Source organism: Columba livia, chromosome 7 (genome assembly GCF_036013475.1).
Source record: "Columba livia isolate bColLiv1 breed racing homer chromosome 7, bColLiv1.pat.W.v2, whole genome shotgun sequence".
Taxonomy (NCBI): domain Eukaryota; kingdom Metazoa; phylum Chordata; class Aves; order Columbiformes; family Columbidae; genus Columba; species Columba livia.
Genome location: NC_088608.1, coordinates 32,863,768 through 32,974,443, shown reverse-complemented (window position 1 = coordinate 32,974,443; position 110,676 = coordinate 32,863,768). Strand labels below are relative to the sequence as shown.

At 43.0% G+C, this 110,676-nt stretch overlaps 1 protein-coding gene across 1 annotated transcript; it reads left to right on the top strand.

Moving 5' to 3' along the window:
* Positions 1 to 24,789: 24,789 nt before the first annotated feature.
* ABCA12 (ATP binding cassette subfamily A member 12) lies at positions 24,790 to 109,257 on the top strand. The gene is made up of 54 exons (XM_065069090.1): positions 24,790 to 25,204; positions 29,486 to 29,579; positions 42,824 to 42,971; positions 45,615 to 45,703; positions 46,876 to 46,985; positions 47,711 to 47,896; positions 48,691 to 48,869; positions 51,828 to 51,940; positions 52,787 to 52,883; positions 53,010 to 57,167; positions 57,796 to 57,911; positions 58,900 to 59,006; positions 60,447 to 60,700; positions 60,818 to 60,930; positions 61,372 to 61,496; positions 62,230 to 62,403; positions 63,326 to 63,490; positions 64,301 to 64,502; positions 65,070 to 65,209; positions 65,784 to 65,903; positions 67,084 to 67,174; positions 68,508 to 68,687; positions 70,199 to 70,499; positions 73,111 to 73,225; positions 74,595 to 74,924; positions 75,831 to 75,900; positions 75,994 to 76,128; positions 76,829 to 76,984; positions 77,750 to 77,927; positions 79,462 to 79,680; positions 80,333 to 80,529; positions 80,902 to 81,062; positions 82,631 to 82,855; positions 84,038 to 84,176; positions 85,516 to 85,768; positions 86,875 to 86,961; positions 88,185 to 88,278; positions 89,812 to 89,939; positions 90,846 to 90,933; positions 92,332 to 92,437; positions 96,011 to 96,065; positions 96,555 to 96,732; positions 98,586 to 98,701; positions 99,321 to 99,480; positions 100,835 to 101,103; positions 101,750 to 101,960; positions 103,221 to 103,330; positions 103,939 to 104,083; positions 104,229 to 104,363; positions 105,452 to 105,555; positions 105,717 to 105,809; positions 106,265 to 106,370; positions 107,096 to 107,233; positions 108,474 to 109,257. The coding sequence occupies exons 1-54, from the start codon at positions 25,136 to 25,138 to the stop codon at positions 108,591 to 108,593; spliced, it is 11,952 nt and encodes a 3,983-aa protein (XP_064925162.1). The 5' UTR covers positions 24,790 to 25,135; the 3' UTR covers positions 108,594 to 109,257.
* The last annotated feature ends 1,419 nt before the right edge of the window (positions 109,258 to 110,676 follow it).

Sequence of the window (110,676 nt, the reverse complement as noted above, 5' to 3'; positions counted from 1 at the left end):
TCCAGCAGTTTGTTGTCCCTTGGCACATGAGATGAGGTTCCTGTTTGCGCAGGGGCTTGCGTGGCAGGGGGCGGTTTGGGTTTACCCTGTGCCCTCTCTTGGATTGAAGTCCTAGAAGGGACATTCTGTCTGTGCGCTAGAGGGGTGTGTGGATTTGGATATGACAGATATATCCTGGTTTTGGGATGGCCATGCAGGGAAAACAAAGAGTCTGCCACCCCAAAGGCTTAGTTTTGCTTTATAGAGCTTAACTAATTAACTGGTTTTGGTGACATTTAAAGGCTATTCAAATACCCTGTGCTCTGCTCATGCCCTCTCATCTATCCAATAGATTTGAGGTCTCACTGGAGTTTTTCGTGGTGTTTTAAACCATTGCAAAAGCTCATCCTGAGCCAAGAATGCACTAACATCATATTGACAATCATGGAAAGAGGTAAATACTAGAATTACAAATACCAGATTAAGGTTGTTTCTAAATCATACCAGGGCCTACATCCAAGAAAGAAAATCAGGCTTAATTAGTAATGTACTCTGCTGTGTTAATAAAGGGAAGTAAAAAGAGGATGAAGCTGAATAGAGACATACAAAAGGAATGGCATTCCTGGATTTGCTGTTGTCAAGACAATACCCTAGATTCTCTTCTCTTGAGACTGCAGGGAGTAATAGCAATGCTTTCCAGCTTGGCTCCGAGTCTCTATTGTAAGTCTGTTCTCTGTTGTTTTTTTTTGCCATGTAGCACTTCTGGAGGAGCATAGAGAAAACAGGTTAATTTGGCTATGTATTAATTTGTCAGGGTAGGAAGCCAACAAGCTGAGTTTCTCCAGCTAATACTGCAGCTGCTTGGGGTCTGGCAGAGGGATGAACTGGACCTGGCAGTGGACAAAGGGAGACTCAGCTGAAATGTAGGAAACCAAGGTCCCTGGTTTGTCTGGTTTGGGGCAACCTTGGCTGAGGAGTTGAAGTGTCATTGGTGGTGAGTGGTACAACAGTGATCCGATCTGCATCGGCCGCACCCCAGTAAATGCGGCTCATTGCCATGACGCTGCTTTGGAAAGGTGTGCTATTGTGGGCATCTCTGCCTGTATAAAAACAGTCTTCAACTCTGAAGTTCTTTGTTGTATCAAGTTTATTTTCCTTAACCAGGCCCTGCTTTCATTCCTGTACCTTCCCACACTCTTTTCACATAGAAATAACCTCTTGCCTCTTCCTGCCCTTTCTGAGCTGCCTTCAAACTGTGATTGCACCATCTCATCACGGTGGTATCAAGCGTGATGTAAGACAAATACATACATCTCTGTCCTACTCAAACTCCTGTTTTCTTCTCTGACAGTTATTTAAATGGGAAACAAAGAAGTGTGAGGAAGCTCTTGTGTTCACAAGAGGCACTGCTATCATTTGCATTGTTCTGGGATAAGGTATCTTCCTTCAGGATGCTGTTTGCCAGACACTTGGCCTCAGTTTCTCCAGTCTTGCAGAGATCACAGTCTTGCAAGCACTTGTATATACCCCTACGCTCAGTATTATGGGATTACTTACCTCAGAGTTGAGTACTCATGAAGGTGCATGCTCAAGCAGGCTTCAAATGCCCTGTCTCAGATGTTACACAACAATAGAGGTGGGAGTGCAGTTTAGTACAGGGTGTTTCTCAATGGTTAGTGCTATATCCAGTCTTCTGGTTTATCTGCCTTTTGCTTTAAGGGTTTGTGAGAACCATGGGGTGAAGTCTTTTTGGTGTATTCTGGGAGAAGAGCTGCTAAGTGGTGCTCAGTTGAGCCTTGTTAGAAAGCTGTGTCACACAGCCCACGTCACTTGCCACCAGCTACCAAATCTCTGGGGTAACTCCAGCAGTTGAGCTGATGAGCAGGCTCACCGGGAATGCTCCACAATAACTGAGAAACTCCAGAGCTGTGATGCATTTTGAGTTTCTTTTTCAACCCTTATCAGCTTAGCGCAGCTTTTGTTTCACTGTGTTCCTTGGAGGTCCTGTTTAAATCACATACGTGGGGCTGGCATGCTGTCTGGCAGCTGTCCTTGTAAATCCGTGATCAGGGTCCCACGTAGCTGCAGAGATGATGACGAGCCTATTAGCTGAGGTTCGGAGACACCAAAGAGCTTTGCGTGGACAATTCGACCTGGGACTTGAAGGTTATGTTCAAGCAGCAACGTAAGTGGTCGGTTTTCCCAAACCTTTTATATCACTTTCTAATGCTTTTCCTGCCAAAGAAACTATTGCCTTCTAATAGAATAAATATTGCACATTTCAACCTGAGTTATTCTCGTAATGCTCTGGTTTATGAATGAGACCCAAAGGTGCATAAACCGAACAACAATTTATTTTCTGAATGTTCCCATTCCTTTCCTCACAAAGATTTGTTCCTATCCAAGCATAGAAAGAATAATGATAATAAAAAGGTAAGAAATAGTTTCTCCTCTTAGCGAATTGGTGTTTGCTCTATTGTCTGAAACCACTGTGCAGTGAGACAATGAAATCTCAGAGTGTGAAACCCTGTATTGGCGGGTGAGGAACCAGCCTCTGATGTGTAAGCAAAGGGACAGAGTGGTGTCGCACAGAAAGGCTGTGTCCCTCAGCACAATCCCAGCTGAGCAAGGTGGAGGCAGCGGTTTTATGTTGCTGAGGCACAGGATGCAGGTGTGGGAGAAAGATGCCGCTTGAAGGGTGTGACTGAACAGGTCTGTTTGTAATTGCAAATAGGGGTTTCGTAGTAAAAAAAAAAAAAAACAAACCTCACCACTTTGAGTTTCTTTGCATGTTTACTTGAGCTATTAAAGTGAAAGGAAGAATTCCCATTAAAAAGAAAGGGGAAAATAATTTTGTGGGGTTTTTTTTGCTGTAGTTTTGAAGAAATTATGTTATCCTCAGATAATACCAGACTGTTTTACCTTTTCTCTAATTTGACTGTTGAAATAATTGACCCTTCCCCAGTGGAGCTGGTTTTATAGTGGTCTCCCTTTGCCCCTAGCTCTTTGGACACTTTGATGAGATGACTTTGTGTTCCAGGGATGCTGCTGGGCTGTGCAGGGACCGGCTCCCACTAGAGAGCGCTGGGGCAGTTCAAATGGGGAATGGTTTTCTGGCATCAGAGGGGAAGCATCAAAAGATGCCTATGTGAAACACGGCACCTTTGTTTTTGAAACAGGCAGTCTGGCTGGTTTCCCCGTCTTTTGGCTATGGTTTCCCCGGATAAGACTGAAGTGTGCTCGCTCTAGCTGCCTGAGTGCTCTAGGGTTTGGGCTGAGTCACGTGCTGGGAAAGACCTTCTGGAAGACCCCAGCCTGTACACAGAAGGCAGGGAGAACCTTTGCTCTCAAGCCTTTTATTTAACTTATCTCACAGTCCTCTTGTTTCAGCGTACTGCTCTGGATGAGGGTCTTAGGGACATGGTTTAGTACCAGAGTTAAGTTATGGTTGGACTCGATGGGGGTCTCTTCCAACAAAAAAGATTCTATGATTCCATGACAGAGGAAGTGGAAATCTGTGTTGTACTTTGACAAGAGTCCATCTCAAGGTCTTGCTAATTGCCTCCCATTGTCATCTGTGCATTTCAAACTGCCCCTAACAAACTTGCCTGTTGTCACACAAGGATTTTCTGCCTCAGCCAATACCTGAGCCCAGGCTCCTAGACCCTACTCCTTGTCTGCTACCCTTTATTTGCTTCATGTTTACTTAATTAGCCAGCTGAAACATAATTCCTTTCATGATCTACAGTCTAATACATAAAGATGACAGTGACATGAATCTTGGCTTAGGATTCAATTTGCATGCTAATTCATTGTGTTCCCTGGATATTTGGAATTTGCTCTGACAGCATCTGGGAGATGATGAAATGCTCCCTGGGTGGGGTGTTGTCCTGTCTCTCAGCAAGGGCCTGGAGGGACAAGTGACATATTATAGTTTTCTGTCCACCAGGAATCATCTGTTGTAGAGCATATGGGATCTATAGCAAAAAGCAAAGCAGATCATCATTGAGGAGTTTTTCTTAGTGCAAATGCAAATAGAGTCAAGGCTGATTGTAAAGAGTCAAGAAGCATCTGGAAATTAGTGGAGCTTGGTGAGAGAACCTGCAACAGATGAAGAAGGAACTCAGGCATATAGCAACCCAGCCTCACTTATCTTTGGTCCAAAAAGTCCCTGAGACACTTGTGTGAAGAAGAGAGAGGCTCTGGAGACAGGGAGGAAAAAGTAATTTCCCTTCAGTGGAAGACTGGCTGGTGTTGGTTTTGCAGGGTTTAGGCACAAACCCTCTCCCTCAGCTCCATCAAACTTTCTGCTCACCTTTCTGTCTAATATCCAGGGCCTGGCTTACAGGGAAGGGCAAGTGCTGTGAGCCTCTATTCATTCCCAGTGCACTGGGGGACAAAGGAAAGTGTGCAGGATTGCTAACAGGCTCACAAGAGACCTGACAGCAAATGTAGACAGAGCTGCCATTTTGCAGAATGCCTTAAAAAACAGCAGCTTGCCAAGGGTAGCACAAGGAGTCTCTCCTGGAAAGAATGTCATAGGTGGTTGTTTGTGCGTGTTACATTAGAGCCAACGGTGATCCAGACCCCGGAGAGCTGGGATATAGGATAAAAACAGGGCTTGCCGCAAGACCTTGTGATCTGAATAGAAATCATGGCCAAATAGGAGGGTGGAAAAAGAAACAGGGTTGTATGAAGAGACATGTCCAGCATCACACATCACTCAGTGCCACGGCCAGTGAATGCTTGGAGCAGTCTCTAGCTGGCAGATGTTTCTGTTCTAATAGAAGATGTTCTTGGTTGCAGCAAATCATCCATTTTCAGATTTTGCTGATTTTACACATCGCCTCATTTTAACAACAACAAACCAAACCAAACCAAACCAAACCAAAAACACAGAAGGAAAGAGAGAGCAAAACATTTTTGCATAAATCACTTAGTCTTTTTTTTTTTCCTCCCAAGAAACTGGACCAGGTCACTGTATTTTGGCCTTAGAAACATGGATAACATATTAATGAATAATTATGGAGATAAAAAATGAAAATAAATGTTGTTTGTTTTCTGTGTTCAAAACTCAGCGGCTTTGGATTCCTCAGGAGTTTCTTGTGCTTTCTGAAAGGCTGTTATCCTGTGTGCCCTGCATTCATAAGCAGTTGTGGCTCCTTTCTGTTCTGACCTTCCTTGCTCAGTCTCCACTCGCAACAGGACAAAGTCTGGCTTTTCAAATCATCTCGCTGAAGTTTTATGACTAGGAATGACAGGAAAAGGAAGGGGATTTTTTTTCCCGGAAAACATCATTAAATAAAACCTTCTTATTTTGCACCTCAATCAAAGCCAAGTTTTCAGCTTTCATTACAAAGCTAGTATTTGAAATTGTTCAAGGAAGCCTTAAAATGAATATTTCCAGGTTCTAGAATAAACAGTGTCAATTTCCACATAACATTTTAGTTATATTCAGAATTTACTATTCCATTAACTGGGGTCCCCAGGGAAACTTTTGAGTAGGTTTCGCCCAGCTCTGGATTTGGGAAATGCAAGTTCTGCTTCCTGCACAATAATCCTGTGTGAATTAAGTGCTGGTTGTTTGTGTTTCCCTGCGTGTGAACAAGGGGCAACAACGTGCCTGCATTTGCAGCGCAGTTGAAATCTGTTGACGAAAAGCCCCGGGCAGGACTGAGTTGCATTAGTTGTAGGCGCAGGATCTGCTTGCCTGGATGTGGCAAATCCACCTGTGAGAAGCAGGGAGCTTTCGGGATGGGGATGACAAATACCACCCCTCATTAGGGAGAGCTGAGGCAGGTACTAATTACCCTGGAGCAGCAGAGTTGCAATGCTGCTCATGGCTCCTGCCAGCGTGCAAAACTGTGTCCTGACTTGTTGGTGCCTGTGGATCAGTGGTGAAGAAGGTGGCTGGGTCTGACCTCTCTGAGGCGAGAGGAGGATTAGCACTGGCTTTGCAATAGTGCACCTTTACTTCACACTAGTTTTTGGTTGTCTCCCTGCATTTCAGGTATTGATGAAAGATGATGAAGAGAGTGGAGCATCTCCCTTACAAGGAAAGGCTGAGGGAGCTGGGGCTCTTTAGCTTGGAGGAGACTGAGGAGTGACCTCATTAATGTTTATCAATATGTAAAGGGTGAGTGTCACGAGGATGGAGCCAGGCTCTTCTCGGTGACAACCAATGATAGGACAAGGGGTAATGGGTTCAAACTGGAACACAAAAAGTTCCACTTAAATCTGAGAAGAAACTTCTCAGTGAGGGTGACAGACACTGGAACAGGATGCCCAGGGGGGTTGTGGAGTCTCCTACTCTGGAGACATTCAAACCCACCTGGACACCTTCCTGTGTAACCTCATCTGGGTGTTCCTGCTCCAACAGGGGGACTGGACTGGATGAACTTTAGAGGTCCCTTCCAGTCCCTAACATTCTGTGATTCTGTGTGATTCTGTGAAACTGTGACCCTGTGGCTCAGAGCAGCTCTTGTTCTGGAGTCACTGGAGCTATCAGCCATGCTTTAATTCTGTGGAGAGTTGGGCAAGGGCGGAAGCTTTATAATGTTCTTTTAAAGACTGTTGTTGTGTTCTTCAAAGTCTTTGCTTTTCTAGTGCTTGCTTTCTTTTGGGATTTTAACCCTCTGTGTATCCACAGGCTGTTGTAGGTTGAATTTTGTGGGTGTAGGCACTGGAAATTGTAGTGGCAAGGAGGAAGAAGAGTGGGACAGAGCAGAAAGCAGGGCTCTTGGGAAACAGTTATAATAATCAAGTTCTATTTTGACATCCATCAGATCACAGGAAGCGTACGTGTCAGCCCTCGGTCGCTCTGGGAGAGCAGCTGTGGTCCTTTGGCAGGGTTCAGGTTTGTCACCCCGCAGCTCCCAGTGCGCTCTGCGTGGGCAGGAGGTACCGCTGGCTCTGTGCATAAACTGGTTCAGAGAAGGAGTCCCTCAGCACCCACCTCTGTGCCATAGGAGCCGGCAGTCCAGTGACACCCAACAGGCAGAGCTGCTTTCCTCAGCCAAATTAACAGATGCACGGAGGGTGACAATTTTGGCCCCAGATGAGTTCACTGGTAAAAACTGAGCCTGGGACTCAGGCCAAGGCATCAGGGCTTGAGGGAAATTCATGGGATTTCCTGCACAACTACAGACTTTCAACTGTGTTCTTCAATTTACCTAACTAATGTTTTCTCCAGCCCGGTTTTTTAATTAATGGTAATGTCATTAATCACATAATTATGGCCTCATCCCATTGTCTTATAAGACTTGAGTGACTAATAAGAACAGGTTAGCACTTCAGTTTATTTTGCTGTGTTTTGTTCACGAATTTAATGTAGTTGAAAAGAAGCAAACATGCTGGGGACAGAATTCCCAAAACGTAAAATGTAGCTGACAGCATGCAACATTTAGCTATCTCTGCAGAGATGAGAGAGTAGGATTATTTTTTATTTACACTGTTTTTCACATAAATGCACACATTGTCAGAACTTTGAAAAATAATTGCTTGGGATTGGTCATGTCCATTTAACTCATCTCACAAGCACACATCAGCATTATAACAAACATATGAGGGAAGATTTCTCCAGGCAAGAGGTGGTTTAATCACAACGGGTGAGATAAAAATCCTTTAAATAGAACATGGGGAGTTCTTCTTTTCTAGATTAATCCCTGCAAGGGACTGAAATCCCCATGTTAGGCAGCATCAAATCCCATTGATGCTGTAAACCATAGCAAGGAGGATGCTGAGACTAGGAGTTAAGAATACATGTGATTGAATTATGTGAAATGTTTTTTACCCCTGGCTGAACACTAGAGATTCCGGTCTAATGTTACAGTTTGGGGAAAGGATGGTTAATTCTTCACATCCTGTCCTTTTCTTTTTCAGTTTTGACGTTTTTCTGCCATACCCCTCCTTTACTGATCCACTGTTCCTAGTTTCACTGTATCATCAGCATCATCCCATCTGTAAAGAGGGCAGCTTTTTTCTTCAGAGACGTTTTAGGCTAAAGAGATCCTCTTCTAAGCCTCTTGGGCATAGGGAAGACCCTAAATGCTGCGTTTTGTCGGTTTCCTTGTGTTCCCAAAGAAGCAGGGATAAAGGCCAAGGCTGTGGGAAGTCCAGCATTTGAAGTCCCATCTCCAGCTCTGTTGCAGAGCTCCAGTGTGACAACTGGAGCAGCTTCTACCATCACACACCGGGGTTTATAGTAGGGAGTAGATTTAGCCTTCCGTGTTTAATCCGTAAAGTTTCCACATTATTAACAAAAGCCTTGTTGCAGTTCGCCATTCTTCCTACGAAAGGTTTGCTGCACAACTGGACACTAGCAGCCAATAAACAGACTGTAACATCTTCCTTCTTTCACATTTGATCTGAGCTGCTTGGCTGTTTGGTAAATGAGTTTAGACTCAGTATAGGGAAATAATAGCAGGATAAAGTATTATTCATACATGAAACAAAGTTCCATTGTAACCTGAGAGGTTGTGGAGTCTCCTTCTCTTGGAGACATTTGAAACTCACCTGAATGCATTAGGCTCTACTGGTTTCCTTCCCCACAGACCAGTCTGCATTCTGAGCTGGGCAGAAAGGACCTGTCTTAACAAGGTGCCTCAAAGCTGCTGATCTGTGCTCATCTGAACCAGCCGCCACTAGATCAATTCCTTCCAGTCGTTTCCCATCTTCTGATTTCACCTCTTCACTGACATCTGTATTTGTATTCTCCTTTGTCCAAAGACTCATTGTTACTTGGTTTGCAGCTGGCTTTTGCTGATTGCATGGTTTTACTGCAGATCTTGCAATAGTCAGTGGTTTGGATTTTTTCTGAGGTTGACAAGACTCTTGGTAGTTTGGTTTTGTTTGTTTTTTTTTGTTTGGGGTTTTTTCTTCTCATTTTTCAGAAAATGAAGCTCTAGTTCAGTTACTGCAGAAACCCAAAAGTTGTGACTGAAAGTTGCACGAAGGTTGAAAACTAGAAAGCAGACATTTAGAATATATGGAGTGTGTAAACACAGTTAATTTTCAAGCCAGTTTCACAGTTTGCAAACCTAACTTGAAAGTTTTAAGTGTTTGAGGTAGGGAGTGCTACACAAACAACATCCATTTCAAACACATGTGCATCCACAAGCCCCTTATTGTTGGCACTGTGAAAACATTGCTATTTCTCCTACAAATCATACCGTGTAATACTATTCATGCTAGTTTGATGTCCCCGTTGGAGCTGTATCATGCAGTGCACTAGTTTTGTTTTTGTCTTGCTACTCATTTTTTTTACTTCTGCCCAGTACCTGAAACACTGCAGCCCTGTGAGTTTGACTGTTTTCCCCTGATTTTCAGTTGTGCTTCGATTAGCACTTGCTAGTTTTTGCAGTCCTTGCCTTTCACCTTTGTTGTCTTCTCTACGACATGATCAAAATTTGTTTGCGCATTTTTACAAACTCCTGCACTCACTAACGATGGGCCAACTTGTCTTTTGAAATTTCCCCCATCAGTTTTCACTTTGACATCTCCTGCAGCCTGCCCTTCCTTAGCATTAATTTCTACCGCTTCCCCCGGTTTTCCAGGAGGAAATTCTTATTAAGCAGTAAATGCCAGGCCATCCATCATTTTGTGCCAGTCACAAGTTACATGGCACTTCTCAGCCTATAAGGCACAGGTCGTTCTTAATCAGCTGAAGTGAGCCAAGGGTAAAAGAGCTAAAGACCTGTTTTCCATTGCTATCCCCTTGCGATCCTGTTTAACACTCTGGAAGTACGGCGGAGCCATTGTAAATGCCATGTACCAGTGCCGCATGGCTGATTAAAAACCTGCAAAGCTCATATGCTTTCACAAAATTCCTGTCAGTCAGCTTTCATTTTATTTCAGGTCTTATTTTCATTTATTTACAGTATCGCCCATTATGTGTAGAGTGTTTGCTAAACACAGAAGAATAATGGTCCTGCCCCACGTCGCTGACAGCAGAAGGGCTGACAAAGGGAAGGAATGCAGTAAAAGTGGTAATTTATGTATGAGTCATGCTTCCCAGCCAGCTGTGCTGATAAAAAATGGCCAGTTTTATGGGAAGGCTGGAAAACAACACCAACAAAATTACCTTTGTGCAAAAAAAACCCCGAAATATTTGGACTGGCGCTTTGATTAAAGATGACTTATTGCGCAGGGAAGGGAGTCCTGGGGAGGCGTTTAGATTTATCAGATGGGGACCTGCATAGGAGAAGATGTTTCTGACACAGACTGCTGCACCGAAGATTATATGGAGACAGCAGCAGGAGATCTCACCTATAGCACAAGAAAGCTGATAAGGAAAGAGGAAAACAGAAGATAGTAAGTGTGAGAGATGAGAATTGATAAGGTGGTGGTGGAGTTAGGAGCTGAGGGCAGTTGGTGAGGCAGGGGAGGAAGGGATTGCAGGTAATTTTTCAGCAAATTGCCAACTAGTTCTATACCCACCTAATGCAAAGAATTCTGTAGGAAGGTTTCTGTTTTCATCCAGTGTGACTTGGAGACCAACTTCACTCCATTTAGAGGCAATGACAAGCTCCTATTGATTCATGGGGGCCTTAGAAATCAAAGAAAACTTGCTGTGGCAACTGGCTAATTCAATAAAAGCATTGATTTCTCCAGCTGGACAATTAAAAGAGCATGAATGCAGTGCAGCTGACATCTGTTTCTGAATTAATGTAACAAAAGATTATCGATTGAGGTGAAAGGAAACTGTACCCCAAAGGAAAGGACCTTCCATTTTAAAAGAGCACTCCACCTATGTGAGTTGGTTTTTCCCTGTGCCACAGATAGAGCACAGATAGAGGTTATGGTTCATTGGGAACCTTGTCTGCCTTTGCCTACCCAACCTGTCACACTGTCACAGGGCACCCTTGGGTTCTGCATGGACAGCCGTGGAACAGCCTGGGGTTTGGAAGGCTGTATCAGCCAGCGTTCCTGCAGAGAGCCTGAGAGTCACCCTTCTGGACTAAGACTCTTCAGTACCTGCACAGCAGAAGGCAGCTCAGAGCCGTGCTTGTCTGTAATTGGCACACTGAGCTGCCTGTGCCTGATGTTTATTGTAAAACAAAAACTGTCTTTGTGTTGATACTTTTCTTCATTTAATTCTCCAGCAACTGAAAAGGAGTTTCCCCCAGCAGCGGCACCAATCTGTAGGTTGTTTCAGCCACTTCAAATGGGATGAAGAAGAAGTTCTGCATCTTCTCTGTCTTTCTTTCTGAGGTGATTCCTGGTTTCTCGTGGACATAGAAATCAAATACCATATCTGAGTCCCCACTGCAGCTAATGGGAGCAGGCACGCTTGTCCCAGGGCAAATCTGGAGGTGTGTCATCTCTGCTCTTTGCAGTATGTGTTTGTGTTGGTTAGCAGGACTTAGCAGTTATTTAACTGGATCTTCCTCACCTTGCAGAGCAGCCAAGGTAAAGGCAGACAGACAGGGACAGAGAAGACCCCAGAGAGGGGAGGCAAGAGCTCATGGGGCTTAAAACTGGTAGTGGGAGCATCTCACAGCATCACTTCAGATGAGTAGCACCAGTTTTCCACTGGGTTTGAGACAGCTACCTCTTTCCCCCACAGTAGGGAAGATGCTTTGAGCCTCACATCAAAATCATAAAAAAGGAACTTCTCAAAACTCTCACGGTAGCTGAGAATGGGCCCTGATATTTTAAGAGCTGCAGGGTAGTTGCTAACTTCGGTTACAGCTTCATGCTTTGCTGCACTGACTCAGGACTCAGTGCTGATGCAGTTTGATGATGCTGCTTTCATAGGCAACTGGTTTGCCGCTCACCATTTGTAAACCCCTTTTGCCTGTTGAGATTAGCTTTAATCATCTTGAGGCATATGGCTAAAACTTGAACTAACTGCATCTAACTGTTGCATCTAATAATGCATTTACTATGCATCTAGTAACTGCACCACAGAAGCCCTGGCAGGTCAGACTGCAGCGGTCCCAGCTGCCACCAAGAGCAGCCACCAAGGGTGACTGGCCTTGCAGCAGGGAACACATCCCAGTGCCCCCAGCTCCTAAATTGAGGGCTGGCTAGTGTGCCAGCAGAGATGGGTGCCGCAGGTGTGTCGCAGCGCCGGCACAGACGCTGCTGCTGTTCCCTGCTGGGGATGGGGACTTGGAGTGCAGGAGCAGGACAGGCAGTGACATTTTAACAGCTGCTGTTGTTTGCGTCAGTGTATGGGAGTCAGGGCACTGCCCTGGGCAATGTCTCGTTTTCACATTGATCCATGGGCTTTGACGTAGAGCAGTCTTGCCTCAGTAATTAATGGGACATCCCAACACATGCTGACCTGCCAGAGAGAACCATCTCCTGTCATCACCTTGCAACAATAGGTCACTGCTTCTGTGTTTTATGTCTTTTTTTGTTGTTTTTTTTTTGTTTGTTTGTTTTTTCTTTCTTTTCTGGTAGCCCACATCTGCAACAGAGATCTTCTGTGAGGCCCCAGAAGACACAATGCTCCTTCTGCTCATCACGGGAACAGGACTTAAGAGGCATGATAGGAGTTGTGGAGCATTAACGGAGCAGGATGCTCTGTGTTAGAGCAGAGGAGGGATATTTTGATCGGTCACCAGGATAAAAGCTAAGCTGCTTTACAACACAGGCTGATAGAAAGAGGCTGTTAGAAAAATGTGCCTGTTAAAAGGTCAGGTGTGGTCTTACATTCCAGGCTGACACTTGCACAAGCTAGTAAATGATACATAATGAACACCTTATTAGGTTAATTTTGTCTATTTGGGGTCACAGTGAACAGCCCATTAGAAAATAACAGTTGTCTCACAGGATGCCAAATTGCTGGTTGCTATTATTTCTGAAAATAATCCTGAATCTGTAACTTGTTTGAGAGCAGTTTATCACAGTATTAGGTGCTGAAATTTGGAGCGTTAAACTGGATAGCTGGAAGAAAGTGATGTGCTTCTCTTCACTGATCATGGGAGCATAACTCTGAGAATCAAATTTCTCATGTGCAATGGGCAGAGGGACAACCGCAAGTTCAGTTTCGCAATTCCAAACCATTAAAAATAGTGACATCTTTGCATTATGTGGCCTCTCTGATGTCCATGTTAGTGTTATTTCTTTGCAATTGTGAGGGCTGAAAATGCATCTTTGGCTTTAAGGAAAGACAGTTCTCTCACTTATACCCCAGATCGCAGCACCATGAACATTAGGGAAAAAATGAAATACCTGAAAGCAACGAACTGCAAATGTTCTTTTGGAATAAAACACAGGATTTGCTCCCAGTAAACTGCCAGTGCTCCTAGTGGGAGTGTAGAGTGCTTGCTGAAGAGCACTGTGGAAAGTGCCGAACAGACTTGTTTAAAAATTCAGATACACATTTACTGACATAGAACTTTATCCCCAGTAGTAACACAGATTCACTCTTGTAACTGCTGGTAGCTGTCACAAAACCTTTTTGTTTCCTAGCAAAAAGTACCAGAGGCGACAGTGGTACATTCAAGAGAGCTTTGATGCAGAATGTTCAAAAGCATCATTTCTATTCCCTCTCCAAAGCCTGGCCCCCAGAAACCTTCCTTGACCCCTTCCAGGTATGAAACAGTCCCGCATGGGCTTTGGTGCTCTTCTTCATAAGATTCTTCCAAGTCTTCCCCATATGCGTCTTGCCAAACAGACAGCTGAAAAGTTACCAGCAACGCTTTGTTCTGTGGATGGATTTTGATTATTAATAAGATGGTCAGGAAGAATGTGACTATTTCATGTCTTGTCAAAGCTGCACAAGTAAGATGCTGCTTTTATGAGACTCGACACTGCTCCTCCCTCCTCTAGATCATCTCTTTCATGTGCCTGAGCAGGACCGAGGTGATAGTCTGTTCATAAAGAGCTGTAACAGCCTGGGAAACAGCTCAGGAAGTAGTTTACGAACAGCAAAGAGAAAACTCGGAGACAGATGAAAAAGAGCCAAAAAAAGGGCTGATTGCAGTTTTAGGTTGAATTTCCACTACCTTCCAAGCAGGCATTCCAGTATAAGTACATTAAATTAACGTATTACTCAATATCCAGGGCTATTTAGCAATAAAGACCTCTGGCACTGAAAGACACTCAAAAAAACCAGATTTCCAGCCAGCAATAAAACGCAAAGAGTGTCATGCTGAAGATCACTGGGCTGCAGAGCTTGTTAAGGCAAGAGGCTGGAGGCCGATTTGCGCAATTGCTGCAAGTGATTTTGTCCTGTGACACATTCACTGTCACAGATAACCGCCTTGGAGATTAAAAAATAAAAAATTAGATGTAGTCGTACAAAAGCAGTTCTGTAGCCACAGTAAGTTAAATTGTGCACGTGTGCACACACACATACACGGAGAACGTGTGGGATTTTTGAAACATGATGCAGGCTGTGTTTGGAATTCGTTTTCCAGCTGTTGATTGCTGTCTGGGGGGTGGAAAAAAAGAACTGCATGTGATGCTTGTTGTGCTTCCCAGAAAGTGAGAAAAAAAGGCTCAAAGCCAACGTGTGCAACAGAATCTTGTCTGGAAGTCCCCAACTTCCAGTCCAGGGCAAAGGAAGAAGACAGTGTGGGGTTTTCACATTTTCTCATGGAAAAAGGAGAAGATGCCTGACTCCATGGCTGTCCTGAGATTTTAATAATGAAATAGTCCTGGCTGATGTCTGTATTAAGGTTTGACTTCTGTGGTGCTTTGAATTTCATCCACAGCATGCAAAGTGCTTTCCTGCCACCAAGGAGCGGCATCTGGCTCCCATAATCTGGAGCCCCAGTCCCACATACCTGTTCCACGTTAAAGGTGTCTGTGAAGTGTATCAATGATTGTAGAAGTGGAGCTTCGGGACTGTTAAGGACTATGAATTTTAAGATGGTTTCTGCTTGGGATTTTGTGGACAGATCGTTTAACCAATGTTTGATACTATTTTTGTTTTTAATTAAGATTTTAATCAAGGTTTCCATTAAATTTAGTATACTTCACTGTCAAAAAACATCCATTTTGACCACTTGTAAGAAATTGCATCAGAGTGACTTTAATGTATGGGACTGAGCAAGTCTCTGTAAATACCAGTGGTGTAGGAACAGAGTGGTTTACTTTAATGGAGCCCCAAGGCTCTTTCCTGTTTCAAAATGATGCATTCCTGGGCAACCTTTGTGCCCAAAGCAATATGAAAATAGTCATGCAGCTCTGAATTGCTTGCAATATTTTGTTCCATTGCAAGCCTAGCCTTTTTCCAAATTAATCTGTGCCTAACTCACTTCATGCAAATGCAGGAGACAAAATATTGGTTCTGCAATAGCTGAAGTAGTCCTGCAAACCAGTGTCTAGATATCACAGACTCCTCAATATTGCTGCTCTTGTGCTGAGAGGATAAGTTTCTCCTATGGGAGACAGTTGATCTGTTGGTTGATGATTTCTGCTATTGCCTGCTCTCTAGGTTTCTTTGTACAAGTTAAACAGCCTGCACTGGTGAGCAGGCTAATGCCACACTATGTCATCTCCCTGACACTGGATATTATCTCTACATTTATCCTCTGGTTTAACTTCCAGGAAGAAGTTATGTCCCAGATAAATATCACAATCCCAGTTCCCCTGGGAAGTCTTTACTGCTGTCTTCAAATTACCAGAGTGGCACAAACTGAGGCTTGTTCGCCCATTGCTAGTGAGTTACATGTATATATGTATGTAGACGGTAGTCTGTCTTGAAACTAGTTTTGGAAAACGAGGCATCAGCTAGTTCCTTTCAAGGGGTTACACAGATCAGTGTCCACAGAGAGTGCACTCTTTCATGGTATTTTCTCCTCAAGTAGACATCTGGTGCTACTTCTGTTGTCTTGGAGGCAGTGAATGTTGCTTCCAGTGCACCACCAAATGTCTCATTATTAAGTAATTAGAGTATGGTTTTTATAAGCATTTTGATTATAAAGAGCCCCAATTATTACTATTAGTACTACCTCCTGGCAATGGAGAGGAAGACACTGATGAATCTTCCTTTGATGTTTGTTGAAACAAGCTGAAGAAAAAGGGCAGACCTTTGGACTAAATAATGATACTATCCATAAATAATAAAGCTCTTCAGAGCCCTTTGTGGACAGACTGTAACTTCCTTCCGAAAGGTATTAATCTTCATGCACAAGGCACCATGTCTGTTCCTGTTCTCTTCTCTTACCATTGGTCCAGCTGCATTTCATGGCCATAAATTTCTTACAGAACGTATTTCTTATTGTGGTAGTTGTAATGGCATCCAAAAAGGCACACATCTGGAGTTTGGGTGGGTTTTTTTTGATAATTTAGAAGTTTTTCCAGACAGAAATTTTCTTTGAGCAAGAAAAAAAAGAAACAAGAAGCAACAACCAAGGTCATTTGTTTGAGGTTTCCAGACTACAGAGGTGACTACAATTCTGGCCCAGTTCTGCAACTTGGTAGCTGCAAAACCCAGCAAGTCATTTGGAATGCTTTTGGACTTTGGACCAAGAAGCCCAGAATGTAGTCACCAAACAACCTTACCAACAGTCAGGAAGATCTGCTAGGCCTGCCGGACATCCAGAGGTCCTGGTCTCCTGGCTCCAGACAGCTAGCTTTGCAGTGCACATAGAGTAGGTCCAGTACAACTAGGACCTACCTGACCTGCTGAGCTGGTCCTGCATGGTGGGTTGCTGCATGCCCACCAAGCATGGTCTGTTTTGGATGTGATTGACTATGTTTGGCTATCCAGAAGACACTGGACTTGCCGTGCCCTTAGCACAAGACTGTTCAACAGTACCTGAGTGTAACTTCTTCTCTATCTTTCTCTGTCCTATACCCAAGAAAGATTCCATGTGATGGCAAAGTTGTAATATCACCTCTAGACTTTGTCTTGCCATAATTTCTGTTAGAAACATAAAACTGCCGTGTGGTGTCAGATAAATCCAATGTTGACAACTCTCTGAGGTGTAAATATAGAGTGAGATCTTGCCCATTTGGTCATTCAGGGATGGGCATATCATGGCTAAAGAGCTCTGTGTGTATCAAGGGCAACTCCCAAGATAAAGGTGCATCATTTAACCACTACTGAGGGTGTACTGATGGAAGGCAGCTTGTTAATTGCAAACTCCAGCTCTGCAATTGAGCCCCAAGTACACAGCAGCACATCTTACAGCAGCTCCCAGTCTTCCCCAGCACGTGTACCACACCTGCTCCCCAGTTCTCCAAGGTCCACACTGTGTGCCTTGTGCTCAGGCACCTGCAGATTTGGAAATATGAGCCATCAGTTCAGAGCATGCCTTGAATAAGCCCTTCTCAGGTGTGTTGCATTGCCGTCATCTCGGTGAATCAGATCACAATCCTTCCTGAAGGACCATGCTGTTTTCCCTCGGGAAGGGTGCTGGTCTTTAGGGAAAGGAGGGGTGAGCACTCTCTCCCAGGCTGATTACTGAGCCTTGGGATGAGCCACCCTCCCTCACCCAGTCACTGAAGATTGCCCATCTCCCTTGTATGAGTCACAGAATCAAACCTTCTTTTGGGACATCTGTCTTATATCGATGACCTGATGAGGGGAAAGGGTTCTTGAACCTTTTCTGTAAATCAAGGAGCTTTCAAAAACAGTCTGTAGGTAAGCAAGCCCTTCTCTGCTTCTGTCTGTGCTCCTCTGTCACTGCGGTGCTTGGACGAGATTATTACAACACATATTTTTCTTCTGCAGCCAGCAAGTTCCCAGCTATAGGCGGCTGACAGGCCTTGTGTAACTTGTCATTACTCATCAACACTCCCTACACTCATTTAGATCTCAAGGTGTGGCTTTAATTAGCTGATTTTGTAATAACACCCAGGTGACTTGGTGATGGATAGACAACCTAGAAACCTATTAAATAGGAGCATAGTGACTCTAGCTCTTTAGAGTACTCTCTGAGATTGCTTGCTTCTAGAAATTGAGGCTATGGGGTTCTTTTTCCATCCTTTCCCACAGCTTCTAAACCTGTTGATTGAATTCAACCAGGTGATGCTGGTGGATAAATCCCACAGACCTGTAGATATTTCATAGAAATGTGCAACCAGGTAGAGCAGTAACAGATTAAGTGCCTGGACTGAGAATTCTGTGCTGGTTTAGGTAGCAGAAAATGCGCGTGGGAATGAGCATTTATGAGTGCCCAGGCTGTGTGTGGGTGGGGGGGAAATATACCTCACAGATCAGTTAGTAAATCTGAGTAAAGCAGATTATAAGCAGGTGTTTTATTATTGTATAATAAACTTAGTTTATGTTTGGGTTTTGTTGTTGTGGTGGGGTTTTGTTGTTTGTTTGGTTTTGTTTAATTTTTCCCCCCTGTTGCTGCCTTTATATTCTGTTATCTCAGCAACTTAGCGACTTTGCTAGGCTTCTGTGGTGTTCAGCATTTATCAACCAAGTCTCATGGGCTTTGGCTGAAGCTGCTTGGGGCTTTGAAGTGGTCTGCTATCAAGGTATGCACTTGGCCAAGGACTTTCTAGTATTTGATATCAGATGCAGTTGTCCTTGTATATCTGAAGACTATATTGTTTGGAGCTAAACAAAGCTTTGTTTTGGTTTTCTTTCTAACACTGAGCAGGTTTTTGGGCTACTTCGTTGCCTTTTGAATAGCTCAATAAAACCTTGCACCTTTTGTACAAGTTGGAGTTTTGCTTTTCCTCTGTTTTGCTGGGGTTTCATCAGACTTGATTTTTCAGTGGTGTCCCTAGATCTGAAATAACAAGCTCATTTCTAACCTTACGCAGTGAAGACTGTCCAATATCTTCCTAAGAATGTCTTGCCCCATGTTCTGCAAGTTAGGCAGCTGTTTGATCATCTGCACTCATCTGTACTCAACCCAGATGTGTTTGGGTCTTTCAGCCCAGTATTTCAGGCTCAGTGCAAAGGTGTCTGCCCAGACATAAGCACACTTGGGAGCTGGTTCTGTTTTTACATGGTGAGAAGTAAGATGAATGTTCATTTTCAGTGGTGGTGATAACTGCTCTGTTGATACTGGCTTCATGTTTGGTATTGCAGTATCTATCAGGATATATGCTCTTGGTGTTATTTCTTTCTACTGTTTGAAGTCAACCAGCTGTGAAACCAATCTTCCGTCTATTATGGAACAAAGAAAAGCCTTTTCTAAATCACAGGATTGAGGGCTTATCTTCACATAATGTGCAAGTGACTATAGTTAATTTTTAGCTTAATATGATTTTAATCTTTCAGAAAAGGTGTGTTTCCATTGCACACACAGCAGCACACTCTGGATACAGCTGTTGTCATAAGCATATTTTGCCAATGTTGTTTCTTTATCCTTGCAGTCTGTCTTTAGGCCTCTTAATTTAGAAGCTAGTTTGGGCAGCGGGGGTTTGGCAGCTTTGCTGACACTTTCATTTGGAAAGCATGATTGTCCCCAGCCTTGGAAATACCCATTGTTCTTCGTAAAGTCAAATCCATTTTTCATAGTGACCTTGCTTTGACCTTGTTAGCGGTCTTACCATGTGATTTCTAATTGGTCCATCTGTTGGCTGTCCAGGTTGACACAGGTCAGAAACTAGCTGAATGCATAAAAAAAAAAAGGATAAACGAGGAATGTCAGAGAATTTGGATGCTGGTAGCTGTCTAATGTCTTGTTGCAAAGCTTGGTGTTAGAGCTGGTCTTCACATGGTTAATAATCTGGAGTAAGAGTTGAAGGACACATTGATGAAGCTTTCAATGATATTATCTGCTTGCTTTTACAAAGCAAGGCTCTTGAGCAAAGTTTGCCTTGAAACAGGCATGCTTGTTCCATCAGGTAGTGCTCACTTGCAAGCCTTGGGATTCAGTGGTTTTGTGAAGATTGAAAGTTAGACCCGGGCCCTGAGAAGGAGAAAGGGATTTAGTTAAGGAGACACCACACATGACTGAGCACAATGGGTTAGTGGGCTTAAATGCAGGCTCTGAAGGGCTGTACGTTGTTTGGCTTATTTGATGAGCAAGAATGTGGAATAGAAGAGGCATGTGGCTCTGCACTTTGACTGTACCAGGCAGAGACTAACCTGGGGTTACCAGTGACCACCAGAGTCTATCAGGAGTACCTGCCCTTCACTGTCCATTCCTTGTGCTAAGAACTCTCTTCTGACTAACTTTTAATCCTTATTTAGCCTTGTGTGTGAATGGTATCATGGGAGTTTGTAACTGATGGAAAAGGGGCAGTGTGAAGCCCCTGGAGTAGGGTAGGTGAGCATGTGGGAGCCTCAGAAATAAAGCCCTCAGCTGCTGGGTGTGGTGGGAAATGATTCATGGACCTGTGGGTTTGTTGGGACCAGATGAAGGTGACCTTAGGAGCAAACGAGTAGGGTAAAGGGCTGGCTGGTAGCACTGCACTTCTGAGCAGAAGCACCATGGCTTTAGAGCCAAAAGTTGAATTTCCCCACCATTCCCTAGATCTGCTGCTGTAGAGTATTGTTGATATAAAAGACCTGATGATGAGCTCTTCTGAAAATGCTGTCACAAACATTTTCAGCCCCCAGTGCCTTTAGTGCACTTGCTGGAAGCTCAGACATTTTGGTCCTTAACTACTCTTATATCACAGCATCCCAAAACTTGCCCTGGATTTGAGGGCTTGTTTCTAAAAATGAGGCTGCTCTGTAGAAATAAGCAGTTAATATCTAAGGATGTTGAGCCAAAAAACAGCAGTGCAGTTCTCCTTGAACTCTTTGGAGTGGGTCCTGTGTGACAACGTTCTTGTGTTTCCAAGCTAATTGATGACTGCGGACCACTGGAGGGAAAACTGCTTCCAGAGGGGGCTGCTTTGCAAATGCATTTTAATGGGGGGGGGGGAATTGTGGAAATATCTTTTTAGGTGGCAGAGTGGTACTGAGGTGATGCCACATCACCCGAAGTTTCCATACTGTCTAAAAAGAGTGTGTGCAGTCTCTCACTAGGGAATGTCATGGGCTGCTCAGCAAAAGCCTTTTTTATCACTTAGCAAATGGTGTTCTGTTCACACAAGAATCTTGTGCTATTTCGGTATCATCCGGCTCTGTGCACCATGTTGTTTAAACTTGGCAAGTCCTCAGGCAAGAGCTTCTCTATCTGTGAGGAAGGCAGTATTTTAAGTTGGCTATAGCCTTTTAACTTTTACCTTTCTCGGTGCTGCAAGGGTATGTGATGTTCTTTGATTCCTACTCATTCTGGCTTGAGAGTATCTTAAAATTTGGACTTCATTTGAAGGCCTGCCCCTTCATAGTGGGCTACTGGATGAAAATGAGCAGCTATCCAATGGCTTTGAGCTGAAAATTAGTCATGCCCATTGAATGAGGGCTTTTCTTGCCCTGTTCTGGTAGAAGTGGTGACACCTGAATTTTGTGATGCCTTGCTAGTGCATGTGACCTGAGCAAAGTGCCGTATAACAGGAGATGTAAGTGTGCACTTATCTTTGAGCACACAGATCTGTGAGTGCCCAGAGCTTGCAGAGAGGAGTGTGAGGCTGAGGGCTGCTTGCTCAGCAGTTGCGGGTTTGGCTGTGTTTGTGTATAAGAGATCACAGCTAAGGAAAGCCTGTGCATGGCATCGCTGAGATCTTTATGGAGAGCGTGTCAAACATTTGGTCAGTATTAGCTTACACAAGCCATAAGGAAAATCCATTTGCACAGTCCAGACTTGTTCCTGAGCTAAGTTTGGTAACTAAAGATACTGCAAACTCTGTACGAGGAAAGTACCGAATTCGGAGTCCTGCCTCTTCGTGAGTCATGGCATTACCCCATCGCTCCCCTTGCACATCTCCTTCGGTTCATTCCGCTTTGTCTGTGTTTCTCTGGCATGGTAGTTAATCTGGTTATGCTTCTTCTCTTGTTAATGGTGTGGTCTCTCCTCCTCCAGCCCCCTGAGGGCATCTAACCACCCTTCCCCTGTGTGCCTCTGGAAGTCTCTGCAGTTGTAGCATGCAGAATCACTGCAAGATTAGAGTTTTGTTTTGGTTGTTTTGCTGGTAGCCAGCAGAATAGCTTTTTTCTTTCTTGTCTGGCAATGACTTAAAGTGGGAAAATATTCTGCTCTATCAGTTTTGCTCCGGCTACATTTGTGTTAAAAGCCAAGCCAAAAGGGTTAATGAGCAGACAGCTGCTTGTGTTTTATGGTGCTGTTAGCTTTGTGGTGTGTGGACCTATTGCTTTGACCAAACAACTAGTGAAACTTTACCTGTAAGGCTGGCCATTTCTTCTCATCATCCCTGTGTGTCAGATCTGGAAAGCACTCCCCCCGCGCCCCTGGTGTGGCCCTGTGCAGCAGCTCTTCCACAGGACAGTGTTCTCTGTTCATGGATCCCTCCCTTGCATTGTGCAGTGCTGCTGCCTGTGGCACACGCAGCTGCTTGCCCTCATGCAGCAGGACCCATAAGGATATGTCCTCCTGCACGCATGTTTCCAGCACTCTTGCAGGTCGTCCGCTCATGGGCTTCATCTTCTTCTGTTAACCTGTTCTGTCTTGCATCACTTTCCTGAGCTTTCATTTCTCATAGGTGCAACTTGGCACACCTGGAAGGCATGAGTGCATTCATTTTTACTGGAGTAAAAACTCCACTACTTCAAAGAACGTCTCTAGGAAAGGTCTCAGTTTGTGAGTTCTTGGTGCATGGGGAGAGTTGGGGGTTTATTGTTGTTTGGTTGTTTTTTATTCCCCTGGAGGCTACAGCCCCTGCTTTTGGCATTTTTGTGAGCTGTACCCACCACTGCAGTACATGTGATGAGTCATGTCTCTAAAGACCTGCATTGGATGAAATCACAGTTCAGAGCTCCCCTGAGGGTTTCCTCAGCTTCACAGTCACAGAAGCAGATACTGTTTTTCTTCCCTATGACCTGAACCAACAATTTGCCCTTCAGCCCAGAAAGGCCCTAGTTCTTCAACCAGAGGAATAAACCGAGAGCGTATTTGGAGAAGGAAGAACTTGGCCTCTCTCTCCTCTCCTATATGCACGTTTGGATTGTACCTGGGATGTCCGTCTGCTCTGGTCACTTTGTCCAGGAATGGCCATGTGGTTGCACAGCCTCCTGTGTCATCTACAGGAACTGTTAAGCAAAGGAATTAAAAAGCTCTCAACTTGTGTTCTCAAACTGGAACAGTGTGGTGTTTGGGGAGTTGAGTGCAAGTGCTCTGAGAGCCAACTGACATTGAATTATTCTGGTTATACAGTGGTGAATTTGAACAAATTACCCTTTGGGTACTTCCCAAGGGGAATGTTTGTTGACTCAGTTCACAAAGGAAGTAAGGATGTGCATTTGCTTGGGAAAATTATTATCCAAATCACAGTGTTCTTTTGAAACAGTTGTTTGACTGAATACCAAAAAGAAGCAATCAGATGCTTGCCTTAAAAGACCTTCGCAAAGCAGTGAATGGTAAAATTATAAACTTATTCTCTTACACCCTCAGAGCGGAATGATCTATATTTGGTTTTCTTTTTTTCAGCCACAGAGAGGAAGTGAATTGAGTTTTCAAATGGTGTTTGGACCAAATGCAATTTATTTGGCTGTGCTTCTTAAATGTAGCTGAACTAGAACGGCATTCTGGGGAGCAGTGCCTTTTCTTGACTCACAGACCCAAACAATATCCCTCTCTTTCCTAAAGACATTTGTTAAAAAAAAAAAAAAATGTGAATGTAGAGCTGGGAGGTTAGACATTTGGGTTTCTTCCCATCACTATCAAAACCATACCAGGGAAGCCTCTAAGGCTCATATTAGCTCCAGCTCTACTCCCACCATTGGACTGTGCAGTCTATTTAGACTGCAGGGACTGCTCCATCTCTGTTGCTATTCCCTATTTCCTAACAAATCCAGAGCAGCTGTTTCTCTTCACTGAGTACCAGGTCTCCGTTTTCCTCTTTTTCTCTTACTCTCACAGCACTTTTTGCAGCCCTTGGATCCCAGCTCCTCTCCTCCAAGATTGTTCTGGATGGCAGGGCTGCCCCCTCTGCTGTTGTCCCTGGGTGAAGTTGGGCAAGCACTCATTCAACATGTTTTTCATTTTTGAGGCACAAAGTTTGTGGTTGGGAGAAATACCATGTAGGAGCATCTTTTTTGATTTCTTTTAGGAAATACACTGAGAGCAGTGAAGTGTTCTGTGGCTTACTTATGTACTTTGAGGATGATCTCAGTGCTAACAGATGGGGTGCGTGAGTGTACATGTTCCTCTCCTGAGCAGAAGGACCAGAGCTCATCAGACAAGTCTGTATCTGGTTTCAAATCTCAAATTTGTTATAGTCCTTGATGCAATGAGCAGTCCCCTCTGCTGTCATTGCTTTCCTGTTTACCTGCCATTTGCTCTTTCCTTTCATCTCTAGCTCTTCGGGGTTTTGGTTTGTTTGTTTGTTTTCTTTTAGGTATCTTACCACTAGCTTGAAAAATTCAATGAATAATAACAATGTTCAAGCTATAGTAGTGCTCTGAGATGTTTGTGGGATCTGATCCTGCAATCCCATTCCCAGTGGATTTGATGTGTTAGATTGAATTGTATTAGTGAGAACCTCAGGACTGATCTCCTGGAGGAAAGGGAAGGTGCAGGAAGCTGAGCAATTAGATCCATCCCTGGAATTTTCATTTTTATACTTTATATATTTCTTAACTCTTTCATCTAATTTCCCTGGATGGGTGGATTTTAGACATTCGAAAGTATTAAAAAAAAGCCCTAATTCCGAATTAGCAATGCCAGGAAGATGCGTGCTGTGGATACTTTCTTCTTCCCAGCTGTTCCTGTGAGCTTGGAAGTTGGACTGGCCTGGCAAGTGGCCCAACTCGTTCCTGTTGATGACACTGCTCCAGCAGAAGCGGTGTGTGGGCAGACAGGTAGTTTCATCATGGGGAGGAGGAGGCATGCATCACCTTTTGTTTAAGCAGAAGCATCTTTTTGGAATGCTATCCATTTTATCGGTTAGGGCTTGAACAAGGAGCAGCCAGGAGAGGCTGGATATTGTAATTAGCACAAGTGGAGGCAGGCTGCTGTGCCTGCCTGCCTGCCTGGAGAAGAATAACCTGTTGAATTTGCTGGGAGCTATTGCTGTGAGGACAAGAGCTACGGTTACTTGGGAGTACAGCAGCCACAAGTGGATGAAGTAGCTGCTTCAGAGCTATGCTGTGGGGAAGGGGCAGAGGCTTGGATATTGGACACTGGATGCCCGTTTGGGTTAGAGCCTCTGCTTTTGCCTCCTAAGCCTGGGGAGGAAGAACACACAGCCGGTCTGGTTTTGGTGGGGTCGGCCAAGGATGGCTGCACTCTCTCAGCACCTGAGGATCCTGCTGTGGAAGAACTGGCTGAGTGTCAAGAGGCAGCCGGTGAGTGTGGAAATGAAGTATCAGAGGAGGGGGATGCTGGAAATCACAGGAGATGAGGAGCAAGAGGGGGCACTGCAGGAGAGGAAGGTCACAGTATTAAAATAAAAATATTTTGGGGACTGGTGATAGAAGCAGAGAGGGAAAGAACGGGATGGAAGTGAAGGTGGGTCTTTTTAAGCCAAAGTGATTGGGTCTTGCTTTGACGCTCATGCATGAGGGCTCAGGAGTACAGACTGACTACCATGGATGCCACTGTTGTTCCATGCAAACAAAACCATATACAAACTCTTGGGCAGGCCTGAATTCAGGCTGCAGTTCAGTATCTTCTCCCATGTGAGCAGACCCCATCGTCTGTGTATAGCCTCCAAGGGGTCCCTGGGATTTGAGGGTGATGGGGAGTGCCCTTACATAAAACAATTTGTAAATGAGGGACAAATTAAAAAGTGTCTCTGAGATGCAAGTAGGACAGATTTCCAGCGTAGTACGGTGTGTTGCAAATCAAACACCCCAAGTGGTCTTTCTTTCCAAAAACTAAACCATTGTCAACAGTGTCTAGCAATCTGAACTGCAGCAGCATTGAGGAGATAAATGTTCTTTTGGGTGGCATTTCATGTCCAAGCAAAGCTTGCCTGGTGGTTTAGTCCCAGACTGGTTACGGTACAGCTGCACAATAATCTCAGCAGAACCATATGCTTGTTCATGGACTTGTATTGCAACCTATCCTTTTGCTAGTAATCCAAATGTGATGGTTTAGAACTTTTCAGCTGAAAGGAAGCCTTGGCAGGTGCAGAAAATGCTGACAGAAGAGAAGTGGCCATGGAGGGTGTGATCTGAGGATGGAGCATGAGGCCTCATATCACTGAATGCTTCTGCAAGGTCTGCTCTTGCCTGCCCTGTCCTGCCTCTCAGTTTTGGAGCCTGATTCAGAGAGGTGTTGAGTTTTTCTGATTCCTCATGATCCTCCATAGGAGCTGTGGATGTGCTGTGCACCTTAGAGTAGTATATCCTGCGAAGGATGCAGGAGACTTTTTCTGGAATGCAGAAGAATCACAAATTATGTGTAATTTCTCAAGAGAAACTGTAGAAGCCTTATTAAAAGCAGAAGGCTTGGGTCTGTCTCACCTCTTCTGTACCCAGAGTAGATGCTAACCTAAGCCCTACCTGTACTTCTGACCATGCAGTAGCACTTGCTTTAAGTCTGGCTTGCTGTGGAGTTGAAATATCATTTCTGTAGAACTGAAACGTCAACTAAAATAAAAATCCGGCCACTGCTGATTATTTTATGGCAGGTAGTCCCTGCAACCCTCCTTCATTTCCCTCTCTTGCTCCAAATTAGGGAGGTTGTTCATTTGGAGAAAATGTGAGGAGGTAAACCCAGATCTTTGCTCCCAAACACATCCCGATTTCTCTGTCCTCCTGCTTGTAGTTTTGTTCTGCCTCTCTGTTTCTGATCAGGAGTGAAACTACCTTACTAACTTGCCTAAGTGGACTAGATGACCTTTGAAGGTCCCTTCCAACCCAGACTTTGATGATTTTATGAAGGCAGTTCCAGGTGCTGCAGTCGTGTTGGCTGCCCTTTCCTCAGCTAACTGGTGTGTCATGGAATGGTAACCTCATCTGGGTGTTCCTGCTCTGGCAGGGGGATTGGACTGGATGATCTTTCGAGGTCTGTTCCAATCCCTAACATTCTGTGATTCTGTGATCAAGCAGCCCATGTCCTCACCCCACAGACTCAAGTGCTTTCCTGCTCTGTTTATCAACCTCTCCAGGACTGGAAAACATATTTGCTTCTTCCTTTTGCTTTATGCTTTATTTCCTCTGGAAATAAGCCCCGTGAGAGACTGCTTCTACCTGTGCAGCACACAGGGGAGAGCTACGGCTTGTTTGGCTCTTGGTTGAAATCAGCTGAAGCTCTGCAGCCATGGCCAGGGGTTGCCTCAATACAGGTTGCTCCTGCGGAGAAAAGAATGTTCATGAATTTAAGCGGCAGCCTAAGATTTGGCTTGTGTTCCCAGAGAAACTGGAGAAATCAGTGCCTCTTGCACTTCTGGTTCTTTCCATCCGTCACTTCTAGGCAACTCGGTTATTTAAACATAGAAAATGTGCCTGCAACCAGAGATACTAAGTGAGGTGTGAGCAATTAAATCTACTTCTAGCAGTGAAATATTCCAGCAACCAAAGGATTACACAACAGGCATCATAGTGCTTAATGTATCAAGAGCCGAATTGAGGTTGGTTATGGCTTCTTTCAAGTCAACGTGTTCCACCTGCAGTCAGCTTGGCCAGGATGGCTGTCTTGTTTTTGTTGACTAGAAAGGCCTGGGACAGTGGGAATGCTGTTATGTTGCAACTGATGTACCCAGCTACTATTAAATCCAATTAAGTCGAAGGACAGATACTAAGGGAGGAGCTGTCTTGGAAGTGGGGAGTAGAAGCACCGTTTTAGATCTGAACAGAGAGCTATAAAAATTTCCCAATCAGTATTAATTTGTTCCTCCAAGAATATGACAGATCTCTTGCCCTTCCTTTAGGCAGCCTCTGACTAATATCAATTCCTGTGCTGTTAACCCATAATTTTACTTTAGCCAATCTGGTACTAAACCAGGAGGAGAAGTTAATAATACTGTTTGCATGGGAATTAATCAGAGTTAAACAGTGTGTTTGGGGACTGATTATAGGGAAAACAGGTGATATAAAAATTTAACAAGATTCATCACTGAAACCAACATCTTTTTATATAAGTTGTCTGTGTGTACATAAGAGCAGGAAGAGTACTGTCTGTAAAAGCTAAAAAGTTGCTGAGTGCTGAAATCATAGGAGTACCCTCTCTGAAAGGATACAGGAGATGTGCCTTGTGGTTTGATGTCTATCAGGTGCCTCTTTTGGGGCACAAATCTTGCTTCTACTTTCATGAGTATGTGATCTTGCCAGGGAAGATAGGGATGGAGTTGCTGTAAAACAACCATCTTTAAGCTGAATTGCTTTCTGGGATTTTTTTTTGTCTGTTTGGTTGGTTTTATGTTCCAGTAAGTATCACAGGAAATGAAAACACTGTTATGGGCTTGGAATTACTGTGGAAAAACAGTTTGGAGTAATATGTGCTGATCTCAAAAAAACAGCAACACAGTGACGAAAAATGGGATGATTTTGAAGAAAGACATCTTTGCAGTTTCAAAAATTGGCCTGAAGATAGCATAGCAATCTTGCAGCACGGAGTGGTTTGAGCTTAACTACTGATGGATGGAAAACTCTAATCTAGTAAGCACAGTAGCAAGCTAGACAGCTAGTGCAAAAGCAGTTGATTATTTGAATAATTGCATTTTCCTAGCTTACAAAACTCCAAGGCTTGTAGTTTTAAGACAGACTGAGGACCTCATACCTAGATTGGTTTACTACAATAGGTGACTAGCAGACTGTGTTTTCTTTATTTCTGTCCATTGAAATGGTCAACCCTCATGTCAGAGGCAAGAGCTTTATACATTTTCATGGTTTTTCCAACATACTAGGCTGATTTTATATCATCTCTCATCTCAGCTCATCTGTATGGGCTGCTACAGTCTGAAAATGGAAGGGTGTTAGGCAGCTGGGTTGCTGGGGCCAGAAGCTCCTATGAGGGATCCTGGTGATCAGTGTTTAAATATGACTTCTCCAGCTGGTTGCACAATTCCACAAGCCTCTTCCTTAACCACGCTTGAGCTCCACATCCTGTAAATGACTGCAGTGAAAATCCTTTCATTCAGCTCTGCTGTGAGGCTGAACTACAGTTTGAGAAGAATAGTGAAAATTTGTGGGGGAAAAAAAGCTGTAGACTTGTCAATTCGCCTGCCAGACATTTTAATTTTGACATATAAATGAATCAAAGTCATTTTTACCCATTGTTTGAGCAGTGCTGTTCACCGAAAGCAGAACCAACCTTTCACGCTTTAGCTCTTTTATCTTGCCATCAGTACTTCCAAAAGTCTTGTACTTCTCTGCGTGCTTTTACTATTACATAGCAGTGTCTCAAAGCTTGTGTAAACACCGTCCTTGGTAATTATCAGCTAAACTGAAACACAGGAAGGCTTATGTTATTTTCAGGCTTGTTATTTGCTCCTAAAATCTCATGTAGTTTTCCTTCCTGCATAGATAATACTTGGCTTTTAATAGTATGCATACCGAGACAGGTGTGATTTACAATGCATCTTATAATTCGTTTAGGCTGCCGTTTGTACATTCCAGACAAACTCTGGGACACATCAATACGACAAACATAACCAATATATTTTCATTGCTGTTTTATAGGTATGGTCGTTCATTTTAATTTCCTGGCCTGTGGTGGTTTTCATAATCTTGGCCATTATCCGTCTCCGATTCCCTCCAGAACCACAGCCAAACTGTAAGTAACTGGTTTTGTTTTACATCTTTGGGGTTTAGTTCTCATTTTGGTGACTGATGTGTTAATTTGATGCATTTTGTTACTTTTACAAATTTGTTTATTTGTAGTTTCCAGTGGAGATTTCCTGGGATGCAGCATGCTGTAAATAAAATGCCTGTGTTCCGCTGAGGTTGTTCCTGTTTATTTTTTCAAATTAGTTTTATAATTAGAAAACAATTTTAAAGAACTGTCTTATCAAGATGCACTCAGATACTGCTGCTGCAGACAGCAAAGTAAATTTACATGATAAATTGCGGTACAGGAGGGCAGCTGGGGGAGATCCTGTTCAGTAAAATAAGGGTATAGGCTTCAAGTGGGATTCTGAAGGTAAGGTAACAAGCATGATGTTGGTCAACATGAAAGATACTACCTTGTGTGCTACAAGCAAAAAGCACCTATTCAGGAAGCTACTACTAAGGCTCAGCTGAAGGGTGTTTGGCTCCTGTGACCTGATGGAGTCAAGTCAAAGAGCAGATCTTTAGGTGGGTGTATAGTTGCTGTTGGTTAAATGGATGATGAGTTTGCACAAGCTGTTTTTTACTTGCAAGCCATGTTTTCTGCGTCATGAGAGTGTGTCTGTATCTACAGCATGGGTGCACTTAAATCTGCTCTAAAAAACTTATACTGGTTTTGTGAGTCCTTATCATGATCAGAAGCAGCATGTCCCCAGCCCTGGGCGTGTTTGTTCATGAAGTTGTATGGTAAAGCAGAGCATGGAGTTTATCCAGTTGGAAGCCTTTTTCCCTTCCACCAAGTTAATTTTTGTGTTGGATCAAATCCCTGATTCTGCTCTCTGTGGCCTCAGAAGTGCAGTCCCAAGTGAGATGAAAGGAGAGGTTGAAAGGGCTGAGCCCCTATTTTCAGTGATGGTCTACCATTGTGTTGGGAGAAGTCGATTGTGGAGCTGCACTCTCTTTGTGATCCCCTCATTAGAGGGGTTCCGTGATCTTATTGTGGAGACCCTGAAGATATATGTAACTGACGTTGCACGTCAGTTCTGCTGAATCCCATTCGTGTGCTGCAGCATGAAGCTGATCAGAGAGCTCTTAGTGAGAGCCATAGTTTCCCAGCACAGGGTAGGAGTTGCACCCTCAAAAAATATCCTTACTGAAAGATTTGCAGCACGTAATTCATAGAAAGAGACACCACCATGGATGCCCTGCATCAGGCAGTCATCAACTGGGCAAGAACAAAGCCCTCGTGTAGGCAATGTTGGATTTTTGTATTTGGGGCATGGAAGACTGATGCAGGGGGAGAGGAGACAAAGTCTGGCAGCAGTGAGGACAAGCAGTTGGCTTCCAGTGTTTGTAGCTATCATGTGTAAAAAGTGGCCATGAGAGATCTGCACTTGATGATATGTATGTGCACTGGAAATGCTCGACCTGGTTAGCATGATGTGTGTGATTCTTTGTTTTAGAAGTCTTTGTGTCTGTATGATGTGTGAAAATGGACCACGTTGTGACAACCACTGGATATACAGTTAGGATAACTTTGAGAGCTTGCAGCCTGATCTGGCTTAAGTTTTGTGAACCTAATTTTGTAGACAGAGGTAGAAAGCCAGAGTAAGCAACAAGTATCACAGGAAGTCTTTAATGGAGAAGGACATTCTTGGTCTCTTAGGGTGGTCTTCTAACACCAAGCCTATCTGCTCTCAGCAAAAGGCCTTCTGTAGGTGTGTTATGTATTTTAAGTTCTCTCAAATTCCCTTGAACCAGTCGGAGCAGGCAAGACGGGACATGTTGTACTTTGTGAAAAACCCAAGTGTGGAAATGGCAATTCTCCCACGCTTCTCCATTGGTTGTACTTCCTGCCCCTGATAAACTGGATAAGATGAGTATCAAGAGAGCCAGCTGGATGGTAAAATATTTATTCTTTTACTCTACATGGCTATTAATTTGAATGTTTATTTAATTGGAGCATGTTTGCTCTGGATGGTTTCATCTTGGAATTAATGGATTGGAAGGAAGGTTCTTAGGAACAGCAAGGAGCTTCATCACTTGTGTTTTGCTGTATCTTTGGACTAGTTCCCTTCCACAGATGAATGCTATTTTGGGACAAGTCTCAGTAAATATGCAGGTAGGTGTCTGTTTCTCTTAGAAGCAGATGATAGGAACTCTCTATTGCAAGAGAGGATTTATGCTGGAAAATAATAGTTTTGATGTGTGCTTGTGATGCAGATGAAGAACGTTAACCAGAGCATCAGACAGCCAGTTCCTTCTACTTCCCTAGTTAAACAAGAATAGCCACTTGACAATTCCCCTCTTTTTTGGAAAACTGGAAAAATATATCAACTTTTTGCTTGAAAAGCGAAAGATAAATCATTTGAGAACTTCCTTTTCTGATGGGGGAAAAATATAGGGCAGATGGGCACATCTAGGAAAACTAGTGCAGGAGGAAAACTAGTTTCTAGTTTGTTTTGAGTAGGAAGAAAATCCCCTTTGTGCTGAGTTCTCATGCCTTCCTTAAAAAACCACAATTGTTAAGAAGTGACAAGAAGCTGTTTCCAGTTCTGCTGTCAAGAAATGATTGCAGGTAGACAAAAGTCTGGAAGCACAGGCTCCATGGCACAGAGACAGAATAAGCTACTCAAATTCTGAGTTTTGAAGCCTTAGAGATATCCCCTGCCAAGAAAATATCAGTCTGTAAGCTTATCTCATATATTCAGACCCATGGAAATATCATGAAATCTATTATTGGCTCAATTAAAATAGCTCAAATTTGAGACAGTAAATTCTTTTGAAATATGTCTAATAAACATTCAATTGATTGAGGATTTTGTAGAGAAATTACTTAGCACGTATCAGTCAAGAATGACCAAGTGGTAACAGTTCCTGCAAGAGCAAGTTGCTTGCTTTGAATTATATTTGTGTAGCACTGAATGCAATGGGAATTTGTGCCAGACTGGACTCGGAAGGGAGATGACATGCCAAATAAATGTCACCTGTCAAGAGGATGCTCATAGGAGAACTAAGAACTGAAGAAAACAAGGAACTGAAATCCATCTAATATATAATCTTCTTCACAACTAAAGCATCTAGGAGGGGGCAAACCAACCAACCAAACACAACACCTCTCTTGTTTCTCCCAGGCAGCTGTTTGATGATGTATTTCCAGGTCAGCAGAGATTCTTGTCAGGAGAAATGAAGAAGAGATTTCTCTCTTTCTGGATACCCAGTTTCTGTGATGATCTGAGAATCTAACCAAACAAAATCCCAGTTCAGTTTACTATGCACATCACAGTTGTGGCTTTTGATGTTTTTATTACAGCCTTTACGTTTGTTAGAAGATATTCTGATGTGTTTTATGGCATCCATGTGGAATAGGAAGCTCTGGATTGGAAGTCTGCAGCATGAAAGCCAGTGAATGGGGTTTGATGGTGTCTTCCAATCTTTTGTGCCTGTATCACCTGTATTGTAGAATGAGCAGGGACTAAAGTCTCTTTCCATCACTATGGGTTTTTGCAACGTATGGGAATTGTGTATGAGATACAATCTGTCCCTCAGGGCTCAACCCACTCAGTCTAAAGAGAACTCCAATTACACTCCTTGCTTTAACGAGCTCTGTGACACCCTGTCACACCTTCCCTGCCCACTTTCTTCCCTGTCTGTTCCCCATCTCTCTCCTCCTGTCAGTTTGGGCTCATCATTATTCTCCATAGAAGCTCTCTTGGGTGTGGTTGGTTGTCCAGTCATTCACAAACCCTTCTCTTCAGTGGTATGGAGAGGACGTGGTAGAAGCCTTGCTCTGTTTCCCCTGCCTTTCCACAGGACAGCCCATGGGCTGTGAAAACTACACCCCTTTCACAGATATTTATCCTTCTTCATGGAAGGAAGCTGTACACTATCCTTCCTCTGTGACACAATCCCAGAGATGAGAAAGCTTTGGAAAGATGGGCCTGGCCTTAAAATCCACCAAATATTTTCTGACAAGGAATTTGTCAAACTCTTCTCAGTGAACCACATCTTACTCTTTACCTCTGTCTAGAATTTCCATCCACATTTCATCAAGCCCATGGAGATGCCTTCAGGGTATATTGCATTCACTTGGAGACATTCTGCAAGACTGCTCTTTGCAGCCAAGATTCTGGGGCAACATTGTAATGGTTGAGCACTACATTGTTTTGCAGGACTAGTTTAGGTCTAGTTTAGAGCCAGAGTTGTGTGGTGCAATGCTATGTGGGAACAAATACTCATACTCTTCTCTCATTCTTGGCTCTAGGGCTCCTGGGAGAGGACCCAGGATAGGAGGATCTCTGAGCTATGCTCACAGAATGTTAGGGATTGGAAGGGACCTCAAGAGATCATCTAGTCCAGTGCACCTGCCAGAACAGGAACACCTAGATGAGGTTACACAGGAATGTGTCCAGGTGGGTTTTGAATGTGTCCGGAGAAGGAGACTCCACAGCCTCCCTGGGCAGCCTGTTCCAGTGCCTGTTACCTCCACTGAGAATAAGTTTGTTCTCAAATTTAAGTGGAACCTCTTTTGTTCCAGTTTGAACCCATTACCCTTTGTCTTACTATTGGTTATCATTGGCTGTAACAGTCTTACTGTAATCGGTAGCCAGAATTTGACCAGGTCCAGAATTGGTTGGAAAAATCAGTGTCACAGAGCACAGATCTGAGATGCTTTAGGAGCGCGGCTGTGGCTTGTACCTGCAGGCGAAGCTTTCCTGTGACTTCTGTGCTGAGCACTGTTGCCATGTTAGAGATAACTGAGACATGAGTTAACCGGGGCAGGGCAGTGTCAGAAAAAGGGGGAGGATGCTCTATATTGCTTAAAAGAAAAGGATAAATGTAGATGTTAGTCCCCTTTCCCATACCACTGGGGAAGCAGATAATGCAGTTGGTTGTGATGGGTGCGAAGTGTCTGTTCTGCCAAGCAGTGACTGTCATGCTCTGTCACAGCACTGTTCTTCCTCTGAGATACCATACTGAGTATCAGAAAGGTCTAAAAAGATGCTTCCACTTTAAAGGAGTTTGCTTTGTAGTTGGAAGAACCTGAACCCATGTCTTCTTCCAGTAGTGTGGAAAAATTAATAGGTTCCCATGCTAATTACAGGGAGTTGAGATGGTGGCTCAGTGACACAGGCCACTCCATTAATTTGGATACGTCACGGAGATTTATGCAAGACAATCCACCCCAAGGGTTCAGCCTACTCTATACTGACAAGCACCCATCAGACTCCCAGCTCTACTTCACCATTTGCCTGTGTTGGAGCAGCCCTACTCTTCCTTTACACTGCTGTCTTCATTTTCCTCCCTTTCTTTTCTGTTTCTTTTCTCCCCTTTTTGCACAACCCAACACCATATTTTTGTCTGTGTTCAACTGCAGTGTGTTTAGCAAAATAGCCTCATTAGGTCCCTCCTTGCTTTGATATGAACTTTTTGTTTCATTCTATTGTGCTGCTGTTGTGCCAGGGAGTAGATTGCCATATGACACTGTTTCATTGACACAATGCTGAAGGAGGGTATGAATTACATTAATTACCCCCATATTTGCTGGAATAGACCTATATGTTGATCTCTGCACACAGAAGCAATGCGCAGCCATACAGTTCCCTGTGAGTTGCCCAAGCATCTACTTAGCTCAGAGACCCATAGCCTAAACAGAGCGCTGTGATGTTTATAATGCCTCCCTTTCCATAAATCTCCACACCTCCATTCTTTCCTCAGACTCTTCCGCCTTGTGAGCTGTGACTGAGGGATGTTTAGAATTGGAGACGGGAACTCCTGAGTTACCAGTATTTTTTCCTCCCTACTGAATTACAACAGGGCCTTGGGGCAGTCACTTAATTCTAATTGACTTCCTGAAGCATCCTAAATCCATATGCTGGGACCTAGAAGCAGAGAAGTATTCTTCCAAAGGTACTGAGCAGTTTGCCTTGCACTGACGTTAGCAGTTATTGATGTCTGTGTTTCTGGAAAGATCACTTTTATTTGAAGAATCTGAACCTGAACTCCAGAGACTACCTGGATGCACTCAGCATTGAAAGACACTGGCTTAGTAAATACAGCTTTTGTGCTGACTTTTTTTTTTCCTAGAGTCTAGATATGGATTTAGACTTTTAGGATCCAGTTTCTAGTTAGGAAATGTTCTGTCTTCTTTAGTCCTGTTTGTGCTGTGCCCTGCTGCTCATACATACAAGAGCAAGGTGGCTGTTATTACAAGGCTAAGTTAGCCTTGTCGGCATTAAATATTGCTTTAAAAAAGCTCTGTAGGAAAAGGGCTAGTGTACAGTTCCTCCTCTCTCTTGGTGTATTTGTGCTTCTGTCGGTGGTGCATCCTTCCACAAGGCAGTCAATCACTCTCTCTGCGGTGCAGACGTCAGGTCTGTCACTTCCCCATCTTGACCTGAATTTGCAATACCCCTTAGAAGGTTTTACACTCTCTCCCTTTGTTCTTTGTGTTTGGTTTGGGGGTTCTTTCTCCTCCCTTTACACCTGCTGCTTCTCCTCCTGCTCCTTTGAAATTTTTATGCTCTCTTGCCTTTAAGATCTCCCTCATCAGTACATGAACCTAATGCATTCAGATTCAAGCGCTGATTTTTAATTTATTAAATAAGAGGGTGGAAGGTGAAGGTCTGTGGGTGAGCAAAACTAGCTTGCCTAGTCTTAATAAGCATGGAAGTAGTTGCAGTCTGCACTGGGATGGTTGTCTTATTTGCAGAGCCTGAGATGCTTGAGGGAACAATTAGGTGATGAAATGCTTCCTCTGTGGAGGCCACCAACACAGGGAGGAGCCTTGCAGTGAGTTGTCTGCTGCTTCAGACAACTGAGGACATGGTGTTATTGGGACGCTTGAGAAAACAGAGATGCTATTGCTGTAAAGATGAAAAATGCAGGCTCTTGAATCTCACCCAGCCATGCTGGGATTCTGGGGGAGGGCTTGAAAGGAGTTATCTGGAGTCTTGCTGAGCTTATACTTAGGAAAAAAGGATCCGGGTAGTGGGTGTGTTACTTGCAAATCAGGATAGGCTACACGTTACCCAAGAGAACTGGTGCACGTGCAATAGATGCTCACAACATTTTTGTTACATAATGATTTCTATAGGGGAAATTAAAAGAAACCAACCAAACAAATTAGGGTTGAGGAAAAGGGGCTGGGGATGCATAACAGGAATGCAGTGGAGAAATGTGTGTGCTCCAGAGACTGTGAGACATATTGTCTCTGATAGAATAGATACTAAAGGTGTTTGGTGACTTGCAACTCAGGGAATTTCTTTCAGTGCCGTCTGCTCAACAGGTGAAACTGTGGAGGTTCTGCTGGTTCGCCAAAACAGGGTGAAAGAAATCACCTGCTGGCTCCAGAGTGGTTTTAAAAATCTGCTCTGTGATACGAAAGGCAGCAGTGTAGGGACAGTGGGAATGCAAATACCAAATCCTTATTTCTGATGCAGTATGGCTCTTAAGTATGTGTTTGACCTGAAGTCTGAGTAATCCCATTAAAATCAGTAGGGCTAATCACTGCTCTGCTATGGGCTTTGGACACACTGAACAAGATTTGGCTTGTACTGCTCCTCACCCCCTCCATTTTTTTTTTTCCTTTTTTTCCCGTGTCACAGCAATATAAGTGTCATGGCAACTAACTACTCTTTTTTCACAGATAAGGAATAGGCCAGCTGGCTATTTGGACCATTCTCCATGTGTTTAAGAGAAATACTCTGCTTCAAAATTAATATTGTTCCATAGGTTTAATGGTTGAGTTTAGTTTTCCGAGAGAGATCGGAAGTCCTAGCATTGTCATAAACCTTTCTATTAAATATAGGCAGTGTATGTTGTTACTCAGAAATAGATGTGAACAAAGCTGGAAATGGGTAGTTGCACATGGTTGAAGAGAAACAACATTGTCATCACGTCGTGAAACAGGCACGTTTGTCTTCTTGACTGTTTACTGCTGCATGACTATGGGAATGACTAGAAAGGAAGTGAGAAGGTCGTGTGTATAAAATATAAACATTTTGCTTAGAAAACTGGAAGTAGATCACTGTAGGAATAAATATTTTCATTGTATTTTGTAACTTTTTAGATAAACATAAATCACAGCTGATAAACAGTCAGAATAGCCCCTCTGGGTTAGAGCTCCTGCTGCATGTAGGAATGCAAGGCACAGGGTGTTCCCTCCACTACAAAAAATCTTCAAGGTTTTAAGGTTTCTTCAGCCAGAAGCTGAATGGGTTGCACCCAAGTGCTCATATTTAATAGCCACTGGGAAATCTATTTTTGTTAAGTCGTCTAATAGTTTTTTAAATGAACATCCACTTTTCAGCATACACCACCCTGTGGCAGTGAGTTCCACAACACCTTGATATCGGTTTAAAATGGTACTTTCTGTTCCTTTTATCTGCTGCCTCATGATCTCATTGTGTTTCTTTGTCCCTGTGTTGCGAGGAATGATCATTTACTCACCCTTTTCATGACTGATCATGCTCATATTTATTTCTCTATCAAACCATTTTTTGGCCATGTTTTTCTTTGCTGAAGAGTCCCAGTTATTAAGTCTCTTTGTGTGATTTAGCAGTGATTGAATGCATTTTCAATTAAACACAATGCTTCCTAATGAAGTCATTTGCTCATTAATACATTTAATTCACCAGTGGGGGAGTTGAGATTTGTATGGATTCTTTATGAACTATGGAAAGAATTAATGCATAAGGTATGTGCAGTACTAGAGTGCATGAAATCTGAGCCAAGGGAATTATTTTCATGCCCAAGGAGGGGTAGTGATACAGCACTAAACTATGGGTGAATAGAAAATAGAAAAGCTTAGCGTGCTTTTTTTAAAAAAAAAAATGGTGGTAAAAGGGGAAGTGAATACAGTTAATGTACCCAAATTTATTTAAGTAGTAGCTATTCATAGTGTACATCCCGTATCTTTGATATGAATAAAATGGAATATACATTTTGCCTGGTTTTGCAGGCTGGATGGCAGAGCTTGGTAGGAAACCCTGAAACCAGAAATATAGTGTGGTCAGAAGAGGGAGAAGGGATGCATGGGTGACATTTTGAAAGCCAAAGATATGGCCCATGTGGTTCCATTATATTTAAGGAGATTTGCACATTGGAATTCTGGGGCTGTGTATAGTCAACGTCTATCAGAGCAGCAGAGCTGAGACTGGGGAGTGGAGGGAAAGGAAGGTCCTTTGTGCGCTGAGTGAACTGGTTGCCGGTTTACATGAGGGATGTGGCTGGTGTAAACCAGAGTGTAACTTGTACTGGATGCGGACGTAGTCCTGTCTTTATACCCTTGTTCCGTGCACAGCAGTGATGATAAATTCAAGCAGTGATAACCTGAAAATACTACTTATTTCCTTTCTTTGCTCCAGTGTGGGCATTCATGCTGCCAGTGGGGGTGGCATGGGGGGGGCTGTGTTCTTGGTGCTGTGCTTGGGGTCTGCCGAAATGCACAGTTCCTTAAGATGAATGGTTGGATTCAGCTGATGCAAATGCCTGAAACCTCAGTGCAATGAAAGAAGGAAAATCAATGTGGCAACGTAAAACATGGTCCATTTAGATTTAAACGTTTCAGTCAATTTCAATTAATCTTATAGATCGTAGTGAAATAATAATTTTCATCTGTCTTGTATGACTTCTATTATTACTCTGACATTTTTTATCGTTATTATGAGGCACCTTTACCTGAAGAAAACAAAATGTGTTGTTCTTGTTGTAGGGAAGCAGGCTGGAATCTACAACATTCAGGGAAATAAGACACATGATTTTCCCTCATTTTATTCTGAATGAAAGCAAATGCAGAAATGCCACAATTTCCAGTGGCATACATGTATTTATTATAGGTATCTTGTGTTACTGCTGTGCATGCTTTATTTCTCCTCAGCTCTTGGAGATGTGGCTGGCCTGGCTAGATGCTCCTGAGCAGGGAGAACGAGCCCATGCAGTGCTGAGCCCTTAGTCTCTCCCGCCCTTTGGGAGGAGAATCTTCAGATTCAGTGCCCTTCTTCCAGTGGTGACAGAAAATCAAAGCTCTCAGTAAGAGGAGGCAGCAAAAGCCTCTGTGCTTGGGATTCAGCTGCTGTCAAGCCCTGAAGTCAGTCTTTACTAACACAATACAAATCTGGGCTCAGATTTTGGTCACAGACAGGCCAGCTTGACGAGAAATGTGCCGGTGACCTCTCAGCTCAGACATGGGGCAGCAGTGGGTGCAGTGGTCTATTCCTCCTGGCTCATAGGTAGTGTAGTGACACCCTCCAAAGGTAATGGTCATTTTAGGAAATGAAAAGATTTAAAGCTAAATGCAGAAGGGAGAATGAAAAATTATGTCATATGTTGGGGATCTGCTGTATTGTGTGATGTGGCATGGTAAAGTTGGGGACTAGAGGGCTAGGGAAATCCATATTCCTTGGATGTGGCATTGCCATAGACTTTGAGAGAAGGAGCTGCCTTCTGCAACGTGTGGAAAGCTGTACGGATTCCCAACAATAGAAATACTACAAAAGTCACTAATGGTGGTGTTATGTTTCAGGTTGCAAAACTGTCCCCATTGAAAGACTGTCCTTTAAAATTTGCAGACTCTTTACAACTTTCTTTCAGTAATGTTTCATAGCTAATGCTTATGTCGTGTACTGATGTGGTGGATGTGCCAGATAAACCTCAGCCAAGGGAGGGACAGGTAGTTCTCCATGTCTCCTTGAAACATCACAGGGATTCAGGAGCCAATTTCCTTTTCAGCCATGCCTGCAGCGGCGTACAGGGCTGACACGGAGGGTGGACGTGGATGTGTGGACAGAGCAGCTTGTGTGGCTCTGTGGAGTCACGTCTCCTTGCCACAAGCAAGAGGATGGAGGGCAGGAGGATGAAGCAGAGAGCACCTTAATCTCTTGACTCACCTTCTCATCAGGAAATTCCTTCCTTTGCAGGGTGAGAGGGAGTTGCAGGGGAGAGCTCTGAGGGTACGCTGTATGTCTGGGGGTTGGGTTCCCAAATCAGCTGTGCTCCCTCCACTTCAGGTTACAAATTCCTGTCTCTATTTTTCAGTCTGCTATATCAAAAGAAAAAGAGCTTACATCATCACTGTGTTCTTACGCCATGCACCTTGCTTGTGATATTAGCAACTCATTGTTTAATTGTCCACTTAATTAAAAGTGTACCACCTTTGAGTCCAATCTTTGAATTTGTTATTGCTACTTATATCTCAAGGAACTATCTTCCCCCACTCTAGACTCCACAGGATCTCTTGCATAATTGTCTCTGTAAACATCTCACATTTCTCTGAAGAAAGAGTGCTCCCCAAGCTCCCAGCCTTGTGTTCCCTACTCTGCTGTCCAGTTTGGAGTCTCACTGCTTCAGCTGCTCCAGGTCTCCCAAGAGACATGAGCTTAGTTCCTGGTAGAAACACTGACAGAGAGGTCTGTGGTGTGTGTTTTTGAACTGGGGCTTGAGTCAGTTTCCTGCATGGGAATGAGGGTTATGGGAGATCAGAAGGAAGATGAGAGAAAAATGCCAGTGTATGCAGAACACCATGATGCAGGGTTGTAATTGGTGATCTCAAAGGGCAGATGTCCCAGGCGTGGTAGGGATGTTCACACAAAGAAGCTTCCTGATTAAAGTGCCTTACTCTAAAGTTTCCCTTGTGGGCAGCTGACCTAATTACACTTCCAAACTTCTCGAGTGGCATATGTTTGGTCCTTTGGTTCCAACACCAGAAGGACTGCCTGTAGGGACAGGAGAGATCTTTTACTCTCCCTGGTGCTCTGGGATGACCAGGAGCTGGCTCAGCCTGACGTGAACTGTGGTGGCCCAGGGGATGCAGTGAGTGCTGGAGGAGCATCCCACAGCATGTAGAGCTCCAGCCTTCTTCTCTGGCAGGGTATCATCTCCTTTAATTTTCTAGGGCAGTTCTGTGCTGAGATATATGAGAGAATCGCAACAAGACTCAAAACAGGTGCCTTTGACTCTGCAGGTCTCAGTGATCCTCTGTGCCAGTTGCTCGCTGGCCCAAAGCACTGGGAACTCTGGTGCTAAACTATAAGCTTTTGTGTTTCGACCCAAAAATGCAGTGCACACTCATACGTTGTGACCAGCCATGCTGAGGAAAGCTCAGGCAAGTAAAATCTCCTTCAAGGAGACTGACAGCTGTGTATTCCACCTGCCATCCCCTTTGGGAACATCTGGTTTTTGACCACAGCTGTAATTAATAAAGGTAGTACAAATGTAGTATGGTGTCCTTGTTGGAGGAGTTAGAGATAGAACTGTGGCTGGGCAAGAATCACAGGTCATCTTTGTAGTCTAAAGAGCAAGGTAATCAATTACCCCAAGCCTGCCTGCAGGCCTTTTGTAAATCTGGCTCCTTTCCATAGTAGAAATAATAGCAGTGTCCTTTGCCAGGTAATTTTCCAAATGATTATTTTAAATAATATGTTACTGTGATCCAGCAAAAGAGTTCTGAGATTTATTATAGCATTTGTCAGTGAGAGGAGAAGCTGCCAGTGAACTCTGTGGGCTGGCAGTGAGCAGAACAGGGCAAGTGGCACATAAGATACTGAAGTCTCTAATTGCTCAGGTCCACTCTGTGTTTGCAGAAATGAGCAACAGGGACATACATCTCACCTCTCAGCTCTGGCTGCCAGCATCACGTGTCACCAAGCAGATGACTCTGAGATGGTGGGTCGTGGTGAAAGATTGCTTCTCTCCATTCCCCGGGCAGGTGTGCACAAAAGCAAAGGAGGTTGTCCAGTCCTGGATCTGTATCCAGTGCCAGAGCCCTGTTTAAACAGCCTGAAACTGAAGCTTGTGGCTTTGCATAGAAACTGATCCAACCAAGCCTTGGAGAACATGCTCTTAGGTGCTTCAGGTGACTCTGGCCATGTGCCTGCTTTTATTTTATTTTTTTGAAGGTGGAATTAGGCTATCATAAACCTATGGTGCTCTTGTCATTTCTTGCCTGTTTCTTGCATTTTGGAGCAGATGAAGGACACCCGAAGTTGCTTTGGGACTGACATGTTTGTTATAAACAAATAGTTTGGCTCTTTTTACTAATAAATAGCCTTTCATAGCTTTGTCAGTGTTGAGGAGGCACTTCTAGTGGGATTTGGCAGATAGTGCAGCCAGGGCGGAGTGAAAGAGCCTCAGTGAAACTGAGAATCAGTTTTATGGCTTGGTAAGAGGAAACAGCGTATACTGATATAAACATCTGGCAAAAAAGTGCACATCTGCATCATAATAATGGCATTTTCTTTCTCCTTCCTTCAGGTTATCTTGCACCCCGAAACCTTCCTAGTGCTGGCTTCTTCCCGTTCCTGCAAACCGTGCTGTGTGATTCAGATGCCAGATGTAAAGGCACACCGTACACACCAGATGATCTGCTGCCAAGACTTAATGACATCTCATCCCTCAGACTGTAAGAGAATCTGAACATATCTGGGGGTTACAAGCTGTAAAGCAAAACTTGCTCTGAGGTGGAGGGAGCAGCGATGCATGTGTGTATGTGCAAGTCTGTCCTCAACAGAATTATCTCAGGTATCTGAAGACCTAGAAATGAAAAGCTGGACTGCAACATGGAACACTTAAAAAATGTTCATATTAGGGACAGCTATCAGTAATGTGTCAGTTGGTCCAAGCTTGATAGTACAAGAGAAATTTACTCCCTGAGAAAAATGCTTTTGCTCACCCAGGTCAGAGCAAAGAAACTTTTTTTGCATGACTGTGGGTCAGGTCCTGCAGGGTGTCAGGGGATGAGTCTTGCACCAAGAGCAGCCCAGTGTGCTGATCTGCCACTGTGGCCGACTCAGAACTCTTTGGGTGGAGGTGGCAAATGATCCCCAACAGCTCTTGTTTGAGGTACACTTGTTCTGGAGAAACTGCTCTCAGTAGATTCTCCAGGTGTCAACCAGAATGAGCGTCCTCTCTGCAAGCCATCAAACATACCAGGAAACGGATGAAAATGAAGCACCAGTTTTTGCCCACAAAAGCATAGGGAGTTGCGGCGTGGAGCTGGCCAGGCATGTTTTGTTGGAATGTTGGTTTGTTGAATTTGAAATCTTCAGTGGAGGCATTTCAATTTCATTGGTGTTCCAGTGGAAAGCGTTTGTTTTCAGACATGCCAGCCAATGTTGTTTCTACCTCCTGGCTGCCCATTTCTCACATACCCCTGGGGAATGTGCTACTATGAAGCATGGCTGCTTAATGGAGAGTTTAAAATCTGGGCATCTTGTATACAAGGTCCCTAGTTGCTTACGTTTGCTTTCAGGTGAGAGGCTACTCCGTAATGTCTATATTAGAGCCTCAAAATCCCCCTTGGCCAGAGCTCGAGAATCTGGAGAGCTAAGGTGGGCCCCATGCTTTCTACCAGAGAGCCCATCAGGCAGGATGGGGGATTCTCGGGTTGGTGGCTCCTTAAGGAGCCAGACAGGTCCTCAAGGGTCCTCCTTAGTGCAGAGGGACTGACGTTTTCTGGTCAAAGTCAATGGTCAGGATCTCTCCATTGGTTAGAAGGAGTCTGGGTGACTAAATATGTGGATGGCTAAAGTTAAGCAGGGTGAATCCTAATAAAATTCAAGGTCACACAGCAGAATAGGGCAGAACTGCGCAGAGACTGGATGCCTGCATTCACAGCTCTTCACTTGTTTCCTTGGTGTAATTGTTTTTCCCTGAGCACGTTAAACAATGGTTAATTTGGGGTATTGAAATGAAGAAACAGGAACTTCTAGTGCCAAAGCTGGAGGTCTTCTATGGGTTTCAATAGCTACAAATCCTCCTTGCTTTCTGGTTTTGGTTTCTGTACAGCTATTTAGGAAATAACTGTTTTTTCCTGCCAACTGCAAATCAAAGGATTTGGCCAAAGTACAGCTCAAGTCACATGAGTCATTAATAAGCATCTTAACCACTACTGATGCTAGCAGTTCACTGTGTGAAGTATCACACAACTATATGGGTATACCTACCCTTGTGTGGTCAATGTCTGCTTTAGAAATATATTTTATGCAACAAAAAAACCCACCCAACTATTAAGTAGTCACAACAAACCTAGCAGTATACAGCAGAATCTCAAACCTCAGCAGAAGGTGGAGGTAGGGGAAGGCTCCAGAAGCCAAGATGAGTAGATGCAGCTTTGCCTCAGGAACTAAATCACCGTGGGTGAGTTTGTCATGAAGGCAACATATTTGAGCTGTGACCTTTCACTGTCTGGATATATTATTGTGTAATATTCTAGGGTTTGTAATATTTAGCAGTGCAGACTATTCTTTTTTTCCTCTCCTGATCTGCATCTCACTGAAGTTCTTATTAAACAGTTTTATAACTTGCCCTATAACTGTGTCTTACCAATGGTCATCAGAGAAAATATGCAAAGTTCTTGATCTTTGATTCTGTTCCTCAGAAGCCTTTACCAAGGTGTGCAAGTCATGGTTGCTTGAGATCTCCATTAATAAAAGGGGACAAAAACCAAGCTCAACACCAACATCTTCGACCCTTTCTTTTTTCTTGTAGTTTGGGAAGGATAAAGTAAAGTCCTGATGTCTTGAAGGATTTTGTGGTAGGGGTGTGTGACCAGATATTATAGCTTAGAGCCATTCCAGCTCTCTGCTCATTCCCAGGGTCATTAACAATACCATAAGGTTCTGCACTGTTTCTTCTGCTGAGCATACACTGGTGGAGGACAGAATAGGACTTGATGCAATGAGGCCTTCTTTGCAGAAGTGGGAGTTTTTAAAGATTTGACCCAATATGCATGTCAAGCCTTGCCTGTCTCTGGTGTCCCTGCAGAGCAGGCATGAATGCAGTCCTCTCCATCGGTTTCATGCCTGGGTGTGCTGCAGTTCACTTCCCCAAAATACACACCAGGGCTCTGGAAGGAACCAGACTTTTGCACAGCCCAGGTTTCAACACACCTGCCATGAAATCTGGCTGTAGACCCATCTGAGTCATGGGTAGTTAAGTGTGTGCTTAATCATAAGAAACTTGGAGTTATTACAGGGGTCTTCTAATTTTTTTTCCTTCCTTCCTTCCTTCCTTCCTTCCTTCCTTCCTTCCTTCCTTCCTCTAGGAAGCGAAGGAGCTCATCCAGTGTGACAAAGGACAACCAGCCATCACCAGGGAGCACAGAGGTTCCTAAAAGCAGGAATGCTTCACTGGGTAGGTTATTCACTGTTGGCAGAGTTCTGGTCTTTAAAGGTTGATCTTTTGAAGATCTCTGGACAGAGATGCAATTACTAGAGCACTGCTGGTATGATTTACGTGTTCTATATGTAGGCATGTGACCACGGCTGTGACATTACTGTAAATTCTTGGGAATAATTACAAGTAGCTGTCTGTAAAAAAGACATCCAGAATTTGACCAAGTAACCAGGATTCAATTGTTGTGCTTTACAGAAGTAATGTGAGATTGCAGACTGGACATTAATTAAAGACCTGGCTATTTATGGAATATTGCCCTTTTACTGCCCACAAATAAACAGCTTATGATTTTTTTTCAAGTGTATTTCTTATTCACAGTTATCCAGCAAATAAGTCTTCTGTGCCACAGTGGATATTTATTGTTGGTGATGTTCTCCTCTGATGTGATTCTCTTACTTGAAGGAACTTTCAGACTTAAATTTTCAATAAAATCATTACAGCTATCATTTATTGATGGTAATGGCTAGTACTATCCACAAGCCACCGTGATGGATAGTCCTTTCTCCAAGGGAGCTCACAGTCAAACGAATGATTACAAATTTGCATTCTGTGGCTGTTCTGCCCCAGCTATTCACTGTTCCCATTAGCATTCCTGCCAATGCACTCAGTCCTTTGTGTACGGGCAGAAAAAGGCAGAACACGAAACAAACCAAATGCAGAGACATGGGGAAAATAATAATCAATGAACTGTTATGGGAACTATCAATGCATGTTGATGACTGTGGATAGTCAGGAAGGAACTCAGTTCTACATGTGGAGAGTTTTCCCTTACAGGGCTCTTGGCTTGATCTGCCATGGGCTTCCTTGTAAGGCCACCCATGCCTCCTCCTGCATGGGGGAACTGCAGGGCTGGAGAAAACAGGTGGAAATTAATGTTCAACTGAAAGCAGATAAATGTGTTTATTTCCTTCTGTAACTTTTTTAAAATTAGAATGTAATCCAAGATTTAATTACATCAGAAAAAAACCTCACATAGGTAATTACACAATGCCATTGGCTGTACCTTTGGAAATAGATTAGTAACGATGGCATGCCCAAATCTGTAGTCAGCTATCTTGTGTCATGGTTTGATGTAGCAAAGAGGTTAAAAGACGTTAAGTAAAATACTGTGTTTCAAACTGTTATTGCAGCATTGGGGGATTTGGTATCTTATGGAGAAAAAACTCTTCAGAATATTTCATCATCATCCAACTTGACTTCCAGCATCAACGTGTTCAACAAAATCCTCAGTTTTGGGAAGGTAGGTCTGTATTTGCGTAATAGCCGAGTGTGAGCATTTATGTATAGTCACATTTAAAGAGTTAGCAGCTCAAAGTACAAACATACAGATTTTATTGCTTTTGGATCTCCCCAATTATGTGAATGTACTTGATTTTGGGAAGAGGAAGACAGTTATTGCAGGTGAATTTTTAAGCTCTGTGGTAAGTTTCTTACCTTCTAAGCAGAAACCAGGTAAGCCAGACACCTTGGGACATAATACTGTGAATTCCCAAATACGGCCTCACACAATACCCTGAGATATCTTGCTCAAAACTTGTTCAGGGTGTGTCTTCTTTCACCTGAAATTAAAGATATAATATTACAGGCTTTGCCATTTAATTTATTTGCTCGCAGTACTCCTGCAGCGGCATCAGAGGCACTGTGTATGTATTACGTAGGTAATTGATTGCGTGTAGAAACAACTCCTTTGTAACAGGAACATGGTACCATGTAATGGACATCAGTATGCTTATGTTTTTGTATTAAGGCCTACAAACACTTATGCACACATTTCTCTTCACATGAGGAGTTTGAGGGATTTCAGTGACACTGTTCACTTTCTAGAATTCTGTATGTGTGTAAGTGCTTGTAATGATTATACTTTTTGTATGTCTCTACTACCCCTTGAAGTCTCATCACTATTTAAAACTATCTCAAATAGAGTATTGCTTTAAAGCTACCTTTAACATTATGTCTTACTTTTAGAGCCAGAGCCAATATTCAACTGCAGCAAATCTGAAAGTCATTCTGTGCGAGGTCTTGTCACGATACATCTCGCATCCCAATCTCACTGAGGAGAAGATGGCAGCCAATATCCACCGGATGTTCTGCTTTACTGATTCATCACTTTTAGAGTCATTTACCCGAGAGTTCAGAAGTCAGCTCTCTCAGGTGAGCACCTGGGACCTTTGCTATATCTGCAGCTACTAGCTGTGTTAGTCACATACCTTATTGCAGTCTTAGGGAGATAGAACATGACTCCACCTGCCCAGGAGTTGCTTTTCTCTTTACCAAAGAGCATGCAGTGTACGATGAGGCTGAGCTAATTCTTGTGAAAGGGATTAGCCCAGAGACCTTAGCACTGAGAATGCAGCTCGGAAAGGCAGGGACATCCAGCTGTCAGCTGGTGGCCACTAAGGGTTCTCACCATGCGTAGGTCTTGTTTATCTTCTTTACTGGCCCTGCTGCCATGATAGGCAGATAAAACAGTGGGAGGGTGTGGTGTAAATAAGGATATTTAAAGCTAGGGGAGGCAATAAATTTAACCGTGTATTACCTTAGCTGTATAACTTCATCCAATAACTCCTGCATCTGATCCAACAATTCATGCTTGAAGCAGTACTTGTCTTTGGGAAAGCTATGTAATTAAAGTAAATTAATCCTTTAAGATAATGCCTTCATTTTTGCCAGGGTGAGGATTGATATTAATTTTTCTTATATTCCTAGTCTTTTGACTGTGTGGGACATAGTGAATCGTGGGGCTTGTCTATGCAGAGAATTTATTGTATAATCTGGGGTGTGAAGGTAAAGCACAGTCACTCTCTGTTATTGCCTGTCACGAGAGTCCTTTGAATGTATTGTTTGTAGGGTTGTGTACAAGTGCAGTGCAAGCTGGAAATCATAAGACCCATTGGCAACAAGGGTTCTTGTTCTTAAATAATTTTTTTGCATTGTTATTTGTTAAGGTGCAACACAACCCACAGTACCAGGCAGCATTCGTCAATGAAATGGTCTCGTTTCTAATGCTCATCTCCCAAGTACAGAATGATACCTCCCTGTGGCGTCTTCTTTTGCTGGCCCCAGATGTGTTTCAGGGCAGCATGCAACTGCAAGATATAATGGATTTCCTTCAGAATCCAAGCAGGTAAAAATACAGAGAATGCCGGGAGAGCCACTGAAAGCTGACAGGTTTGTGTAGTGAACTGTAAGGATGTGTCACCTCTCATTTTGCAGAAGGGGTATTAGCTTAAGAGCATGGCTCCATACTAGTGTTTCTGGGAGTGAGCAGTGTTTTGATTTTCAGCGATTCTTGTGTCACTTTGCAAATGGACGCTTTATATGAACTCTTAGTTTTCTTCCAGCCTGGTTAGAGGTACTGTCATGCCCCTGTGTGGATAGAAAAAGTGGTGCGTAACAGCCACTGCTTTTAACAAAGGCATTCCTGGCTGGAATGGTTTTCTGCCAAAGACAGCAGCTGGCTCCTTCTTTCCAAAAAACCATAGAGCCGAATTCAAGTTGCTTTGGAAGACCTTAAGCGTTTGCCGGGGAGCCAGGAATTCTTTTTTGTTTTGTTTTGTTTTTTTTTTTTTCTTTTAAAAAATTTATTTCCTGATTTACTGCTGTTTTATCTTTCAAGATTGATTCCAAGAAAGCAGAGAAGAGAGGGAGCCTGGTTCTTAACAAATGGGGCTTTGAATGTGTGTGACTTCAAGCAGGAAGTACCAGCTATATTCTTGCTCAATGGTTACACAAAAAACAGAGCTGGCTTAACTTCATTAATTGTGCTGAGATGGTTGATGTCATATGCAGCTAGGACAATAAAAACTCTTCTAAAATGATTTTAGCCTTGAAATCTCTTTCCTAGTCCATAGTTGGGCTAAACCCTCACTGATATCTAGAAGACTTGAGTTACTCAAGAATTATGGGAATTCTGTTCTGTATCATCTACTGGATATGTGGCAGACACTGCTGTAAATTATTCTGAATAGTCACTTGTTACAGCACATGGAGGACAGCAACTGAGTGTCTTCAGATTTATATATTTTTTTTTTTTTCTCCTTGGATATGTGAGCAGTTGGGTTAAGATTCCAAAAGAGGTTGTAGAACCTTTGCCACTTTGGTGACACGTAGGCTTAGAGGGATTCAATTTTCATCACTGGCATGTTACCAAGGCACTTAAAAACCTGTACATTTAATATATAGCTAGTTTTCCATATTGCATTGTGAGGACTATTTGTAAGTTGTAATGTCCTGCCCTTAAAGGAATCAGTAGCAGTGTGGCAAGAATTTCAATTTTATTCAGAGATGTTCTGTCCGTGCTGCTGCTTCAGTCACAGGACTATTGCATTTGTTTGCATTTACTGGCTTGCAGAATCAAGCCTGAGAACCTGCACTCTTTGGGTGCCCAGGAAGAAGTAATATTTACTGTGCTGTTCTGCTTTGCTCTACAGCTGCAGAACTGGGCAAAGTTATCATACAGACAACAAAGAAGCACAGAGAATTTCATCACCAGAACTGTGCAGTGCTTTTATGCTTAGCATCTGGCAGTGTAAGCACATGAGTAAAGAGTTATTGCAAAGAGATTGCACAAATAGTATTTTTAATGATGCTTACAAAAGCACATCTTGGCTAGCCTGGCCATGTCTTTTACTCAGGCAGTACTGACCTCCAAAAGAAATGCTGTCCAGGGCATTTTTTGGTAGTATAAATATGAAGATACGAAGGAAAATAACTTTTGCATATTGTGGCATCTGTATTAACCACATGATAACAACCACCACTGTGAAAAACTAACTTCAAAATCATGAATTCTGTAGAAAGTTTAGGAGCAAATTTTATTACCCACGCAAACCTGTTTTACAGACAGAATTCACAAATGCTCCTGTTTGTTGCTTTAAAATAGTTTTTCAGATAAGCACATAAGCTGAGCCTTTTCTCTAAAGCCGATGTCTGCAAAAGCCCTGCAAGACTGAAATAAAAGGGCAACAACACCACTTGTTTCCATGTTTGCTGCTTTCTGATCTGTATGATAGGTGTCGACTTTTGGCAAGCCTGTACCTCCCTCCTCCTGGCCCTGCCATTGCTCAACTAAATATGTCATTTATAACTGCAGATTCTTCCCCATCCTCCCCCTCTAAGACTCTTGCTAACAGGCACCTCTGCAGAATGGAAATGGTGACCACCAAGTCCCTGAAACCTGCACGGAGACATTATGTTAAATGAGGAGAAGAGATCTCTGGTGCTCTGTTCTCACTAGCAGTCTGTTCCCAGAAATCAGTATGTATTTATTCATGCCACTGAAATCAGCTCAGCTAGGTTCTTTGTGTGTCACCGGCAGAATTTCAGGCAAGCGAGAGATTGTGCATTTCACGGTGACCCTGTGCCTACAGTGAAGAACTACTCGTTATACGGGAGAAGCAAAAGGGACTAATACTCACCGTGAAGTTTTCAGTAACCTGCGCACATTGAACTGAGTGTCTTTTAAATGACTTCCTCTGTGGTGATACAATATGCCTGATTATCAGCTCGTTCTTTCCTAAGACTGAAAAATATTCCTTGCTTCCCTGTCAGCCTGGTTATTACAGTATAAAAGAGGAAAGAAGCAGAACTGGAAATGGTAATTGTTATTTGCAATTGCCTCTTCCATCCACAGATGTTTTTCCCTAGGGATCCCTGCTCTCCGTGGAGCCTTTTCTGCTCACTTCTTGGTTTCTTTGAGGAGGAGATTCACCTGCAGCAATGGGCCTGGCATATCACCTGAATGTTTTCTAAGCCCTATTGTGAGGATTTAAGTGGTCTATAGGTTTTGCATAAGCCTTTAAATAAGTACATCTAATGAATGCAACACATACGTTTGTGCTATTATACTGCCATGGCTTTCCATCAAAGATGTTTTTATTTGCATTTTGTGCATGATCGAACAAATATTAAAAGTAGGGACAATGTCATGTCTGTCAGACATTTTAAGAAGCTGTACTCCAGCTGTTTCCTATTTGAACACTTCTTTTATTTCATTTCATAAACCTGTAACCACAATTTATTTTTCTTGTTTTTATTTGTTTTTTTGTGTTGTGGTGTGTGTTTTTTGTTTTTTTCCCTTTAGTGTTGTGTTGGCAGCTCAGAATGTCTCTGCCTTGCCTGTGACTGATGGTAGATTCAAAACTGTTCAGGATGGGGTTACAGATCCTCCATATTCCCTGAACTGCTTGGAGCAAGGTAAGACTCTTCCACATATAGTCATGACCCTTCCACATATAGTCATCTCTCTCCTGACAACCTGTGGTGCTGAGGAGAAGCAAACTGCAGGCTAATGAGTAACCATACTGTTCAGGACTCAGCATAATGAATTCTTTAAACTTTTTACAAATGTGAATAAAATACCTTATTTCAAATGGAAAAGTAAAAAAAGCTTGATTTTGTCAGTAGACATGAGTTTGCAGTCTCAGTGGAAATGGGGAGCAGTAATTCTTTACCTTGTTGGTTTTTTTGGGGGGAGGGGGGGGGGGAGTCAAAATCTGCCTGTAGTTGTGGGCTCTGTCAAACCTCAGTATATCAAGGTAGGGGCTGGGCTGCACAACAAGGTGTATGCATCAAGATTACCCATTCCTTTAAACCCCTGTCTGCTCACAGCAGGGTCCTGGGCACTGGCTATGGGAGAGATAAATGATGCTGCAGACAGAGCCTATGTGTGGGTAGTAAAAAAGCATTCCTGAATAAAGGGAAAGAGACAATACATTTTTGGGCAGCTTCTGCTGCATTCCTGATAGACAAGCGCTCCTAAAGTGGGACCAGAGCTCCATTAGCACCCAGGTCTTAGAAACATTGAGCTGTTCCTGAGATGGAAAATAATTTTGATAATGACAGGTGGCATCCTGACATCCTTTGGAAGGCCAAGAAGAGTTACAACCTAAAAGAACAGTCAAATTTCTGACCAGGGTCTCGCGTCTTGTAAGAGCCCAACTTCAATATGCGTGTCGTCTTTGAAAGATTTGCCATACAGCTCTTCTCAGTTTCCAAACTTATGTGATCTTTACTAATATATTCTTTAAATGTTTGTTGTAGATAAAGAAAAAAGTTTGGTGACAAGGTATATTTGTAATCACATGGTTAACTGGAAAGACAATTGGACTTTAGTGTCTGAATTGGAGGAAGTTCTGAGGTAAGACATTAGCTAAAGGGATATTACTAACAGTATAATTCAAATCTATGCTCTTTGCTCTAAATCACTTTACTTTTCCACTTGCATTGATTTCATATTCACTAAAATGCTTTTTTCCCCCTCTAGAAAAATAAAGTCACCAGAGATTGGTAGAAAAGACTCCAAGAGGTCCATTAATTCAGATGATTTAGAAGCCATACAGAAGTCTCTACATCGTTTAAAAGGCTTTGAGAAAAATATGAATAGAAGTGAATTAAAAAGCTTGAATTTATTCAGAAATTTGCAGAATAAAACATTACAAAAATTGTATGCAATTCTTGAACTGGGAATGAATCCACATCATGATTATAAATTAAAGGAACCATATAATAAGGAAATAATTGATGAAATCTATAACTTCACATCACAGCAATTACAGAGTGGCTTTAATGGGACTTCCATTTTCAGTATAATGACCCAGTGGAAAGAAATTCAGAACGCTTTAAAATTAGCTACAATGATTTGGAATCAAGCTATGTTAAATAATTCTAATTTTAGTACGGAGCAAGCTAAGGATGCTGTCAAAATGTTGCTCTCCACTAGTGTGCCATCATTTCTGGAAGACTTCAGAGGACATTTAAATGGAATACAAGAAGTAGAGTCTTTGTTTTCTGATTATCTGCTGAAGACTGTGTCCTACAGAAACTTTCCAGACCAGCTTCTAGCTCTTCAGAAGATGTTTTTTCTAATGACAGGCACCAACATAGGTTATCAGTACCTACTGATGCCTGTGTTTGAACTGATGCGGGAAGTGGAGAGCTCCATGGGTGAAGCCTGGTGGGATGAGTTCAATGCCTATTGGCGCATTGGGGAAAAGCTGAGATCAATGAAGTGGAATAACACAGGCATCATAGCCTATGGGCAGTTTTTAGAGGTATTAAACAGCCATTTACAAAAGATGAATAATAATTCAAGCAGTGTATTCAGTGAACAATTGGATCAGCTGTCAGAATTTATAACAGCCGTGTTTAAAGAGTTTGGGGAAAACTCTGAAGTAGCCAATATCTCACCAGTCACTGAAGCCATACAGAAGACCTTGTACATATTAAAAGACTTACAGCTGAATTATAATGTCAGTAAATTAAAATCTATAGATCTTTTATTTAATTTTGACAATAAAACCTATGAGAGCTTGTCTGAACTTCTGCGGACAGGAATGAAAATCCTTCATTATACAAGTGCTACTGAAGCTCCCAGTGAAGAAATAATTACCTCTGTCTATAACTTCACACGAATTCTACTTCAGGAGTTCAGTGAGTCTTCCTTACAGCACAATACTACCCTAGAGGCAAAAATGTGGGAGTTCTTGCATTTAGCCTTGAGTCCTTTCCTCAAGAACAGTGACAGTGGTTATAGGACACCCCAAAACTGCTCTGCACAAGACATGCTCCACATAGCACTTGAGATGCTGTTTGAAAATGTGACTCTAAGAGAGTCCTTAGCCTGGAGCCCCTGCAAACCCCTCTTTGATTCCATGAATGTGGAAGATGGAACAGTGCTCAATGACACCTTCACAAAAATGTTCCAGCTTGCTGTAGGAAACCTGAAACAGTCTCCAGAGTTTGCTGCTGTCTACGAGAACAGCAGTGCACACTTTTCCAAGGAGCTGGTGTGCATGGTCCAGTCTCTGCAGTTTTCTCTGAGCTTCCTTTCCAAATTAAACCCTGTCTCGGATCTGGAAAGCTCTTGGGTACAGGAGAAGGCGAGAGCTCTGACTGCTGTCACGGAGGAGCTGCTGTGGAGTGATGCCTCCTGCCCCATCCCAGCCCAAGACGTGCATGGTGTGCTCCCATCTCAGCTCTTGGACATGCTTATTCCTTTCGTGCTGAATGAAACAGTACTGAACTCCCTGAATTTCTCTGTCAGCTCAGCAGGCTGGCACAGGCTGCCCACATTTTCCCATCTGTTACCTACTGCTTCTGTGAGGAACAGCAGTATATTTGAACTGCTACAGGTGGGCAGAAATGCTTCCAACCAGTCCGAATGGGAACATTTCTCGCGGCTGTGGCACGCCACTGGCAATGTGTTGGCCACCAAATGGAACCTGACAGAAGTGGATCAATATGTGAAACTTCTGGAAATTATGAGGAAAGCTCTAATTCTTGTGGAAGTCGGGGTTGCTCCTAGCAAAACATCAGTATATGAGATATTTCATAATTTTAGTGGAGGAATTAAATCCTCAGATTTGAATGATTTGTATAGTTCATTAAAACTCTTTTTCAATTCAACTTCTGCCACAAACAGCACGCTGGAGATGGAAAGAATGTTTCAAGAAGTACTTCCACTTTATGAAGCTGGTGGTGAAGGATTGTTCTACCCTAATCCCGATGGAAAACAAAATCAAGATGTTCTAACTATGGCTGCAGTGATTTGGAATCAGATCATTTTAAACAGGACTCATTTTAATACAGAGAAAGCATGGGAGGTTATCAAAATGATTGCACTTCATGCTATCTCACTTGAAGACATTGAAAATTACCTCAGCACAAATGAAAAAGTGTCATCACTATTTTCTGACTTCTTGTTGACCCCTGTAACTTCTGAAAATTTTGCAGAACAGCTTTTGTCCCTTGAGCAGCTTCTTCCTGCCATGGCAAAGGTGAATACCAGTGATCGTTATCTGCTGATCTCGTCTTTGTCTAAACTGATGCAGAAACTCCAGAGTTCTCTTCATGGAAGGCATGGAAATGAGCTTCGTGCTTCATGGCAGATTGCTCAAGTACTCCAGTCTCTGAACTGGAATAGCACAGATGCTCTCACTTTCCAGTCGCTTCTAGATATACTGCAAAATCAGTTCAGTGCCAATGAAAATGACTCCAGTCTTCCTTTCAGTAAGGAACTGAAGCAGCTGGTAAACTTTGCATCCTCTATATTTGAATTGTATAGTGAAGAAGAATCCAGAGGAACCAACATCTCTGTACACTTGCAAGCCATGCAAAGGAGTATGTTAATTTTAAAAGGTTTGCAGAAAAGTTATAATGTCAGTGAACTTGGAACTGTCAACCTATTATTTGATTCTTACAATAACTATACTCAGAGACTGATTGAAATACTGAGAGGAGGAATGGAAGTCCTTCATGACACCAACTTAAACAAAACATTCAAAGAAAAAATGAACATTGTCTGTAATTTCTCACATCTGCTACAGCAGAAGGGGTTCAGTGAGTCTTTCTTACAGCACAATACTACCCTAGAGGCAAAAATGTGGGAGTTCTTGCATTTAGCCTTGAGTCCTTTCCTCAAGAACAGTGACGGTGGTTATAGGACACCCCAGAACTGCTCTGCACAAGACATGCTCCACGTAGCACTTGAGATGCTGTTTGAAAATGTGACTCTAAGCGAGTCCTTAGCCTGGAGCCCCTGCAAACCCCTCTTTGATTCCATGAATGTGGAAGATGGAACAGTGCTCAATGACACCTTCACAAAAATGTTCCAGCTTGCTGTAGGAAACCTGAAACAGTCTCCAGAGTTTGCTGCTGTCTACGAGAACAGCAGTGCACGCTTTTCCAAGGAGCTGGTGTGCATGGTCCAGTCTCTGCAGTTTTCTCTGAGCTTCCTTTCCAAATTAAACCTTGTCTTGGATCTGGAAAGCTCTTGGGTACAGGAGAAGGCGAGAGCTCTGACTGCTGTCACGGAGGAGCTGCTGTGGAGTGATGCCTCCTGCCCCATCCCAGCCCAAGACGTGCATGGTGTGCTCCCATCTCAGCTTTTGGACGTGCTTGTTCCTTTCGTGCTGAATGAAACAGTACTGAACTCCTTGAATTTCTCTGACAGCTCAGCAGGCTGGAATAACCTGTCCCTGCTCTTCAGTGTGGCACAGGATGAGCTCCACACAAATGACCTGCTGCAGAGACTCCAAGGCACCTTCAACCTCACCAAATTGAGCTATTACTCAAGGGTCTGGGATGTGGTTGGCAGTTTTCTGGAAACTAAATTGAGTCTAACCGAAGTGACTGCCTTTGCAAAGTTGTTGGAAGCTGTGGAAAACAACTCTGCCAACAATGTGTCAGCTGTAGAAATCATAGAAGCCAGTCGCAACATCCTCAAGGGGCTGAACTTCTCTGATCTGCTAAATGAATTCAATTTAAGTTCCAGTTTGTCTTTTCTCTCCAACAAAACTAGTTTTGACAGTGTGATTGATATTGTTGCTCATCACTTCATCGTCATGGCAGAAACCATGTACAGCAAGACCCTGCCTTGGACTCAGAGTGACCAAACCCTGTCACCGACCAGTTTGATCACACAGTGAGTTTCCTTTTTGCTTACTGTAATTACATTTATGGGTAGTGACCATTATTCTCATTCCAGCAAGAGATGTATGTAATTGTCTCTCAGTGGAGCAACTTAAGCCTGAAATTACCATAATTTAGAACGCTACTTATAAGATGAGTTAAATTAAAGAGGAGGAAATTTCTTCTTGAACTGAACGTACAGCTAAAAGTGAGACTTTCAAGAATTTTTGTGTTGGCATGTGTCAGTTCACAGTGAGAGCAGAGTCCTGTAGGGAGGCTTGCCACCAGTGGTAAATGTCAGAAGCTCCTTCTCTGAGGTATGCCTCTCTAATTTTGGATTCTTAGTCTCCCCAGGGCATGCCTTTCCATCTGTATCTTGCATCCACAGCGAAGCTTTCAAGTGTATTTTCTTTACATATGGTTTGAGAGTGAATGACAGCTTTGGGAGATAACAGCAAAAAGAATTGATGAAATAAAATTGGGTGGGTATCCACTTAGGAGATGTCATGGGAGACACATGGCTTCATCTGGAATTCTTATTTACACGGCCAGGGAACAGCTTCTACACAGCTGACAGGTCGCTCACTAATATACCTTGTTTCTGAAAGAGAAGCTGATTTAAAATCCTATCTTATTTTCAGATTTCTGTTTTTAGAATTTGAAAACACCATCTTACAGGTGACAGCAAATAACAGCTATAGCCCTTACCTGATGTGTTTAATAAATGCCACTGAAACCGAAGACAGCAAGTTGACAGGTAATCATGATTTCATTAATATTGTGGGACCTCAGCTGGAATATGTTGTGCCTGTCTTTTCAAAGTGTTTTCTGTAATGGTGGGAAGGAATGGTGCTACATGTTTTCATCTGCTGGCAATTAAGTGGAGCGATGAGACCTTGGGAAGCCAGACTCCTTTTTGTTTGAGTTGTGTCACATAGTGGATATAAGTTTTCCATCCAGCTCTATCCGAAAGGCACATGTACTCTTGGCTGTGTGGTGACAGGTTGCTGACACTCAAATAAAGAAATCTTACAAATAGAAACCTATATTACCTTCACAGCTTTATGTACCTGTAAGATGACAGCAGTTATTTTTGAGAGTTAACATGGTATTTCACACAGATATTCATCATATGAGCTTATTGTAAAACCTGAGAGGTTTATCTGCTCGCAGAATAGAGATACCGGGTGTGCTCTGAAGGGCACCATAAGGAGTCCTGTTTCCAGCATGGGGTGGATTTCTTCAGGAGCAAAGCACTGACTTGGGCTGGCTCCATTAACAGCCAGTGCGGTGGGTTGACCCTGGCTGGACACCAGATGCCCACCAAAGCTGCTCTGTTACTCCCCTCCTCAGCTGGGCAGGAGAGACAAAATATAATGCGAGGCTCTGAGAGATGGCTCGGCAGTTACCATCACGGGCAAAACAGTCTTGACTTGGGGAAAATTAATTTATTACCAATCAAATCAGAGTAGAATAATAAGAAATAAAAACGAAATCTTAAAACACCTTCCCTCCACCCCTGCCTCCTCCCCCTCCAGCGATGCAGGGGGCCGTGCAAACCCAATACATCCAGATTAAAACCCAGGCCTTGGTCTGTGATTTCAGAGGTCCTGAACCATGGGAATTTTGTGAACAATAGCAAAGCTCAGTAGGCCTTGGAATAAAAGTGACGGTATTCCCATCTGTGAAGTTTCTGCAAGTCTGGCATTTTGTCTAAAGTAACTTTTGTTTTCTTCCTTGCACAGAAAACATTACGCTGCTTTTGAAGCGAGCTCATCTGAAAAAGAACCCTTTTATGCAAAATAATACCTCTGAGAAGCATTCATCCATACCAGAGCTCCTGAAGCTAAAAGTGAGTCTGCTTAAAATGCTGACTTGAAGGACATCCTGCAGTGATACATGAATGTGCAATATGTTTTTTTTTTTTGAAACAGCATATAGAAAAAAAGTTTCTTAAAAAAACCTGATAAAAACTAGGACTGAAAATGTGTTTTCTGCCTGCTGCCTAAATTTAAAGTTCACCATTAAATGGGCTGAGGAACTTGTTATGTGAGTGCCTACCCAGTGTACACCCATTTTTCTGAGAAGGGAGAGGTGTTCCTGTCCTCCCTGTCTGTTGGATAGAATGGCTTCTGTTTTCCACCAGCCATCCCAAAAGTATGATCACTATGTAGGTTGCTAGTGGCATCATATTCCTCATGAATCTGATCACTAGTAGTTTTAAAGTTCCATGCACTGATAATTAGCGAAGCACCTTGCAGAGCAGAGATCGGTAGTCCCCATTCCTGGCTGCCTCAGCTTCATTTGAGAAGTATGTCAGGAGGAGTTTCCAAAGGCACAAACAGCAGTTAGATAATTCTGCCCTGCTGAAAACCAGTGGCATTGTGGATACCCAGCTGGCAGTTAGAAGCACCACTGATTTAATTATTAGTATGTCTGAGCTGTACCAACACCGACGTGGCTGGAGTCCAAGTCCCCGCATGCTCCCTTAGCCCTGGGTGCCTCAACACTGTAATGGTTTCTGACATTAAGCACCTAAACAATATTAATTCATTAATTTCCTTCACTAGCTTTGGATTTGGCAATGCCTCATTTGGATAAAATGCTTCTTACACCATACATACATGATTGCACTAATATCATGCATGCACATTATTTTTCTGTATGAGAAATATAATTAAAAAGTTTTTTATAAAAAAGCTAACAGCATGCAATGCTGTTGCTGCCTAATGTCTGTAACAAAAATACAGTGAGTGTCCCTGTGACAGGTACTGTAGGTGGAAAACAGTTCTTGCCCTAAGAGACTGATAATATAGTCATGTCAGACAAGAGGGAAGCCCATAATAGCAGAATAGGCGAACTCCTGACTTCTAACCAGCTCCATTTCAGTAGTAGAGATGTAGTAGAGATGACCAGGTGGTATCTGAAAGGCTAAGCCTGTTGGACAAGGTAGATTTATTTGGTCTCTGGAAATAGTAAGTCATCAATAGGTAAGTCCAAATGGAGTGTTGCTGGGTATGCGTGTTGGGCAGGGGAAATATGTTGAGGCTTGCAAGGTTTTTTAGATCCTGTGCAATTTTGTGTACCCACAGCTGCTACAAACTCATGTAGGAATGATTGTTATCAGCTGTTTTGTTGGAGACCTTTTTAGTGAACAAAAATATGTATTAAAATTTTAATCCTAAAGAAGAATGGAAAGGGACAGCTAGACTCTTTAAAACTTGCCTTTTATAATTCTGTTATCTAACTGGTGTTTGTACATTTGTCTTCGTTTTCAAAATTTCCTTTGAAGATATCTCGCCTCCGGGATCTGACAACACTTCTTTGTGACTATGAGAGCTTTAAGTTAGTACAGCATGTTTGCCATCTCCCTGATGTTAGCTTTGGAAAACTGTGTGAACAAAGTCAATCTCCTGAGCAGCTCCTTCATGCTATTGAACTGAGCAATCAAGTTGTGACCAATGTCTTGAATCACAGAAGAATCTCCCAAGAACTTAAAAATATATTGATTGGGGATGCCACAAACATCCAGACACAAACGGAGTGGTAAGGTCCTCCCTCTGAGTTAGATTCCTTTATATTCTATTTATGAAGTGATGAAATGGCTTCTTGTCTTCTTTTCATATTCCAAATTTTGTTGATTGTTTTGTTTTTCCAATTTAGGTTTCAAGAAAATGTACCGGAAATCGCCTTTTTTCAAGAGATTCCTCAGTATATGAATACTTTGAATTCCGTGTTGAATATCACTGAGAATTTAACAGATTCTAGCACGCAAGGTAGCTTTCTGTATTTACTTTACAATGTTGGTAAACATCATCACTAGTGCTGTATTTTCAACTGGAAATCCCAAGACTTGCTTAGCTGCCAAGAAGTTATATTAATGAAATAACCATGTCCTTAGGTTTGTTCACCTGGGGTAATTCTAGAGCATATTCTAGACTACTCTGTGTTTTCTGTGCAGCCCAAGTAGTCCTATGTGCTGACAGTTCCAAGCCTTTGTATTTGAGTAACTTCTGCTATCACTAGACCTGGCAACTTCAGCCCACAAATCAGATGTTAAACCCTAGGAAACGCATCTGTATTTTGCAAGTTTTTTCTTCATCATCAGTGATGTACCACAGTTCCAGACTTAACCTAAAGTCCCATCTGTGTGCTTGAGATTGCTGTATGTCTGGAGAAAGCTGTTACATCAATTGTTCTTTGATTGTTCTTTGCAGAAAAGTTAAGAGATGTGTTAAAAAATGTGGACCAGCTTAAAGAGGATCTCAGAAACACAACAGGAATGTCTACAGCCAGTATTGATGCTCTTCTAGAAGCATCTCTCCCAGAAAACAGCAGTCAGGTAAATTTGCTGTCATCCTGGTGAGATATCTTGTTGCTTTCTACCTCTCAGACCATTAAAACCAGAATTTGTTAGCAAATGAGCTAAGCAGATCACTGTGTGTGTGACAGCACAGAGAGAGGTAGATGATCCCACAGGGACAGGCAGCATGGCATGTTATGGATCCAAACAGCCATCAGAAATGCAGTAAGGGTGATATTTGATGTTAGTTCAGCCACTGGAGACCAAGAGCCATAAGGTGGTTGCTCTGAGCCGTATCAAGGGCACAGTTCACTCTAACAGGCTAATGAGGACCAAGTGGTGTCCTCGGTAGAGTCCTCAGTGCTGAGGAGTTGTTGCAGCCCAGATGGAAAAGCAGACTTCTAACCACCTGAGAGCATGCAAGGTCCCAAAAATAGCCTCCCATAACAAGAGGTGAGCTTGCCTGTGCAAGCAAAGCTCCAGATGCTTTTCCCCTTCCCAGCCATCTTGTCTGTACCAAGCCCCAAAGAGGGGCTCTTTTCCAAATTTCACGTGCACCAATCAATGGGAAATTGAAGCCACAAAAGCTTTTATTACTGTGCCAGCTCAGAAGTAAACCACAACCCTCAGGATTTGTCCCTTGCAGTGGGAGTAATGGGTAGGCATATTCTGGTTCTTGTGGAAAGCACAGCAGCAAGGCAAGTCTAATCCATGCGTGCCAGAGCTGGCAGTCTACACCCCTAACAAATCTTTTCTTCTTTTGTGCAAACAGCTCATTTCTCAGATCCTCCAGCTGGAGTCCTGTAGCGCCCGTCCTGCTGACCCACAGCTGCAAACAGTAGCGGAGGAGTTCTGCAATCTCTCTCTTTCAGAGAGGACTCGTGAGATGTACATCCTGGGGGTCACCCTGTTACGACACTTAGACATTTACAATTTCTTATACAAGGTTAGTGCTGGATTTGTAGAGTGCTTTCTATAGTCTTTGCCGCACGTAGTGGCTGAAAGGTCATAAAATATCATTGCAGTGGCCAGAAGCTATGCTGATTTACACAAGCCAAAGATCAGGCTTTGCTCGTGCAGTAATTTTTATTGCATATCCATGCTGTGACAGTGTGGCTATAAATGAGGATCCCAGCTGGTGTAAACCAGCAAACCTCATTTTAAGGCACTGGACCTACTCTAAATGCCTCCCTATCTGCTAGTATCTTTTATATGCTGTCACAACCTCTTGAACATCCCCAGCTGAGGTCAGCCTTCACAAAAGTAAGGCACCGGGCTAAATTTTTTTATTCCTTGGAAAGGAAAGCCCTGGAAAAAGTCCTTTAAAGTACATTTTCCCAATCTAGTTGGTACTGCCAAGTTATTAAATTATTCAAATATCCCATGCACACAACTATATAAACGGCATGTAAAAATACCATTCATGGAGAAGCGTGTATTGAATACATACTTAAAATTGCTACAGCAGTGATCCTGGGGGGAAAAAAGTTATTAAATGAGAATTTCAATGAATCTGGCTCAGGTGAAAAGTCATTTGTAGTGTTTGACATCTGTGTTGTGTGAAATGCTACCTCTTAGAGACTTAAACTATATCCCAGCCAATATCTGATAGACATTTCCTAACTGTAGGTGTAATATGCACTGGTCAGAATATGTAATATTCAGGGGAGTGGTTTTCAAAAGCATTTGGGGATTTAGGAATACAAATCCCATTCATTTCCCATGGGACATCCTCTCCCTAAGCCTCTTAATGGTTTTAAAATCCCACAGTCTTTCTCTTAAAATTAATACAATATGGATGTGTGCATGCATGTGCACACAGATTCCTTCCTGCTAATGATAATTGATTTCCTTCCTGCCTCTCGCAGATGTTTTTCCCTAAGGAACTGCAGAAACCCATGGACATGATGTTAGACCTTCTGACAAAAATGAAATATTTCAGACACCAGGTTGAATCTGGTGTTGAACCGTTGCTACAAGCTATTCATTCACTGAAAAAGCTCCGGGAGTCTAGAAATGTGCCACTGACTAAGGTACGTGTAGTCTGCATGTGCTTTGGAGGCAAAACACCACTGGAACAGTTCCCACAGGAATTTTTTACCCTAGAAGTCAAAGGTGCATTAAGTCATTGATTACTGATTCTCTTTAGAAGCAGCAGTGTTCTAAGAAGAATCTCTATCAAAGTTGTATGTTGCCCTCCTGGGAGAGCTTTGATTTGGAGCAGTGGGCTCATCATGTGCTCATGACGGGGGGGACATTGGGAACATCTGCTGTGGGAGGGACACTAGGAACAAAAATGCTGGGAATGAACAGCTGTCTTGAAGGAGTATAGACTTCCAACAAAATGCTGGAAGGGGTCAGCTTGTGGAAACAGCTGGAGAACAAGGCTTATCCAAAACCACAGAAATCAGCAGCAAAACTTTGCTCTAGCTTTAGTGTGCATGAGATCACACCGAAAGCCTCAAGGTTGCCCAAAACATTCAGCACAAACCCAGTCCTGCTCTGACAGCTTCAGTAACTTCAGGTTGCACTAACTTCATCCAGCACTGGATCCGATCCCTATCGGATCCACAGATCACAGGCATAATTTCTGGTAATCACACATTGTAGACATTTCCCACATTGGATCTTGTACCTGGAAATGAATTTACCACCTCTGTCATAGCAGAGGTTAGCTGAAAAAGCATGGCAAGTCACTCTCTTTTTCGTAGAGACAAACTTCTCATAAGAAAGCAATATAGAAATGTTCAATCCTTGCCTTCTAATTCTGTTTTTTCCCTTTTTCTCTCAGAATGGGGTGCTTCTAGCATGCAGGATTTACTTGTATTTTATCTCTTCTGCAGGCATTATTTAAACCAGACAACTTTAGGACGACACGTGGCACATTTAAGTCCATGTCAAAAGTTCTCTGCAACCAGCAGATCACACCCCTGTTTTTTGAGTCCTTACTTCCAGATTTTGGAGACCATGTAAGCAACAGTTCTTCTCTGGAGGATATCCATGTCCAAAAGATGATAAGGAAATATGGGATACCTCCTGACTCCAGTAAGTCTGACTTTTCCTTAAGGCAAAAACATTTCAGAGCCAAACTGTACTGTTTCCGGAGAGATCCAGTGCTGAGCTGTCCCTCTGTATGTCTCTGGGGGGCTGTAAGTGCTCATGATTTATGGAGCTGAAGATCTGCGTTGCCCTAATTATCAGCGGTTGATTCCCATAAATGCTAAAACAGCCTGTGTAGCAGAGCAGTGCTTGATGCTGTGTTGTTTCCCATTTGTTGCTGATCTGGTCTTAGGGCTTGACAGGTCACTGCTTTTCCTTGATGTGTAGTTTTTCTGACTGTACTGACATTATTAGCTCCTATGAGTTCAACAGAACTTAATTTAACCTTCAAGCGGAGAATCTTGGCTCGAACACTGAGACTTTTGTTGTCTTGAGTTCAGCAACAGGAGGTTTTGGGGCTGGATTGCTTTTGTCAAGACACATTAAATCAGTCAGTGAAGAGGACCCTGAAATCTTTCACTGGACACAGCAACAAACTGGGCAGATGGGGAAAAAAATACACTGGTAGGTTTCTCAGGAAAAAGCAATTTGTTTGCCTTTCTCCCCTTGCAGCACCGTTTTGCTTATCCTTTTACCTGGACCTGGTGAAGACCCCAAGTGGAGCTTTAATCTGGTCTTTTTTAAAACCAATGGTGCTTGGGAAGATCCTTTATACGCCAGATACCATAGAAACTCGAGCAATCATGGAAAAGGTATGGCTCTGTTTACACTGCATCAGGATACACCCACTTAAAAGGATTTTAATTTATCTAGCACGGGCTTGTTTCTTTAAGAAGTAGTCTATTTTCTGACTGTTTGGAGTATTAGTCAAATTACCTTTTCCTAGTTGCATTGCTGGTCATACGAGTAATCTTTTGTCTTTGAAAGCATCTTACCTCCAAAATATTGCAGTTCGTCTAATATTTATAATACAATTTTTTAAGGCCTTCAGCTTATAAGGTTTTACCTCCATATTTTCAGCCAGTAACACAGTGATGTCTCCCAGGACAGATGCTATAACCAGTGCTTGTTCACAAGCAGCCCAGTAGTAGAAGGAATGCTGATATCCAAGGCATGCTCCAAACGTCCCATATGAGGCCATACTTTTAAGTATTTGCATCCCAATTCAGTGTGTTAAGGGGCATTTTGCCAAGCAGTGACAGGGGGCTAAGAAAAATCCTAGGGAAACCAAAGTTGGTCTCAGCTGTTTTATTGACTTGTTTATTTTTAAAAAGCTTTAAGGTAAATGAATAAATGAATCGCTATATGATGTGGGTTTTTTTATAGTCTAGTGCAACCCTGAAGCAGATGGCTGATCTAGCCCTGAAGTCCCAGGAGTGGTTGGACAAGTCTCCTGTCATCATGAATTCACTGACTAAGCTAAACCAGACAGTTCCGATGATCAAGGTATGAGATCTGACCTCTCCCGTCTCTCTCGCGGGAGGGAATTGGGGGTGTGGATTTCTGCCCTGAGGTAAACTGGGGTTCCACAGACCTCAGGGACATCTTAAGTCAGCTGGGGAAACCCTTCTCAGGCTTTTTTGTGCCAGACTCCACAGTTTCTGTGCCTGCCTGTTCCTGTAACAGAAATACTCCTGACGCACCTTCCCGTCTAAATCCTCTTTCTGAAATGACCTGTTTGTAATATGCCCCCTGACGCTGGCCATGCTGGGGCCTGCTGGAGGGCGAAGATGAGTGAGGAACACTCTTCAGTTTGTAAATTAACTTTCTGCTTGATGGAGTGATCCAGCCAGCCAAAACCAGGCAAGAAATGACTTTTTCAGAAAATGAAACAGTATCTATAATAAGCATGTAGCTCTGGGTACACACATAAGAGCTATAAGATGTCTTTGTACCTCAGTGAATGTAAATAAAATTTCTTTTTCCCTTCTTAAGGAGCCTAGCCTTGCTTGGATACAGAAAGCAGTAGGCTGCAATGTTTCGCATACTTGCTTCCCATTCTCTGCAGTAAAAATTGTCTCCTTTTCTTACAAAACTATGAAAATTAGATGTCTGGAACCCTAAAGTATTAAAGCTAATTTTGGTGGATGGAATTAATTGTAATTTTGATGGCACTGAGAGAAAATTCAGAGTAGAATATGCAAAAGTAAAATGAAATATTCTCTGCTGGCTGCATTCGTTGGTGGAATAATAAACTATTTAGCAAAAAAAAAAAAATCTGTCTACTGGTCTTCAGGCTAAACTTTGGTCACCTACCCATTGTTCTCTGGCTGTGTTCACAGGACTTAAAACAGGCACAGGTGAAATGTACTGCACTTTTAGAATAACAAAGGTTTTCTATGAATTTTCTATGGGACTCTGGTTCCTGGTAGAGAGACAAGAGACATCCTCTCTCGACTTCAGGAAACGCTAGCCTGGACTCATAGGGTTCTGTATGGTGTTTTTCATGGCTAACATTTCCCCATCCTGATAAATAGAGTGAAATATGGAAGGTCAGGAAAAGACTAGGGGAGGGTTGTACAAATGCACAGTGAAGGCAGCTGGTTTGTTGTATTTTAGAAATACATTGAATAAGATCAAGGGGCCTCTGGTCAAACTGCTGCTTTTTCTTTTTTCTTGTTAACAGAACACCCTGCAGAATCCCTTTGTGCAGGTTTTTATCAAGTTGATGGTGAATTTGGATGCAGCTGAACTGCTGAGTCAAATAAATGAACTTGGTAAGTTGGTCCGCATGTCCTGTCCTCTTATTTGTAACTTCAGGTCTGGGAGCTCCAGAGTCACCAAACTGTAAGCCATCCTCTGGCACTGCTGTCTGGCCAGTATCGGATGCTTTAATGCAAGGCAATCTCAACTGTGACTCAAAAACCTAGTTGTCTGTGGGAAAAGGCTCTTGGAAAGCAAAGGGCTTGTATGAAGAGGTGTATCTGGTGAGAGTTGAAGGGATAGTAGGATGGGAATCTCTGCAGCTGAGTGTGGCCACTGGAGGACACTGTTTAGCCATAATTATCACTTCAAATCAGCTACCTGAGGCTCTACTGGTAAGTGTTGAGGTGAGCTCACTTGCATCACATCAGGGTTCAACTTAAAAGTTTTCCAGAGCAGAAAAGCGAGGGATCAGATACAGGTACCCAGCCTGATGAAGCCAGAGGCATCATTACAGGAGATGCTCTGCTGGAATTTGCTGTTCTCTGGTGGTCTTGCATGGTCTTTCAAGGTGAGAGTTGCTGGTCTGCACTGTGGGAATCGCCAGCTAGCAGTGGTGGAGGATGCATCCTGTTAGTGCATGGTGCGATGAGCACAGTCCTTCCTAGCTGGTCTTATTGTCCCTACCTGCTTTTTCAATGAGTGGCCATACATATCAACATAAATCTGGGTTGTGTCAGCAAAACCGAACATAAATCACAAGTGGTTGTCATTTGTTGTAGTCAGGATATTTACATACTGTTTGTGATGACCCCTGTGTAATTTCACAAGTAGCATCGCCTATCTTTACTCCCCATAAAATCATCGTGCCTGCAGCAGCTGTTCCTATTAGTTACACTGCATTATGCAGTCACCTTTTACAACAGCCAAGAAACAGCAGCGTCTTTATTAAACCGCATTATCAGGTTTAGTACACACAACAGACATAACTTCTCCTTGATGTGCTTGGATAAAGCACATTCTCCCCTGAGACAGAGCAGCTCAACAGACAAGTTGATTACATCAAAAACTGTAAGATGTGGAATGAATGGCGAGCATCATGTGCGAGTCTAAAACCTCAGCAGGTTAGTAGCAACTTCTGATTTGGGATGGCTGTCACATCCCATTGCTGGCATCCTCCCAAAGGTGAACTCACAAGCGTATTACAAATGATTAACATAAAAATTGGGTCAACAACATACCTTCATTGTGCTGCTAAGTGCAGAAATGTATTTTACACTTAATGTTTAGTATGATGGCTTGCTTTCTTCTTTTCTGGTGTCATTGTTAGTGTAAAGAGCAGAATGATGTGTTGGATTTTTTGCCCCGTGTAGTGATGCTACTGGTTTTGTTTGTGTTTCTTTTCAGATGATATTCGTCTGGAATTACAGAACAATGCTGACATCGTCGATCAGCTGAATACATTAGCTACCCTTGCTGTAAATGTGTCCTCCTGTGTCTCATTTCATCGCGTTCGGGCAGTCAAGAGCTTAGAGGAAATGGAGAAGATGGCTAAAGAGCTCTTTCTGAAGAACGAGCTTTTTGCAAGTACGTGACAGTCTTGTGTCCCCCTGTGAATTAAAATTGGCCTCCTTCAAGGTGGGAGTCCAGCATCAGAAGTCTGACTTTCCACCAGCAACTGTCGTGGTCACAGCTCCCACCACACAGTGATCAGTTCTGAGCCAGTGTCTGCGGGACCCACACCCTGGGACCTCCTTATGGCAGTGGTTTACACTCTCCTTTTTGTATGTCCTCTTCTCTTACACCTCCTCTGTCTGTATAGAAAGCCTTTGGTCAACTGGTGTTTTCTCTCGGTTAATTCTCAGTTTGAACAAAATTTCACTGCACTTAGGAGACCTTCATGACAGCTGCCTTCTTTCAGGCTCCCCTAGGAAAAGATGCTTTAACTGAGAAAGAGATCATGGAATCCTAGAATCATTCAGGTTGGAAAAGACTTTTAAGATCAAGTCCAAATATGAGACAGTTCAATTTATTAGAAGATCATAAAGCTCTTGAGATGTTCCAGCCAAACACTGCGATATTGTATTAGGTCTTCTCAGTCACATATTTCACATTTCTGGGATCAGATTGTAGCCTCAGATCAGATTACAGAGGGGGGTGGGAGCAGTAGAGAATAGGAACTTATGTTAATTTGGATGTCTTAATTTTTAATAATACCACCAAATATTTCCTCAATTAGGTTTTACTTTTAAGTCTTGTGACCTATTTGATTTTATACCTCGTAATTGAGGAGTAGATAGAAACTTTTTATTTTCTTGAAACTTCAGACCCTGATAATATTTGTCTATTCCCATAAAAGCAGTCTCTTTCCATGTTTCTCCTCCATTCTATTATATGATTTATCTAAGGAATAATCAGGAAAAATATTCTGGAGAGAAGAACTTCCATGGTATTGCCTCTACTCAAACAGACATCTTAAAGGAAAAGAAGTCCTGTCTGTCAAACTGTACCTACAGCATGCCATTTCCTAACAGGAACTTGCAAAGCTTTTATATTCTTAGACATCTCAGCTTTGCAGGAATTTGCGTGGGCGCAAAAATATGTTTATAGGTCATGAACAATTTTCAACACTGTGTTCTTGAGATTTGTATGTTACAGCATCACTGTGTGACCTGTATTGATAAGAGAACCTTTGGGCATGTTCATGAGAGGTTTGTGTGCTGTGTGACATACCCAACAGCTGTGTGGCAGTTCATGTTAACAGCAAGATTTTTCTAAATACAGCTGGCTATTTTGAGAGCCTTTGGTTTTTGAGTGCTCAGTGGGAAAAGATTTAAAGGCTTTGGGGGTGTATTTCACACTCGGAATCATTGGTCACATTTGAAAGTTTGAGTAGCTGCGGTGATGTATAGTTTCCGCTTCCAGACCCTCAATAAGCAGCCTACCCATCTGAGCATTATTTGTGCAGCAACGAAATGAAATGATGGATTGTAATGTAGAAAAGGCTTATAAAAATGAGGAATTCCTACATATCTGTGTGTACTGCTCCCATGCTATCCACTCTGAAGGGAAAGCCTTTTTTTCCTTTCTCTTCCAAGGTATCATTTTCAAGCTGCCTTCGAGCCAGAGCAGCCCTGGGGACTTGGCCCTCCCTCCCGTGCTCAACTACACCATCCGCATGAGCAGCCGGATCACGCAAACCACCAACAGGATCAGGGAGCGCATCTGGACGGTGGGGCCGCACAATTCCACCTCGCAGAGCCAGATTTACAGCCGGGCATTTATTTATATCCAGGACAGCATCGAAAGAGCCATTATTGAGCTACAGACTGGCAAGAATCCAGAGGAAATAGCTGTTCAGGTCCAGGCCATGCCTTACCCCTGCTACAATAAGGATATGTAAGTTCGTGTGGCTTTTGTCTTCGTGCTTTGTGTAAGCTCATCTTGTCTGATTGCTGGAGTTCACCAGCTGCACTGGTCTCCTTAATTTGATGTTCACATGGCATAGAAATAATTTCATTTTGTGTTTTTTTTTTGTTTCTTTTGTTGTGTTTTTTTGTTTGCTTGTTTGTTTTTTCATGAGTCTGAACAAAATTTGGACCCTAGTATAAATTATCTCTGTTTACTTTGCTCAATCTTTTGTTTTCAGTGGTCTGTATGTACCCAAATTGTCACAGTAACTATAGGTTTTAGAGCAGGTAAAATTCTCTGCCCCTATTTTTACCACACATAGTAGAACTGAGACTGGGGTTGGAAGGACTTGGGTTACATATGAGTGTTGGCTTGTTCTGCAGGTGTTTACATGCAGACAATGCAGCAGAACTTAGAAAATTTATTTATTGGGCAAAAAGTCCCTAGGTTTATGAGCTTTGTTCCTAGAGATTGCTATCCAGCTGTGGTATTTGTTTTTCATTCCAGTGATTCTAGCTCATGTTCAGTGTATAGTGAATAGTTCTAAATACAGGTGCTTCTCAGATGCTTTAAGAAGTATAAGAGGGAAGATGAAATTATACCATTCATCTCTGCAATAATGAGGGAGGACAGAGAAGTTTTTGATGCGCTGGGTTGCTGGAGTTAAGAGCCTGTTGTACAGAGCAGTGCAGTGTGAACCATTGCAGTGCAATGTACATTGCAGTACAGAGCAGTGCAGTGTGACCAGCATTAAGTTTCCAATGGTGAAGCAGATCAGAAAGTTTTGGATCATCTTCCGTTCCTCTCATTTTGAGCCAGATCTGCAGCTAATATAAACTGCATTTCTGCCAAATGCGATGGAGATAAGCAAATCTCTCACAGCTGAGGGCCTGCCCCTTCTGGCAAGGCAATTTTGATCTGCATTGGAAAGCTGGCAATATAGTATGTCCTCAGAATTATTACCCTGATCACAGCTGGTGGCCAAAGTGAGTGGAAAACACACAGGGAAGGGATTTCAGTGTCCATCAGAAAGCACTGAAGGATGTTCAACAAATAGTATTGGTAGGTTGGATGGTCCCTCCACCCTGACATGAAGGTTTCCTTTGGACCAAGAGTACAGACTAGACCTAGGAGCTCTTTCTGTTGAAAAGCCTGCGTGTCTCCCGCCTGAGCTAGAAGATTTCTGGGAGCTACAGCTATAGGACCTATAGCAGACCTATTAACCTCCTGTCACTCAAGAGAGCTGGGGACCTGTTATCTCTTCTCGAGGTAGCAGCATGCAAAATGCCTGCAAGCATGCAGGCAGTAAGCATTCAAACCAAGTGTCGACTTCTTGCAGCAAATATGTTGGATTAGTGCTGAGAGTGAGTTTTGTACCACGATTAACTGGCTGCTGGAGGCGTTTATTGCAGCGTTAGCTGCTCTTTCTTTTGTTCTTGAGCTGCTGAGAAAACCACTTGCCTTCGGGTTTCCCTCTTCACCCCAGGTTCAGAGGGATATGAGGTTGCTCAATTATTAAAATACCTGAAGGCTACATCCAGTAGACGTCATCATAAAATGATTGTATATTGATTGTTATCGCATAGTTACCATCCTGTAGGGAAATGGAGGAAATACATAGACCAGTACACAGAAGGTATTGAGAATTTTTAGTAGCCTAGAGATCATGCATAAGGTGGTAGCCTAAAGAAACTCTAAATAACAAAGAGGTAGTAGAGCTACTGAAATGCGCTTTCATTGTTCTTTATAAATATGGCTTCATTTGCATGGAAGCATGCCCTGAAACTGCTGGTTTGTGGGAAAATTTCAGCGTTACATGTAAGAAATTTTAAAAACAGATGTAGTCATATTAATTTCTTCCTGTTATTGCACATTAAATTTTACCAAGGAATAACACTTTTTAAACCAGGTTTAGAAATGATGGAGGAAAGCATAGCCCTGTAGATACAACAGAGTGAAACTCCCGCTAAAAAAGTTTGCTTTTCATCACAAAAGGAGAAATTTTGCATTGGCCATTGTTGTCTTTGCACACATTTGGCATGGGAGGAAGGCTTTAGCTGAAGCGAGGAGCCAAAAATTGTGAAGCCCACGTTGCAGACCTCGATCTGCAATACCTCTCTTGTGGGATAATAGGACAGACACTCTGAGGGGAAGTACCTATATCCAAACTCCAGCACTAGGAAATATAACCTGATAACAAAATTTGGCCATTATATTTCTGAACAGAACTGGGGATTATGGCTGGCTGCTGTGATGTTTCAAAGTGGGATGCACCCCATCAGAGAACCAGGAGATGCCCCTATCTGTGGTGGATCCTGCTCCTGCCAGTGGTGCAAAACTTGCAGAATGCATCTGGAAATCCCTCTGTGATTCAGAAAAAGAAAAAAAGATTTTGAACAGTCAGGAGTCCCATGAATAGAAAATCCAATGCAATGGCAAAATAGCTTTTTTTTTGTAGTTATTAATTATAGTCCACATTTTTAAATATAAGCATGTCTTTTCCTGTGCCAAAGTATTATTCTGAAAAATATATTCTGTATAAAGCCTTAATCCCCAGAACATTTTGTATTCAGCTAAAGCCCCTATTTGCCTTTTACAGGTTCTTAACCAGTGTGACCTACTCTCTTCCATTTGCTCTGATGGCTGCCTGGGTGCTGTTTATAGCTGATTTTGTTAAAACACTCGTTCAAGAGAAAGATCTGAGGCTTTATGAGGTACGGTGAAACTTTCTGGGGCGTGCAAAATTATAAACAGATTTTCCTTATTAGTGGGTAGTATGTCTCATGTGCAATATTAAATGGAGCAAAACAAGCATTAAGGCAACTAGTATTCCAAATATCTATTGTTTGACCTGCAGTGTTTGAATTCTGACATTGTAACCAAGCTTGAAACCACAGAAATGCAGGGCATGTGCCCTTCAAGTAGTGAGAATATTCCTTTGCAGTTATGAACAGTTGAAACGTGGGGACCTCACAAAATTACAAGTTTTCTGAAGATTTAAAGCTCTGTAAAAATTGACTTTGAGTCATACCTGCTGGGGACAAAGACATGAAAAGCGACTTATTTCCTATCCTTGAAGTTATTATACTTAATATTTCAGAAGGTGCTACATATTACATCAGCTCCCCTGAAATGAAGTTCTTCATTCAGGTTGCCTATTGGAAAAGAAATGACATTGAGACACAGGGAATTTATTAAATTAACTCAGGTTCTCAGTGTGAACACAATCAACAGAGATGAGCAGCAAAAAACTTTTGTAAAACTAAGCTTCAGCAAGCAACAAAATCTCGAGCAGATTTGGTTTTTATCCAGTACCATGGAAACAAATACTGATTCACCAAAAACATTTCCAAGAAAGATCACTCTATGAACTGTGATTAGACTGAAAATGAAGCCCGGTGACTAGCTGACAGCCCCTTGCTGTAGTTTAGAAAACCCAGTTTCACTGTCTCTAAGAACCAGGCTGTCAGTAATCTTTTCAGATGTGTAATAATCAACAAAATGACACCAGCACCTGTAGTTTCTTTTGGGTTTAGCAATACAAACTTACAGATTTACAATCCCAAACATACTGTGATAAGTCTGTGGGCTAGGTCATCAGCTAATATAGTTTAATATTGCTTCCTCATAACCATGGTAATTTAGACATTATTTTTTGTCTTGGGGGTATGTGAGAAATGTTTTGCTTTCGAAGACACTTAAGAGTTTTTACACTGAAGCCACTGAGTCAATTAGCATTATTATTTTTTTTTTTTTTTAAATAACCAAAATACTTTAGAAAAGTAACAAATCTAAGGGCAGAAATGGCTTTGGAGCTTGTGGGCTGTGACACTTCATACTTGCAGATCCTGTCAGTGCTATTCTTTTGTAACAGACTGCTTTGCAAGCCTGGGGCATTCCAGAAATGTGAGTGCGTGGTTTCTCCCTCTTTATCAACATTCAGTACTCTGAAGTATGAAAGAGCCTGTTTCGATTGTATGCCATGTCCAGAAGCTGAAAAAAAGAAACATTTCAATATCAGCAGAAAGATCTCTTAATAAACAGTTGTATTTGTGATTCTTTTTTTCACCTTTCTCTCTGTAGTACATGAAAATGATGGGTGTTAATGCCAGCAGCCATTTCATCGCCTGGTTCATAGAGTGTGCCATCTTCCTTCTAATTACTGTCACCTTCCTCATCATTATTCTGAAAGTGGGTGACATCCTTCCCAAAGCAAACACAGTGCTCCTGTTCCTGTACTTTATGGACTACAGCCTGTCCATCATAGCCATGAGCTACTTCATCAGTGTTTTCTTCAATAACACCAACATAGCAGCTTTGGTGGGCAGTCTTGTGTACATCCTCACCTTCTTCCCCTTCATTGTGTTGCTCGTCATCGAGAATCATTTGAGCTTCTCTGTGAAGACCCTACTGGTAAGTTCTGCTTTTCAGTGAGAGGACCGTGTGTGCACCTTCAAAAAATTTCCACTCTTATTATAACTTGTGTTATAAATATACTTGAGTTTGGTGCCTTTCTGAATTCCATCAGTGAGTGCTGACAGGAGAGTTGGCCATGGCCTGTTTGAGGGAGACCTGGAATTAATTGCGTCCCGTGATCCAAAGCAATACTTGTGGAATTCTAGTGAGTTCTCACCTGCTGGCTGAATCAAAATACATTGAGCTACATACTTTGCCCTTCTGAGTTGCAAAGTAAAATGGGTTACTTTCAACCACTGTGAAAAATGAGGCTGTCTCAGTAAGGAGTTTAGGTAGCAGGGCTGTGAAGGAAGGCTGGCTCTGCTCATTGCTGTCTCTGCCCACCCTTTAGTTTCACGTATCTCAAATTCCAAGCCATGGAAGTAAAGGTAAAGCCTTGTTTCTTACCAAGGGTAGAAATAGACAGGTATTAGGTTCCAGAAGGCAGACTTGTTTTCTTTGAGTCACCAGATTCAGGAAAGGACATCTATTAGCGCAAGTGGTAAAAATATTAATGACACAGCTGGTAATTCACAAGCACTGCTGTATTTCAAAAGCCTAAAATAGAGCCCTGTATGCAGGAGAAAATTTGGTCCTGGGTGTAGAAGCAAAAGAAAGGTGTGCTCTAAGGAGATGTTACAGCCCATCAGTAGAAGCACTGCCCATCATAAGCCTGGTCCAGTGCTCTTTGTGACTGTTGGGAAAAAAACCCAAACAAACTAAAAACAACCCTATTCATTTTTCTGGCTCCTGGACCAAGCCAATGAGGTACCTGATTGGTTGACTGACTTGATTTCTCTTTCAGACTCATTCATAAGTTCTTTATTTTCAATATGTATGTATATATTTTTTTTTATTCCACAGAGTTTGTTGTCTCCAACTGCGTTCAGTTATGCAAGTCAATACATTGCTCGATATGAGGCACAGGGCATAGGTATGTTTATTGTAGACAAAACTAGGCTTTGAGCTCCCACGGTAGTGACATTTCACTAATATGGATTCTGTATTTCTAAATTCCTTTCTGCAGGTCTGCAGTGGGACAACATGTATAAGTCCCCAATGATTGGAGACAACACTTCCTTTGGTTTGATGTGCTGGCTCATTCTGATAGACTCTCTCATTTACTTCATCCTGGGATGGTATATAAGGAATGTTTTCCCAGGTAAGGATATGAAACATCAAGGCTGATGCTGAACCATCTATTTTGGAAAACAATGAATTCAACACTGGCTCATTCCGTGATTCAGGCAGTAGAGCAGTCTGGACATGCAGGATACATCTTCTGTTTCTAGGCAGCATGGCTTTGTGGATGTCTGAGAGTGTTAATGAAACTGAAACAGAGTGGAGCAGGGAAGAATTAGGGTTTCTCTGCTTATCACATGGGTAGGTGGGTCTCCTGAAGAAGCTGAAACCAAGGACATGGTAGGATGTGTTTATGGTCTGGTGGGTGAAATAAGAACAGAGCATGTTGGTCTGCATTTGTCAGTTGAGTGATTTTGTGTTGCATTACTTATATCATTTGATTTCTGAAAGTAATTCCTGCCTTGGGCAAGAACCAGCACATTTGTCTTTTACTCTTCTTCCCCACCTAATGAAGCAGTCCACTGGCATACAGAAATCTACCCAGTGGAAAATGTAAAGTACTCCTGCCGTCCAGCTGTGAAGTTACTCAGAATAACAAATTAGTGAATGCCTCTTATTTTGTCAATCAGGCAAAGTCTCCACCAAGTATCAGTAGTACATGAGCACATCAAGAGGGGAGAGATCTCTGTGGAGTTTTATTTTTGCAATTTTGAATGCACCCGGATGTTGATACTTCCTCAGAAACAGACACCTGAATGAGATTCCCCTTATCCTTGCAGGTAGATATGGCATGGCTGCTCCCTGGTATTTCCCATTGCTTCCGTCTTACTGGGTCGAATACAACAGTTACCTCCCCTTCTGGAATGAGAAACGAGGAGGCCTTCTCTTCACCAAGCTGATGTTAAGGAAAGAAGCCACCCTCAACAATAAGATATGTACGTGAATACTGGATGGGGTAGTGTGATACTAACTTATGTTCTAGGTAAAGGAAGCCAAATTTGTACAGGGGCACCATACTGAGAAAGCACATTTCTATATTGATCCTGGTTTGTAGCTCAGGAAAAATTGGAAGCTGTTACATGAATGGAGATATGGCTTTTAAATTGTACTTGTTCTTCCTGTTTGTGGAAATCCAGTACTGATATTCACACACGTGTGTGCTGTAGTTGGGCAGTTACCTTAGATGCATATATCCGCTCTACAAAGCTCTGTGTAGGAATACATATTTGTTTGTGCAAGCAAATAGAGGTTTCCGCTTGACAAAAGGGATTTGTGCTTCTTTGTTCATCTCTTTAAATATTTAGCCTGTGAAATACTGTGCGATCACATATAAAAGCTTGCTGTTTCTACCTCACTGAAAATAACTCAGCAGCTTTCCTGTATGTCCTCTAATTTTCTGCGCTTGCTTAATATAAATTAAGTTAGGTGCTCCAACACATCTGAATATGAGACCTTTTCAAAAGTGATTAATGCTTATTGTCAGGAGTTATTAGAAGCGGCAGAAGTACAAAGGAGAAATCCCAGAGAGCTCAAAATGGTACAGACCCTGTGAAATGTTCTCTGTGTTCCCAGCTGAAAGGCACCTACTTCTGCTGCATTTTGCTTTTAAAAGCCCTGCTTATCTCTGAGGTGGAAACAGAAGCAGAAACATGTGCTGCAGTGCAGTAACTGTCTTCTGACCCTTCTCTTTGGTGTCAAAGGTGCTCCCCCTCCTCACCTGGAGCCCGAGCCCACGGATCTCACCTTGGGAGTCTCCCTCCATAGCATAACAAAAGTTTATGGATCCAAAACTGCAGTGAACAACCTCAGCCTCAACTTCTACGAAGGGAATATCACCTCCCTGCTGGGACACAATGGAGCCGGGAAAACTACGACCATGTGCGTATCCTTTAAAGATGTTTTTGCCTTTTTATACTGTGGCTGAACAAGAGAGCAAGTGGGGCTGTGTAGTGTTGGGAGACTGAATAATGTGCTTTATTAGGCCAACTCTCTCCTGTAGTTTTATCTTGCTCATGGATGACCTTGCCAGTCCCTTCATCTATTAGAATTAAAGGTTCTTTTCTGCTTAGGAACATGCTTTTTAATCTGGTAGGATACCTGTAATGCACAGCACAGCAGTTGTTCTAGCATTTTGTTCCATGACAGTTTGGTGCCTGGCATTGGGTTGTTCTGAAAGCCATGGGCAGCTTGTGCACACACCAAAGCAGAAGTGATGTGAGCAAGAAAGCTTAATGAAGGTGTATTTCAGCTGTACAAACTCATGTGTTGGCTGGGCTGGAATGCTAGTGGGTTAATATATCAGCCTTTCAGACCTTCCAACCTTGCCATTTATAAATTATTATTTGAGTTGTTAGATAATAGCACTAAAACAGACCTGTAGAACTTGACTTCTTCACTGATATATATGTACATCACACTGAAAGCAACATTAAGCTGATAAATAGAAGCCTCAGAAGAGCCAAAACCAGTAAGACAGATGTGTGCTTCATCTCAACTTATTATCAATTCATCTCATATCCTCTTTGCAAAGTGTAGGCAGAGGTGATATACAGAAAAGTATAATGGTTTCTTGAGACTTAGTGCCAGCTTCAAATCCTAAGTAAGGTCACAAGTTACTTCTTCCCTTTTTAATGATAGCTAAAACTCCCAGGAGACAGAGAAGCTCTGGGAAGGTGAAGGGCAGTCTGAGACACATCTTCTCCCTTTAGTCTCTACAAGACAGCACCAAAAATTACTTATAATGTGCAAGTAGTTATTCTGAGCAGAGGGGGTTTGACTCAGGTCTGCTAGGTATTGCTGGGTAGGTAATTATTCGCTTGAACTAGATGAAAGTGCTGCTGACTGTGAGGTGTTTTGTCTGGAAGTCCTCCCCCATTTTTTGTTAATAATGGCAGTGAAATCAGGTTTCCATGCTCTGATGTGGTTAGTAAGATGAAGATGTGGTTTTCAGTCTCTGTTGTGGTTAGCAATATAAGGCTGTCTGGGTACTGCAGACAAACCTCAAAGAATGAAGAGTAACTGGATTATATGAATTCCCAGTGGTTAAATTGGAAGCCCAGGGCATACATGAGTATTGATGTATGGGATATGCAATGGTCTGACTTAGGGAGGGGAAGGCTGAAAAAGATAAAAGTGCACACGAAAAGTAGCCTGAGTTCAGTGTGTCAGCTTGGTACTTGCCCTCGGATTCTCACAAGGGGGTACGAGGATGTCCTTTGATGTTAATTGGCCACAGCTCTGCCAAAGCATGATCAGACAGCAGAAGCAGCAGTGGCCAGTGGTCTCTGGCTGCAAAATGTGTGATGGTGGTGTAAGGAAACTTTGAAAGCGATGATAGGTACAGCACCATGTGAAAAAATTAACTATGGCTTTCTCCTTCTGACTTCCTTTTCTATTAATTTTTGCCTTTCAGATCTATTTTGACTGGGTTGTTCCCTACATCATCAGGTACTATCTTTGTGTATGGCAAAGACATCAGGACTGACCAGGAAGTTATCAGGAAGGACATGGGTGTGTGTATGCAGCACAATGTGCTTTTCAACTACCTCACCACAAAGGAACACCTGCTGCTCTATGGGTACATCAAAGTCCCTCACTGGAGTAAACAGGAGCTCTACCAAGAAGTGAAGAGGTATAAACATAGCAGGGTTGGAGAAGGGAAAGAGGGCTGTCAAAATTATTCTGTGCTAGTGCCATTGCCACCGCGAAGATCAAATGAATGATTTTGAGGATTGTTGCAGATCCAACTCAGAGTTAAAAGAATGCCTTGGTTTGACTAGAGGAATATTTTGATATCTGTGGTTGTAGGAACACATCTCTTCTCCAGGGGGCTTGCAGGCTTCTGTGGCAATTCTTTGGAGATGAATTTATGGGCCTAAGGGTCTAGTCCTTGCTGCTTTACAGTTTTCCCCAGAGAGAGATTTAATCAACCAGTCAGAATGATGATGTTGGCTTTATTGGTTGTGCAGAGAAGTGAAGCAGCCAAAACATCCTGGGGAGCTGGGATCTTGGTGTTCTCACTTGATGAGGTTGAGCCTTTAACCTTGACTTCTCAGACGGAAACTTTGAAAACATCCTAAAAAATATGTTTTGAATTAGAATTCCAGTGACTGAGCTGCAGGGTGAATAATTTCCCTGCACTGTGACCATTCAGTAGAGCAGTCCATACTTGAGCAGTTTTTCATTTGCAGTTATGTTTTTTGGGGGGGGTATTTTCAGATTCCCTACTTTTAAAAGATGCCTGAAGGACAACCTTTGGGTGTTGTTTTTTCTTTGTTTTCAAGGACTTTGAAGGAGACAGGACTGTACAGCCATCGTCACAAGCTAGCTGGCTCTCTGTCCGGAGGGATGAAGAGGAAGTTATCTATAGCTATTGCTCTCCTGGGTGGATCAAGGGTGGTGATACTAGATGAACCAACCACAGGGGTGGATCCATGCTCTCGAAGAAGTATTTGGGAAATTATCTCCAAGAATAAAAAAGGTACTGTTATGCTGCCCAGTGGCAAAGGTGATTTGTGACACTTTTTAAACCGATGGCTTCGAACAGTGTGTTTTGGAGACCGCAGAGAACAAATTGTGGCAGGCTAGGATTTTGCAGGTGCTCTGGGTGCATTCTAGTTGGTTTCGTAAATTCACAGTGTCATTTGAAAAGTAACTTTCCCATAGCACACAATTTATAATGCAGTAACTTTCAACTTCTCTCTAATGTTGCCTTTCATCCAATTTCACTGATAATTAAAAAAAACACAGTGGATTTTCACATGATGCTCTGTTCCCTCATTCAGCATAGCTTTCACCTGTCCCGTGGAATCATGTATTCTGTAGTGGCTGATACCAGCTTTGTGTTTTCCAGGCAGAACCATCATTCTGTCAACACATCACTTGGATGAAGCAGAAGTTCTGAGTGACCGGATCGCCTTCCTAGAGCATGGAGGGCTCAAATGTTGTGGTTCACCATTCTACCTCAAGGAGACATTTGGTGATGGATACCACCTAACACTCACGAAAAAGAAGGTTTGTGCCTGAGTTGCTCCTAAATTTTCAGCGCCTTGGCTGGGAAACTGAATCAGTTGTATGATAGGAAGGAAGAAGGCATGTCATAGTGTGCCACAGAAATGAAACATACTGCAAAAGGTTCATCTCAGTCTTAGATGTCTGCGGTGGAACAGTTGTTCCAGTATAATTTCACTTTCATGGAATAACTTCTTTATGCCCGGGCAAAAGTGGGGTGTGTTTTGGGTTGAAACCCTTGGGTTTAGCCACACAGGTTCAAGAATATTCTGGTCTGTTTCCTTGGGCTGCCAGTAGCATCATGTTTTCACATAGCTCAGCCACTGAGATGCCTGGGTTGCAGTCACTCTGCTCTCTGGCTCTCTCTGCCTATCCCATGCTGGAATTCACATCCTTCTTTTTTGTACTAAGTTTTTTTCAGAAAGAGAGTTCACCAAAACACAGAAATCCCAGCTTCAACCCCTCTACACAAAGCCTTGCAGCTCTAGTTGACAAGGCAGAGGTCTGAGCGTGAGCCCCCTGTATACCAGGTGCACCGTGCAGTTCTTTTTATCCTCCCTTCCCTGCTGGGCCTTGGCTCCCTTTCATGTCCCGTGAGCACGGTCACCACAGCAGGAAGAGGCAGAGATTCTCTTGTTTGTGAGCCTGTGTGAAGCTGAGCTGGAGCTCCCAGCAGCTTCATCTCTGAGGGGGGCTGTCAAGGCTTGCTCAGGGAGTGACAGATGCGAGTATGGTAGTGATACCAAAGAACTATTGAGGATCTGGATGTGAGCGTGCTGCCTCTCAGTGAGAGATGCTAACAGAACGTGTGGCCCCCGCTTCTCTCGAAGCAGAGAGGCACTCTTCAGCAGTGCCACCAGACCAGCCTCCATGCCCTTGGAAAACAGGAACGTCAGTGCTCTGCTTTGTAGAACACTGCTTCCTTGAGGATTAAAGGCAAGGCTGGGTGCAGAGTGTGAATTCTGGAGTTTGGAGAAAGCAAGCAGATGGGGAGAGTTTACCAATAGTAACTGGCCCGAGGCAAAATGTTCTTGCAAGGAAGGGGGAACTCTCCTCTTGACAGCATTTATTGCAGTGCTGTTCATAACCCAAACACACAGAATAATGTGCAGATACCATAAGAGATCAGCCTCTCTTCAAGTATAGATAGAGAAAATGGAAAAAGAGCCACGTGCAAGTCCTGGTTTTCATGAGAAAAAGAGTGTATTTGTGCTGACAGCCAAGTTCAGGTGTCAGTTCTCTTGTGGCTCTCTAGGCTTCTGCTCTGTTGTACTACAAACCCTCTAGCTAGTGCAGAGTGGTTGATTCAGCCCAGTCCCAGTATCCCTGTAAACAGAGGGAACCCAGTGAGGTCTCAGATGGACCGAGGTGAGCATGGTGCCACGCATCCCTCTTCAATGGCCAGAAACCCACTTTCATCTCCTTTTGATATTTAACTTGAAATGTTGCATACCTGGGCTGAGATCACCTGCCAGTTATGCTCTGAGACAGGATTTGGGCTAAATCATACAGTAGGAGGTCTGACCTTGCATCCCTTTCAGTGACCACAGAGTGTTTTCCTCCTTTTTCAGAACATGATAGAGGAGTGTGACACCACAGCAGTGACCTCCTTGATCCAGTCCCACCTCCCGGAGGCTTATCTCAAGGAGGACATTGGTGGAGAGCTTGTGTACGTGCTTCCCCCCTTCAAGTCCACAGTCTCTGGGGCGTACCAGGCGCTTCTCAGAGCCCTCGATACCAGCTTGAGTGATCTCCACCTTGGTTGCTACGGGATTTCAAACACAACTGTGGAAGAGGTATGAGCTCAGGATCTGCTCAGTTTAATGGAATGTTATGGAGATCAGCTTCACAGCACTGTGTAGCTCTGCTTTCTGGGCCAGACGGTAGCATGTTCTGGACGTGACAGTTGCAGGCAGGGGACCAAGTGGTTTGGTTGTTCACTGAGTTACACTTATGAACATGAGCGTGTAGATGTATTTATCAACCTACAAATATACTAATGCACGAAGTGCACCACTGTCTCACCTTGCTAACAGCTTTATGGTATTTTATCCATAAAATGAGATACTGGAGTTAGACTAAGGAGAAAGGGCGATGATGTGTTTCTCTTTGAACTGGTCTCCACTAATCTGGGTTGTCTACAGATGCAGTGAGTGGGGAAGGAGTTAGTGAACCATCTAAATTATGAACTTCAGTATGGATGTTGTATTGTACAAGTGAGTCACCTGGTGCATCTCGGAGTAACATGGCACCTTTCTGCCCACGGGAAATCTCTGGTCAAATAAACACAAACATTTAGCTGCATCAGAAACAAAAAAGTAACTTTAAATGATGAACAGTGGTGACCCTTGTCTTGCAGAAAGGAGGGAGGGAGATTGCTACCTTTCTCCTCAGAAATTCTTGCTTGCTTTCAAGTAGTTTTACTGAGACAGTGAGAATGAGTTATACACCATGTACCATGGGCAGCTGGGATGCCATGGCCATGTACACTCCCAGCATGGAGGCAGAGGGATTGTTCAGAGGCCAGAGGGAAAAATATCCCAGGGAAACATCCTTCCTCGTATCTTCACTGGTGCCATGCAGGGAGAGCCGCCCGTGCGCTGCTCACTGCGTGGGTGTGGAGGGAGCGGAGTTCTGTAGGACTGAGCTGAAATGCAGCCTCACTTACATCTACTCATTAGCAGGTGGTATTAGGACAAGCTAAGTCCAGGGGGCAGCAATAAAGGTTCAAGTTTCCACTGCTGCAGCAGGAGAGAGACAGGAGGAGGTGACGAAGGAGCCGGACAACAACAATTTTATATTGAAAAAAAAAAAAAAGTGAATTTCTCTCACGGAGCACAAAGAGAAGAGAAAGAGGATTGTAATTCACAATTGCTGTACCAACTACAGCTACAAAGTTAGGAGAGTGGATTTTGATTATTGTTTTGGTAAATTGAGTCATTTGGACCAATTTTCCTTCATACTGTCTTGCTCCATAGGTGTTTCTCAATCTGACAAAAGAGCTAGGGAAGGACCGGCAGGAAGATGCTGAACTGCCCCAACAGCCTCCTGGAGCCAGTGGTCAAATTGGCAGTGACGATATGTCTATGAGCACGGATACCTTCACAGAAAGAGACGGTACTAAATTATCTCCAGCTTTTATTTCAGATTTGTTGCAGATGTAAACAGTGACAGATGGACTGATTTGAGCTCCCCATCTTTTTTTGTTGAAAACCACATTTCACCCAACCAGGAATCACAAAACTAGTGAATCACTGGAAGTACAACACTCAAGAGTTGTTTAGATCCTCTGGTTTGAAATAGTCTGAATCACAGAATAAATTACAAAGGGATTTTGTTTGCATCCACCTTCCTTTAAATTGATCCAGGTTTTAATCTAATCAAATACAGTGTGTGGGTGAAAGAGCAATGTATACCTCTGAAAGTAATTGCTGTAATTGATGTAGAGGATTATTTCTACACAAGTAGTAGAACGGGAGAGAAACTTTGTGGAAACATCTTAGCCTGTTGCAAAAGCAAGACAACTCTGAGCTGGGTCCTCCTTGCTGCTTTATGTTGTGTCCCAGCCCCTTGCAGTGTGGAAAACAGCTCAAAGGGCCTGGCAGAGGGAGAAATCCATGTTCACAAGAGAGTCAAGCTACACCAGAATCTCTGAGGGTTTGAGAGCTGCAAGAGGTGCCATGGCACAAAAATGATCAAGTACCTGGTTGAAACGCTTTCTCAGAGTAGAAACATCTTTTGTACTTATGAGTATACAGTTTATAGTTAGGGAGCCATCCAAGGGACAATGCAGAAGTGTTTTCGTACTTGCTTCTCAAAGCTGACCCTGCACTGTAATTGTTACTGTAAACAGTAACTCATATGCTTAGAGAAGTGTTTTGTGTCACTCCTAGTGAAAGCACTGAAAAGGATTTGCTTCATGTATTATATAGGTTAATATTTCATAAAGAGAAATAGGTTGCACGGAATTTGGCTCTCTTTTAGTATACCACAAGCCTGTCAATGCAAAAGATCAACTTTCTGTGTGCCTTGTTTTCTTATTTCAGGATTAATTATCTTATTGATTTGTCCAAGGACTTGCTTTCTAAATTATGAAAAAATTCAGTTTGCAAATACAAAATACTAATACGTTTCCTCTGTAAGTTGCAGCAGGGAAGGTAGGATGTAGATAACTCGTAAGAGGAACACAGGCTTCCAGATGCTACAAGATCTCAAAATGAATTCACTACATATACACATTTGAAGCTAAACAAAGAAAAAATGGTGTTACATGAGCCAAAATCTGAGTTCTGTCCCAAGCTTGACACTTTGTATATGTCCAACTTAACAGATTTGATTTGCTATCTGTAAAGGAGTGCAGGAAGCTAAATATACTCGCCGGGTACTAAAACCATCAGTTCTCCCTGCATTTCACAAATACTGATCCATGACAAATGCTTTCTTCTGTTGTACCCAGATCAGCTCCTGATTAGATCAAAAAGCCTGCAGGGTTTGCCGTTGCTGCTTAAGAAGACATCAGCTCTGTTCATTAAGAGATTCCACCATACCCGGCGGGATGTCAGAGGCTTCATTGCTCAGGTCATCCTCCCGGTCCTCTTTGTGATGGCTGCAATGGGACTTGGGACGCTGAGAACCAAGGAGACCGAATATCCCGAGCTGATTCTTTCCCCCTCTCTGTATGGCACATCTGACCAGGCAGACTTCTTTGGGTGAGGGGTGTTCTTCGTGATCCTTAAGCCCATTTGTTTATAAAGAACCAGTTTTATAATCTAAGACCACCCAGTGGAAAAGTGTTACACAGATAACATGTGGTTACATTATCTGTGTAGTTATGTTACGCAGATAACACAAACATTAGCAACCAATTTATCTGTTGCTGTGCTCAGTGTATGGTGCTGCTCAGTACTCTCCTTGGTTTATCATTGTAGTGGATGTATACTCATGGCCACAGGGTTATGTTTCAGGTCCTCAGACTGCTCAGATTCAATGCTAAGTGGAAAAATGAATAAGAAAGCTTTAGCAAATGCCTCTCAGGTGTAATGTTAGAAGGATTTTACCTGCACTTTAGGAATACTGTCTAAGGAATATTAATTTAGATTACCTTGATTAAAAAAAAAAAAAAATTCCTAAATCAAGCTTTTTAAAAAATAACCCAAATTGCTGTTATTTTGTTAGGTAAAAGCCCCTTGAAACAGACCCCCCCCCACCCCACTCCACCCCCCCTCAAAAATGTGATTTTGATAGCTCTTTGAACAAATGTTAATATAAATTTAGGTTAAATAATTTACTAGAATCTTGTGTGAAATTTATGATTAAGAAACATGAAGGAACTGCTGATGGATTTCCGCTTCAGTACTGCTAGATGGCGGAATGAGCCAGAACTGGAGTCCTCTGTTCCTAATGTTCTCTACTTCTTCTGATGGATCACTGCTAGAAAGCAATGGGTCAGAAGAGAAAAGCATCTTCTTGAATGACCAAAACCAAATGGACTTCACAGATGAGAGAGCTGATTGAGAAGAGGCTGGAAATAGTGGCTGAAAATTGCAGTAGATGCTTGCTCCCTGGAATCAGAATCTTGATTGTCCAAAAGCTCATCATTATCTTGCTTAGATCTAGAGGCAGCAGATCACTGAAATGTGTGCAATGAGCAGTCCTTTCAAACATGTGTGACTATGCTCATGTACTGCAGGCACTTAAGTGGTTTGTAGGGCCAGCACCACAAATAATCATATATTTAGCATTGTAAATAAACCTTACTTCATTCAGAAAGAGGAATTTCCTTGAACTTTTTTTTTTTTAATTTGTTAAATCTTAGGAATTTTAATGAAACCACAGATGCTTTAGTCACTTCAATGCTTGCTTTCCCTGGAACGGATAACACATGCATGAATGAAAGCAATTCGTAAGTAGTTCTTGGTTTTCTTCCATTTTAAAATCCAAATCTGCAAGAGAATTGATGCAACACTGTTAGCCATTAGACCTTAATAACCATCTTTGATCATCTGCAGAATTTTCATACATTGCTGTCACATGCGGAGAAAAAAAAATCTGCCTCTCCAAATCAACTTGCAGGCTCTTTCAGCTCACTAGGAGATGTCAAACTGGCCTTTTGCAGGCAGGTGCAAGCTTGCGCTGCCCGCAGACTTGAGCTGGCGGGATGCATGTCGGTTCTGAACAGGGAGCTGTGTAGTGACTGGTGTGAAGCAAAAACTCAGCTCCGCTGAGAGCTGACGTGGCTCCCACACGGCTCAAAGTGATGGCTTGCGTCTGGCAGCACAGAACTGTAGATATTCTCGAAGTCAGAACTATAGTCTGCTTTAAGGTTGAGACTGGGACTTCCACACAGTCCTGGGACCTTGACACTTGTTCCAAGAAGTATTCTTGTTCCAAGAAGTATTCTGCTTGTTCCAAGAAGTATTCGCCACCACAAGCAGACCCTTTGTTACTATGAGTAGTAAGGGAGCAGCTTCAGTAGTGACAGGATGCCAGGATGGGAGTAAGCTATTCTCCTATCTGGGAAGTAGCCCTTGTCTCCCCAGTAATCCCAGTTATAACACTGAGCCCACCCAGAAGGTTCTTAGCATAATTGTTGTTACCTGTATCTAAAAGCTGTGCCATGGGGGTTGATTGGTTTGTTTCAGGCTCTGCAAATAAATTTTCAAGGAATTAGTAGTAAAATCCTGGGCAGATTTACATGCTCAAGGGTGCCATGTTTATGTTTATACTGAGTTATTAGTGGCTGCCCAGTCAATACAGTCCATCGCAGGACTCCCCAGTTATTGCACTGACAGTAGCCCTTATTTCTGCACTGTAAAATGATTTTGGCCTTTACATGCCAACTCCTTACACTATCTACTGTGGGAAAGAAGTGCTGTCTGGATTCTTTCTGATCAGCTGAACGAATCTTGGTGCAGAGAGGAGGAGTGAGGGCTCTGCCGAGGGGCGATGAGGGCAGCAGGACGATGGGTGTTCCCTGCAGCACCCATCCCTGAATCACCCAGAGCTGACAAGGAGGTCTGCTTTTCCACTCACTGCCATCCTTGCTGTCATTAAACATGACAGCAGTTAGCATCATTTGCACGCCTGAGTATAGAGAACCTCAGAGGAAAATGTGTTCGTTTTCAGGCAGTGTTTAAAGGAGGACATGCTTGGCCCATGGATTATCAGCAGAGACCAGGAAACTCAGTATTCTGCCTGCAACTGCACAGATGGCATCCAGGTAATTTGAATAAACCCAAAAGAGATGGGGCTTGGGAGGATATTTGGGGGGTCTTGTAGGTTGGGAGGTGTTTTGTGGGCAGGCACAATACTAAGGGGAACTCAGCGTTCAGATTTCCCCTATTTCTTTTTGGCCTTGTTGATTTTGTGCACTGGATAACCACTGTCTGCACCAGTTTTGAAAGGAAACAGCGTCCCCAGAAGATTGACATGTTAATATATCTGCCTTCCTGCCCACGGTGGGAAAAGGTTCAGTGGTGTTTTTGAATGTCATATGATTGTCCCATTTAGCTGAGGTGAACATATATTCTAGAGGAAAATTGCATTGTGTTAAAGATGAAAATTGCATTTTATTCAAACACAGTCATTATATAACAGCACAGCTAGTGTTCCTGTTTGCTTGTCAGAATTTAACTTTATGCAAAGGCTAGATTCATCTGCTTTTCCTCTGCTCCATACTATAAATAGCAATGATAAATAATATTAGTTATTTCCATTATGGTGGTACATACAGAAACAGATATGGACACTGCTGGGCTTAGTGTTTTTATATGCACACAGGGAAAAGGCAGATTCTACCCCAAGAATGTTACGATTTTACAGATCAGTTTGAAGTTGATCTCTTCTCCCTCCAGTGCTGTTCAGCTTGTTTACAGTAGGAAATCGGACCCAAGGTGCAGTGTGATGCTGTTTGTACAATAAAGCATGTCCTTAGTTGAATGTTCATAGTAATTCCTTAAAATCTGGCTATTTTGTGTGGTTTTCTGGACATACACTTAATTTCACATCATGAAAAGTGTTGGCATAATTTCTCTGGTAAGTCAGAATAATGTTCAAGGCAAATTCTCACCTCTAGCAAGCAGAAGCAGGTCCTTCCGCATGAAGGAAGCTTGTGTATTCTGATGCAAAGTTATGAACAGATACACAGTAGGAGACACCAGGGTTTTTCTTATGGATAAGCAGAATGAAACAACCAGCGTGCTGTCTGGTAGGATACTTCAACCTTATAAAACAGTCAATGTGACCTTGACCCTCAGCACGTTAAATTATATATTCAGAACTAATCCAAGGTTTCTCTGAAGTTCTGGTAAATATTCCTAATAACTGATGGTAAAGGAAAATGTGGACTGTAGCTGCTCTGAAATGCAACATGAGAGCTTGAGGCCACCACAGAGTTTTCTGCTCTGTGAATTTTGCCCTGTGCCATTGTCTGTGCAGTCACTCTGACGCTCTGCTAAGTAGGATCACCCTTAATTCAGCAAAAATCTTCCTACATAGCATAAAGCACATGTCAAGATCTTGCTGATGTCAGTAGAACTGAAGTGTAGGTTTAAGCAAAGGTTGTTTTTAAGCACCTTAAGAAATATATTCAGGACAGCATGAGGGAATGTATGCGGTGAGTCTTTGCACCCTGATTTGTGAATTGGTTCCAGGACCAGATTGTTGCCATTACCTGCTCTCAATCTTATCTCGATACGCTAGTTTTCAGTTAAAACACAGACACTAACATTTTTGTTCATTTGTCTCCACTCAGACATGTCCACAGACAAACTACACTCCCCCTCACAGAAGGACCTTCTCGACGCGGACAGTTTATAACCTCACAGGGCACAATGTGGAGACCTACATTCTGGCAACTGCCAAAGACTTCCTGCAGAAACGGTACAGCATAAATCTCCAGTCCTTCTCCTCTGAATCCTACTGGGAGCAGACTCTTATACATATCTTACCCACCGGGCTTGGAGAGGTGTCAGTGAAGTGGAGGTTTAGGAGGCTGTCTCGGCTGATGGTCTCTGTGAATCTGGTGAAAGGAGGCAAAATGTCCTGCAATCAGGGAGTTAAAGATAAAGGTTTGTGCTTGATCATAGCAGAGGTAGCTTAGGGATAACATGTCAATCGCCCTGTAGGCTGATGGCTGGATCTGCAGACAAGCCTTTGTCTGACTCAGAAATGCTTAAAAAGAGGAAAATCTGACATAGCCTGTCATGAAGTAAACCCCGGGGAGAGACTTTCTTCCAAGTTTGATTCTCTGAAGACTCTCAGTGTGTGCTTCACTTAAACAAGTGCATCCGTTCCAGTGAAATCAGAGGCTGAGCGTTTTCTTGCACCATGGGGCTGTTAGAGCTATTAGTGTGTCTGGACTCTGCAACGCAGCCGCACAGCATGTCTTGGGGCAAAAATAGCCTGCCATTAAGGTTGTTAAGGAATACGTTCATCTGCCATTGATTTACACCGAGCTGCTTGTCTTCTGGTTAAGAAGCAGTTGTCTTATTCCAGTGTGGTGGGTAAGCGGGTTAGGAGTCCACACGGCTCCAAAAGGTTTCTCAGATAGAGGCTTTCAGCACAGTTTTGTGATAGTGATAGCCAAGTTTGTTTCCCTTTTTTTTTCCCACAAGTAAGGGCTCCTGCAGCAGTGTTGGCTTGGTCATACACTGTGTACTGGGATATGTTCTTTTAAGTCAAGCTAGAATTAACTGGGGTGATGGTGGCATGCTAACATGCACCAGCCAAAGGTATTAAAGCTTTTGAATGAGGGTGGCAATGCACTTCCCTCTGGTTTTCACTCAGGTACGGTGGCTGGAGCTTCGGGCTGCCTTTGACACCAGATCTTCAGTTTGATATCAGGCCGGTGCCCCCCAACAGAACATTGACTAAGGTAACTAATCTCCACTTGCTTATCCTAGCATGGGACCCAGGAAAAGTGCTGTTGAGTTCAGGGATATTTCAGAAAATGAAACAAAACCTTCTGAATTCTGCAGCTTGGCATGGGAGAAATGGCTCACAGTTAATTTCCTTTCCTCTCCCCATTCTTCTTTATTGGTCTGACTTTTCTTGCTAGCAGGAGACAATTTTTCTGCTGTCATAATTTTATTATACAGAGGTGAAAAGACCAATTAGTTAGCACCTTTATCTCGTGAGAGAATGTATGTATCTTAGCTAGGGCTGGCTGGTGCATTCTGATATACCCTTTCTCTGTTTCTGCTCAGTGAAAAAGCTGTAACACATCAGCATTAAAAGCACCACTGCTGAAATCTGAGGGAGCAGGGAAATGCAAGAGAGTTACCAAGATCCCGTGATCTCATTGCAAAACTGAGCTACCAGGAGAGTGTTCCTGCAAGAGCAGTACTGTTTTCAGAGATGGCTCCAATGAAAGGGAATCACGGGATTTGTTTCACTATCCCTCAGAGCTCGTGTAATGAATTTGCAGGCGTTTTCACCCCTCCAGTCTTACAGCTTCATCTTAGATCTGAAAGTGTAGCTGTTTGCCTATCCCATGTCAGATTTAACACCTGGAAACCTTGATAGTGTTGGAAGCTGGGCAGACTCCAGTCCTTGCTCTGCTGGGCAAGGAGAATGAAATCACTGAGCGTGCAGGATTTGGGGATATGCAAAGGTGGATGCTGTGGGCTGTGTTGAAGCCTCTAACCTTAATAGCCTAAGCTCTCTGTCCTTTGGTAGGTAACTTACACCTCCAACCTGGGTGCTGTGAGTTGTGCCTAAAGTAGGTGATGGTAAACTCCCCCAAAGTGCACATCCTGTGATCTGATTTTTCCCTTCAATCCCCAGAGTTTATCATGGATAGGTAAGAAAAGTTTTCATGGGGAGGGAAGTGCTGTTGCTGAATGAGAAGGTGACGACTAGCCATTTTCTGCCCCAAAGCAACCTTTTTTTCTCCTGGCTTTCAAGGAGTGTTAGACATTTGACTGCTTAACTTTCTTTGGGAAGTCTCCACTGCTGGCGTTCATCAGATCTGAGCAACTTATTACAGAGCAGAAAACAAATGTCTGTCTGCTTTAGGTCACATATCCAGCTAATGCTTCTTTCTTCTCTCCCAGAAGGTAAATTAAGCTGATAGGACTGCTTCTGCTGAAAGTGAAATGTGGTTTTATGCTCATTTAGTACTTGATGTGGCTTAATCATGGGACTTTAACTTGTAGAGCTTATGACTTCAGATAACAACCATGGAGTGTTTCATTTGTGCAAGCAGAACAAACCAAAATGTTATCAGTAACAATTTATCTCCCAAATTGTTTCAATTTCTCAATTGTTGCAGGTGTGGTATAATCCCGAAGGTTATCACAGCCTTCCAGCCTATCTCAACAGCTTGAACAACTTCATTCTTCGAGCTAACTTGCCAGAAAATGAGAGTTCCAGATATGGTAAGTGTCCCTTTACATAAGCAGGTTATTGCTCCTATTTTTGTGGGGAATATCTTGGTTCTGTTGAAATTGATGACAACACTTACCTTGACTTCAATGAGGCCATTTATTTTTTCCCAATTATGCGATTCCTTTATAAACAGAATTGAAACCCATGAATAAATCACATTTTTAATTTGTCTTTGTCAAAGACTCAGGGGAGCTGGACAGGGATGACCCCAGCTCCTATGTAAACCACTTCCTTCATCCAAAAAATGCCAGTGGTTGCTATTTGATTTATTGCCTCCCATCATGGTACTGAAACAGCTTTCTTGTGATAGGTGGCCATTAGTTATGCATAGAAAGGCTACTTTAGGTCATCTTCGGGGGTGGTTTATTTTAGTAAATTTTAATATGTCACCCTTCTGCTGAGAGCAACTCAGGATGTGGGTATGTGTGTGTTTGTGTTCGAATGAGAGGGAGATTAAGTGAGAAACATAATTTTCAGCTATATTTTTCCTCTGACATCCAGCAGACACAGATTCCAAGGAGTGTTAGCGTAACCCATTTGGGGTTATCAGTTCTCAGAGTTTCTCCTCAGTAACATAATGCAGCAACCCAAATTCCTGCTGATAAACCAGGGCATCCTCTCTCATAGTTTGTGGTTTAGCCTACTTTAAGGGTGCGGCATGGGCACAAACATGTCTGTGTGTATATGCCTGTCCCTAGAGAGGGAGGGGATGCAGGGAGAAGAGAAAGATTTATGTTGATGCCATTTTGAGAAACCTTATGCACAGATTTATGGGATCTGACAAGAGTAGCAATTGTGTGCAGAAAAGCCCTACCGATTGATTTTTCTGTGACAAATGGTGCCCTCCCAGCTCTGTCCTGGTCCTGCTTTGCCCCCTCACCTCAGAGAGCTGCTGCGCCAGGTGATGGTGAAATAGGTGACAGTGTCTCTTTGCTCATAAGACTGTTGCTTATTGATGTGTCTCAAATGAACTACAATGGAAAAGGCATCTGGTCTGAAGCTTTGAGTGGCATGCCATGATTTAAAGAGCAGGACGCTGATTACAAGTCAAAACAGCATCTCTCTCACCCCACCTCCACATACTGATGCACCAAAACTCCCCTCGCAACAAGCTCGGCTCAAAACAAGTGAAACCAGTGCCTTGTCCCCGCCGCCATCCTAAAATACCCCCCGGCTCGTGCCTTTGAGATTTGCAGCATGCCCGATGGGTCAGAAGGTTGAAGCTCTTAGGTGTGCACTGCGAGAACGTTGCACAAAGCTGCAGCCCCTGCCTGGGTGCGGAGAGAGGAGACCTGAGCTGGGCGCTTCCAGCAACAGGAACATCCCAGAGCAGATGAATTATTAAGCAGTGAAGCTTCTTGCCCTGTCTCTGTATTCCCAACACATGCTGTAGCGAGAGCTAAGGCAGGAGGCTCATGTGAACAGTCAGAGAGTTTTCACAGGGTAAGTTTTATACCAGGAAAAAAACAAAAACAAAACCAGAAAAACTATCACAACACCACAACAATTTTCAGTGGGAAAGAACAGCAGCAGTTTTTATTCCATCTGTCCTGCTGCTTATGCATTTTTGGAAAGAAACGCTTAGTAGTAAATGACCAGGCAGATAATTCCCCACTTCCCACTAATGATCCAAGCCATAGAACAGGGGAAATAAAATGAATGGATAAGGATGGCTCCCCTGGGGTAGTGTAAATCCAGTTTGAAATACAATTGAACAGACGTTCTACGTGGTATGTTCCTGGCAGCTAAATCTATTTGTTGTTGTGACAAATAAATGACAGTTTAAGAACCGTCGAAATGGCCAGATAAAAGTGTGTTGTCATTTCAGCACTTTGAAAGAGGTGCCAGTCCTGCTTTAGAGGTTTGACTCAGGCTGTGTATATTTTTAAAAAATACATAAAAAGCTTTTTACCCTGTCACTAAGCAAGTCATAATAGCTTTTGACTTACGTATATTGTGCTTTCTTTCCTCTCAATCCCAACCAACAAAAAAGAGAAAGCATTGAAATGGAAATTTTGACTTCTAGACTAAGCTTCAGTAAAGGAAAATGGCTTTATAGTGAGGTATTAACAGATTAGACAGACAGTATCTTTCTTTCTCTCTCTCTTTTAGAGAAGGGAAACATTTCCTGGCTGTTTGTGTGGCTTTATCAGCAGCCCAAGATTTTAATTCCATTTCCCTCACTGATGAGAAAACTGAGTATTTTTTTTTTCCCCCTCCAAAATGAATTTCCTATGAAATCTTCCCTTTTGAATTTATTTGCTCGGTATGGCATTTAGCCAGCCAGCCCACAGTCTCCCCCTTTCTGATCCCTGCGTGGAGTGCTGGTTCTTAGGGAAAATAACCCAGAATAGTTCTTCCTTGTATAACTGCTGAAAGTCAGGTGCCTGCCTGTAAGGAGCTTAAATTTCAGAGGTGGCATGTTCTAGCAAATCACTCGGGATTTAATAGCAGCTACAGGTCCTCCGACGCTCCCTGAGAACTGAGGCGTTTACTTAGGGGTCTAAATTTGGATTGAGTACCTTGTTTTTAGCCACATAAGCATCTTAGCCTAGACCCTTTCTCAGGTGCTGGAGTCTTAGAGACTGGGCTGTCGTCTTGGTGACACCTGGGCAGAGACCTTCACCGGAGGTTGGAACTGGCCCACCAGAGCCCCCCACGTTCCTCCTTTTGTTAGGAAACTCTGGTTTTATAGGCATGAATTGCCTCCAAACAGAAAATGCACTGTGATGAACAATAGTATTATATTTTGGGTTAGGTGTTCTCCTTGGTAAAGAAGTACTTAAACCAAATCTTCTGAACATGATGCACAAGAGCAGAAAATTTCTCTCTTGCAGCTTGTGCCCAATACAAACCCATTTTAAGGGATCTTTTTGCAAAATATCACATGGGGTTTACCAACACAGTAACTAGATTTTTGCTAGTTCCTTTGGACAAAATGCTATTTCTTTTTTTCCTAGCTGCATAAGACAGAATAATTCAGAATTAGTTCATTGCCAAACTGGGAACAAAAGTGTCTGCAGCTTACATGGGTTTATGGTAGCATCTCAACAGATGTTATATTGAGAAAGACATATATCATAGGAAGATAATAGTTGTAGAAAAAGCCAATAGGGAATGATTGTTTCTGATGATAAAAGAACAAATTAAATGCAGTGAGATCATCAAGCAGCATCTTTAAAGTGAAACATATTCACCAGTTTTGAATGTGCCTGTGTTGAGGAATCCAATCTCAAATACACGGACCTGTGACCATGTGCCTCATTTTAGGTGTGGGAGTGCTCTCACTGAAATGAATGATGCCATCAGCCAGATAGATGCAGAAACAAGGCCTAGGGTTTGAATTTCAGATCTGCTGTGCATCAAAGTGAAGTCATAGGAAAAATGAGGATGCTTAAAATTGTGCCCAACGTCACACCAAGATGACAGAGCAAAAGCCAGCTTTTGATCTGCTTTTCTTCTCTACTCAGAGTTTTCTGTATTACTGTCAATATCAGGAGCTGGTGAGGGAAGCTTTAAGTTAGCCACATTTTAAATTTATTTTTTTGTTGTTGTTTTTGTAGGTATTTTCTTATCATCTCACCCATATCCTGGAGGACAGAGTCAAGAACAAGTAATGTAAGAAGATTCATTTGGCTGATGCCTGAATTGTTTAGCTTCAAAAGGAGCAAACCAGCTTCTTGGAAACCATAAACCAGCCTAAATTACTGAATATCTCTCGATGATGAAACTGCTCTCTTCCTTGTCTTCATTCCCTCTACGCTTGAGTAGCATCCTGCTTGCCATCAGAGCTGCTGATTCCTGTTATGGTTTCTTTGCAGGATCTCATATAGATCTGGAGATCACTGTTACAGCATCACACATGTTTGTGCTTTGCCACAGTAATAATAATTACACAGTTTTCCTTTTGGCCTTTCCAATCAATGCAATAGTACAGTGTTACGACTCAGTGCTGTGACTCCTTTTTGCTAGGAGTAATTAACATCAGCAAAAGATGCTGGCACAGAATCAGGACCTTTTGCTTCTGAGCTCTAAACAATGCCTCTGCAGCGAGGGAAACCTTCCGCTTTCACTCACCATATACGTCTTTTTCCCCTTTCTTCCCAGGCTCAACAGTTTACTTGACATCATAGTTTCAATGTCTGTCCTGGTTGGCTACTCTATCACAACGGCAAGCTTTGTGCTCTACGTGGTAAAAGAACATCAAACCAAAGCCAAACAACTGCAGCATATTTCAGGCCTTGGGATGACAAGCTATTGGGTGACTAACTTCGTTTATGATCTGGTAAATAATTCACATTCATAAATGCACTAAGAGTAGCATTATGCAGCAGGGGAAAAAAAAGTTCTTTATTTAAAGTTGGTTGCTTAGACTTCTTAATATTATTACTACCAAGAGTGTTACTTAGTAATTGTTCTCCAAGGCGTTGAAGACTATTAAATGTGAACCACAACGCTGGATTTTGCTAAGCGAAGGCATTTCTTCTCTCTCGAGTGTATGCAAAGCACTCAGCACATTTATATGAGAGCAACACACAACAGGCCAGAGTTTGATTTCAATTTTAACATGCAAGCAGCAAGCTGCCTTTCTGGTAGCTTGCAGGGCTAGATTAGTTGTCATGCAGGCTTTACGCGTCTGGGGTAAGGCTTTGGTTCTTGAGGCTACAGCTATTCTGGAAACCCTGGGGGTAGAGAGTGTGACATTAGCAGACATCTCACAGCTGGCACTCCCCTGTTGGGCAAAAATCCATTGCTGGGTTGAATGCTCAGTTTAAGGTTATATATTATAAAGGTTTTTAAGCCAAGGGAAGCTAATAATGCAGCTATATGACTTCCAGGACCCAAGCAAGTTCCTTTCTACAGTGCTGCACTGCTCTGTATAGATTTACCATCTTTTTCCTATAGATGGTTGAGCTCCCCAGCGCTGTGCTGCATTACGTGGCGTAGGTGTGCCCTTGTTCTCCCTGAAGTTAAGTTTCCTCATGGTAAAGAGGGTTAATAGCACTGCTGGAAAGCATTGCTGAGCTAAGAGGATCAATATGCACAGTGCCTGTAGACTAAAGTACTCTATGTCTTATGAATTACCTTCAGTGCACAATGTCAAACCCTCACACTGTTAGAGAGCTGCTCGTGAGCTTTGGCACTGCCAGCTCTGCTGTAATGGTGATCAGCTCTACGTATCTAACAAATTTCTATCGATGCAGTTGTGCTAGTGCCTAAAAATCCCACTGATGTCATCAGTTCCTGAAAATATGAAATCTTGGAGGGCACTTGGGTGGCCAGCCCCTCTGCCGCAGTGAGGGCTAAGGGCTGAAAGCCCTGGGGGAACATGAGCTGCAACTCTTTCTGCAGAGCAGAGCCTCAGCTTTTGGGTGTTTTGGTAACACCAATGCATGCTAACAAAGCAGTCCTAACACTGCTGTGCTCACCACTAAGTAGCCTGTTTACAGGGACTAGTGTGATTAGGTAATAGCACAAGTACCTGTGGCTTGGAAGGGGTCTGAGGGCAGCGTGGCTGCAGCCTGGCTTGGACAAGGATGGGGCAGGCTTGTGTCTGCATCCCTGATCCGGGTCCTCCCTCCAGCACTGCATATTTGTTAAATCAGCCTGTGGAAAAATCCCCAGAGTCCTTGCCACAATCAGTATTCAGCGGGCTGAGACTAATCCAGTGCTCTTGGCAACTTGATATTTCTCAGCGAACCCGTGCCAGTAAATTCTGTTAAATCCCAAGGCTGGGGAAGAGAGGAACCTCTCAAAGCAGGTGTTTGGTAGGTCCCTGGCTTGACTCAACATTATAAAGATGAGATTTACAGGGCACGATAAAGTGATCTGACTGCAAGGCTAACAGAAAACCCAAAGGGGTATTTTTCATTCACAACCTTTTTTTTAAAGCACTTTCTGTCCACAGTCCTGAATGTCGAGGCTTAACCCATTCAAAGTGGCTTTGTGGGAACTCATTTGCAAGACTCGTGAAAGTCTCAGGAGGACTGAGACCCTTCCTGTGTTTAGTTTCCCTTATAAAACCCAAACTGTGCTTGTGGCACCAGATTCAGGCATGGCATTGTTGCTTCTGCATAGTTCTAGAGAAATGTTTAAGAATTATCGTCCTAATAACATCTTTTTAATATAATTTTGCAGGTACTTTTTATGGTCCCTGTTGGACTCTCAATAGGAGTTATTTCATCCTTCCAGATACCAGCTTTCTGCAACAACAATAACTTACTGGCAGTATTTCTTCTTCTGTTAATGTTTGGGTAAGTGTGGAGCTTAGTTATTTAAATATCATTGCACAGAGTGAGGATCAGGATATTGCAGGCTGCTGCAGTTTGGGATCCAAGGGAGGAGTACGTGGGCTTTTTTCATTGACATTTACTTTACATATGGTAACTAGTTGCTCCTTCCAGAAGCAGTGAGCTAAACTACTGTCATCATGCCTGCTTTGTTCAAAGCAAACTCTGTGTGAGGGCATGAAATATTCAAGGTCACAGTAACGACCCAAGCTGTAAGCAGATGCTTATTGTACTATTGCAAAGTTCGAGATATAGAAGCATTTCAAAATCAGAGAAGGAAAAAAAAAATAATGAGCATCATAAATCAGGAAAACTTAGCAAAACTGTCTCCCTGGACTTGAATCCTCCAGGCCCAGTCTGTCTGCTTTCAGTTGGGGTTCCATTTTTTCAAAGTAAGTAACATAAACTTTCTTTCCAAATTTGAACAGATACAAAGCTGTTTTTTCTTCTTGAAGCTCCTGTAATATGGAAATCTAGTTACATGCCAAACCAGAACTATTACGTTGTCTGAGGTCTTTGGTTGTTTGTTTTCAATTGCACTTCGAGTTACTGTAGTGTTCTCTGCAATGTTGGCAATTTATAGATATGCAACATTTTCATGGATGTACCTGCTGGCTGGGTTTTTCAAGGAAACAGGAATGGCCTTCATTGTTTATGTTTGCGTCAACTTGTTCTTTGGCATCAATACGATCATCACTCACTCGGTTGTATTTCTGCTCTCCCAGGAAAAGGCCACTGACCAGGTAGGAACCCTACTAATATTAAACCCTTGGTGGAACAACAGGAGGCTTCTCGTTGAGTTTGGTGGCTTTGATCAGGTCCTTAGCAGCTGGCTGGTTTCAAGGTGTTTGAGGTAGACCAAGCAGAAGACAGTAGTTGCAGGACTTAATGGGGTTCCCTACAGACAGGGCATGAGTCAAATAGGAATCTTGCCTGTCTGTAAATCTGCACCCCCAGCAAAGAAGGAAATGATGGTGACAGAGGGGAGAATACAAAAAGAGGGGAAGAAAACTGCCTGTGCAGAGAATGGCAGGAGGTGGGTATAGATGTTTGATTAGAAGTTGATAGGGTCTTTGAACCATTGCTAAGTTATTATAGCGCAAACTGTGAAGAGTGACAACTAGATGTCATTGCCCTGAGTCTGACATGTGCTGTATTAAGCCCAGCAGCGGCTGTCTGTCATCTAGTTCTGTAATGCAATCATCTTCTCCCTACAAGGATGAAAAATGACTCAGAGATAGTGATGATTCCCTGAAGTAAAGCATTCTCTTAAACTGAGATATCCCTGGGAACCACTGGGATAGAATGTACACCTTACATGTAGTTTTCTTATTTTATAAGGGGCAGTTGCTTTGTAAAACAATAGCTGGGTTGGATTTTTCTCTCTAGCTGGTCAGTGCTTGTTTAGCAACCCCCTGGATTTTAAGGATGTGCAATTATGATCATCTTTTATCCCTCTCTGCCCCAGTGGCAGGGAGTTGGTTTCTTTCCATGCTCATTTACTGCTTCCCCGCTTTGCCATGTGCACTAATCCTTCCTTCTGCTCGAAAGGTACCAAATCACATTTTGTGAGTGTGAGACTGCACACTGGGCTGTTTTGCCCTGAGTTAACTGGAAAGGCTCATCTGTGTCTTTTAGAGCCAAATCTTGTGTTTTATGGAGATGTTTGTCTAAGGAAAACAGACAGGACAGCGCTCCAGGGGAGGGGGCCGTGCTCCCCAGTGGCTGGTGCAGGAGCTGTGTGGTTTTGGGAAGCACAGTGCCGCTCTGGGCTGGATTAAGCTCTGGCTCAGGGGTGGGTTTGGGCTGCTGCACACACAGGGTGAGCGGCTGGAGCAGCAGTGAGGGACTGCACTGGGAACCGGCTGCTGTTTGCTGTGGGTGATCACAACTTCAGAGCTGCCTGTTGACTTTTCTGACCTCGTGCCTGTGAAATGAGATGTCTCCAGAGCTCTTTGCTTTCAATTTATCTCTGCTCTGAGACACAAGCAAATCCCAATGTAATTGTTACACTTTGGTCCCACAGTAAAGCCGATGGGTTTGTTCCATGAATAAAAACAGTGACTGACTGCGCTGCCTTTTTTTTTTTTATTTCAGGGCTTGCGTGAACTCGCTGAAAACTTAAGGCATGCGTTCCTTCTGTTCCCACAATTTTGCTTTGGCTATGGCTTGATTGAACTGTCACAGGATCAGGCACTGCTGGGCTTCTTAAAAGCCTATGGAGTGGACTACCCTGACAAAACCTTCGAGCTGGACAAGACCACATCCAAGCTGTTTGCCATGTTTATCCAGGGCACTGTGTTTTTTGCCATTCGTCTTGCAGTTCAAGACAGGATGATTCAGAGAGTCTGGAACAACATACTGGAGTAAGTAACATCTGGAGTCTCGCAATGAAAACAGACCAAGCCAGCACTCAGTGGTTTAATTCTGGGCTCTCGCACCATCATTGTCAATTATGAAGCCCATAAATTTCCAAGATGCTTTGCAAACCAGGAGTAAGTTTTCTCTGGCAGCAGTCCCAGCTTCTACCAGTAATTAGAGTATTAACTGATAGAGGTATAGGTTGCCAGAGTCTCTTGTTAGTCCTTGTTGGCTGAGACTGTGGCCTTTGTTTCAGGGCTCTGGGTTGGGTAGGCTGATGTTCAGCTGGCTGGTAAGAGCAGTCAGTCCATCGACTGTTTCAGTCTCCCCATCTCTTCTGGCTTGGGTGCCCACAAGGAAGACCAAAAACTGTCCTGTCACCTGCATTATGAGTGTGTCTGTGGTGCAGGATCCCCTCCAGCTCAAAATATTTGCTGAAAAAAAATAAAAAAATAGGCAGAAAGAGAACGCAGGTTTTTTTTTAATTCCCTAGCTGGTGCAAATATCAGGAGAGAACAGAAACTGTGTGTATACCTATGAATGTTTGCATGCCCTGGGATGTCCCAGGAAGGCTCCTTAGTACCCCAAGCACACAGGTGCACCGCTGTCTGCTTGCCCGAAGGTAAGGTCCCCTCTCTGCCCTCCCCATAGGTTCCTGTTTGACAGAGTGCATGGCAAAACGTCGCTTCTGCCACCTGCAGCTGAAGAGGACGGGGACGTCCAGGCAGAGAGGAACCGGGTGGAGTCTGGCAAAGCTGACTTCGATGTGGTGCAGCTCCAGAACCTCACAAAGATCTACCACCTCCCTCACAAACGCATCATGGCTGTGAAAAACATCAGCCTCGGGATTCCTGCTGGAGAGGTAAGTGAAGGGGAAAGGTTGCGGGCACCTTCCACCCTGGGCAGGGATACTGGAACAGGTCCACAGTCCCACTGTCATCTTCTTTCCTAGTCCCTGTCACCATCCCAGCACAACTGTCATGGTATGTTCTGTTCCAACTTTCTCCTTTGCCTTATTTATTGATTCTTGGGGTTATAGTAGTGATTAAAGGCTCCTCGTGGATTTGGGACACCAAGTGACAGTTTGAAGGCCCCAGAAAGAGGAAAAGTGGATGGGGCAGTGATGAAGCTGTATTCAGAACAAAATGTCTGCCTGCTGTGTTTGTACAGCACCTAGCATAGTGCATTTTGAGGGGGGGCATTTGCTGTGGATTACCATGTAGTAAATGAAGACAGCAGAATTTGTCCAGTTGCAATTATTCACCTAAACTGCACGGGGGACAGTAAGCCAGGCTTATCTGCTTGTATTTCCCACCAGGGAAAGACAAATCACTTCAGCTAAACACACATTTTCATGTATCAGGACCTCAAACTAAATGTAAAGAAAAAAAAAGACTCTTTGGTCATGTCAGTGCAGTTACCTGCAAAAACACTGACTCACGAGAAAAGCCTTGAGTCAATGCTGTACATCTGCAGCGGGCCCAGCATGTGAGGATTGTCACATCAGCTGCTCTGTACTAACAACATCAAAAATAATAGGAATTATCAGCACAGTGGTGATTGCTTATGCAACACACAACTGCATATCTCCAACCTTAGCAATAAAACAAAGATTTTAGTATGAGATACTGAACCGCACTACAGGGAGCCAGTTCTTAATCTTATTAAAGTAGTGCATTAGTGAGATTATTTGACAAAAATCTTGTATCGCATTAAGATTTTACCAATGACAGCACAAACCTCACTCACCTCATTCCTATGAATAGCTCCATTCCTGTCAATGTGAGGCTTTGCACAAATTAGATGATCAGGATTTGGCCTGTCAGATGAGTTCGCTGCAAAAATGTACCTTGCAGTAAAAGGAATGACTCTATTAGAGGCACATCCTTGATTCTTCACCATATTAAACAAACGGTCCTAATATAAGCTGCAGTATATTGCACCATAAACAACCTCCATTATAACATTTGTATGCTTTGAGTACTTCTGCTGCTCTGGCAATTCATCTTGCTCGAGGGTCCAGAGAAGAGACAAGATGCACTGAGCACCCATCTCAGAGCAATATTTTCTGCATTATAAATACAAAATGGTTACATTTCTACTTTTCTTTCTCACAACTCAGTGCTTTGGTTTGCTTGGTGTGAATGGAGCTGGAAAGACGACCATCTTTAAGATGCTGACAGGTGATATCGGAGCATCCAGCGGAAGGTTGCGGGTCCAGGATCATTCTGGGTACGCAGGATATGATTTCTGGGGAAAGCATGTGAGGAAACCAGCTTGGGAGCAGTTTTTCAGGCTGAATGGCAAAGGAAAATAAATGTAAAAGTCTGAAACAAAACATTGAGAGCAAAAATAAATAAGGCAGGAAATTTCATCCTTTGAAGATGGTATGGTTGCTTCCCCAGGGTTGCACTTTGCTGTCATATCTCTGCTGCTCTCAGTGGTGTTTCTTCCATATAATTCCATTGCCAATGGGATCAGACTCAGATCCTTAGCTGAGTGTGATCCCACTTCTGAGCCGGTATCTGGAGACCAGTAAGGCCCATCTCAAAGCGCCCTCTAACAGGAGCAGGCTTGGTGACAACTGTGCCATCTGAAGTGCTGATGGTAAATGGAGAGTCATGTACTAGACACCACAGCTAACAGACCTCACAGATATGGGTCTTCCTTTGCAGAACTGAAGGCCTAAAAGTTGAAGGTCTGCAAATTCATAGAATTTTTCTTCGAGAGTTGGGGAAGGGATAGAAAGCAGTAGAAAGAGTTTTTCTCTGTCCTGTGTGATTCCAGAGCACACTGACAATTCACTGTGTTTAACATGACTTGCTGACTTCCTCACACAGGTCCTTGAATGACATTAGTGAGGCACACTGGTCACTCTTTGGCTACTGTCCTCAAGAAGATGCCTTGGATGACTTGCTGACAGTGGAAGAGCACATGTATTACTATGCTAGGCTACATGGCATTCCTGAGAGAGACATCAAGGGAGTGAGTATCACTGGGGCTCAAGTTAAAACATTTTCCAGTTATTAACAGATTTTACATTGATTTAATTAGTCTTTCAGTAAACAAATATGCGTGTGGTATTTTATGCCTGGACATGGTTGTGAAATCAGTCGTCTTGCTCCCATAGGTTGTACTCCAGCTTCTCCACCGTCTGAATTTGATGGCCTACAAAGACAGAGTCACCTCTATGTGCAGTTATGGCACCAACAGGAAATTGTCGACTGCTCTGGCTCTCATTGGGAATCCATCAATTCTGCTGCTGGTGAGAAATGGGGGCCTTGTTGTGGGGCAGATGAGTAGATCTCTGGGCTGGCAGAGGTATTTCGCCAGTTTAGCAGAACCTCCTCAGGCACAGCTTGCAGGACACTCCCCAAATGCCCATGCGTAGCCTGACAACATGTGCATCAGAGGAAAGTTTAGCAAGCACTCAAATTTTCTTTGAGGACATAAGTGTGATGAGTCTGCCAGTTTCTCTGTTAGCATCTTTCAGAGATCAAAAATAGATCTTATATTTGCCAAGTAAATTCTCCTTGTTCCCACGTCTTTCTTATGTGTGTTTTCTGTTTGTTGTTTGTTTCTATTGACTACCTGCACAGTGTTGCAAGTAAAGCAGAATCCAAGGCTCCAAATCTGTAGGAGAGCAAAGGAGCAACTTCCGTCAGGATTAGAACATAAAACTATTTTTCTAGGTTTGGCTTCCCCTTCTGTTTTTCACTTTGAACTTTCCAGTTGTTCCATGAGAGATGCCATTGCTAAAATATACCTTTTTGTGTAGTTTTTCCACTTGCTGTATTTTGAATGTGTGCAGTGTGCTGTGAGCAGGTTTTCCGATATTAAATTTGATACCTAGTGGACATAAATCTCCCTCATCCAAGCTTGTATCAAGCCCAACACTACTGCCTTTCCTTCTGACCACATATACCAGCCCTCTAGCTGCTGTTGTGACATAAAAAAAATCTCAGTAAAAACAGAAGGTGGGGAAATTTCCTCCATGCTGACTGCTGCCTGAACTCAAGTTGGTTTATTTCTGCCTTATATAAGGCATTATCCTCAACAATAACAATTTGTCAGTGGGAAATGGGCTAACAATTTTATTGGTGATGCAAAGATAGGAGACAATAGACCATCTTTCATCTCTAGCTTACTGTCTCTCTAAATGGAAAAATGCAACACTCGCTTCGTCAGCAGGTGAGAGAGAGGCAAAACGCAGGTGCACGTGGGAACCGAGTGCCAGTTGATAGCTTCTTGTCTGAGGTTATGCCTGTGGTGTTTATAGATATTTAAAGCACAAGTGTTAGGAAGATCAGATTTTGAGTGCAAATTTACGTTCAGTCCTGTCTTTCCCAATAGGATGAACCGAGCTCTGGAATGGATCCGAATGCTAAACGTCACCTTTGGAAAATCATCAGTGAGGAAGTGCAGAACAAATGCTCGGTGATACTCACATCCCACAGGTAGGGCTGGTTTTGGCTCTGTCTCCAGTCTCAGGGTGTACCGGGGGTTATGGAGAGGCCCCCTTTGTTTGTTTCTTAGTGTTTTGTTTGTTGTTGTTTGTTTCTTTTTGTTTATTTTATTTTACACCTTCTCAACTCAAGTTTCTTGGTTGGCTTTCCAGCATGGAAGAATGCGAAGCCCTCTGTACCAGGCTGGCAATTATGGTGAACGGGAGTTTTCAGTGCATTGGCTCGTTGCAGCATATCAAGAGCAGGTCAGTAAAATGTACCTATTTCTCTCTTACTGAATGGCATATGGAGTTAGTAACCTACAGCTTTGAGGACTCAGAACGCGAGACCTTTGTTAACAGGGCATCAAAATAATGTCGTTCTCTGATGTATGTTTCTTACTACGCCATTGAAATTCTATGTTAACTAATGCACTTTCTTCTTTCTCACAACCTTTTTCCCAGAGATGTGTTCCCTAAAGTAATCTGCTCACTGCTGAAAATGTGAAATGTATGTTAGGGTTGAGCTTCGATTTTATTAGTTATCACAATAGCTCAGCTTCTTATTAAGATTCACTCCGGGTTAACAACCCTGACCCCATTCAAGCTGCACTCTGCCTGGATTAGATTTCCCCAAAGAGCCTGTGCATTACTCTCAAAGGATTTTCTTCATCTGTTTCTCTTTCCTACTGTGTTAATTGTGATTTTCTTTTTTTGCGTAGGTTTGGAAGAGGATTCACTGTGAAGATGCACTTAAATAGCAACACAGTTTGCACTGAGACGCTGACAGAGTTCATGAAGTCACACTTTCCAAACACATGCCTGAAGGTGAGCAGGACAAATGCTTTCAGGAGAGGCCATCTCAAGCCCTTCAAATAACCAAGAGGATCTAGCAAGACAGACAACTTGCAACATGCTGTGCATGTAGATCTGTGCTCTTGGAGTGTAGGGGATTCATATGCACACACTTCTCAGTGCTATCAGCAATGTGATCCAAGGGCTTGAGCACCCCAGTTCCTTGGTAGCTTAAATAACTTCAGCCAAGCAGCTGCAGAGATCCTGTAAGGCAGCTTTGCAGAGACCCTCTGCCTCTGTTAATAGTCCCGCTGAAGCCTGGGCTGTGTGGAGACCCACTGCATATGCAGTGGGTAGTGAGACAGTTGAGTGCTTCCAGTAATTGAATAACTGTAAAACCAGAGTAACTGAGTCACAAATCCCATCTCTTATCCATAACCCAATCTCTGTGTTAATCAAAACAGCAGACTTGGAGCTGGAGAGTGCTATGGCTACTCTCAAGCTTCCAGCTCTGGGGCTTAATTATCATCTCCCAGTCACAAAACTCACAAAAGTTCCCAATGGAGAAACACTGATCAATACCAAACAATAATATTCCTCACCTTTGGGGGCCAGAAGAACACACCCTCTGCCCCTTCAGTCTCCTGTGATTCCAAAGCTCCTCTTTGCTTTTATTCTTGGCCAGACGGCCACCAGATCTATTGGTGTTTTATAGGCAACACCCTCTTAACTCAACCCCATCGCTCCTGTTCCCACAGGATCGGCATTTCAGCATGGTGGAGTATCACGTTCCGGTCTCTGCAGGAGGGGTAGCAAATATATTTGATCTCCTGGAAGCCAGCAAAGCAGCCTTCAATATCAGGCACTTCTCAGTGAGTCAGACAACCTTAGAGGAGGTAAGGAATTAAAGATGTGTGGCCATCCATTTAAAACTGTTAACAGGGGAGCAGACTGATGGTTACACATAATGGACTGCTGCACACAATAGACTACGTTTTGAAAGGGATTTCCATCTATATTCCTCTTGGGGATACTTTATCAGGACTGCTGCCTCCAGATACCTGTGCTGGTGCTAGGAAAATGCACATAGAAAGCTGCGCTTAGCATAAAGAACCTGTTTTTCCCTTTGTGACTGCAGATTTCAGCAGCCCCATAGGTGTGGATGAAGGGCAGGATTATGAATCACCCCTGAGTTCAGTGCTAGGCTTCCTGGCAGTGGGCTTTTCCCACCAGTCCTGGAAATTTGCTTGATTCCGCTCTTTCTCTTACTGTATTTTGCTTGTAAGTTCATTTAGCATTACTCCAAACCTAGCTTCATGATTTAGTTCCTTCCATTTTCCCTTGGAAGAACATTCTCACTGGCATTAAAGTCTTGTAGGAACCACATCAGCTGAAGGCATGCCTCAAGGAATATGCAGAAGAAATCGTCCTCTTGAGCATCAGCCTCTGATATATTTGGTCTGTCCCAGAGATGAGAGCAAAAACTGCAGCCCTGTAGTCCTACAGATTGTTAAACAGAGATCTGGGGAGGAGGAGGTCCTCAATATTGTTTTAATAAGAGGCAGTGGTGGTGAGAGAAATGGGCAGACAAACAGCAGGAAGCCCCAAGTCGTGGTTTGTGGGAGGACAGCTTGGATTTGTCTATATGCAAATGTGATTGCAGGCAGTGTTCTAGTAAGAATATTTTATGTATTCATTAGATACTGTTCAAACAAAGACTTTTACGTGTGATTATATATACCTATCTATATAATATGCAGTTCTGCATGCACGGATGTCAATTATATATAGACAGATGGGTTTATAAAGTAATAATATAGCTCTATTAGACTGTGATCAAAACGAGCCACCACATGGGTATTACCTCGCCAGTACTTCAGAAACATGAGCTGCAGGACAATTAGGTTTTATACAGGAATGTACCTTTGCATCCCGGGTATCAGTTCAGTGGTACAAGAGTGCGCATCCATTTACTTATGTTAGCCCACAGAAGCCCAACATTTGCAATTCTCAAATCCAGCGTGAATCTATTCCTGAGCACTCTCTCCAGGCTCACAGCCATTCCTTCTTTATATTAATTCATATTATAAATTCTTTATGCTGTCACATACTGAATGTTTTCCTTTAAACTTCTAGGTTTTCATCAACTTTGCTAAAAATCAAGCTGATCCTGACGGCGTGGACGCAGGTCCTGATGTGACACTGGACAGCTCTGACACAAGTAGCCAAGATAGCACCATAAGCTCCATCTATTGAAGGGACCCAACCACAAGGGATTGTAGAAGCTGGGGAAAAGACCTGATGACCCCCTGGGGCCCTTCCAGCCCTGTTTTCTATGATTCTGGGATGGTGGAGAGAAATGTCACATTTTCTTAAAATACTTTTTTTTTTTTTTTTTGAATATGCACTTATTTTGTTACTAGGAACATGGTATGCATTTAAGACTAGCATTTGGTTACAAATCAGATTGGTCTTTCCACAGGTTCTTTTTCCCCCCACTCCCAGCTCTTCTTTTATGATCTCTTTTATGCCCAAGAGGACTTAGTTGGCATCACCTGCTGCTCGTGGCCACTTGGTTACAGCAGAAATGGCCGTGATGGAGCCGAGGAGCTGTTGGCAGCTCAGGCTGTTTGACAAAAAAGCAGTCCCCTGGCTGCCCTCTCTGAAAATCCACGCTCCACTCTGTGCTCTGCAACAGACTCTCTGGGTCACCATGAGAAAGTTGCTCAGTTTTGACAGGTTCCCCACCAGTGAAATGGGCTTCATGGCCTTGTCCTACCTCACAGGGGTGCAGTGAGGATGTAGGTGTTATGTGCTGAGAGTTGCGGGTGCTGTTGGTGGGGGCTGTCTTTGGTAATGACATAAAGCTTATCTGTATGTGTGGGTTATGTCAGCACAAATATAATTATTTTAAACATCATCACTTCCAGTGGTTTTGGTTTGTTCTGTAGTTTTAGTCCCAGGCAGTTCCTGGCTCTTGATACCCAACAGAAGATTGTTCCACCAACCAGCCCCTTTCTTCTTCAGAGCTCCTCCGTTACAGAAGAACGGTACAAGGCAGGTTTATTGGTTGAATCCTCCGAAACAAAGTTTGCTTCATAATGTTGTGTTTCTCTGAGCAGAGTAAAAGCAACAAGCATCTCTTTTGCTCAGAAATCCTTACATCTGCCTCTGCTAGCCTCCCTCTCCCAGGCGGCTCTGCCTCTCTGCTTCTTCTGCAGTGACCTTCCTCCTCAACACCCAGGTGGTGCCTGCCCCTGTAACTCTAGAGCTGTATTATCCCACGTAATGAGGCATAATTAGCTTCCTCTTCAAAGACTCTGCCCACTGGCTTTAAACGAGACCTCTGCCTACCCTTGAGCAGCAGCCCCCTGTAGCTGAGCTCAGCACACCAGCACACACATCCTGCTTTTTCCCCCAGAATCATTAAGAGGGAGAAGAATTTAATACTAGTCTTTATTATAAGTACCAGCATAAGGCCTCAAAGACTCAGTTTTGGGTCAGGGCATTGATGTATGTGGGGCTATTCAAGCACATAATGAACTTAAAGTCTTTGAGCTCAATAAACTAACGGTTGCTGGTAAAAGATAAAGCTGGGTCATACATAACTGGGAAGACCCATAAAGCTCTCGGTTTTGGGTTCACACAATTCGAGCCAAAAGTTCTTGTTTGGTTTTGGTTGGTTGGTTGGGGTCTTTTTGTTTGTTTGTTTTTGTTTTGTTTGGTTGGGTTTTGTTTGGTTTGGTTTGGTTTTCTTTCACCCCCCCAAGCTAATTAGAGCCAAAGGAAACTTTAGATGGAAGCTGCAATTACACATCTTTCTCACTCTGATGATCAGAGGAATTTTACTAGTTCAGTTCCCATTTGATGCTAAGACTTGCTGAGATAATCATGCAAGGGATAGGTACTTTCAATATCAAGGGTGTTCGGGATTTTACAGTGGGATACTGAAGTTCAGAGTTTAGCTACTGCAGGGAGGTCACGTTTTCTCCTTGATCACAGTGTCAATGTCTTCCTGATAGCAGGAGGGTTTTAGCTACGGATTGAAGGTATTATCAAGCCTTGAATTATGCCTCAACGTGCTGACTGTAATTAAAACTGGAATTCAGCTTCTTTCCAGAATGTGTTTGACACCTGCAATTTATAAGTAACTGAAAAAGCTGCCCAGACATTCATTGTAGCTTCTATTATTATGTCTCCAGCTCTGCAAAAGCTCTTTTTTTCTCATTTTCATTGCATATCTTATACAGATCACAGTATAAAATTAAGCTTTTCTCTAATGGAGGGCTTGTGCTCCCTGCAAAGGACTCAGAGCATGAATGCCAATGATTTAAATGCA

Bases quoted from the DNA above. Each gene is read 5' to 3' on its own strand.
- ABCA12 (XM_065069090.1), top strand. From the start codon at position 25,136: ATGGCTGCACTCTCTCAGCACCTGAGGATCCTGCTGTGGAAGAACTGG. The intron at 57,168-57,795 runs GTGAGTTTCCTT...TCTTATTTTCAG, and splicing joins CCGACCAGTTTGATCACACA to ATTTCTGTTTTTAGAATTTG. The intron at 82,856-84,037 runs GTATGAGCTCAG...CTTGCTCCATAG, and splicing joins CAAACACAACTGTGGAAGAG to GTGTTTCTCAATCTGACAAA.